Here is a 144,179-nt window from a genome sequence, read left to right on the forward strand (position 1 = left end):
CAAACACCTTTGGAGGACCTTCGAACACTTTTAACGTAATTCCAAAAACATCCAAACACCTTCGGAGGACCTTCGAAGCACTTATTACGTAATTCCAACAACACCCAAACAACTTCGGAGGAACTTCGAAGCACTTTTAAAGTAATTCCAACAACATCCAAACACCTTCGGAGGACCTTCGAAGCACTTTTTACGTAATTCCAACAACATCCAAACACCTTCGGAGGACCTTCGAAGCACTTTTTACGTAATTCCAACAACATCCAAACAACTTCGGAGGAACTTCGAAGCACCTTTAACGTAATTCCACAAACATCCAAACACCTTCGGAGGACCTTCGAAGCACTTTAAACGTAATTCCAACAACATCCAAACACCTTTGGAGGACCTTCGAAGCACTTTTCACGTAATTCCAACAACATCCAAACACATTTGGAGGACCTTCGAAGCACTTTTTACGTAATTCCAAAAACATCCAAACACCTTTGGAGGACCTTCGAAGCACTTTTTACTTAATACCAACAACATCCAAACTCCTTCGGAGGACCTTCGAAGCACTTTTTACGTAATTCAAACAACATCCAAACACCTTTGGAGGACCTTCGGAGCACTTTTTACGTAATTCCAAAAACATCCAAACACCTTTTGAGGACCTTCGAAACACTTTTTACGTAATTCCAACAACATCCAAACACCTTTGGAGGACCTTCGAAGCACTTTAAACGTAATTCCAACAACATCCAAACACCTTTGGAGGACCTTCGAAGCACTTTTTACGTAATTCCAAAAACATCCAAACACCTTCGGAGGACCTTCGAAGCACTTTTAACGTAATTCCAACAACATCCAAACACCTCCGGAGGACCTTCGAAGCACTTTTCTCGTAATTCCAACAACATCCAAACACCTTTGGAGGACCTTCGAAGCACTTTTAAAGAAAATCCAACAACAACCATACACCTTCGGAGGACCTTCGAAGCACTTTTCACGTAATTCCAACAACATCCAAACACATTTGGAGGACCTTCGAAGCACTTTTTACGTAATTCCAAAAACATCCAAACACCTTTGGAGGACCTTCGAAGCACTTTTTACTTAACACTCTGACGGCCGGCTACATCTATAGATGTAATGAATACATTTCTGTTTTCTTCCGATCACATCACTTTGGTTAGCTGTCAATTCTGTCAGCCGACATCCATCACATCATAATGGAGTTGGTAAACAAACGTCAGATGGAATGTAAACAAATTTCACCGGGTGTGTTGTTGATTCCAAATTTACTTTGAGTTCCATTGATTTATTGCAGATTTATTGTTTTTTTCATCAATTTTATATACAAATGTGAGTACAAATAGTAGCTTAAGTTCGCAAGTTTCGTGAAATAATAAAGTGCTTCTTTCAGCATGGCCGATGAGGAGGAAATTGTGGATTATTTATCCGACACTCCGATGGAAGAGCACGTCGATAGTGATGTAAATAGTATTAGTGATAGTGATAGTTTAAGTGATATAGATAGTTTTGCAAATAGGGATTTAGATGTAAATAATAACGTTGAATGGACTGATACAGATTTGCCCAGAAATAATAGCGATTTTGTAGGATCTTTCGGTCCTAAAGTATTCCCCAATGATCCACAAAGCATCGAGGAGATCGTAGAACTATTTATTGGGAACGATCTCTTTGAATTCATTAGTCTAGAATCAAATAAATACCACAATCAAATTTGCCATAAAAGGAAGAATCATAAGAAAAGTGCTGCGTTTGTGGATATAACAGCAGTGGAACTTAGAAAATGGTTCGGTCTAGTGATCCTCATGGGAATTGTGAAAAAACCCACCATTGAGGAATATTGGTCGACTAATCCCGTCATCGATACCCCTATTTTTCGGAAAACAATGACTCGTCATAGATTCAAACAAATACTATCTTTTTTACACTTTTCCGACAATAACAAACAGCCCGAAAATGCCGATCGGCTGTTTAATGTTCAGCCACTAGTTGAATATTTTTCAAAAAAATTTGAAGAAAATGTTAGCCTCGGTCAAAATATCTCTATTGACGAAGGTATGATTCCATGGCGTGGACGGTTAAAATTTAAAGTATACAATCCATCAAAAATCATTAAATATGGGGTACTCGTTCGGATGCTGTGTGATTCCATTACTGGGTATATTTCATCGTTTAAAATATATTCCGGCGTTGGACAGACCATAGAAAAAACTGTCATGGGACTGTTAGAACCGTCTTTTGGAAAATGGCATCATTTGTACATGGATAACTATTATAATAGTGTGGACCTTACTGAAAAACTGATGAAAAAAAAAGTTCGTGTTTGTGGAACGTTACGGCAGTATAGAGGGTTACCAGAGAAACTAAAGAGCGCTAAACTAAAATTGTTCGAAGCTAGGCATCAACGAAAAGGTGAAGTACTCACGCAAATCTGGAGAGCAAAAAAGGCAAAGGTGATACGAATGATTTCCATCATCCACAACGCTGAATTGATAGACACACAACGGATTTGTTACAAAACCAAATGTGCAATAAAAAAACCGTCAAGTGTGATAGACTACAACAAATTTATGAAAGGAGTAGATCGAGCAGATCAGTATCTTAGCTATTATCCAATTTACAGAAGAACTATCAAATGGTCTAAGAAAGTAGGTTTATATCTATTCAATTGCGCGTTATTTAATGCCTTTAGGATGTGGCAATATTTAAATAAGGAGCAAAAAGATCTCAGATTCCACGATTTTTTATTAAAAATAGGAGAATTATGGATAAGAACCCCAACTGCTGCTCCTGACCATAGATCTGAGAAAACTTCTAACGCTTCCAATTCAAACCCTTCTAAACGATTTTATGACCAGCAAGAAGAACATTATTTAGTTCCAATTTCCGAAACAAACAAAAGAGCACGTCGAAATTGTTGCGTTTGTTATAAAAATGAAAAGAGGAAGACTACTAGATTTATATGTAAAATTTGTGAAGTAGCGTTGCATCCAGAATGTTTTCCCTCCTATCATTTTGAATAGAACAGAATAAAAAATAATGAATTATACAAAAAAATACATTTTTTACTACATTTCGTCGATTAATTTACTGCTGTTATACATAAAAATTATCCGTCAGTCATTAAAATTGCATAAAGTTACATTGGTTGCGAGCGACTGTACGAATGGAGAAAGAAGAAGAAGAGAAGAAGGCAACAAAACAAGCCGGCCGAACGCGAAGATTTTTGGGTAAACACGCCTGTCATCAAGCGTTTTGACACCGCGAAAAGTGCGGCCGTCAGAGTGTTAATACCAACAACATCCAAACACCTTCGGAGGACCTTCGAAGCACTTTTAACGTAATTCCAACAACATCCAAACACCTTTGGAGGACCTTCGAAGCACTTTTTACGTAATTCCAACAACATCCAAACACCTTTGGAGGACCTTCGAACACTTTTAACGTAATTCCAACAACATTTAAACACCTTCGGAGGACCTTCGAAGCACTTTTTACGTAATTCCAACAACATCCAAATACCTTTAAAGGACCTTCGAAGCACTTTTTACTTAATTTTAAAAACATCCAAACACCTTTGGACGACCATCGAAGCACTTATTACGTAATTCCAACAACATCCAAACACCTTCGGAGGACCTTCGAAGCACTTTTTACGTAATTCCAACAACATCCAAACAACTTCGGAGGAACTTCGAAGCACTTTTAACGTAATTCCAACAACATCCAAACACCTTCGGAGGACCTTCGAAGCACTTTTAACAAAATTCCAACAACATCAAAACACCTTCGGAGGACCTTCGAAGCACTTTTTACGTAATTCCAACAACATCCAAACTCCTTTGGAGGACCTTCGAAGCACTTTTTACGTAATTCCAACAACATCCAAACACCTTCGGAGGACCTTCGAAGCACTTTTCTCGTAATTCCAACAACATCCAAACACCTTTGGAGGACCTTCGAAGCACTTTTAAAGAAATTCCAACAACAACCATACACCTTCGGAGGACCTTCGAAGCACTTTTCACGTAATTCCAACAACAACCAAACACATTTGGAGGACCTTCGAAGCACTTTTTACGTAATTCCAAAAACATCCAAACACCTTCTAAGGACCTTCGAAGCACTGTTTACGTAATTCCAACAGCATCCAAACACCTTCGGAGGACCTTCGAAGCACTGTTTACGTACTTCCAACAACATTCAAACACCTTTGGAGGGCCTTCGAAGCACTTTTAACGTAATTCCAACAACATCCAAACACCTTTAAGGACCTACGAAGCATTTTTTACGTAATTCCAACAGCATTAAAACTCCTTTGGAGGACCTTCGAAGCACTTTTTACGTAATTCCAACAACATCCAAACACCTTTGGAGGACCTTCGAAGCACTTTTAACGTAATTCCAACAGCATCCAAACACCTTTGGAGGACCTTCGAAGCACTTTTAACGTAATTTCAACAGCATCCAAACACCTTTGGAGGACCTTCGAAGTACTTTTTACGTAATTCCAAAATCATTAAAACACCTTTGGAGGACCTTCGAAGCACTTTTTACGTAATTCCAACAACATCCAAACACCTTTGGAGGACCTTCGAAGCACTTTTTACGTAATTCCAACAGCATCCAAACACCTTCTAAGGACCTTCGAAGCACTGTTTACGTAATTCCAACAGCATCCAAACACCTTTGGAGGACCTTCGAAGCACTTTTTACGTAATTCCAACAACATCCAAACACCTTCGGATTAACTTCGAAGCACTGTTTACGTACTTCCAACAACATCCAAACACCTTTGGAGGACCTTCGAAGCACTTTTTACGTAATTCCAACAACATCAAAACACCTTTGGAGGACCTTCGAAGCACTTTTTACGTAATTCCAACAACATCCAAACACCTTTGGAGGACCTTCGAAGCACTTTTAACGTAATTTCAACAGCATCCAAACACCTTTGGAGGACCTTCGAAGTACTTTTTACGTAATTCCAAAATCATTAAAACACCTTTGGAGGACCTTCGAAGCACTTTTAACATAATTCCAACAACATCCAAACACCTTCGGAGGACCTTCGAAGCACTTTTTACGTAATTCCAACAACATCCAAACTCCTTTGGAGGATTTTCGAAGCACTTTTTACGTAATTCCAACAACATCCAAACACCTTTGGACGACCTTCGAAGCACTTTTAACGTAATTCCAACAACATCCAAACACCTTTGGAGGACCTTCGAAGCACTTTTTACGTAATTCCAACAACATCAAAACACCTTTGGAGGACCTTCGAAGCACTTTTAACGTAATTTCAACAACATCAAAACACCTTTGGAGGACCTTCGAAGTACTTTTTACGTAATTCCAAAATCATTAAAACACCTTTGGAGGACCTTCGAAGCACTTTTAACATAATTCCAACAACATCAAAACACCTTCGGAGGACCTTCGAAGCACTTTTTACGTAATTCCAACAACATCCAAACTCCTTTGGAGGATTTTCGAAGCACTTTTTACGTAATTCCAACAACATCCAAACACCTTTGGACGACCTTCGAAGCACTTTTAACGTAATTCCAACAACATCCAAACACCTTTGGAGGACCTTCGAAGCACTTTTTACGTAATTCCAACAACATCAAAACACCTTTGGAGGACCTTCGAAGCACTTTTAACGTAATTCCAACAACATCCAAACACCTTTGGAGGACCTTCGAAGTACTTTTTACGTAATTCAAAAATCATTAAAACACCTTTGGAGGACCTTCGAAGCACTGTTTACGTACTTCCAACAACATCCAAACACCTTCGGAGGACCTTCGAAGCACTTTTTACGTAATTCCAACAACATCCAAACTCCTTTGGAGGACCTTCGAAGCACTTTTTACGTAATTCCAACAACATCCAAACACCTTTAGAGGACCTTCGAAGCACTTTTAACGTAATTCCAACAACATCCAAACACCTTTGGAGGACCTTCGAAGCACTTTTTACGTAATTCCAACAACATCAAAACACCTTTGGAGGACCTTCGAAGCACTTTTAACGTAATTCCAACAACATCCAAACACCTTTAGAGGACCTTCGAAGCACTTTTAACGTAATTTCAACAGCATCCAAACACCTTTGGAGGACCTTCGAAGTACTTTTTACGTAATTCAAAAATCATTAAAACACCTTTGGAGGACCTTCGAAGCACTTTTAACATAATTCCAACAACATCAAAACACCTTCGGAGGACCTTCGAAGCACTTTTTACGTAATTCCAACAACATCCAAACTACTTTTGAGGACCTTCGAAGCACTTTTTACGTAATTCCAACAACATCCAAACACCTTTGGACGACCTTCGAAGTACTTTTAACGTAATTCCAACAACACCCAAACACCTTTGGAGGACCTTCGAAGCACTTTTTACGTAATTCCAACAACATCCAAACACCTTTGGAGGACCTTCGAAGCACTTTTAACGTAATTTCAACAGCATCCAAACACCTTTGGAGGACCTTCGAAGTACTTTTTACGTAATTCCAAAATCATTAAAACACCTTTGGAGGACCTTCGAAGCACTTTTAACATAATTCCAACAACATCAAAACACCTTCGGAGGACCTTCGAAGCACTTTTTACGTAATTCCAACAACATCCAAACTCCTTTGGAGGACCTTCGAAGCACTTTTTACGTAATTCCAACAACATCCAAACACCTTTGGACGACCTTCGAAGCACTTTTAACGTAATTCCAACAACATCCAAACACCTTTGGAGGACCTTCGAAGCACTTTTTACGTAATTCCAACAACATCAAAACACCTTCGGAGGACCGTCGAAGCACTTTTAACGTAATTCCAACAACATCCAAACACCTTCGGAGGACCTTCGAAGCACTTTTCACGTAATTCCAACAACATCCAAGCATCTTCGGAGGACCTTTGAAGCACTTTTTACGTAATTCCAACAACATCCAAACACCTTTGGAGGACCTTCGAAGCACTTTTTGCGTAATTCCAAAAACATCCAAACGCCTTTGGAGGACCTTCGAAGCACTTTTTGCGTAAATCTAAAACATCCAAACACCTTTGGAGGACCTTCGAAGCACTTTTAACGTAATTCCAACAACATCCAAACACCTTCGGAGGACCTTCGAAGCACTTTTTACGTAATTCCAACAACATCCAAACACCTTCGGAGGACCTTCGAAGCACTTTTTACGTAATTCCAACAACATCCAAACACCTTCGGAGGACCTTCGAAGCACTTTTTACGTAATTCCAACATCATCCAAACACCTTTTGAGGACCTTCGAAGCACTTTTAACGTAATTCCAACAACATCCAAACACCTTCGGAGGACCTTCGAAGCACTTTTTACGTAATTCCAACAACATCCAAACACCTTCGGAGGACCGTCGAAGCACTTTAAACGTAATTCCAACAGCATCCAAACACCTTCGTAGGACCTTCGAAGCACTTTTAACGAAATTCCAACAACATCCAAACACCTTCGGAGGACCTTCGAAGCACTTTTCACGTAATTCCAACAACATCAAAACACCTTCGGAGGACCGTCGAAGCACTTTTTACGTAATTCCAACAACATCCAAACACCTTCGGAGGACCTTCGAAGCACTTTTTACGTAATTCCAACAACATCCAAACACCTTCGGAGGACCTTCGAAGCACTTTTTACGTAATTCCAACAACATCAAAACACCTTCGGAGGACCGTCGAAGCACTTTTAACGTAATTCCAACAACATCCAAACACCTTCGGAGGACCTTCGAAGCACTTTTCACGTAATTCCAACAATATCCAAGCATCTTCGGAGGACCTTTGAAGCACTTTTTACGTAATTCCAACAACATCCAAACACCTTTGGAGGACCTTCGAAGCACTTTTTGCGTAATTCCAAAAACATCCAAACGCCTTTGGAGGACCTTCGAAGCACTTTTTGCGTAAATCCAAAACATCCAAACACCTTTGGAGGACCTTCGAAGCACTTTTAACGTAATTCCAACAACATCCAAACACCTTCGGAGGACCTTCGAAGCACTTTTTACGTAATTCCAACAACATCCAAATACCTTTGGAGGAACTTCGAAGCACTTTTTACGTAATTCCAACATCATCCAAACACCTTTTGAGGACCTTCGAAGCACTTTTAACGTAATTCCAACATCATCCAAACACCTTCGGAGGACCTTCGAAGCACTTTTTACGTAATTCCAACAGCATCCCAACACCTTCGGAGGACCTTCGAAGCACTTTTAACGTAATTCCAACAACAAACAAACACCTTCGGAGGACCTTCGAAGCACTTTTAACGTAATTCCAACAACATCCAAACACCTTCGGAGGACCTTCGAAGCACTTTTTACGTAATTCCAACAACATCAAAACACCTTCGGAGGACCGTCGAAGCACTTTTAACGTAATTCCAACAGCATCCAAACACCTTCGGAGGACCGTCGAAGCACTTTTTACGTAATTCCAACAACATCCAAACACCTTCGGAGGACCTTCGAAGCACTTTTAACGTAATTCCAACAACATCCAAACACCTTTGGAGGACCTTCGAAGCACTTTTAACGTAATTCCAACAACATCCAAACACCTTCGGAGGACCTTCGAAGCACTTTTTACGTAATTCCAACAACATCCAAACACCTTCGGAGGACCTTCGAAGCACTTTTTACGTAATTCCAACAACATCCAAATTCCTTTGGAGGAACTTCGAAGCACTTTTTACGTAATTCCAACATCATCCAAACACCTTTTGAGGACCTTCGAAGCACTTTTAACGTAATTCCAACAACATCCAAACACCTTCGGAGGACCTTCGAAGCACTTTTTACGTAATTCCAACAACATCCAAACACCTTCGGAGGACCGTCGAAGCACTTTTAACGTAATTCCAACAGCATCCAAACACCTTCGTAGGACCTTCGAAGCACTTTTAACGTAATTCCAACAACATCCAAACACCTTCGGAGGACCTTCGAAGCACTTTTTACGTAATTCCAACAACATCCAAACACCTTCGGAGGACCGTCGAAGCACTTTTTACGTAATTCCAACAACATCCAAACACCTTCGGAGGACCTTCGAAGCACTTTTTACGTAATTCCAACAACATCCAAACACCTTCGGAGGACCTTCGAAGCACTTTTTACGTAATTCCAACAACATCAAAACACCTTCGGAGGACCGTCGAAGCACTTTTAACGTAATTCCAACAACATCCAAACACCTTCGGAGGACCTTCGAAGCACTTTTCACGTAATTCCAACAATATCCAAGCATCTTCGGAGGACCTTTGAAGCACTTTTTACGTAATTCCAACAACATCCAAACACCTTTGGAGGACCTTCGAAGCACTTTTTGCGTAATTCCAAAAACATCCAAACGCCTTTGGAGGACCTTCGAAGCACTTTTTGCGTAAATCCAAAACATCCAAACACCTTTGGAGGACCTTCGAAGCACTTTTAACGTAATTCCAACAACATCCAAACACCTTCGGAGGACCTTCGAAGCACTTTTTACGTAATTCCAACAACATCCAAATACCTTTGGAGGAACTTCGAAGCACTTTTTACGTAATTCCAACATCATCCAAACACCTTTTGAGGACCTTCGAAGCACTTTTAACGTAATTCCAACAACATCCAAACACCTTCGGAGGACCTTCGAAGCACTTTTTACGTAATTCCAACAGCATCCCAACACCTTCGGAGGACCTTCGAAGCACTTTTAACGTAATTCCAACAACAAACAAACACCTTCGGAGGACCTTCGAAGCACTTTTAACGTAATTCCAACAACATCCAAACACCTTCGGAGGACCTTCGAAGCACTTTTTACGTAATTCCAACAACATCCAAACACCTTCGGAGGACCTTCGAAGCACTTTTTACGTAATTCCAACAACATCAAAACACCTTCGGAGGACCGTCGAAGCACTTTTTACGTAATTCCAAAAACATCCAAACACCTTCGGAGGACCTTCGAAGCACTTTTAACGTAATTCCAACAACATCCAAACACCTTCGGAGGACCTTCGAAGCACTTTTAACGTAATTCCAACAACATCCAAACACCTTCGGAGGACCTTCGAAGCACTTTTTACGTAATTCCAACAACATCAAAACACCTTCGGAGGACCGTCGAAGCACTTTTAACGTAATTCCAACAACATCCAAACACCTTCGGAGGACCTTCGAAGCACTTTTAAAGTAATTCCAACAACATCCAAACACCTTCGGAGGACATTTTGTGTGAGTGACTGTTGACAGTGCAGTGCGTGTTTTTGAAGTGCTCTACGTTTTCGGATATTTTTGCTCAGTCGAGGGCAGATTGAACATTTGTTTTCGCTGTGCAAATGTGTCCGAAGTGTCTGTTTAGTGTTTAGTAGAGTTTGTTTTTGTTCATGGTGCATCGTTCGGTGATAGCGGTTGGTTTTGTTCTTGGCGGCGTCGCTTATCAGTGGCGTTAGCTGGAGCGGTATCCATATCGCCTGTTATCGCAACGGTGTGCTTGTAGTGGTCTAACCGGCCAAACGAGTAATTTGTGTTGCGTGTGGGTGAAACGGCAGCGTGTGGAGCGGGCGGTACGTATACGGTGTTTGTTTATTTGCGTGCGTTTTTGCTCGGATTTTGTTTTACGGCCATGGAGTGTAAAAAATGCTCCGTGGTCGTTTCAACTAGCGATGACCCGATCGTCTGCAATGATTGCGGCGGTCATTTTCACCACCTGTGCACCGATCTGACTAAGTCGGTTGCAAAGGCGGTTAAAAAGTCGAAAAATGTTTTGTTTATGTGCGATACTTGTATCGCTTGCACTAAGAAACCGGGCATGCAGGATGTAGTGGTGGGAGAAAGCCGACCGTCAAGCGGAGAGCAATCCCAAGCCCTACAAGCAGCAGATTTAAAATTGTGTGCACTGATTGAGAGTGCTGTGAAGAAGGGACTGGAAGATATGAAAAAAGAAGTGTGTGAGGCGGTAGAGCGCCAAGTTTGATCAACTTTGCGCGATGCCACCACCACTACATTGAGAGCCCCTCCTGTACCGAAGGTTATCATTGAGAAGCCTTCGCCGGTGAGTGCTAAGGAGAAGGGGAGTGAGAGCTTTGCTACAGTAGTGGCCAAAAAAAGTAGGGCAGATAATAGTTTGAAGAATAAGGTTCAAACTATTATTAGTAATTTTGACGTGGGAAGAGCTAATACCAAGCCCACAGCAACCAAAAGTGTTGTGAAGGAGGCTGGCTCTGGGCCCAAAATAGGTAAAAAAGACGTGGCTAAAGTGGCAGAGCAAAAACTCTCCAAGTCTTTAGTAATTGTACCGAAGGTGGATCAATCTTGCGACAAGACAAGAGTTGATCTACGCGCCCGTTTGGATCCGAGGAAGCAGCAGGTTTCGGACTTCCGTAATGGTAGAAAAGGTCAGGTTTTTGTACAGTGTCCTGCATCCGCGTTAGATGAAGTTAGCAAGGAGGTGCAGTCCAAACTCGGGGATGCTTATTCCGTTCGTTTACCGTTGTCCAGAGTAAGGATAATGGGGATGACGGAGAAGCATTCTGGTGAGGAGGTGATTGCACTTCTGAAGGAACAGAATGCAGGTATCCCGTTCGCGACACTGGAGCTTGTTGGAATGTACGAAAGTAGGTTCTACAAGTACCAGAAGTACAATGTCGTGATTGATGTGGACAAGGAATCGGCACAATGTCTAGAGGACCTTAAAAAGGTCAAAATAGGTTTTGACAGTTGTGCGATAAGCACTTCAGTTCATGTATTGCGATGTTTCCGGTGCGGGCAGTTTGGGCACAAGAGCACCGAGTGCAATAAGGAGGAAGATTGCTCTAGGTGCAGTGGTGCACACAGGACGTCGGAATGTAAGTCGGCGGATTTAAAATGTGTGAACTGCGTGTTGGCGGGTTCAAGGGGGAGCACGGAACATGCTGCTTTTAGTAGCGAGTGCCCCATATACAAAAAACAGGCATCAAAGATTGCTAAGCATTCCCAATAGCAAGGATTGCTGGGGATAGGACAGCGATATGACATCATGTATTGCAATGTCGCTGGCCTATCGTCAAGCTATGTTCTGTTACGCGACTCTGTAGAAAGGATGCAACCCGCGTTGGTCCTTCTATCTGAGACGCATATAACGGAGTGCGAAGCATTTGATCAGTTTAGTATACCGGGGTACAGGGCCGTGTCCTGTTTGTCCCACTCACGACACACAGGGGGGGTTGCAGTTTATGCTGGGAACTCGGTTGCCTTGAAGGTGATTCTAAACGAGTCGCTGGAAGGCAACTGGTTTTTGGGGTTTACTGTGACTCGAGGCATGGCGGCTGCAAACTATGGCGTTCAGTATCACTCACCTAGTTCAAGTGACTCACGATTTGTCGAAATTCTGGAGGACTGGTTAGACAGATTTCTAGATTTTGGCAAGCGTAATGTCTTGGTTGGGGACTTCAACATTGATTGGTTCAATGATGTGAGGTCCGAAAAATTGAAGAAACTTATGGACTCGGTGTGCCTGAAGCAGAAGGTTAGTGCAGCTACCCGTATTACGAAGAATAGCAGGACATTGATTGACCATGTGTACTGCAACACAGACTCAATAAGCGTGGTAACAGATGCTTGTGCAAAAATATCTGATCATGAAACTTTGCTTTTAAACTTGAATGATGAACGTTTCAGGACAGTTCAAAAACAAGTTAAATGCTGGAATAGGTACTCTATAGAGGGTCTTTGTCAGGCGGTCACATTGGGACTACAGAGGGAAACTACAAACTTCCAGGAAGCTGCAGATCTATTGAAGGATACACTAGAGAGTGCTATGAATAGTTTAGTTTATGAGAGGACCGTGGAGACTAGATACTCTGGCAGATAGTATACGTTGGCTCTGGAACGTCTAAAGCGGAAAAGAGACAAAGTGTATAAAACATTTGTTCGGACTAATCTGGCTTCACATTGGTGTGAGTACACTAAGCTACGAAACGAGTACAGTAGGTCTTTAAAAACTACTCGTGAGGAATACTTCAGTAGGGAAATTAGCAAGCATCAGGGTAATAGTAGGGAACTTTGGAAACTTCTAAAAAGCATGTTGAAACCCGACGAGAATACCGCTTCATGCGTGAAATTCGATAACTGTTTCGAGTCCGATGAGGAGGTGGTTGCAGCAAGGTTCAACAACTTTTTTGTGAATAGCGTCACACTTGTTAACAGCAACATTCCGACGGTAAACGAACCAGTCGAGCTGAGACAAGTTGATGCTCCCAGGCTTAGATTTTCTTTTCAACTAATAGACATGAGCAAGCTTAGGCATACATGTTTTGATCTGACCAATACGGCAGGAATAGGAAATGTAAATGCAAAAACTTTGCAGGATTGCTTTCATGTAGCTGGGGAGACGCTCCTGGATTTGATTAACCAATCGATGGAGAGGGGTGTTTTTCCGGAGACATGGAAGGAATCATTGGTTGTACCTATTCCAAAACTGACTGGAGCTATCAGGGCGGAAGAGTTCCGCCCCATCAACATGCTTCACACTGTCGAAAAGGTCCTGGAGGTTGTTATCAAAGACCAATTGGTGCAATACCTGGACCAGACCGGACTGCTGGCCCGGGAGCAGTCGGGATATCGGGAAGGACATTCCTGTGATACTGCACTGAACCTGGTGCTTGCGAAGTGGAAGGGGTTGATGGACAGTGGACAGCCGGTGCTTGCAGTTTTCTTGGATCTAAAGCGGGCATTTGAAACAATATCGAGACCCTTGTTGCTCACAACACTTCGACGATTCGGTATTGAGGGGAAGGAACTCAGTTGGTTCAGCGATTATCTGACAGGTAGAACCCAGAGGACAATTTTCAAAAAATCTGTTTCAGATCCCATTGAAAACACCCTTGGGGTTCCACAAGGAAGTGTTCTTGGACCAATTTTGTTTATCATGTACATAAATGACATGAAGCAGGTCTTACATTCCTGCGAGATAAATCTTTATGCTGATGACACAGTAATATTTATATCGCGAAAGGACGTGAAACAGGCAGAGTCCCTTTTGAATGAAGACTTGGTGGCTCTGGATGGCTGGTTGAAATACAAGAAACTCGCATTAAACGTTTGTAAAACACACTACATGGTAATGTCGAGGAGGGAGTGGATCGGCCAGCTTTCTATTGCCATCAACACGGAACCAATTCCCCGAGTCTCCCAGGTTAAATATCTGGGTGTCACTCTGGACGACGGGCTAACATTTAGTGCACACTTTGATCGGGTCATCGCTAAGGTGGCAAAGAAGTGTGGGATGATGAGTAGACTGGGGAACAACCTTAATTTTTTTGGGAAAGTTCACCTCTAAAAATCAATTATCTCACTGCATTTGAATTTTTGTCCATCAATATTGTTCCTCGGCAATCGGACACAGCTTAAAAGACTGCAAAAAGTGCAAAATAGGGTAATGAGGTAAGTGTTGTGTTGTAGTCGGTACACGCCGTCTGCTGTTATGCTGGATGTCCTGCAATGGACGTCGGTAGAGCAGCGGATAGTGTATCAGACTATGATACTAATATTCAAACTCCTGAGGGGCTTGTTACCGGGGTACCTTTGAGAAAGAGAAGTTAGGGGTTTTGACGTTTACCGGTCCAACACTCGTAGGGCTCATGATTCCAGGACGTCGAACTTTTCGACAGTACTTGCCAGGAATTCAATATTTTGTAAATGGATACAATGGTACAATTGCCGAGGCTGCAAACGTTCGCGAGTTCAAGCGCTTGTGTGCCGTGTTTGTTAAGCAGGTTGTAAAGTAGAACCCAATAGCATGTGAAATGTCTCGTAGTTTTACTGTCTAAATTTAATGTTTGTAAGCATTGCACTTGTCATCACGATCACACAGATGATGATGATGAGATTTTTGTTTTGCAAATTTAAATGTACATCAAAAAAATTGAGCCAGATATCTTTGAGACACGCGCGCGTAAAAGTGGAAATTTAAAATGGATCATTCTTTGGGGACTGTATCAGTCGCTCTTGTGCAATCACGTGGCAGGCGCCTCAGATTCATTCATTGATGATTTTTTCGACGTGACCAATTCATTCACGGATAAGGTTTGCTTAATTTGCCAAACCAGGAAAGTGGTAACTCCCCTCCATATGTTGGATAAGGGAGGTACCGGCTACACGAATAGGAGAGAACATTTTTTGGCCGTGCACTCCGGAGAGCGGTTCTACGATTCCTATCTTTTGGAAATTGTGCTAACCGCTGTACGCAAGGAAATGGGAGCAGACTAGGCTTTTTCGTGAAGGGTCACTTTGACCCACCACTTCATGATTTGCCTTGGATATTGCTTACTTATCTTATGATAACTCCTCCATTCTTAAAACTTAATTATAGTTAGGGGTGGGAATCATCATCATCATCAATAGAAACAACTTTGTTGGAGAAACTATCTTTCTATAACTTTTAATTTATGTGAAACCGCAACGAAAAGTAAAAGAATTAAGCATTGCGCAGAGAGCCAGGTGCACCAGTGTGTGTCTGCCGTGCATGCAATCGTGATTGCACATGCTATTCCAAATGCTTTATTTGGCTATTGGAGAAAAATTAAATGAACCAAATAAAATGTGTATTGAGCTACCTTGGAATACAGTTCGTCGATCGTTCGTGGTACAATTATGTGTATCATTTAAGAACGAATTATTTGTTTAGTAGTCCAGTTTAAAACATCAAAATTAAGTTGCAATCGAATGCCAAGTTTAAGTTCGTACTTTTATCGCAATACGGTCCCGTTGTGTTTGTTCCTGCAAGAAGTGTCAAACTTTTATGTTCGCACGCTTGTACGGTTCACGGTGTCTTGCTCGCGTACACCCGTTCCGGCTGCCTAAAACAAAACAGAGCAAAAGCGAAGGCAGCGCACATTCACGGTTTTCGCACCATACCCGCGTTGTTTGTTTGTACCCGATGTTTGAAGCTCGGGTTGCGCGCCTCTGCGGTTGATTCTCGTATGCACCGTTCGCATGACGCACTTCCCATCACGGTTTTGCGGGCGCGATGCCGTTTTTTGTTTTTGCTCTCGCTTGTTGGATACCGCCGGACGGGACTGACGTAACATATCCCCTATCCGGTTGTACGGGTGCGATGCGCTATCTAGCATCCTACCCGCGATTAACGATTTTATATTATTCGACTTGGGTTTTAGATTTTTTTTCGCATGTTGTCGAAAATTTCTGGTTTTTCAGGTAATTCGCAACATTCTATCTACCTCAAAAATTGAAATTTTCCATTAGAAATCCGATGTTACTGTTGCAGGTAGTTTTCGTGTCTTTTAAATTCTTTATGATAATGGTACAGGCTGATGAATGCGGGGCCTACTTACTGGTTGGCGTAGGTTCAGATCACAAAAGAGCCCAGACCCACCCCTGAACGAGCGGTTTGACTACCCACGTAAAACATGGACACAAATCTTGTAAGCACTCTACGGGCAGGCGTGGCCAAGATGTCGTTACGCCCAGAAGAAACAGAAGGTTGCCTGCACTCAGCAATTTGTTTTTACTGTACCCGGCATCTTTGATCGCTCATATAAATATTACGCACTTCCTTTTGCAAACAAGCAGTGTTCGTTTATCTGTTCATGAACGATGTTTCCTGAGGAAAGTGAAAAACTGGAGAAACGAGGAGCAAAATTTGGTGGTGGACAACCAATAATTGACGTGCTTCCAGGTTTAGTGCGCCATCGAAACCACGTGCTTACAAAAGTAGAGCGCATGCAACACTTCTTGAATGAGACCAACGTATCTCAATATTCAAGAATCAAGGTACTATCAAGCATGTTGAACTCACACTACAATGAATACATTCAGCTACACGGCAAGAAAGTGACACACGTTGACGGCGATTTTGAATCAAAACAGCAGGAGAATGTGTTTGAAGTGTTTGAAAAAAAATTTATAGCTGCAGCAGTCCTCGCCGAGCATCTTTTACAAAGCGCAAATGAGAAAATCAATACAGTTCAATATCAGTCATCATCTCTGAGATCATTTTTGCAACTGCACAAGCAACCGGATCCGCAAGAAGTTCAACCGGGCATGAGTTTTGTAAAACTGGACCTAGCAAGTGAGAAAGGTCTTTCAGATTGCGCATCAATAGCAAGAAATGAAGGTTTGATCTCAGATGGGTCAGACGCAAATAAGAAGCCAGAAACGAATGAATTGATCGCGCCTAATAGAAAACAAAATTTGCCAGAAGCCACTGCAACAAGGAACAAAAAACTAGAGCAACTTAACGAAAAGCTTTTACAGTTTTCTACTACACCCTTTGAAAGCCAGAATAGCTCTGTATCAGAAAAACAAGAGACACTGTCAAAAGAAAATGAAACAAAAGCCATAGAATTGCAAAACGTAGAGCCATCAACAATAATGCATGAAAACGATCCATGCCAGGACGGGTTAAAAGTTGTTGTATTAGAGACAAATGTCCATTCTGCAGATCAGATAATTCAACGAGCGGATGTTCAGAATAATAAATTGCTATATTTGAAAAATGAACTTAAAACAGTACAAGATATAAGTGATTTGGCAAAAAGTCAAGCACTGATTGCAAAAACTAAGTATAAGAAAGACCAAGAGCAGCTCTCAAATTGTCAAGAAGAAATCGGCAGTGTACAAATTGCCATGCTACGTACACGAATGACCATAAATTATTTAGTTTACAATTGGGGACAATTTCATGTACGAGAAATGCTTAAAACTCATAGTCGACATTCTCCCTTAGAAGAAAAGTTCATCGATGCCGTTATAAACCCGGAAAAAGAAGCAAACACATTGGTCAAGTATCACTTCTGTTCTCTGATTTCTTTTGGATCGATGTCCTTAAAATTAGCTCAAGAATCGACTTATGCACATCTCATAAGTATTTGCTGCTTGGGAATTGACATCCCTTGGGAGCTAGAATGTTTTTTCTTGAACAAAATATCAGGTATCATGAAAGACGAAAATCTTGTTCGATATAAATCCCTCCCCAAAGGTCACAGCACCGTTGAGAGGATCATAAAGTATCTTTTTCCTGATTTCATTGCTTTCCATGAAGACTGCGCAAAACTGAGGGAGCTATCGGTTAAGATAAAACGGCATAAAGCCACAAAGCTGCAAATGAGGGAGTATTCCATATTTGAAGTAAAACAATCAATCGCCATCGAAGCAGTAATGCTTAAGGCCAAAATGGTATTTTCATACATTTTTATAAATTGGTATCAAGAAAATGTTCTTGAAGTGCTTGTGCCAACCTATAAGCGAGGGTTTTGTACGTACAGAGAATTTAATTATATCGATGTTTGGATTTCGCTAACAAATGCGAAAAACCAACGACAAGAGCTTTTGAACATACATTACAATGCCCTATTGAAGATTAAAGACGACTGGAACGCCGATTACAAATCAAATATCTGTAATCTTAAAAGTATTTTCTGTCTAGGAGCGAACATTTCACCGCGAATGGAGAACAATTTGATTGAATTCCTTAAAAGAGTTTTTACCAGTTCACCTTTTCACTTACCAAGGTTTGTAGAAGCAAAGGTCAATTACTCGATGCAAGGTTTCGTTGACGTCATGTATTCTTCCGAGTTTATACCGTTTAAATACTCAAATCTCCTTGAGCTCAAGGAATTGGCTGATGCAACAGGCTATTAAAAGAAGAAGGCGGTGTCTCATTGAAAGCGGACGTTTTATAATGTATGATTTTTGATATTTCTCTTAACCTATATCGTACAATTTTACCTACTTTGAGGGTAAATTGATCTCCATTATCTTTTGCAATGAGCTTTTTGATGCATAATTGTGCTGATTTTTATAACCACAACGCTGTTTTCGCAAAACATACCACCAGACTACGAGATGATCTAATAAAAGTCGAGCGATGATACAAACATTAGATCTGTGTTGATTTATGAATTAAATAACTCGCAATCCAACCCAATTATTTGCTCGTCTGGTGCACCGGAGGGTAGTTATATTGGACCGTTGTTGTTCATTCTGTTGGTTAATGACGAGGTGTTTTCGCTGCCTAATCAGTCGTTTCATATGACTGCTGATGACATCAAGGTTTGCTTAGTCATAAAATCTCATCTTGGCTTCAATATGCTTCAAATGAGTCGAGACAGGTTCAGCACATGGTGGTTTGATAATTGATTGTGTTTGTGTGTAGAGAAATGTTGTGTAATTTGCTTAACAAGAAGACAAAACCCGATTCTAGGGGATTACAGGCTGAGCTCGCGCGTTTTAACACGTTACTTAGAAGATAAGAATCTTGGTACGACAATTTTTTGTTTGTTCCGAAATCACATCTCGTTTATTATTGAAAAAGCATTTCGCCAGCTAGGCTTAATGCATCGACTAGCCACTGACTTCAGAGATCCTTTTAGTTTAAAACAATTATTAGTCGCGCTTTTTCGTTCCATCCTAGCGTTCAATGTTCTAGCTTGGGGGCAGCACATTATGACTTGGTCTGCTAGGATGGAAAACACTTAGTGGAAATACACTAAGTTGGCATTAAGATGTTTATGATGCGCATCGAGCAACCCCCAGTATACGATACTGGAAAACTCATCCTAGGTCTACAATCTTTAGGGAAAAGGAGGGAAGTTACATACCCTGTATTTATCTCCAAAATTATGTAATGAGTAATTGACACGCCATTCTTACTAGCTAGCATTATTTTCTTATACTCCGAACCAAGCACTTCGTCCCCGCCACATCCTCTTGAGACTAGATCTAGCGAGAATGGTCAGGAACGCCAACGACCCACTTACCACCATGTGCTCAGCTTTTAATACCACCTCACAGTTTAGTAAGCTCCATGTATCGTCAGCCGTCTTTAAATCGATGTGTCTGTTTGCAAATGTTTATAACTACTGCTTTTTTTACGTGTTCTGTTATATTTAAGAATAGCATTAAGCATTGCTGAGGCTCCTGCGTGTTCCCTGCATTAAGTAAATAAACAAATTAATAAATAAATAATTTTTTTTAAATATTTTCTTATTTGCATTTATATGATATGATTGCTCCGGCAGTCCATACATACAACACGCATATATACTATATATGAAAAAAAAAATGTTTTGGATACTGTTCTCCGAACTTATGTATATCCACAGGACAACTTATGTTTAGTTTTTTTATGTGAAACTTTTAAGGGATTCATCCTTTCAGCTGAAACCCATATTTTATGTAAAACTCGTGAAAACTTATCACGCAGTTTCGCTTCGCTTCATGTTTCAAATCGCATTGCTAAGGGGAAATAAAAGCAGAAGAATACGAATTTTAAAATGTTACGTTCAATCTTTATCTGACACAGAGTTTTGACAAACATCCTGTAATATGACAAAATGCAAAAGTCAAACCTACTGAAATGGAAACCATTATTAAAATTTCAACAAAATTTCATTAAGTTATTCAGGCTCTTGAATGAACGCAAAGTTCATTCAAAAGTGGTGGTCGGATGATGATGATGATGAGTCGAACCTCTAACTTCAACACAGGTTTGAGAATGGCGGAGTTTGCATAAAATATTTGTAAGCAACATACAAGGCAAATAACGAAGTGGTGGAATCAAAGTGACTATTGAGAACATTATCAACAGTGAGAAAACTTTATTTTAACAACACTGGCATGAGTTTGCTGAAATTTCCGTGCCCCTTTATTATCTATGAACAGCTAAATTAAAGTGGTCACGCCGTTTACATGCCCACCCTGTTTTAGATTGTAGCGTAACGAACATTACGCTCAGTTAAAGCGCCACCGCGGAGCACTCGACCCACACCCCTAAACGGGCGACATAATTAGGCCCCATAGTTATTTTAGAACACGGCACTGCCTTGGCATTATTAAGAATAAAATTAATCCTTTTCGAATCTGGACATCAAGCAAGTAAGACCATATATCCCAGCGACCACCCAAAATCCAAAATCGATCCGAAATCTATCCGAAAAGCTGTAGGCCCCCAAAAGTGCTGTGTTTATTTCCTTCTCGACCGACATCGAAAATGCTCCGTATTTTTCAACCATTGTATGAAAGTGAAACAAATCATTATTGCAAGAAAGAATGACATCATATTGCTTATATGTAACGCTAGAAGTAACGTTTTCTGCGAATAATTGGAATAAATCTATCATGGTGGTCAAATCGAAGATCGGACGAAAGACAAAAAAGTTATAATCCCTTGAAAGAGCAGAGGTTGGGAAAGGTGCTGTGTTTTTTTCCATCTCGACCGACACCAAAAGTGCTCCATATTCCACTTGCAATACACGGAAGTGAAACAAATCATCATGGCAAGTAACGAAGAAACCCTTTTGTTTATATGTAACGCTTGAAGTAACGCTTTATGTGAGATGCTGGAATAAATCCATCATGGTGGTCAAATCGAAGATCGGACGAAAGACAAAAAAGACCAAAGCCCTTGAAAGAGCCGTGGTTGGGAAAGGTGCCATGTTTTTTTCCATCTCGACCGACTCCAAAAGTGCTCCATATCCCACTTGCAATACATCGAAGTGAAACAAATCATCATGGCAAGTATCAAAGAAACCGTTTTGCTTATATATAACGCTAGAAGTAACGTTTTCTGTGAGATTTTAGAATTAATCTATCATGGTGGTCAAATCGAAGATCGGACGAAAGACAAAAAAGACAAAAGCCCTTGAAAGAATAGAGGTTGGGAAAGGTGCTATGTTTTTTTCCACCTCGACCGACACCTAAAGTGCTTCATATCCCACTTGCAATACATGGAAGTGAAACAAATCATCATGGGAAGTAACGAAGAAACCGTTTTGCTTAGATGTAACGCTAGAAGTAACGCTTTATGTGAGATGCTGGAATAAATCCATCATGGTGGTCAAATCGAAGATCGGACGAAAGACAAAAAAGACAAAAGCCCTTGAAAGAGCAGGGGTTGAGAAAGGTGCTGTGTTTTTATTCATCTCAACCGACACCAAAAGTGCTCCATATCCCACTTGCAATACATGGAAGTGAAACAAATCATCAAGGCAAGTAACGAAGACACCGTTTTGCTTATATGTAACACTAGAAGTAACGTTTTCTGTGAGCTTTTGGAATTAATCTATCAAGGTGGTCAAATCGAAGATCGGACGAAAGACAAAAAAGACAAAATCCCTTGAAAGAGCTGAGGTTGGGAAAGGTGCTATGTTTTTTTCCATCTCGACCGACACCAAAAGTGCTCCATATCCCACTTGCAATACATGGAAGTGAAACAAATCATCATGGCAAGTAACGAAGAAACCGTTTTGCTTATATTTAACCTTAGAAGTAACGTTTTCTGTGAGATTTGGCAATAAATCTATCATGGTTGTCAAATCGAAGATCGGAAGAAAGACAAAAAAGACAAAAGCCCTTGAAAGAGCAGGGGTTGAGAAAGGTGCTGTGTTTTTTTTCATCTCAACCGACACCAAAAGTGCTCCATATCCCACTTGCAATACACGGAAGTGAAACAAATCATCATGGCAAGTAACGAAGAAACTGTTTTGCTAATATGTAACGCTAGAAGTAACGTTTTCTGTGAGATGCTGGAATAAATCTATCCTGGTGGTCAAATCGAAGATCGGACGAAAGACAAAAAAGACAAAAGCCCTTGAAAGAATAGAGGTTGGGAAAGGTGCTATGTTTTTTTCCACCTCGACCGACACCTAAAGTGCTTCATATCCCACTTGCAATACATGGAAGTGAAACAAATCATCATGGCAAGTAACGAAGAAACCGTTTTGCTTATATGTAACGCTAGAAGTAACGTTTTCTGTGAGATTTGGCAATAAATCTATCATGGTGGTCAAATCGAAGATCGGACGGAAGACAAAAAAGACAAAAGCCCTTGAAAGAGCAGGGGTTTAGAAAGGTGCTATGTATTTTTCCATCTCGACCGACACCAAAAGTGCTCCATATCCCACTTGCAATACACGGAAGTGAAACAAATCATCATGGCAAGTAACGAAGAAACTGTTTTGCTAATATGTAACGCTAGAAGTAACGTTTTCTGTGAGATTTTGGAATAAATCTATCGTGGTGGTCAAATCAAAGATCGGACGAAAGACAAAAAAGACAAAAGCCCTTGAAAGAGCAGGGGTTGAGAAAGGTGCTGTGTTTTTTTCCATCTCGACCGACACCGAAAGTGCTCCATATCCCACTTGGAATACATGGAAGTGAAACAAATCATCAAGGCAAGTAACGAAGACACCGTTTTGCTTATATGTAACACTAGAAGTAACGTTTTCTGTGAGCTTTTGGAATTAATCTATCAAGGTGGTCAAATCGAAGATCGGACGAAAGACAAAAAAGACAAAATCCCTTGAAAGAGCTGAGGTTGGGAAAGGTGCTATGTTTTTTTCCATCTCGACCGACACCAAAAGTGCTCCATATCCCACTTGCAATACATGGAAGTGAAACAAATCATCATGGCAAGTAACGAAGAAACCGTTTTGCTTATATTTAACCTTAGAAGTAACGTTTTCTGTGAGATTTGGCAATAAATCTATCATGGTTGTCAAATCGAAGATCGGAAGAAAGACAAAAAAGACAAAAGCCCTTGAAAGAGCAGGGGTTGAGAAAGGTGCTGTGTTTTTTTTCATCTCAACCGACACCAAAAGTGCTCCATATCCCACTTGCAATACACGGAAGTGAAACAAATCATCATGGCAAGTAACGAAGAAACTGTTTTGCTAATATGTAACGCTAGAAGTAACGTTTTCTGTGAGATTTGGCAATAAATCTATCATGGTGGTCAAATCGAAGATCGGACGAAAGACAAAAAAGACAAAATCCCTTGAAAGAGCAGAGGTTGAGAAAGGTGCTATGTTTTTTTTCATCTCAACCGACACCAAAAGTGCTCCATATCCCACTTGCAATACATGGAAGTGAAACAAATCATCATGGCAAGTAACGAAGAAACCGTTTTGCTTATATGAAACGCTAGAAGTAACGTTTTCTGTGAGATTTTGGAATAAATCTATCATGGTGGTCAAATCAAAGATCGGACGAAAGACAAAAAAGACAAAAGCCCTTGAAAGAGCAGGGGTTGAGAAAGGTGCTATGTTTTTTTCCATCTCGACCGACACCAAAAGTGCTCCATATCCCACATGCAATACATGGAAGTGAAACAAATCATCATGGCAAGTAACGAAAAACCGTTTTGCTTATATGTAACGATAGAAGTAACGTTTTCTGTGAGATTTTAGAATAAATCTATCATGGTGGTCAAATCAAAGATCGGACGAAAGACAAAAAAGACAAAAGCCCTTGAAAGAGCAGGGGTTGAGAAAGGTGCTGTGTTTTTTTTCATCTCAACCGACACCAAAAGTGCTCCATATCCCACATGCAATACATGGAAGTGAAACAAATCATCATGGCAAGTAACGAAGAAACCGTTTTGCTTATATGTAACGCTAGAAGTAACGTTTTCTGTGAGATTTGGCAATAAATCTATCATGGTGGTCAAATCGAAGATCGGACGAAAGACAAAAAAGACAAAAGCCCTTGAAAGAGCAGAGGTTGGGAAAAATGCTATGTTTTTGTCCATCTCGACCGACACCAAAAGTGCTCCATATCCCACTTGCAATACATGGAAGTGAAACAAATCATCATGGCAAGTAACGAAGAAACTGTTTTGCTAATATGTAACGCTAGAAGTAACGTTTTCTGTGAGATTTTAGAATAAATCTATCATGGTGGTCAAATCGAAGATCGGACGAAAGACAAAAAAGACAAAAGCCCTTGAAAGAGCAGGGGTTGAGAAAGGTGCTGTGTTTTTATTCATCTCAACCGACACCAAAAGTGCTCCATATCCCACTTGCAATACATGGAAGTGAAACAAATCATCATGGCAAGTAACGAAGAAACCGTTTTGCTTATATGTAACGCTAGAAGTAACGTTTTCTGTGAGATTTGGCAATAAATCTATCATGGTGGTCAAATCGAAGATCGGACGAAAGACAAAAAAGACAAAATCCCTTGAAAGAGCTGAGGTTGGGAAAGGTGCTATGTTTTTTTCCATCTCGACCGACACCAAAAGTGCTCCATATCCCACATGCAATACATGGAAGTGAAACAAATCATCATGGCAAGTAACGAAGAAACCGTTTTGCTTATATGTAACGCTAGAAGTAACGTTTTCTGTGAGATTTGGCAATAAATCTATCATGGTGGTCAAATCGAAGATCGGAAGAAAGACAAAAAAGACTAAAGCCCTTGAAAGAGCAGGGGTTGAGAAAGGTGCTATGTTTTTTTCCATCTCGACCGACACCAAAAGTGCTCCATATCCCACATGCAATACATGGAAGTGAAACAAATCATCATGGCAAGTAACGAAGAAACTGTTTTGCTAATATGTAACGCTAGAAGTAACGTTTTCTGTGAGATTTTAGAATAAATCTATCATGGTGGTCAAATCGAAGATCGGACGAAAGACAAAAAAGACAAAAGCCCTTGAAAGAGCAGGGGTTGAGAAAGGTGCTATGTTTTTTTCCATCTCGACCGACACCAAAAGTGCTCCATATCCCACTTGCAATACACGGAAGTGAAACAAATCATCATGGCAAGTAACGAAAAACCGTTTTGCTTATATGTAACGCTAGAAGTAACGTTTTCTGTGAGATTTTGGAATAAATCTATCATGGTGGTCAAATCAAAGATCGGACGAAAGACAAAAAAGACAAAAGCCCTTGAAAGAGCAGAGGTTGAGAAAGGTGCTATGTTTTTTTCCATCTCGACCGACACCAAAAGTGCTCCATATCCCACTTGCAATACTTGGAAGTGAAACAAATCATCATGGCAAGTAACGAAGAAACCGTTTTGCTTATATGTAACGCTAGAAGTAACGTTTTCTGTGAGATTTGGCAATAAATCTATCATGGTGGTCAAATCGAAGATCGGAAGAAAGACAAAAAAGACAAAAGCCCTTGAAAGAGCAGGGGTTGAGAAAGGTGCTATGTTTTTTTCCATCTCGACCGACACCAAAAGTGCTCCATATCCCACTTGCAATACATGGAAGTGAAACAAATCATCATGGCAAGTAACGAAGAAACCGTTTTGCTTATATTTAACCTTAGAAGTAACGTTTTCTGTGAGATTTGGCAATAAATCTATCATGGTTGTCAAATCGAAGATCGGAAGAAAGACAAAAAAGACAAAAGCCCTTGAAAGAGCAGGGGTTGAGAAAGGTGCTATGTTTTTTTCCATCTCGACCGACACCAAAAGTGCTCCATATCCCACTTGCAATACACGGAAGTGAAACAAATCATCATGGCAAGTAACGAAGAAACCGTTTTGCTTATATTTAACCTTAGAAGTAACGTTTTCTGTGAGATTTGGCAATAAATCTATCATGGTTGTCAAATCGAAGATCGGACGAAAGACAAAAAAGACAAAAGCCCTTGAAAGAGCAGGGGTTGAGAAAGGTGCTATGTTTTTTTCCATCTCGACCGACACCAAAAGTGCTCCATATCCCACTTGCAATACACGGAAGTGAAACAAATCATCATGGCAAGTAACGAAAAACCGTTTTGCTTATATGTAACGCTAGAAGTAACGTTTTCTGTGAGATTTTGGAATAAATCTATCATGGTGGTCAAATCAAAGATCGGACGAAAGACAAAAAAGACAAAAGCCCTTGAAAGAGCAGAGGTTGAGAAAGGTGCTATGTTTTTTTCCATCTCAACCGACACCAAAAGTGCTCCATATCCCACTTGCAATACATGAAAGTGAAACAAATCATCATGGCAAGTAACGAAGAAACCGTTTTGCTTATATGTAACGCTAGAAGTAACGTTTTCTGTGAGATTTGGCAATAAATCTATCATGGTGGTCAAATCGAAGATCGGAAGAAAGACAAAAAAGACTAAAGCCCTTGATAGAGCAGGGGTTGAGAAAGGTGCTATGTTTTTTTCCATCTCGACCGACACCAAAAGTGCTCCATATCCCACTTGCAATACATGGAAGTGAAACAAATCATCATGGCAAGTAACGAAGAAACCGTTTTGCTTATATGAAACGCTAGAAGTAACGTTTTCTGTGAGATTTGGCAATAAATCTATCATGGTGGTCAAATCGAAGATCGGAAGAAAGACAAAAAAGACAAAAGCCCTTGAAAGAGCAGAGGTTGAGAAAGGTGCTATGTTTTTTTCCATCTCAACCGACACCAAAAGTGCTCCATATCCCACTTGCAATACATGGAAGTGAAACAAATCATCATGGCAAGTAACGAAGAAACCGTTTTGCTTATATGTAACGCTAGAAGTAACGTTTTCTGTGAGATTTTAGAATAAATCTATCATGGTGGTCAAATCGAAGATAGGACGAAAGACAAAAAAGACAAAAGCCCTTGAAAGAGCAGGGGTTGAGAAAGGTGCTGTGTTTTTATTCATCTCAACCTACACCAAAAGTGCTCCATATCCCACTTGCAATACATGGAAGTGAAACAAATCATCATGGCAAGTAACGAAGAAACTGTTTTGCTAATATGTATCGCTAGAAGTAACGTTTTCTGTGAGATTTTAGAATAAATCTATCATGGTGGTCAAATCGAAGATCGGAAGCAAGACAAAAAAGACAAAAGCCCTTGAAAGACCAGGGGTTGGGAAAGGTGCTATGTTTTTTTCCATCTCGACCGACACCAAAAGTGCTCCATATCCCACTTGCAATACATGGAAGTGAAACAAATCATCATGGCAAGTAACGAAGAAACTGTTTTGCTAATATGTAACGCTAGAAGTAACGTTTTCTGTGAGATTTTAGAATAAATCTATCATGGTGGTCAAATCGAAGATCGGACGAAAGACAAAAAAGACAAAAGCCCTTGAAAGAGCAGGGGTTGAGAAAGGTGCTGTGTTTTTATTCATCTCAACCTACACCAAAAGTGCTCCATATCCCACTTGCAATACATGGAAGTGAAACAAATCATCATGGCAAGTAACGAAGAAACTGTTTTGCTAATATGTATCGCTAGAAGTAACGTTTTCTGTGAGATTTTAGAATAAATCTATCATGGTGGTCAAATCGAAGATCGGAAGCAAGACAAAAAAGACAAAAGCCCTTGAAAGACCAGGGGTTGGGAAAGGTGCTATGTTTTTTTCCATCTCGACCGACACCAAAAGTGCTCCATATCCCACTTGCAATACATGGAAGTGAAACAAATCATCATGGCAAGTAACGAAGAAACTGTTTTGCTAATATGTAACGCTAGAAGTAACGTTTTCTGTGAGATTTTAGAATAAATCTATCATGGTGGTCAAATCGAAGATCGGACGAAAGACAAAAAAGACAAAAGCCCTTGAAAGAGCAGGGGTTGAGAAAGGTGCTGTGTTTTTATTCATCTCAACCTACACCAAAAGTGCTCCATATCCCACTTGCAATACATGGAAGTGAAACAAATCATCATGGCAAGTAACGAAGAAACCGTTTTGCTTATATGTAACGCTAGAAGTAACGTTTTCTGTGAGATTTTAGAATAAATCTATCATGGTGGTCAAATCGAAGATCGGACGAAAGACAAAAAAGACAAAAGCCCTTGAAAGAGCAGGGGTTGAGAAAGGTGCTGTGTTTTTATTCATCTCAACCTACACCAAAAGTGCTCCATATCCCACTTGCAATACATGGAAGTGAAACAAATCATCATGGCAAGTAACGAAGAAACTGTTTTGCTAATATGTATCGCTAGAAGTAACGTTTTCTGTGAGATTTTAGAATAAATCTATCATGGTGGTCAAATCGAAGATCGGAAGCAAGACAAAAAAGACAAAAGCCCTTGAAAGACCAGGGGTTGGGAAAGGTGCTATGTTTTTTTCCATCTCGACCGACACCAAAAGTGCTCCATATCCCACTTGCAATACATGGAAGTGAAACAAATCATCATGGCAAGTAACGAAGAAACTGTTTTGCTAATATGTAACGCTAGAAGTAACGTTTTCTGTGAGATTTTAGAATAAATCTATCATGGTGGTCAAATCGAAGATCGGACGAAAGACAAAAAAGACAAAAGCCCTTGAAAGAGCAGGGGTTGAGAAAGGTGCTGTGTTTTTATTCATCTCAACCTACACCAAAAGTGCTCCATATCCCACTTGCAATACATGGAAGTGAAACAAATCATCATGGCAAGTAACGAAGAAACCGTTTTGCTTATATGTAACGCTAGAAGTAACGTTTTCTGTGAGATTTGGCAATAAATCTATCATGGTGGTCAAATCGAAGATCGGACGAAAGACAAAAAAGACAAAAGCCCTTGAAAGAGCAGAGGTTGGGAAAGGTGCTATGTTTTTTTCCATCTCGACCGACACCAAAAGTGCTCCATATCCCACATGCAATACATGGAAGTGAAACAAATCATCATGGCAAGTAACGAAGAAACTGTTTTGCTAATGTGTGTGTGAGTGACTGTTGGCGGTGCAGTGCGTGTTTTGTGTAGCTCTACGTTTTTCGGGTATTTTGCTTAGTCGGGGACAGATACAGTGTTTGTTTTCGCTGAGCAAATGTATCCGAAGTGTCTGTGTAGTGTTTGTTAGAGCTTGTTTTGATCGTGGTGCATTGTTCGTTGATTGCGGTTGGGTTTTGTTTTCGGCGGCGTCGCTTATCAGTGGCGTTGGCGGGAGCGGTATCCATATCGCTTGTCACGGCGGTGTACTAGTAGTGGTCTAAGGCCAAACGATCAATTTGTGTTTTGTGTGGGTGCGACGGCAGCTTGTGGCGCGGTAGGTATAGTGTTTTTATTTGCGAGCGTTTTTGCTCGGATTTGTTTTGAACGGCCATGGAGTGCAAGAAATGCTCCGTGGTCGTTTCGGATAGCGATGACCCGGTCGTCTGCAAAGGAGATTGCGGCGGTCGATTTCATTACCTCTGCGCTGACCTTACTAAGTCGGTCGCCAAGGTACTAAAAAAGAATAAGAATGTTTGGTTTATGTGCGATGATTGTATCGCTAGAACTGAGAAGCCGGGCATGAAAGATGTAGTGGTGAAAGAGAGCCAACCGTCAGGTGAAGGGCTATCCCTAACACTACAGGCAGTAGAAAATAAAATGTGTGCGCTGATTGAGAAAGCGATGCAAAAGGGACTAGATGACATGAAAAAAGAAGTGTGTGTGGAGGTAGAGCGCCAAGTTAAGTTAACTTTGCGCGATGCCGATACCACCACTTTGAGAGCCCTCAATGTGCCGAAGGTTATTGTAGAGAAGCCTTCACCGGTGAGTGCCAGAGAAAAGGGGAGTGAGAGCTTTGCTACAGTAGTGGCCAAAATAAGTGGGGCGACTAATATTTTGAACAATAACGGTCAAAATATTATTAGCAATTTGGACATGGGAAGAGCTGTTACCAAGCCCACAGCAACCAAAAGTGTTGTGAAGGGGGCTGGCTCTGGGCCCAAAATTGGGAAAAAGGACGTGGCTAAAGTGGCAGAGCAAAAACTCTCCAAGTCTTTGGTAATTGTACCGAAGGTGGATCAATCTTGCGACAAGACAAGAGTCGATCTACGCGCCCGGTTGGATCCGAGGAGGCAGCAGGTGTCGGACTTCCGCAATGGTAGGAAAGGTCAGGTTTTTGTGCAGTGTCCTGCAATCGCGTTAGATGAGGTAAGAAAGGAAGTGCAGTCCAAACTCGGGGATGCTTATTCCGTTCGTTTGCCGTTGTCCAGAGTAAGGATAATGGGGATGACGGAGAAGCACTCTGACAAGGACGTGATTGCACTTCTGAAAGAACAGAATGCAGGGATCCCGTTCACGACACTGGAGCTTGTTGGAATGTACGAAAGTAGGTTCTACAAGTACCAGAAGTACAATGTCGTGATCGATGTGGACAGGGAATCGGCACAATGTCTAGAGGACCTCAAAAAGGTCAAAATAGGTTTTGACAGTTGTGCGATAAGCACTTCTGTTCATGTATTGCGATGTTTCCGGTGCGGGCAGTTTGGGCACAAGAGCACCGAGTGCAATAAGGAGGAAGCCTGCTCTAGGTGCAGTGGTGCACACAGGACGTCGGCATGTTAGTCGGCGGCCTTAAAATGTGTGAACTGCGTGTTGGCAGGTTCAAGGGGGAGCACGGAACATGCTGCTTTTAGTAGCGAGTGCCCCATATACAAAAACAGGTATCGAAGATTGCTAAGCAATCCCAATAGCAGAGATTGCTGGGGATAGGACAGCGATATGAAATCATGTATTGCAATGTCGCTGGCCTATCGTCAAGCTATGTTCTGTTACGCGACTCGGTAGAAAGGATGCAACCCGCGTTGGTCCTTCTATCTGAGACGCATATAACGGAGTGCGAAGCATTTGATCAGTTTAGTATACCGGGGTACAGGGCCGTGTCCTGTTTGTCCCACTCACGACACACAGGGGGGGTTGCAGTTTATGCTGGGAACTCGGTTGCCTTGAAGGTGATTCTAAACGAGTCGCTGGAAGGCAACTGGTTTTTGGGGTTTACTGTGACTCGAGGCATGGCGGCTGCAAACTATGGCGTTCTGTATCACTCACCTAGTTCAAGTGACTCACGTTTTGTCGAAATTCTGGAGGACTGGTTAGACAGATTTCTAGATTTTGGCAAGCGTAATGTCTTGGTTGGTGACTTCAACATTGATTGGTTCAATGATGCGAGGTCCGAAAAATTGAAGAAGCTTATGGACTCGGTGTGCCTGAAGCAGAGGGTTAGTGCAGCTACCCGTATCACGAATAATAGCAGGACATTGATTGACCATGTGTACTGCAACACAGACTCAATTAGCGTGGTAACAGATGCTTGTGCAAAAATATCTGATCATGAAACTTTGCTTTTAAACTTGAATGATGAACGTTTCAGGACAGTTCAAAAACAAGTTAAATGCTGGAATAGGTACTCTAAAGAGGGTCTTTGTCAGGCGGTCACATTGGGACTACAGAGGGAAACTACAAATTTCCAGGAAGCTGCAGATCTATTGAAGGATACACTAGAGAGTGCTATGAATAGTTTAGTTTATGAAAGGACCGTGGAGACTAGATACTCTGGCAGATGGTATACGTTGGCTCTGGAACGTCTAAAGCGGAAAAGAGACAAAGTGTATAAAACATTTGTTCGGACTAATCTGGCTTCACATTGGTGTGAGTACACTAAGCTACGAAACGAGTACAGTAGGTCTTTAAAAACTACTCGTGAGGAATACTTCAGTAGGGAAATTAGCAAGCATCAGGGTAATAGTAGGGAACTTTGGAAACTTCTTAAAAGCATGTTGAAACCCGACGAGAACACCGCTTCATGCGTGAAATTCGATAACTGTTTCGAGTCCGATGAGGCGGTGGTCGCAGAAAGGTTCAACAACTTTTTTGTGAATAGTGTCACACTTGTTAACAGTAACATTCCGACGGTAGACGAACCAGTCGAGCTGAGACAAGTTGATACTCCCAGGCATAGATTTTCTTTTCAACGAATAGACATGAGCAAGCTTAGGCAGATATGTTTTGACCTGACCAAAACGGCAGGAATAGGAAATGTAAATGCAAAAACATTGCAGGATTGCTTTCATGTGGCTGGGGAGACGCTCCTGGACTTGATAAACCAATCGATGGAGAGGGGTGTTTTTCCGGATACATGGAAGGAGTCATTGGTGGTACCTATTCCAAAGTTGACTGGAGCTATCAAGGCGGAGGAGTTCCGCCCCATCAACATGCTTCACACTGTCGAGAAGGTCCTGGAAGTTGTGATCAAAGACCAATTGGTTCAATACCTGGATCAGAACGGCCTGCTCGCCCGGGAGCAGTCGGGGTATCGGGAAGGACATTCCTGTGAAACCGCACTGAACCTGGTGCTTGCAAAGTGGAAGGGGTTGATGGATAGCGGACAACCGGTACTTGCGGTTTTCTTGGATCTCAAACGGGCATTTGAAACAATATCGAGACCCTTGTTGCTCACAACACTTCGATGATTCGGTATTGAGGGGAGGGAACTCAGTTGGTTCAGCGATTATCTGACAGGTAGAACCCAGAGGACAATTTTCAAAAAATCTGTTTCAGATCCTATTGAAAACACCCTTGGGGTTCCACAAGGAAGTGTTCTTGGACCAATTTTGTTTATCATGTACATAAATGACATGAAGCAGGTCTTACGTTCCTGCGAGATACATCTTTTTGCTGATGACACAGTAATATTTATATCGCGAAAGGACGTCAAACAGGCAGAGTCCCTTTTGAATGCAGACTTGGTGGCTCTGGATGGCTGGTTGAAATACAAGAAACTCGCATTGAATGTTAGTAAAACACACTACATGGTAATGTCGAGGAGGGAGTGGATCGGCCAGTGTCACTTGATCGTCGTTTGTTGTGTGGGTTATCAAAAATTTGCATTATTGATAACGCACAGCGAAAACGATCAGGTAACGGTTCGATGACAAGTAACGTAACGTTCCAATCCCGGTAACGTTCTAATCCCGTTAGATGGCGTGAGCATGGATGGAAAGGAAGAGACGAAGATCGGTCGCTCTCACTCCACTGCCTGGGCTACCACAGGTCGTTGATTTCGGTGCAGACCAGCTGATCGGGTAAACGACCTGTGGTGCAACCAAAAACGTTGGTGGCTGTGAGAGCGATCGCACTTTCTTATCGCAACCGTCAAGGAGAGTAGAAGTGCATTGTTAATTTTTTAACCGATCAATAAAATTCGTCGCGTTCAAGAAATTGATGTGAAAGTTCTTCTTGGCGGGGGAAAGAAAGCGTCTTGCCGCACCAGGTGCAGCAATAGCCAGCTTTCCATCGCCATCAACACGGAACCAATTGACCGAGTCTCCCAGGTCAAATATCTGGGAGTAATTCTTGACGATGGGCTTACATTCAGTGCACATATTGATGGGGTCATCGCTAAGGTGGCAAAGAAGTGTGGGGTGATAAGTAGACTGGGGAACAACCTAAATTTTTTTGGGAAAGTTCACCTCTACAAATCAATTATCTCACCGCATTTTGATTTTTGTCCATCAATATTGTTCCTCGGCAATCGGACACAGCTCAAAAGATTGCAAAAAGTGCAAAATAGGGTAATGAGGTTAGTGTTGTGTTGTAGTCGGTACACGCCGTCTGCTGTTATGCTGGATGTTCTGCAATGGATGTCGGTAGAGCAGCGAATCGTGTACCAGACTATGATACTAATATTCAAACTCCTGAGGGGCTTGTTACCGGGGTACCTTGGAGAGAGAGTAGTTAGGGGTTCTGACGTTCACCGGTACAACACTCGTAGGGCTCATGATCCCAGGACGTCGAACTTTTCTACAGTATTTGCCAGGAATTCACTATTTTTTAAAGGTATACAATGGTACAACAGCATGCCAAGAGAGATTGCCGAGGCTGCAAACGTTCGCGAGTTCAAGCGCTTGTGTGCCGTGTACGTAAAGCAGGTTGTAAAGTAGAACCCTGTAGAATGTGTAATGTCTCGTAGATGTGTATTGTCAAAATTTAATGTTTGTAAGCATTGCACTTGTCATCACGATCTCACAGATGATGATGATGAGATTTTTGTTTTGCAAATTTAAATGTAAATAAAAAAAAAATGGAACAACATATCTTTGAGACACGCGCGCGTAAAAGTGGAAATTTGAAGTTGATCTTTCTGTAGGAACTGTATCGGTCGCTCTTGTGCAATCACGTGGCAGGCGCCTCGAATTCATCCATTGATGATTTTTTCGACGTGACCTATTGTTACACGGATAAGGTTTGCTTAATTTGCCAATCCTGGAAAGTGGTAACTCCCCTCCATATGTTGGATAAGGGAGATACCGGCTACACGAATAGGAGAGAGCATTTTTTGGCCGTGCACTCCGGAGAGCGGTTCCACGACTCCTGTCTTATGGAAGTTGTGCTAACCGCTGTACGCAAGGTAAAGAGAGCTGACCGGTCTTTTTCGTGAAGGGTCACTTTGATCCCACCACTTCGTGATTTGCTTTAAAGGTTAAACAAATATCTTATGATAACTCCGCCATTATCAAACCTGTGTTGGGGTAAGAGGTGGGACTCATCATCATCATCGGATCGAAATGCGTTGTAAGAACGGAAAGTGCAACTTACCACATAGAATTTATAAATATTCTACACCAAGACGCTATCTCCTATGCAAAGGCCTCTTTTCCACGCTCCAATGCGCCAGAAACGACGAAACTTGGAATGTCATCAAACTTTCATCAAGCCATTTGACAAACTTCCCTTGGTCGGATCAAAATGCGTTGTAAGAACGGAAAGTGCAACTTACCACATAGAATTTATAAATATTCTACACCAAGACGCTATCTCCTATGCAAATGCCTCTTTTCCACGCTCCAATGCGCCAGAAACGACGAAATTTGGTTTGACATCAAACTTTCATCAAGCCATTTGACAAACTTCCCTTCATCGGATCGAAATGCGTTGTAAGAACGGAAAGTGCAACTTACCACATAGAATTTATGAATATTCTACACCACGACGCTATCTCCTATGCAAATGCCTCTTTTTCACGCTCCAATGCGCCAGAAACGACGAAACTTGGAGTGACCTCAAACTTTCATCAAGCCATTTGACAAACTTCCCTTGGTCGGATCAAAATGCGTTGTAAGAACGAAAAGTGCAACTTACCACATAGAATTTATAAACTTTTACACCAAGACGCTATCTCCTATGCAAATGCCTCTTTTCCACGCTCCAATGCGCCAGAAACGACGAAATTTGGTTTGACATCATACTTTCATCAAGCCATTTGACATACTTCCCTTCGTCGGATCAAAATGCGATGTAAGAATGGAAAGTGCAACTTACCACATAGAATTTATAAATATTCAACACCAAGACGCTATCTCCTTTGCAAATGCCTCTTTTCCACGCTTCAATGCGCCAGAAACGACGAAATTTGGTTTGACATCAAACTTTCATCAAGCCATTTGACAAACTTCCCTTCATCGGATCGAAATGCGTTGTAAGAACGGAAAGTGCAACTTACCACATAGAATTTATGAATATTCTACACCAAGACGCTATCTCCTATGCAAATTCCTCTTTTCCACGCTCCAATGTGCCAGAAACGACGAAATTTGGTTTGACATCAAACTTTCATCAAGCCATTTGACAAACTTCCCTTCATCGGATCGAAATGCGTTGTAAGAACGGAAAGTGCAACTTACCACATAGAATTTATAAATATTCCACACCAAGACGCTTTCTCCTATGCAAATGCCTCTTTTCCACGCTCCAATGTGCCAGAAACGACGTAATTTGGTATGACATCAAACTTTCATCATGCCATTTGACAAACTTCCCTTCATCGGATCAAAATGCGTTGTAAGAACGAAAAGTGCATTTTACCACAAAGAATTTATGAATATTCTACACCACGACGCTATCTCCTATGCAAATGCCTCTTTTCCACGCTCCAATGCGCCAGAAACGACGTAATTTGGTATGACATCAAACTTTCATCATGCCATTTGACAAACTTCCCTTCATCGGATCAAAATGCGTTATAGGAACGAAATGTGCATTTTACCACATAGAATTTATAAATATTCTACACCAAGACGCTTTCTCCTATGCAAATGCCTCTTTTCCACGCTCCAATGTGCCAGAAACGACGTAATTTGGTATGACATCAAACTTTCATCATGCCATTTGACAAACTTCCCTTCATCGGATCAAAATGCGTTATAGGAACGAAAAGTGCATTTTACCACATAGAATTTATAAATATTCTACACCAAGACGCTTTCTCCTATGCAAATGCCTCTTTTCCACGCTCCAATGTGCCAGAAACGACGTAATTTGGTATGACATCAAACTTTCATCATGCCATTTGACAAACTTCCCTTCATCGGATCAAAATGCGTTGAAAGAACGGAAAGTGCAACTTATCACATAGAAATTATAAATATTCTACACCAAGACGCTATCTCCTATGCAAATGCCTCTTTTCCACGCTCCAATGCGCCAGAAACGACGTAATTTGGTATGACATCAAACTTTCATCATGCCATTTGACAAACTTCCCTTCATCGGATCAAAATGCGTTATAGGAACGAAAAGTGCATTTTACCACATAGAATTTATAAATATTCTACACCAAGACGCTTCCTCCTATGCAAATGCCTCTTTTCCACGCTCCAATGCGCCAGAAACGACGAAATTTGGTTTGACATTAAACTTTCATCATGCCATTTGACAAACTTCCCTTCATCGGATCAAAATGCGTTGTAAGAACGAAAAGTGCATTTTACCACAAAGAATTTATGAATATTCTACACCACGACGCTATCTCCTATGCAAATGCCTTTTTTCCACGCTCCAATGTGCCAGAAACGACGTAATTTGGTATGACATCAAACTTTCATCATGCCATTTGACAAACTTCCCTTCATCGGATCAAAATGCGTTGTAAGAACGAAAAGTGCATTTTACCACATAGAATTTATAAATATTCTACACCAAGACGCTTTCTCCTATGCAAATGCCTCTTTTCCACGCTCCAATGCGCCAGAAACGACGAAATTTGGTTTGACATTAAACTTTCATCATGCCATTTGACAAACTTCCCTTCATCGGATCAAAATGCGTTGTAAGAACGAAAAGTGCATTTTACCACAAAGAATTTATGAATATTCTACACCAAGACGCTATCTCCTATGCAAACGCCTCTTTTCCACTCTCCAATGCGCCAGAAACGACGTAATTTGGTATGACATCAAACTTTCATCATGCCATTTGACAAACTTCCCTTCATCGGATCAAAATGCGTTGTAAGAACGAAAAGTGCATTTTACCACATAGAATTTATAAATATTCTACACCACGACGCTTTCTCCTATGCAAATGCCTCTTTTGTACGCTCCAATGCGCCAGAAACGACGTAATTTGGTATGACATCAAACTTTCATCATGCCATTTGACAAACTTCCCTTCATCGGATCAAAATGCGTTATAGGAACGAAAAGTGCATTTTACCACATAGAATTTATAAATATTCTACACCAAGACGCTTTCTCCTATGCAAATTCCTCTTTTGTACGCTCCAATGCGCCAGAAACGACGTAATTTGGTATGACATCAAACTTTCATCATGCCATTTGACAAACTTCCCTTCATCGGATCAAAATGCGTTATAGGAACGAAAAGTGCATTTTACCACATAGAATTTATAAATATTCTACACCAAGACGCTTTCTCCTATGCAAATTCCTCTTTTGTACGCTCCAATGCGCCAGAAACGACGTAATTTGGTATGACATCAAACTTTCATCATGCCATTTGACAAACTTCCCTTCATCGGATCAAAATGCGTTATAGGAACGGAAAGTGCAACTTACCACAAAGAATTTATGAATATTCTACACCACGACGCTATCTCCTATGCAAATGCCTCTTTTCCACTCTCCAATGCGCCAGAAACGACGTAATTTGGTATGACATCAAACTTTCATCATGCCATTTGACAAACTTCCCTTCATCGGATCAAAATGCGTTATAGGAACGAAAAGTGCATTTTACCACATAGAATTTATAAATATTCTACACCAAGACGCTTTCTCCTATGCAAATTCCTCTTTTGTACGCTCCAATGCGCCAGAAACGACGTAATTTGGTATGACATCAAACTTTCATCATGCCATTTGACAAACTTCCCTTCATCGGATCAAAATGCGTTATAGGAACGGAAAGTGCAACTTACCACAAAGAATTTATGAATATTCTACACCACGACGCTATCTCCTATGCAAATGCCTCTTTTCCACTCTCCAATGCGCCAGAAACGACGTAATTTGGTATGACATCAAACTTTCATCATGCCATTTGACAAACTTCCCTTCATCGGATCAAAATGCGTTGTAAGAACGAAAAGTGCATTTTACCACAAAGAATTTATGAAGATTCTACACCACGACGCTATCTCCTATGCAAATGCCTCTTTTCCACGCTTCAATGCGCCAGAAACGACGAAATTTGGTTTGACATAAAACTTTCATCAAGCCATTTGACAAACTTCCCTTCATCGGATCAAAATGCGTTGTAAGAATGAAAAGTGCAACTTACTACATAGAATTTATAAATATTCTATACCAAGACGCTATCTCCTATGCAAATGCCTCTTTCCACGCTCCAATGTGCCAGAAACGACGAAATTTGGTTTGACATCAAACTTTCATCAAGCCATTTGACAAACTTCCCTTCATCGGATCAAAATGCGTTATAGGAACGGAAAGTGCAACTTACCACAAAGAATTTATGAATATTCTACACCAAGACGCTTTCTCCTATGCAAATGCCTCTTTTCCACGCTCCAATGTGCCAGAAACGACGAAATTTGGTTTGACATCAAACTTTCATCAAGCCATTTGACAAACTTCCCTTGGTCGGATCGAAATGCGTTGTAAGAATGGAAAGTGCAACTTACCATATAGAATTTATAAATTTTCTACACCAAGACGCTATCTCCTATGCAAATGCCTCTTTTCCACGCTTCAATGCGCCAAAAACGACGAAATTCGGTTTGACATCAAACTTTCATCAAGCCATTTGACAAACTTCCCTTCATCGGATCGAAATGCGTTGTAAGAACGGAAAGTGCAACTTACCACATAGAATTTATGAATATTCCACACCAAGACGCTATCTCCTATGCAAATGCCTCTTTTCCACGCTTCAATGCGCCAGAAACGACGAAATTTGGTTTGACATCAAACTTTCATCAAGCCATTTGACAAACTTCCCTTCATCGGATCAAAATGCGTTGTAAGAACGGAAAGTGCAACTTACCACATAGAATTTATGAATATTCTACGCCAAGACGCTATCTCCAATGCAAATGCCTCTTTTCCACACTCCAATGCGCCAGAAACGACGTAATTTGGTATGACATCAAACTTTCATCATGCCATTTGACAAACTTCCCTTCATCGGATCAAAATGCGTTGTAAGAACGAAAAGTGCATTTTACCACAAAGAATTTATGAAGATTCTACACCACGACGCTATCTCCTATGCAAATGCCTCTTTTCCACGCTCCAATGCGCCAGAAACGACGAAATTTGGTTTGACATCAAACTTTCATCAAGCCATTTGACAAACTTCCCTTCATCGGATCGAAATGCGATGTAAAAACGGAAAGTGCAACTTACCACATAAAATTTTTAAATATCCTACACCAAGACGCTATCTCCTATGCAAATGCCTCTTTTCCACGCTCCAATGCGCCAGAAACGACGAAATTTGGTTCGACATCAAACATTCATCCAGCCATTTGACAAACTTCCCTTCATCGGATCGAAATGCGTTGTAAGAACGGAAAGTGCAACTTACCACATAGAATTTATAAATATTCTACACCAAGACGCTATCTCCTATGCAAATGCCTCTTTTCCACGCTCCAATGCGCCAAAAACGACGAAACTTGGGCTGTCATCAAACTTTCATCAAGCCATTTGACAAACTTCCCTTCATCGGATCAAAATGCGTTGTTAGAACGGAAAGTGCAACTTACCACATAGAATTTATGAATATTCTACACCAAGACGCTATCTCCTATGCAAATGCCTCTTTTCCACTCTCCAATGCGGCAAAAACGACGAAATTTGGTTTGACATCAAACTTTGATCAAGCCATTTGACAAACTTCCCTTCATCGGATCAAAATGCGTTGTAAGAACGGAAAGTGCAACTTTCAACAAAGAATTTATGAATATTCTACACCAAGACGCTATCTCCTATGCAAATGCCTCTTTTCCACGCTCCAATGCGCCAGAAACGACGAAATTTGGTTTGACATCAAACTTTCATCAAGCCATTTGACAAACTTCCCTTCATCGGATCAAAATGCGTTGTAAGAATGGAAAGTGCAACTTACCACATAGAATTTATAAATATTCTACACCAAGACGCTATCTCCTATGCAAATGCCTCTTTTCCACTCTCCAATGCGCCAAAAACGACGAAACTTGGTCTGTCATCAAACTTTCATCAAGCCATTTGACAAACTTCCCTTGGTCGGATCGAAATGCGTTGTAAGAACGAAAAGTGCAACTTACCACATAGAATTTATAAGTATTCTACACCAAGACGCTATCTCCTATGCAAATGCCTCTTTTCCACTCTCCAATGCGCCAAAAACGACGAAACTTGGTCTGTCATCAAACTTTCATCAAGCCATTTGACAAACTTCCCTTCATCGGATCGAAATGCGTTGTAAGAACGGAAAGTGCAACTTACCACATAGAATTTATAAATATTCTACACCAAGACGCTATCTCCTATGCAAATGCCTCTTTTCCACTCTCCAATGCGCCAAAAACGACGAAACTTGGTCTGTCATCAAACTTTCATCAAGCCATTTGACAAACTTCCCTTCATCGGATCGAAATGCGTTGTAAGAATGGAAAGTGCAACTTACCACATAGAATTTATGAATATTCAACACCAAGACGCTATCTCCTATGCAAATGCCTCTTTTCCACTCTCCAATGCGCCAAAAACGACGAAACTTGGTCTGTCATCAAACTTTCATCAAGCCATTTGACAAACTTCCCTTCATCGGATCAAAATGCGTTGTAAGAACGGAAAGTGCAACTTACCACATAGAATTTATAAATATTCTACACCAAGACGCTATCTCCTATGCAAATGCCTCTTTTCCACTCTCCAATGCGCCAAAAACGACGAAACTTGGGCTGTCATCAAACTTTCATCAAGCCATTTGACAAACTTCCCTTCATCGGATCGAAATGCGTTGTAAGAACGAAAAGTGCAACTTACCACATAGAATTTATAAATATTCTACACCAAGACGCTATCTCCTATGCAAATGCCTCTTTTCCACTCTCCAATGCGCCAAAAACGACGAAATTTGGTTTGACATCAAACTTTCATCAAGCCATTTGACAAACTTCCCTTGGTCGGATCAAAATGCGTTGTTAGAACGAAAAGTGCAACTTACCGCATAGAATTTATGAATATTCTACACCAAGACGCTATCTCCTATGCAAATGCCTCTTTTCCACGCTCCAATGCGCCAGAAACGACGAAATTTGGTTTGACATCAAACTTTGATCAAGCCATTTGACAAACTTCCCTTCATCGGATCAAAATGCGTTGTAAGAACGGAAAGTGCAACTTACCACATAGAATTTATGAATATTCAACACCAAGACGCTATCTCCTATGCAAATGCCTCTTTTCCACTCTCCAATGCGCCAAAAACGACGAAACTTGGTCTGTCATCAAACTTTCATCAAGCCATTTGACAAACTTCCCTTCATCGGATCGAAATGCGTTGTAAGAACGAAAAGTGCAACTTACCACATAGAATTTATAAATATTCTTCACCAAGACGCTATCTCCTATGCAAATGCCTCTTTTCCACTCTCCAATGCGCCAAAAACGACGAAATTTGGTTTGACATCAAACTTTCATCAAGCCATTTGACAAACTTCCCTTGGTCGGATCAAAATGCGTTGTTAGAACGAAAAGTGCAACTTACCGCATAGAATTTATGAATATTCCACACCAAGACGCTATCTCCTTTGCAAATGCCTCTTTTCCACGCTTTAATGCGCCAGAAACGACGAAATTTGGTTTGACATCAAACTTTCATCAAGCCATATGACAAACTTCCCTTGGTCGGATCGAAATGCCTTGTAAGAACGGAGAGTGCAACTAATTACATAGAATTTATAAATATTCTACACCAAGACGCTATCTCCTATGCAAATGCCTCTTTTCCACTCTCCAATGCGCCAAAAACGACGAAATTTGGTTTGACATCAAACTTTGATCAAGCCATTTGACAAACTTCCCTTCATCGGATCAAAATGCGTTGTAAGAACGGAAAGTGCAACTTTCAACAAAGAATTTATGAATATTCTACACCAAGACGCTATCTCCTATGCAAATGCCTCTTTTCCACGCTCCAATGCGCCAGAAACGACGAAATTTGGTTTGACATCAAACTTTCATCAAGCCATTTGACAAACTTCCCTTCATCGGATCAAAATGCGTTGTAAGAATGGAAAGTGCAACTTACCACATAGAATTTATAAATATTCTACACCAAGACGCTATCTCCTATGCAAATGCCTCTTTTCCACTCTCCAATGCGCCAAAAACGACGAAACTTGGTCTGTCATCAAACTTTCATCAAGCCATTTGACAAACTTCCCTTGGTCGGATCGAAATGCGTTGTAAGAACGAAAAGTGCAACTTACCACATAGAATTTATAAGTATTCTACACCAAGACGCTATCTCCTATGCAAATGCCTCTTTTCCACTCTCCAATGCGCCAAAAACGACGAAACTTGGTCTGTCATCAAACTTTCATCAAGCCATTTGACAAACTTCCCTTCATCGGATCAAAATGCGTTGTAAGAACGGAAAGTGCAACTTACCACATAGAATTTATAAATATTCTACACCAAGACGCTATCTCCTATGCAAATGCCTCTTTTCCACTCTCCAATGCGCCAAAAACGACGAAACTTGGTCTGTCATCAAACTTTCATCAAGCCATTTGACAAACTTCCCTTCATCGGATCGAAATGCGTTGTAAGAATGGAAAGTGCAACTTACCACATAGAATTTATGAATATTCAACACCAAGACGCTATCTCCTATGCAAATGCCTCTTTTCCACTCTCCAATGCGCCAAAAACGACGAAACTTGGTCTGTCATCAAACTTTCATCAAGCCATTTGACAAACTTCCCTTCATCGGATCAAAATGCGTTGTAAGAACGGAAAGTGCAACTTACCACATAGAATTTATAAATATTCTACACCAAGACGCTATCTCCTATGCAAATGCCTCTTTTCCACTCTCCAATGCGCCAAAAACGACGAAACTTGGGCTGTCATCAAACTTTCATCAAGCCATTTGACAAACTTCCCTTCATCGGATCGAAATGCGTTGTAAGAACGAAAAGTGCAACTTACCACATAGAATTTATAAATATTCTACACCAAGACGCTATCTCCTATGCAAATGCCTCTTTTCCACTCTCCAATGCGCCAAAAACGACGAAATTTGGTTCGACATCAAACATTCATCCAGCCATTTGACAAACTTCCCTTCATCGGATCAAAATGCGTTGTTAGAACGGAAAGTGCAACTTACCACATAGAATTTATGAATATTCTACACCAAGACGCTATCTCCTATGCAAATGCCTCTTTTCCACGCTCCAATGCGCCAGAAACGACGAAATTTGGTTTGACATCAAACTTTGATCAAGCCATTTGACAAACTTCCCTTCATCGGATCAAAATGCGTTGTAAGAACGGAAAGTGCAACTTACCACATAGAATTTATGAATATTCAACACCAAGACGCTATCTCCTATGCAAATGCCTCTTTTCCACTCTCCAATGCGCCAAAAACGACGAAACTTGGTCTGTCATCAAACTTTCATCAAGCCATTTGACAAACTTCCCTTCATCGGATCGAAATGCGTTGTAAGAACGAAAAGTGCAACTTACCACATAGAATTTATAAATATTCTACACCAAGACGCTATCTCCTATGCAAATGCCTCTTTTCCACTCTCCAATGCGCCAAAAACGACGAAATTTGGTTTGACATCAAACTTTCATCAAGCCATTTGACAAACTTCCCTTGGTCGGATCAAAATGCGTTGTTAGAACGAAAAGTGCAACTTACCGCATAGAATTTATGAATATTCCACACCAAGACGCTATCTCCTTTGCAAATGCCTCTTTTCCACGCTTTAATGCGCCAGAAACGACGAAATTTGGTTTGACATCAAACTTTCATCAAGCCATATGACAAACTTCCCTTGGTCGGATCGAAATGCCTTGTAAGAACGGAGAGTGCAACTAATTACATAGAATTTATAAATATTCTACACCAAGACGCTATCTCCTATGCAAATGCCTCTTTTCCACTCTCCAATGCGCCAGAAACGACGAAATTTGGTATGACATCAAACTTTCATCAAGCCGTTTGACAAACTTCCCTTGGTCGGATCGAAATGCGTTGTAAGAAAGGAAAGTGCAACTAACCACATAGAATTTATAAATATTCTACACCAAGACGCTATCTCCTATGCAAATGCCTCTTTTCCACGCTTCAATGCGCCAGAAACGACGAAATTTGGTTTGACATCAAACTTTCATCAAGCCGTTTGACAAACTTCCCTTCATCGGATCAAAATGCGTTGTAAGAACGGAAAGTGCAACTTACTACATAGAATTTACAAATATTCTACACCAAGACGCTATCTCCTATGCAAATGCCTCTTTTCCACGCTCCAATGCGCCAGAAACGACGAAATTTGGTTTGACATCATACTTTCATTAAGCCATTTGACAAACTTCCGTTCATCGGATCGAAATGCGTTGTAAAAACGGAAAGTGCAACTTACCACATAAAATTTATAAATATTCTACACCAAGACGCTATCTCCTTTGCAAATGCCTCTTTTCCACGCTTCAATGCGCCAGAAACGACGAAATTTGGTTTGACATCAAACTTTCATCAAGCCGTTTGACAAACTTCCCTTCATCGGATCAAAATGCGTTGTAAGAACGGAAAGTGCAACTTACTACATAGAATTTACAAATATTCTACACCAAGACGCTATCTCCTATGCAAATGCCTCTTTTCCACGCTCCAATGCGCCAGAAACGACGAAATTCGGTTTGACATCATACTTTCATCAAGCCATTTGACAAACTTCCCTTCATCGGATCAAAATGCGTTGTAAGAACGGAAAGTGCAACTTACCACATCAAATTTATAAATATTCTACACCAAGACGCTATCTCCTATGCAAATGCCTCTTTTCCACACTCCAATGCGCCAGAAACGACGAAATTTGGTTTGACATCAAACATTCATCAAGCCATTTGACAAACTTCCCTTCATCGGATCAAAATGCGTTGAAAGAACGGAAAGTGCAACTTACTACATAGAATTTATGAATATTCTACACCAAGACGCTATCTCCTTTGCAAATGCCTCTTTTCCACGCTCCAATGCGCCAGAAACGACGAAATTTGGTATGGCATCAAACTTTCATCAAGCCATTTGACAAACTTCCCTTCATCGGATCAAAATGCGTTGTAAGAACGGAAAGTGCAACTTACCACATAGAATTTATAAATATTCTACACCAAGACGCTATCTCCTATGCAAATGCCTCTTTTCCACGCTTCAATGCGCCAGAAACGACGAAATTCGGTTTGACATCATACTTTCATCAAGCCATTTGACAAACTTCCGTTCATCGGATCGAAATGCGTTGTAAGAACGGAAAGTGCAACTTACCACATCAAATTTATAAATATTCTACACCAAGACGCTATCTCCTTTGCAAATGCCTCTTTTCCACACTCCAATGCGCCAGAAACGACGAAATTTGGTTTGACATCAAACTTTCATCAAGCCATTTGACAAACTTCCCTTCATCGGATCAAAATGCGTTGTAAGAACGGAAAGTGCAACTTACCACATAGAATTTATGAATATTCTACACCAAGACGCTATCTCCTTTGCAAATGCCTCTTTTCCACGCTCCAATGCGCCAGAAACGACGAAATTTGGTTTGACATCAAACTTTCATCAAGCCATTTGACAAAGTTCCGTTCATCGGATCAAAATGCGTTGTAAGAACGGAAAGTGCAACTTACCACATAGAATTTATAAATATTCTACACCAAGACGCTATCTCCTATGCAAATGCCTCTTTTCCACGCTCCAATGCGCCAGAAACGACGAAATTCGGTTTGACATCATACTTTCATCAAGCCATTTGACAAACTTCCCTTCATCGGATCAAAATGCGTTGTAAGAACGGAAAGTGCAACTTACCACATCAAATTTATAAATATTCTACACCAAGACGCTATCTCCTTTGCAAATGCCTCTTTTCCACACTCCAATGCGCCAGAAACGACGAAATTTGGTTTGACATCAAACTTTCATCAAGCCATTTGACAAACTTCCCTTCATCGGATCAAAATGCGTTGTAAGAACGGAAAGTGCAACTTACCACATCAAATTTATAAATATTCTACACCAAGACGCTATCTCCTTTGCAAATGCCTCTTTTCCACACTCCAATGCGCCAGAAACGACGAAATTTGGTTTGACATCAAACTTTCATCAAGCCATTTGACAAACTTCCCTTCATCGGATCAAAATGCGTTGTAAGAACGGAAAGTGCAACTTACCACATCAAATTTATAAATATTCAACACCAAGACGCTATCTCCTTTGCAAATGCCTCTTTTCCACGCTCCAATGCGCCAGAAACGACGAAATTTGGTTTGACATCATACTTTCATCAAGCCATTTGACAAACTTCCCTTCATCGGATCGAAATGCGTTGTAACAACGGAAAGTGCAACTTACCACATAGAATTTATAAATATTCTACACCAAGACGCTATCTCCTATGCAAATGCCTCTTTTCCACGCTCCAATGCGCCAAAAACTACGAAATTTGGTTTGACATCAAACTTTCATCAAGCCATTTGACAAACTTCCCTTCATCGGATCGAAATGCGTTGTAAGAATGGAAAGTGCAACTTACCACATAGAATTTATAAAATTTCTACACCAAGACGCTATCTCCTATGCAAATGCCTCTTTTCCACGCTCCAATGCGCCAGAAACGACGAAATTTGGTTTGACATCAAACTTTCATCAAGCCATTTGACAAACTTCCCTTCATCGGATCGAAATGCGTTGTAAGAACGGAAAGTGCAACTTACCACATAGAATTTATGAATATTCTACACCAAGACGCTATCTCCTATGCAAATGCCTCTTTTCCACGCTTCAATGCGCCAGAAACGACGAAATTTGGTTTGACATCAAACTTTCATCAAGCCATTTGACAAACTTCCCTTCATCGGATCAAAATGCGTTGAAAGAACGGAAAGTGCAACTTACTTCATAGAATTTATGAATATTCTACACCAAGACGCTATCTCCTTTGCAAATGCCTCTTTTCCACGCTCCAATGCGCCAGAAACGACGAAATTTGGTTTGACATCAAACTTTCATCAAGCCATTTGACAAAGTTCCGTTCATCGGATCGAAATGCGTTGTAAGAACGTAAAGTGCAACTTACCACATCAAATTTATAAATATTCTACACCAAGACGCTATCTCCTTTGCAAATGCCTCTTTTCCACACTCCAATGCGCCAGAAACGACGAAATTTGGTTTGACATCAAACTTTCATCAAGCCATTTGACAAACTTCCCTTCATCGGATCAAAATGCGTTGTATGAACGGAAAGTGCAACTTACCACATAGAATTTATAAATATTCTACACCAAGACGCTATCTCTTATGCAAATGCCTCTTTTCCACGCTCCAATGCGCCAGAAACGACGAAATTTGGTTTGACATCAAACTTTCATCAAGCCATTTGACAAACTTCCCTTCATCGGATCAAAATGCGTTGTAAGAACGGAAAGTGCAACTTACCACATAGAATTTATAAATATTCTACACCAAGACGCTATCTCTTATGCAAATGCCTCTTTTCCACGCTCCAATGCGCCAAAAACTACGAAATTTGAATTGACATCAAACTTTCATCAAGCCATTTGACAAACTTCCCTTCATCGGATCAAAATGCGTTTTAAGAACGGAAAGTGCAACTTACCACATAGAATTTATAAATATTCTACACCAAGACGCTATCTCTTATGCAAATGCCTCTTTTCCACGCTCCAATGCGCCAAAAACTACGAAATTTGAATTGACATCAAACTTTCATCAAGCCATTTGACAAACTTCCCTTCATCGGATCAAAATGCGTTGTAAGAATGGAAAGTGCAACTTACCACATAGAATTTATAAGTATTCTACACCAAGACGCTATCTCCTATGCAAATGCCTCTTTTCCACGCTTCAATGCGCCAGAAACGACGAAATTCGGTTTGACATCAAACTTTCATCAAGCCATTTGACAAACTTCCCTTCATCGGATCGAAATGCGTTGTAAGAACGGAAAGTGCAACTTACCACATAGAATTTATAAATATTCTACACCAAGACGCTATCTCCTATGCAAATGCCTCTTTTCCACGCTTCAGTGCGCCAGAAACGACGAAATTTGGTTTGACATCAAACTTTCATCAAGCCATTTGACAAACTTCCCTTCATCGGATCGAAATGCGTTGCAAGAACGGAAAGTGCAACTTACCACATAAAATTTATAAATATTCTACACCAAGACGCTATCTCCTATGCAAATGCCTCTTTTCCACGCTTCAATGCGCCAGAAACGACGAAATTTGGTTTGACATCAAACTTTCATCTAGTCATTTGACAAACTTCCCTTCATCGGATCGAAATGCGTTGTAAGAACGGAAAGTGCAACTCACCACATACAATTTATAAATATTCTACACCAAGACGCTATCTCCTATGCAAATGCCTCTTTTCCACGCTTCAGTGCGCCAGAAACGACGAAATTTGGTTTGACATCAAACTTTCATCAAGCCATTTGACAAACTTCCCTTCATCGGATCAAAATGCGTTGTAAGAACGGAAAGTGCAACTTACCACATAGAATTTATAAATATTCTACACCAAGACGCTATCTCTTATGCAAATGCCTCTTTTCCACGCTCCAATGCGCCAAAAACTACGAAATTTGAATTGACATCAAACTTTCATCAAGCCATTTGACAAACTTCCCTTCATCGGATCAAAATGCGTTTTAAGAACGGAAAGTGCAACTTACCACATAGAATTTATAAATATTCTACACCAAGACGCTATCTCTTATGCAAATGCCTCTTTTCCACGCTCCAATGCGCCAAAAACTACGAAATTTGAATTGACATCAAACTTTCATCAAGCCATTTGACAAACTTCCCTTCATCGGATCAAAATGCGTTGTAAGAATGGAAAGTGCAACTTACCACATAGAATTTATAAGTATTCTACACCAAGACGCTATCTCCTATGCAAATGCCTCTTTTCCACGCTTCAATGCGCCAGAAACGACGAAATTCGGTTTGACATCAAACTTTCATCAAGCCATTTGACAAACTTCCCTTCATCGGATCGAAATGCGTTGTAAGAACGGAAAGTGCAACTTACCACATAGAATTTATAAATATTCTACACCAAGACGCTATCTCCTATGCAAATGCCTCTTTTCCACGCTTCAGTGCGCCAGAAACGACGAAATTTGGTTTGACATCAAACTTTCATCAAGCCATTTGACAAACTTCCCTTCATCGGATCGAAATGCGTTGCAAGAACGGAAAGTGCAACTTACCACATAAAATTTATAAATATTCTACACCAAGACGCTATCTCCTATGCAAATGCCTCTTTTCCACGCTTCAATGCGCCAGAAACGACGAAATTTGGTTTGACATCAAACTTTCATCTAGTCATTTGACAAACTTCCCTTCATCGGATCGAAATGCGTTGTAAGAACGGAAAGTGCAACTCACCACATACAATTTATAAATATTCTACACCAAGACGCTATCTCTTATGCAAATGCCTCTTTTCCACGCTCCAATGCGCCAGAAACGACGAAATTTGGTTTGACATCAAACTTTCATCAAGCCATTTGACAAACTTCCCTTCATCGGATCAAAATGCGTTGTAAGAACGGAAAGTGCAACTTACCACATAGAATTTATAAATATTCTACACCAAGACGCTATCTCTTATGCAAATGCCTCTTTTCCACGCTCCAATGCGCCAAAAACTACGAAATTTGAATTGACATCAAACTTTCATCAAGCCATTTGACAAACTTCCCTTCATCGGATCAAAATGCGTTTTAAGAACGGAAAGTGCAACTTACCACATAGAATTTATAAATATTCTACACCAAGACGCTATCTCTTATGCAAATGCCTCTTTTCCACGCTCCAATGCGCCAAAAACTACGAAATTTGAATTGACATCAAACTTTCATCAAGCCATTTGACAAACTTCCCTTCATCGGATCAAAATGCGTTGTAAGAATGGAAAGTGCAACTTACCACATAGAATTTATAAGTATTCTACACCAAGACGCTATCTCCTATGCAAATGCCTCTTTTCCACGCTTCAATGCGCCAGAAACGACGAAATTCGGTTTGACATCAAACTTTCATCAAGCCATTTGACAAACTTCCCTTCATCGGATCGAAATGCGTTGTAAGAACGGAAAGTGCAACTTACCACATAGAATTTATAAATATTCTACACCAAGACGCTATCTCCTATGCAAATGCCTCTTTTCCACGCTTCAGTGCGCCAGAAACGACGAAATTTGGTTTGACATCAAACTTTCATCAAGCCATTTGACAAACTTCCCTTCATCGGATCGAAATGCGTTGCAAGAACGGAAAGTGCAACTTACCACATAAAATTTATAAATATTCTACACCAAGACGCTATCTCCTATGCAAATGCCTCTTTTCCACGCTTCAATGCGCCAGAAACGACGAAATTTGGTTTGACATCAAACTTTCATCTAGTCATTTGACAAACTTCCCTTCATCGGATCGAAATGCGTTGTAAGAACGGAAAGTGCAACTCACCACATACAATTTATAAATATTCTACACCAAGACGCTATCTCCTATGCAAATGCCTCTTTTCCACGCTTCAGTGCGCCAAAAACGACGAAATTCGGTTTGACATCAAACTTTCATCAAGCCATTTGACAAACTTCCCTTCATCGGATCGAAATGCGTTGTAAGAATGGAAAGTGCAACTTATCACATAGAATTTATAAATATTCTACCCCAAGACGCTATCTCATATGCAAATGCCTCTTTTTCACGCTCCAATGCGCCAGAAACGACGAAATTTGGTTTGACATCAAACTTTCATCAAGCCATTTGACAAACTTCCGTTCATCGGATCGAAATGCGTTGTAAGAACGGAAAGTGCAACTTATCACATAGAATTTATAAATATTCTACACCAAGACGCTATCTCATATGCAAATGCCTCTTTTTCACGCTCCAATGCGCCAGAAACGACGAAATTTGGTATGACATCAAACTTCCATCAAGCCATTTGACAAACTTCCCTTGGTCGGATCAAAATGCGTTGTAAGAACGGAAAGTGCAATTTACCACATAGATTTTATGAATATTCAATTTCAAGACGCTATCTCATATGCAAATGCCTCTTTTTCACGCTCCAATGCGCCAGAAACGACGAAATTTGGTTTGACATCAAACTTTCATCAAGCCATTTGACAAACTTCCCTACTTCGGATTGAAATGCGTTGTAAGAACGGAAAGTGCAACTCACCACATAGAATTGATAAATATTCTACACCAAGACGCTATCTCCTATGCAAATGCCTCTTTTCCACGCTCCAATGCGCCAGAAACGACGAAATTTGGTTTGACATCAAACTTTCATCAAGCCATTTGACAAACTTCCCTTCATCGGATCAAAATGCGTTGTAAGAACGGAAAGTGCAACTTACCACATAGAATTTATAAATATTCTACACCAAGACGCTATCTCCTATGCAAATGCCTCTTTTCCACGCTCCAATGCGACAGAAACGACGAAATTTGGTTTGACATCAAACTTTCATCAAGCCATTTGACAAACTTCCCTTCATCGGATCAAAATGCGTTGTAAGAATGGAAAGTGCAACTTACCACATAGAATTTATAAATATTCTACACCAAGACGCTATCTCCTATGCAAATGCCTCTTTTCCACACTCCAATGCGCCAGAAACGACGAAATTTGGTATGACATCAAACTTCCATCAAGCCATTTGACAAACTTCCCTTCGTCGGATCAAAATGCTTTGTAAGAACGGAAAGTGCAACTTATCACATAGAATTTATAAATATTCTACACCAAGACGCTATCTCATATGCAAATGCCTCTTTTTCACGCTCCAATGCGCCAGAAACGACGAAATTTGGTTTGACATCAAACTTTCATCAAGCCATTTGACAAACTTCCCTACTTCGGATTGAAATGCGTTGTAAGAACGGAAAGTGCAACTTACCACATAGAATTTATAAGTATTCTACACCAAGACGCTATCTCCTATGCAAATGCCTCTTTTCCACTCTCCAATGCGCCAAAAACGACGAAACTTGGTCTGTCATCAAACTTTCATCAAGCCATTTGACAAACTTCCCTTCATCGGATCAAAATGCGTTGTAAGAACGGAAAGTGCAACATACCACATAGAATTTATAAATATTCTACACCAAGACGCTATCTCCTATGCAAATGCCTCTTTTCCTCGCTCCAATGCGCCAGAAACGACGAAACTTGGTTTGACATCAAACTTTCATCAAGCCATTTGACAAACTTCCCTTCATCGGATCAAAATGCGTTATAGGAACGGAAAGTGCAACTTACCACATAGAATTTATAAATATTCTACACCAAGACGCTATCTCCTATGCAAATGCCTCTTTTCCACGCTCCAATGCGACAGAAACGACGAAATTTGGTTTGACATCAAACTTTCATCAAGCCATTTGACAAACTTCCCTTCATCGGATCAAAATGCGTTGTAAGAATGGAAAGTGCAACTTACCACATAGAATTTATAAATATTCTACACCAAGACGCTATCTCCTATGCAAATGCCTCTTTTCCACGCACCAATGCGCCAAAAAAGACGAAATTCGGTTTGACATCATACTTTCATCAAGCCATATGACAAACTTCCCTTTATCGGATCGAAATGCGTTGTAAGAACGGAAAGTGCAACTAACCACATAGAATTTATAAATATTCTACACCAAGACGCTATCTCCTATGCAAATGCCTCTTTTCCACGTTCCATTGAGCCAGAAACGACGAAATTTGAATTGACATCAAACTTTCATCAAGCCATTTGACAAACTTCCCTTCATCGGATCGAAATGCGTTGTAAGAATGGAAAGTGCAACTTACCACATAGAATTTATAAATATTCTACACCAAGACGCTATCTCCTATGCAAATGCCTCTTTTCCACGCTCCAATGCGCCAGAAACGACGAAATTTGGTTTGACATCATACTTTCATCAAGCCATTTGACAAACTTCCCTTCATCGGATCGAAATGCGTTGTAAGAACGGAAAGTGCAACTTACCACATAGAATTTATAAATATCCTACACCAAGACGCTATCTCCTATGCAAATGCCTCTTTTCCACGTTCCATTGAGCCAGAAACGACGAAATTTGGTTTGACATCAAACTTTCATCAAGCCATTTGACAAACTTCCCTTCATCGGATCAAAATGCGTTGTAAGAACGGAAAGTGCAACTTATCACATAGAATTTATAAATATTCTACACCAAGACGCTATCTCATATGCAAATGCCTCTTTTTCACGCTCCAATGCGCCAGAAACGACGAAATTTGGTTTGACATCAAACTTTCATCAAGCCATTTGACAAACTTCCCTACTTCGGATTGAAATGCGTTGTAAGAACGGAAAGTGCAACTTACCACATAGAATTTATAAGTATTCTACACCAAGACGCTATCTCCTTTGCAAATGCCTCTTTTCCACACTCCAATGCGCCAGAAACGACGAAATTCGGTATGACATCAAACTTTCATCAAGCCATTTGACAAACTTCCCTTCATCGGATCAAAATGCGTTGTAAGAACGGAAAGTGCAACTTACCACATAGAATTTATAAATATTCTACACCAAGACGCTATCTCCTATGCAAATGCCTCTTTTCCTCGCTCCAATGCGCCAGAAACGACGAAACTTGGTTTGACATCAAACTTTCATCAAGCCATTTGACAAACTTCCCTTCATCGGATCAAAATGCGTTATAGGAACGGAAAGTGCAACTTACCACATAGAATTTATAAATATTCTACACCAAGACGCTATCTCCTATACAAATGCCTCTTTACCACGCTCCAATGCGCCAGAAACGACGAAATTTGGTTTGACATCAAACTTCCATCAAGCCATTTGACAAACTTCCCTTCGTCGGATCAAAATGCGTTGTAAGAACGGAAAGTGCAACTTATCACATAGAATTTATAAATATTCTACACCAAGACGCTATCTCATATGCAAATGCCTCTTTTTCACGCTCCAATGCGCCAGAAACGACGAAATTTGGTTTGACATCAAACTTTCATCAAGCCATTTGACAAACTTCCCTACTTCGGATTGAAATGCGTTGTAAGAACGGAAAGTGCAACTTACCACATAGAATTTATAAGTATTCTACACCAAGACGCTATCTCCTTTGCAAATGCCTCTTTTCCACACTCCAATGCGCCAGAAACGACGAAATTCGGTATGACATCAAACTTTCATCAAGCCATTTGACAAACTTCCCTTCATCGGATCAAAATGCGTTGTAAGAACGGAAAGTGCAACTTACCACATAGAATTTATAAATATTCTACACCAAGACGCTATCTCCTATGCAAATGCCTCTTTTCCTCACTCCAATGCGCCAGAAACGACGAAACTTGGTTTGACATCAAACTTTCATCAAGCCATTTGACAAACTTCCCTTTATCGGATCGAAATGCGTTGTAAGAACGGAGAGTGCAACTTACCACATAGAATTTATAAATATTCTACACCAAGACGCTATCTCCTATGCAAATGCCTCTTTTCCACGCTCCAATGCGCCAAAAAAGACGAAATTCGGTTTGACATCATACTTTCATCAAGCCATATGACAAACTTCCCTTTATCGGATCGAAATGCGTTGTAAGAACGGAAAGTGCAACTAACCACATAGAATTTATAAATATTCTACACCAAGACGCTATCTCCTATGCAAATGCCTCTTTTCCACGTTCCATTGAGCCAGAAACGACGAAATTTGAATTGACATCAAACTTTCATCAAGCCATTTGACAAACTTCCCTTCATCGGATCGAAATGCGTTGTAAGAATGGAAAGTGCAACTTACCACATAGAATTTATAAATATTCTACACCAAGACGCTATCTCCTATGCAAATGCCTCTTTTCCACGCTCCAATGCGCCAGAAACGACGAAATTTGGTTTGACATCATACTTTCATCAAGCCATTTGACAAACTTCCCTTCATCGGATCGAAATGCGTTGTAAGAACGGAAAGTGCAACTTACCACATAGAATTTATAAATATCCTACACCAAGACGCTATCTCCTATGCAAATGCCTCTTTTCCACGTTCCATTGAGCCAGAAACGACGAAATTTGGTTTGACATCAAACTTTCATCAAGCCATTTGACAAACTTCCCTTCATCGGATCAAAATGCGTTTTAAGAACGGAAAGTGCAACTTACCACATAGAATTTATAAATATTCTACACCAAGACGCTATCTCTTATGCAAATGCCTCTTTTCCACGCTCCAATGCGCCAAAAACTACGAAATTTGAATTGACATCAAACTTTCATCAAGCCATTTGACAAACTTCCCTTCATCGGATCAAAATGCGTTTTAAGAACGGAAAGTGCAACTTACCCCATAGAATTTATAAATATTCTACACCAAGACGCTATCTCCTATGCAAATGCCTCTTTTCCTCGCTCCAATGCGCCAGAAACGACGAAATTTGGTTCTACATCAAACTTTCATCAAGCCATTTGACAAACTTCCCTTGGTCGGATCGAAATGCGTTGTAAGAACGGAAAGTGCAACTTATCACATAGAATTTATGAATATTCTACACCAAGACGCTATCTCCTATGCAAATGCCTCTTTTCCAGGCTCCAATGCGACAGAAACGACGAAATTTGGCCTGTCATCAAACTTTCATCAAGCCATTTGACAAACTTCCCTTCATCGGATCGAAATGCGTTGTAAGAACGGAGAGTGCAACTTACCACATAGAATTTATAAATATTCTACACCAAGACGCTATCTCCTATGCAAATGCCTCTTTTCCACGCACCAATGCGCCAAAAAAGACGAAATTCGGTTTGACATCAAACTTTCATCAAGCCATATGACAAACTTCCCTTTATCGGATCGAAATGCGTTGTAAGAACGGAAAGTGCAACTAACCACATAGAATTTATAAATATTCTACACCAAGACGCTATCTCCTATGCAAATGCCTCTTTTCCACGTTCCATTGAGCCAGAAACGACGAAATTTGAATTGACATCAAACTTTCATCAAGCCATTTGACAAACTTCCCTTCATCGGATCGAAATGCGTTGTAAGAATGGAAAGTGCAACTTACCACATAGAATTTATAAATATTCTACACCAAGACGCTATCTCCTATGCAAATGCCTCTTTTCCACGCTCCAATGCGCCAGAAACGACGAAATTTGGTTTGACATCATACTTTCATCAAGCCATTTGACAAACTTCCCTTCATCGGATCGAAATGCGTTGTAAGAACGGAAAGTGCAACTTACCACATAGAATTTATAAATATCCTACACCAAGACGCTATCTCCTATGCAAATGCCTCTTTTCCACGTTCCATTGAGCCAGAAACGACGAAATTTGGTTTGACATCAAACTTTCATCAAGCCATTTGACAAACTTCCCTTCATCGGATCAAAATGCGTTTTAAGAACGGAAAGTGCAACTTACCACATAGAATTTATAAATATTCTACACCAAGACGCTATCTCCTATGCAAATGCCTCTTTTCCACGCTCCAATGCGCCAGAAACGACGAAATTTGGTTTGACATCAAACTTTCATCAAGCCATTTGACAAACTTCCCTTCATCGGATCGAAATGCGTTGTAAGAACGGAAAGTGCAACTTACCACATAGAATTTATAAATATTCTACACCAAGACGCTATCTCTTATGCAAATGCCTCTTTTCCACGCTCCAATGCGCCAAAAACTACGAAATTTGAATTGACATCAAACTTTCATCAAGCCATTTGACAAACTTCCCTTCATCGGATCAAAATGCGTTTTAAGAACGGAAAGTGCAACTTACCCCATAGAATTTATAAATATTCTACACCAAGACGCTATCTCCTATGCAAATGCCTCTTTTCCACGCTCCAATGCGCAAGAAACGACGAAATTTGGTATGGCATCAAACTTTCATCAAGCCATTTGACAAACTTCCCTTCATCGGATAGAAATGCGTTGTAAGAACGGAAAGTGCAACTTACCACATAGAATTTATAAATATTCTACATCAAGACGCTATCTCCTATGCAAATGCCTCTTTTCCACGTTCCAATGCGCCAGAAACGACGAAATTTGGTTTGACATCAAACTTTCATCAAGCCATTTGACAAACTTCCCTTCATCGGATCGAAATGCGTTGTAAGAACGGAAAGTGCAACTTACCACATAGAATTTATAAATATCCTACACCAAGACGCTATCTCCTATGCAAATGCCTCTTTTCCACTCTCCAATGCGCCAGAAACGACGTCATTTGGATTGACATCAAACTTTCATCAAGCCATTTGACAAACTTCCCTTCATCGGATAGAAATGCGTTGTAAGAACGGAAAGTGCAACTTACCACATAGAATTTATAAATATCCTACACCAAGACGCTATCTCCTATGCAAATGCCTCTTTTCCACGCTCCAATGCGCCAAAAACTACGAAATTTGAATTGACATCAAACTTTCATCAAGCCATTTGACAAACTTCCCTTCATCGGATCGAAATGCGTTGTAAGAACGGAAAGTGCAACTTACCACATAGAATTTATAAATATCCTACACCAAGACGCTATCTCTTATGCAAATGCCTCTTTTCCACGCTCCAATGCTCCAGAAACGACGAAATTTGGTTTGACATCAAACTTTCATCAAGCCATTTGACAAACTTCCCTTCATCGGATCGAAATGCGTTGTAAGAATGGAAAGTGCAACTTACCACATAGAATTTATAAAATTTCTACACCAAGACGCTATCTCCTATGCAAATGCCTCTTTTCCACGCTCCAATGCGCCAGAAACGACGAAATTTGGTTTGACATCATACTTTCATCAAGCCATTTGACAAACTTCCCTTCATCGGATCGAAATGCGTTGTAACAACGGAAAGTGCAACTTACCACATAGAATTTATAAATATTCTACACCAAGACGCTATCTCCTATGCAAATGCCTCTTTTCCACGCTCCAATGCGCCAAAAACTACGAAATTTGGTTTGACATCAAACTTTCATCAAGCCATTTGACAAACTTCCCTTCATCGGATCGAAATGCGTTGTAAGAATGGAAAGTGCAACTTACCACATAGAATTTATAAAATTTCTACACCAAGACGCTATCTCCTATGCAAATGCCTCTTTTCCACGCTCCAATGCGCCAGAAACGACGAAATTTGGTTTGACATCATACTTTCATCAAGCCATTTGACAAACTTCCCTTCATCGGATCGAAATGCGTTGTAAGAACGGAAAGTGCAACTTACCACATAGAATTTATAAATATTCTACACCAAGACGCTATCTCCTATGCAAATGCCTCTTTTCCACGTTCCATTGAGCCAGAAACGACGAAATTTGAATTGACATCAAACTTTCATCAAGCCATTTGACAAACTTCCCTTCATCGGATCGAAATGCGTTGTAAGAATGGAAAGTGCAACTTACCACATAGAATTTATAAAATTTCTACACCAAGACGCTATCTCCTATGCAAATGCCTCTTTTCCACGCACCAATGCGCCAAAAAAGACGAAATTCGGTTTGACATCAAACTTTCATCAAGCCATATGACAAACTTCCCTTTATCGGATCGAAATGCGTTGTAAGAACGGAAAGTGCAACTAACCACATAGAATTTATAAATATTCTACACCAAGACGCTATCTCCTATGCAAATGCCTCTTTTCCACGTTCCATTGAGCCAGAAACGACGAAATTTGAATTGACATCAAACTTTCATCAAGCCATTTGACAAACTTCCCTTCATCGGATCGAAATGCGTTGTAAGAATGGAAAGTGCAACTTACCACATAGAATTTATAAAATTTCTACACCAAGACGCTATCTCCTATGCAAATGCCTCTTTTCCACGTTCCATTGAGCCAGAAACGACGAAATTTGAATTGACATCAAACTTTCATCAAGCCATTTGACAAACTTCCCTTCATCGGATCGAAATGCGTTGTAAGAATGGAAAGTGCAACTTACCACATAGAATTTATAAAATTTCTACACCAAGACGCTATCTCCTATGCAAATGCCTCTTTTCCACGCTCCAATGCGCCAGAAACGACGAAATTTGGTTTGACATCATACTTTCATCAAGCCATTTGACAAACTTCCCTTCATCGGATCGAAATGCGTTGTAAGAACGGAAAGTGCAACTTACCACATAGAATTTATAAATATTCTACACCAAGACGCTATCTCTTATGCAAATGCCTCTTTTCCACGCTCCAATGCGCCAGAAACGACGAAATTTGGTTTGACATCATACTTTCATCAAGCCATTTGACAAACTTCCCTTCATCGGATCGAAATGCGTTGTAAGAACGGAAAGTGCAACTTACCACATAGAATTTATAAATATTCTACACCAAGACGCTATCTCTTATGCAAATGCCTCTTTTCCACGCTCCAATGCGCCAGAAACGACGAAATTTGGTTTGACATCATACTTTCATCAAGCCATTTGACAAACTTCCCTTCATCGGATCGAAATGCGTTGTAAGAACGGAAAGTGCAACTTACCACATAGAATTTATAAATATTCTACACCAAGACGCTATCTCCTATGCAAATGCCTCTTTTCCACGTTCCATTGAGCCAGAAACGACGAAATTTGAATTGACATCAAACTTTCATCAAGCCATTTGACAAACTTCCCTTCATCGGATCGAAATGCGTTGTAAGAATGGAAAGTGCAACTTACCACATAGAATTTATAAAATTTCTACACCAAGACGCTATCTCCTATGCAAATGCCTCTTTTCCACGCACCAATGCGCCAAAAAAGACGAAATTCGGTTTGACATCAAACTTTCATCAAGCCATATGACAAACTTCCCTTTATCGGATCGAAATGCGTTGTAAGAACGGAAAGTGCAACTAACCACATAGAATTTATAAATATTCTACACCAAGACGCTATCTCCTATGCAAATGCCTCTTTTCCACGTTCCATTGAGCCAGAAACGACGAAATTTGAATTGACATCAAACTTTCATCAAGCCATTTGACAAACTTCCCTTCATCGGATCGAAATGCGTTGTAAGAATGGAAAGTGCAACTTACCACATAGAATTTATAAATATTCTACACCAAGACGCTATCTCCTATGCAAATGCCTCTTTTCCACGCTCCAATGCGCCAGAAACGACGAAATTTGGTTTGACATCATACTTTCATCAAGCCATTTGACAAACTTCCCTTCATCGGATCGAAATGCGTTGTAAGAACGGAAAGTGCAACTTACCACATAGAATTTATAAATATCCTACACCAAGACGCTATCTCCTATGCAAATGCCTCTTTTCCACGTTCCATTGAGCCAGAAACGACGAAATTTGGTTTGACATCAAACTTTCATCAAGCCATTTGACAAACTTCCCTTCATCGGATCAAAATGCGTTTTAAGAACGGAAAGTGCAACTTACCACATAGAATTTATAAATATTCTACACCAAGACGCTATCTCCTATGCAAATGCCTCTTTTCCACGCTCCAATGCGCCAGAAACGACGAAATTTGGTTTGACATCAAACTTTCATCAAGCCATTTGACAAACTTCCCTTCATCGGATCGAAATGCGTTGTAAGAACGGAAAGTGCAACTTACCACATAGAATTTATAAATATTCTACACCAAGACGCTATCTCTTATGCAAATGCCTCTTTTCCACGCTCCAATGCGCCAAAAACTACGAAATTTGAATTGACATCAAACTTTCATCAAGCCATTTGACAAACTTCCCTTCATCGGATCAAAATGCGTTTTAAGAACGGAAAGTGCAACTTACCCCATAGAATTTATAAATATTCTACACCAAGACGCTATCTCCTATGCAAATGCCTCTTTTCCACGCTCCAATGCGCAAGAAACGACGAAATTTGGTATGGCATCAAACTTTCATCAAGCCATTTGACAAACTTCCCTTCATCGGATAGAAATGCGTTGTAAGAACGGAAAGTGCAACTTACCACATAGAATTTATAAATATTCTACATCAAGACGCTATCTCCTATGCAAATGCCTCTTTTCCACGTTCCAATGCGCCAGAAACGACGAAATTTGAATTGACATCAAACTTTCATCAAGCCATTTGACAAACTTCCCTTCATCGGATCGAAATGCGTTGTAAGAACGGAAAGTGCAACTTACCACATAGAATTTATAAATATCCTACACCAAGACGCTATCTCTTATGCAAATGCCTCTTTTCCACGCTCCAATGCTCCAGAAACGACGAAATTTGAATTGACATCAAACTTTCATCAAGCCATTTGACAAACTTCCCTTCATCGGATCAAAATGCGTTTTAAGAACGGAAAGTGCAACTTACCACATAGAATTTATAAATATTCTACACCAAGACGCTATCTCTTATGCAAATGCCTCTTTTCCACGCTCCAATGCTCCAGAAACGACGAAATTTGGTTTGACATCAAACTTTCATCAAGCCATTTGACAAACTTCCCTTCATCGGATCGAAATGCGTTGTAAGAATGGAAAGTGCAACTTACCACATAGAATTTATAAAATTTCTACACCAAGACGCTATCTCCTATGCAAATGCCTCTTTTCCACTCTCCAATGCGCCAGAAACGACGAAATTTGGTTTGACATCATACTTTCATCAAGCCATTTGACAAACTTCCCTTCATCGGATCGAAATGCGTTGTAACAACGGAAAGTGCAACTTACCACATAGAATTTATAAATATTCTACACCAAGACGCTATCTCCTATGCAAATGCCTCTTTTCCACGCTCCAATGCGCCAAAAACTACGAAATTTGGTTTGACATCAAACTTTCATCAAGCCATTTGACAAACTTCCCTTCATCGGATCGAAATGCGTTGTAAGAATGGAAAGTGCAACTTACCACATAGAATTTATAAAATTTCTACACCAAGACGCTATCTCCTATGCAAATGCCTCTTTTCCACGCTCCAATGCGCCAGAAACGACGAAATTTGGTTTGACATCATACTTTCATCAAGCCATTTGACAAACTTCCCTTCATCGGATCGAAATGCGTTGTAAGAACGGAAAGTGCAACTTACCACATAGAATTTATAAATATTCTACACCAAGACGCTATCTCCTATGCAAATGCCTCTTTTCCACGCTCCAATGCGCCAAAAACTACGAAATTTGAATTGACATCAAACTTTCATCAAGCCATTTGACAAACTTCCCTTCATCGGATAGAAATGCGTTGTAAGAACGGAAAGTGCAACTTACCACATAGAATTTATAAATATTCTACATCAAGACGCTATCTCCTATGCAAATGCCTCTTTTCCACGCTCCAATGCGCCAGAAACGACGAAATTTGGTTTGACATCAAACTTTCATCAAGCCATTTGACAAACTTCCCTTCATCGGATCGAAATGCGTTGTAAGAATGGAAAGTGCAACTTACCACATAGAATTTATGAATATTCTACACCAAGACGCTATCTCCTATGCAAATGCCTCTTTTCCACGCTTCAGTGCGCCAGAAACGACGAACTTGGTTTGACATCAAACTTTCATCAAGCCATTTGACAAACTTCCCTTGGTCGGATCGAAATGCGTTGTAAGAACGGAAAGTGCATTTTACCACATAGAATTTATAAATATTCTACACCAAGACGCTATCTCCTATGCAAATGCCTCTTTTCCATGCTCCAATGCGCCAGAAACGACGAAATTTGGTTTGACATCAAACTTTCATCAAGCCATTTGACAAACTTCCCTTCATCGGATAGAAATGCGTTGTAAGAACGGAAAGTGCAACTTACCACATAGAATTTATAAATATTCTACATCAAGACGCTATCTCCTATGCAAATGCCTCTTTTTCACGCTCCAATGCGTCAGAAACGACGAAATTTGGTTTGACATCAAACTTTCATCAAGCCATTTGACAAACTTCCCTTCATCGGATCGAAATGCGTTGTGAGAACAGAAAGTGCAACTTATCACATAGAATTTATAAATATTCTACACCAAGACGCTATCTCCTATGCAAATGCCTCTTTTCCACGCTTCAGTGCGCCAGAAACGACGAACTTGGTTTGACATCAAACTTTCATCAAGCCATTTGACAAACTTCCCTTGGTCGGATCGAAATGCGTTGTAAGAACGGAAAGTGCAACTTACCACATAGAATTTATAAATATTCTACACCAAGACGCTATCTCCTATGCAAATGCCTCTTTTCCATGCTCCAATGCGCCAGAAACGACGAAATTTGGTTTGACATCAAACTTTCATCAAGCCATTTGACAAACTTCCCTTCATCGGATCGAAATGCGTTGTAAGAACGGAAAGTGCAACTTACCACATAGAATTTATAAATATTCTACATCAAGACGCTATCTCCTATGCAAATGCCTCTTTTCCACGCTCCAATGCTCCAGAAACGACGAAATTTGGTTTGACATCAAACTTTCATCAAGCCATTTGACAAACTTCCCTTCATCGGATCGAAATGCGTTGTAAGAATGGAAAGTGCAACTTACCACATAGAATTTATAAAATTTCTACACCAAGACGCTATCTCCTATGCAAATGCCTCTTTTCCACTCTCCAATGCGCCAGAAACGACGAAATTTGGTTTGACATCAAACTTTCATCAAGCCATTTGACAAACTTCCCTTCATCGGATCGAAATGCGTTGTAAGAATGGAAAGTGCAACTTACCACATAGAATTTATGAATATTCTACACCAAGACGCTATCTCCTATGCAAATGCCTCTTTTTCACGCTCCAATGCGTCAGAAACGGCGAAATTTGGTTTGACATCAAACTTTCATCAAGCCATTTGACAAACTTCCCTTCATCGGATCGAAATGCGTTGTAAGAACGGAAAGTGCATTTTACCACATAGAAAATATGAATATTCTACACCAAGACGCTATCTCCTATGCAAATGCCTCTTCTCCACCAATGCGCCAGAAACGACGAAATTTGGTTTGACATCAAACTTTCATCAAGCCATTTGACAAACTTCCCTTCATCGGATCGAAATGCGTTGTAAGAATGGAAAGTGCAACTTACCACATAGAATTTATAAATATTCTACACCATGACGCTATCTCCTATGCAAATGCCTCTTTTCCACGCTCCAATGCTCCAGAAACGACGAAATTTGGTTTGACATCAAACTTTCATCAAGCCATTTGACAAACTTCCCTTCATCGGATCGAAATGCGTTGTAAGAACGGAAAGTGCAACTTACCACATAGAATTTATAAATATTCTACATCAAGACGCTATCTCCTATGCAAATGCCTCTTTTCCACGCTCCAATGCGCCAGAAACGACGAAATTCGGTATGACATCAAACTTTCATCAAGCCATTTGACAAACTTCCCTTCATCGGATCAAAATGCGTTGTAAGAACGGAAAGTGCAACTTACCACGTAGAATTTATGAATATTCTACACCAAGACGCTATCTCCTATGCAAATGCCTCTTTTTCACGCTCCAATGCGCCAGAAACGACGAAATTTGGATTGACATCAAACTTTCATCAAGCCATTTGACAAACTTCCCTTCATCGGATCGAAATGCGTTGTAAGAATGGAAAAAGCAACTTACCACATAGATTTTATGAATATTCTACACCAAGACGCTATCTCCTATGCAAATGCCTCTTTTCCATGCTCCAATGCGCCAGAAACGACGAAATTCGGTATGACATCAAACTTTCATCAAGCCATTTGACAAACTTCCCTTCATCGGATCGAAATGCGTTGTAAGAACGGAAAGTGCAACTTACCACATAGAATTTATGAATATTCTACACCAAGACGCTATCTCCTATGCAAATGCCTTTTTTCCACGCTTTAATGCGCCAGAAACGACGAAATTCGGTATGACATCAAACTTTCATCAAGCCATTTGACAAACTTCCCTTCATCGGATCAAAATGCGTTGTAAGAACGGAAAGTGCAACTTACCACATAGAATTTATGAATATTCTACACCAAGACGCTATCTCCTATGCAAATGCCTCTTTTCCACGCTCCAATGTGCCAGAAACGACGAAATATGGATTGACATCAAACTTTCATCAAGCCATTTGACAAACTTCCCTTGGTCGGATCAAAATGCGTTGTAAGAATGGAAAAAGCAACTTACCACATAGATTTTATGAATATTCTACACCAAGACGCTATCTCCTATGCAAATGCCTCTTTTCCATGCTCCAATGCGCCAGAAACGACGAAATTTGGTTTGACATCAAACTTTCATCAAGCCATTTGACAAACTTCCCTTCATCGGATCGAAATGCGTTGTAAGAACGGAAAGTGCAACTTACCACATAGAATTTATGAATATTCTACACCAAGACGCTATCTCCTATGCAAATGCCTCTTTTTCACGCTCCAATGCGTCAGAAACGGCGAAATTTGGTTTGACATCAAACTTTCATCAAGCCATTTGACAAACTTCCCTTCATCGGATCGAAATGCGTTGTAAGAACGGAAAGTGCATTTTACCACATAGAAAATATGAATATTCTACACCAAGACGCTATCTCCTATGCAAATGCCTCTTCTCCACCAATGCGCCAGAAACGACGAAATTTGGTTTGACATCAAACTTTCATCAAGCCATTTGACAAACTTCCCTTCATCGGATCGAAATGCGTTGTAAGAATGGAAAGTGCAACTTACCACATAGAATTTATAAATATTCTACACCATGACGCTATCTCCTATGCAAATGCCTCTTTTCCACGCTCCAATGCTCCAGAAACGACGAAATTTGGTTTGACATCAAACTTTCATCAAGCCATTTGACAAACTTCCCTTCATCGGATCGAAATGCGTTGTAAGAACGGAAAGTGCAACTTACCACATAGAATTTATAAATATTCTACATCAAGACGCTATCTCCTATGCAAATGCCTCTTTTCCACGCTCCAATGCGCCAGAAACGACGAAATTCGGTATGACATCAAACTTTCATCAAGCCATTTGACAAACTTCCCTTCATCGGATCAAAATGCGTTGTAAGAACGGAAAGTGCAACTTACCACGTAGAATTTATGAATATTCTACACCAAGACGCTATCTCCTATGCAAATGCCTCTTTTTCACGCTCCAATGCGCCAGAAACGACGAAATTTGGATTGACATCAAACTTTCATCAAGCCATTTGACAAACTTCCCTTCATCGGATCGAAATGCGTTGTAAGAATGGAAAAAGCAACTTACCACATAGATTTTATGAATATTCTACACCAAGACGCTATCTCCTATGCAAATGCCTCTTTTCCATGCTCCAATGCGCCAGAAACGACGAAATTCGGTATGACATCAAACTTTCATCAAGCCATTTGACAAACTTCCCTTCATCGGATCGAAATGCGTTGTAAGAACGGAAAGTGCAACTTACCACATAGAATTTATGAATATTCTACACCAAGACGCTATCTCCTATGCAAATGCCTTTTTTCCACGCTTTAATGCGCCAGAAACGACGAAATTCGGTATGACATCAAACTTTCATCAAGCCATTTGACAAACTTCCCTTCATCGGATCCAAATGCGTTGTAAGAATGGAAAGTGCAACTTACCACGTAGAATTTATGAATATTCTACACCAAGACGCTATCTCCTATGCAAATGCCTCTTTTCCACGCTCCAATGTGCCAGAAACGACGAAATATGGATTGACATCAAACTTTCATCAAGCCATTTGACAAACTTCCCTTCATCGGATCGAAATGCTTTGTAAGAACGGAAAGTGCAACTTACCACATAGAATTTATGAATATTCTACACCAAGACGCTATCTCCTATGCAAATGCCTTTTTTCCACGCTTTAATGCGCCAGAAACGACGAAATTCGGTATGACATCAAACTTTCATCAAGCCATTTGACAAACTTCCCTTCATCGGATCGAAATGCGTTGTAACAACGGAAAGTGCAACTTACCATATAGAATTTATAAATATTCTACACCAAGACGCTATCTCCTATGCAAATGCCTCTTTTCCACGCTCCAATGTGCCAGAAACGACGAAATATGGATTGACATCAAACTTTCATCAAGCCATTTGACAAACTTCCCTTGGTCGGATCAAAATGCGTTGTAAGAATGGAAAAAGCAACTTACCACATAGATTTTATGAATATTCTACACCAAGACGCTATCTCCTATGCAAATGCCTCTTTTCCATGCTCCAATGCGCCAGAAACGACGAAATTTGGTTTGACATCAAACTTTCATCAAGCCATTTGACAAACTTCCCTTCATCGGATCGAAATGCGTTGTAAGAACGGAAAGTGCAACTTACCACATAGAATTTATAAATATTCTACATCAAGACGCTATCTCCTATGCAAATGCCTCTTTTCCACGCTCCAATGCGCCAGAAACGACGAAATTCGGTATGACATCAAACTTTCATCAAGCCATTTGACAAACTTCCCTTCATCGGATCAAAATGCGTTGTAAGAACGGAAAGTGCAACTTACCACGTAGAATTTATGAATATTCTACACCAAGACGCTATCTCCTATGCAAATGCCTCTTTTTCACGCTCCAATGCGCCAGAAACGACGAAATTTGGTATGACATCAAACTTTCATCAAGCCATTTGACAAACTTCCCTTGGTCGGATCAAAATGCGTTGTAAGAACGGAAAGTGCAACTTACCACATAGAATTTATAAATATTCTTCACCAAGACGCTATCTCCTATGCAAATGCCTCTTCTCCACGCTCCAATGCGCCAGAAACGACGAAATTTGGATTGACATCAAACTTTCATCAAGCCATTTGACAAACTTCCCTTGGTCGGATCAAAAAGCGTTGTAAGAATGGAAAGTGCAACTTACCACATAGAATTTATAAATATTCTAAACCAAGACGCTATCTCCTATGCAAATGCCTCTTCTCCACGCTCCAATGCGCCAGAAACGACGAAATTTGGATTGACATCAAACTTTCATCAAGCCATTTGACAAACTTCCCTTGGTCGGATCAAAATGCGTTGTAAGAACGGAAGGTGCAACTTGCCACGTAGAATTTATAAATATTCTACACCAAGACGCTATCTCCTGTGCAAATGCCTCTTTTCCACGCTTCAATGCGCCAGAAACGACGAAATTTGGTTTGACATCAAAATTTCATCAAGCCATTTGCCAAACTTCCCTTGGTCGGATCAAAATGCGTTGTAAGAACGGAAAGTGCAACTTACCACATAGAATTTATAAATATTCTAAACCAAGACGCTATCTCCTATGCAAATGCCTCTTTTCCATGCTCCAATGCGCCAGAAACGATGAAATTTGGTATGACATCAAACTTTCATCCAGCCATTTGACAAACTTCCCTTCATCGGATCGAAATGCGTTGTAAGAATGGAAAAAGCAACTTACCACATAGATTTTATGAATATTCTACACCAAGACGCTATCTTCTATGCAAATGCCTCTTTTCCACGCTCCAATGCGACAGAAACGACGAAATTTGGATTGACATCAAACTTTCATCAAGCCATTTGACAAACTTCCCTTCATCGGATCGAAATGCGTTGTAAGAATGGAAAAAGCAACTTACCACATAGATTTTATGAATATTCTACACCAAGACGCTATCTCCTATGCAAATGCCTCTTTTCCATGCTCCAATGCGCCAGAAACGACGAAATTTGGTTTGACATCAAACTTTCATCAAGCCATTTGACAAACTTCCCTTCATCGGATCGAAATGCGTTGTAAGAACGGAAAGTGCAACTTACCACATAGAATTTATAAATATTCTACATCAAGACGCTATCTCCTATGCAAATGCCTCTTTTCCACGCTCCAATGTGCCAGAAACGACGAAATTTGGATTGACATCAAACTTTCATCAAGCCATTTGACAAACTTCCCTTCATCGGATCAAAATGCGTTGTAAGAACGGAAAGTGCAACTTACCACGTAGAATTTATAAATATTCTACACCAAGACGCTATCTCCTATGCAAATGCCTCTTTTCCACGCTCCAATGCGCCAGAAACGACGAAATTTGGTTTGACATCAAACTTTCATCAAGCCATTTGACAAACTTCCCTTCATCGGATCGAAATGCGTTGTAAGAACGGAAAGTGCAACTTACCACATAGAATTTATAAATATTCTTCACCAAGACGCTATCTCCTATGCAAATGCCTCTTCTCCACGCTCCAATGCGCCAGAAACGACGAAATTTGGATTGACATCAAACTTTCATCAAGCCATTTGACAAACTTCCCTTGGTCGGATCAAAATGCGTTGTAAGAATGGAATGTGCAACTTACCACATAGAATTTATAAATATTCTAAACCAAGACGCTATCTCCTATGCAAATGCCTCTTCTCCACGCTCCAATGCGCCAGAAACGACGAAATTTGGATTGACATCAAACTTTCATCAAGCCATTTGACAAACTTCCCTTCATCGGATCAAAATGCGTTGTAAGAACGGAAGGTGCAACTTGCCACGTAGAATTTATAAATATTCTACACCAAGACGCTATCTCCTGTGCAAATGCCTCTTTTCCACGCTTCAATGCGCCAGAAACGACGAAATTTGGTTTGACATCAAAATTTCATCAAGCCATTTGCCAAACTTCCCTTGGTCGGATCAAAATGCGTTGTAAGAACGGAAAGTGCAACTTACCACATAGAATTTATAAATATTCTACACCAAGACGCTATCTCCTATGCAAATGCCTCTTTTCCACGCTCCAATGCGCAAGAAACGAAGAAATTTAGTTTGACATCAAACTTTCATCAAGCCATTTGACAAATTTCCCTTCATCGGATCGAAATGCGTTGTAAGAACGGAAAGTGCAACTTACCACATAGAATTTATAAATATTCTACACCAAGACGCTATCTCCTATGCAAATGCCTCTTTTCCACGCTCCAATGCGCCAGAAACGACGAAATTTGGTTTGACATCAAACTTTCATCAAGCCATTTGACAAACTTCCCTTGGTCGGATCGAAATGCGTTGTAAGAACGGAAAGTGCAACTTACCACCTAGAATTTATAAACTTTTACACCAAGACGCTATCTCCTATGCAAATGCCTCTTTTCCACGCTCCAATGCGCCGGAAACGACGAAATTTGGAATGTCATCAAACTTTCATCAAGCCATTTGACAAACTTCCCTTGGTCGGATCGAAATGCGTTGTAAGAACGGAAAGTGCAACTTACCACCTAGAATTTATAAACTTTTACACCAAGACGCTATCTCCTATGCAAATGCCTCTTTTCCACGCTCCAATGCGCCAGAAACGGCGAAATTCGGTTTGACATCAAACTTTCATCAAGCCATTTGACAAACTTCCCTTCATCGGATCGAAATGCGTTGTAAGAATGGAAAGTGCAACTTACCACATAGAATTTATAAATATTCTACACCAAGACGCTATCTCCTATGCAAATGCCTCTTTTCCACGCTTCAATGCGCCAGAAACGACGAAATATGGTGTGACATCAAACTTTCATCAAGCCATTTGACAAACTTCCCTTGGTCGGATCGAAATGCGTTGTAAGAACGGAAAGTGCAACTTACCACCTAGAATTTATAAACTTTTACACCAAGACGCTATCTCCTATGCAAATGCCTCTTTTCCACGCTCCAATGCGCCAGAAACGGCGAAATTCGGTTTGACATCAAACTTTCATCAAGCCATTTGACAAACTTCCCTTCATCGGATCGAAATGCGTTGTAAGAATAGAAAGTGCAACTTACCACATAGAATTTATAAATATTCTACACCAAGACGCTATCTCCTATGCAAATGCCTCTTTTCCACGCTCCAATGCGCCAGAAACGACGAAATTTGGAATGTCATCAAACTTTCATCAAGCCATTTGACAAACTTCCCTTGGTCGGATCGAAATGCGTTGTAAGAACGGAAAGTGCAACTTACCACCTAGAATTTATAAACTTTTACACCAAGACGCTATCTCCTATGCAAATGCCTCTTTTCCACGCTCCAATGCGCCAGAAACGGCGAAATTCGGTTTGACATCAAACTTTCATCAAGCCATTTGACAAACTTCCCTTCATCGGATCGAAATGCTTTGTAAGAACGGAAAGTGCAACTTTCCACATAGAATTTATAAATATTCTACACCAAGACGCTATCTCCTATGCAAATGCCTCTTTTCCACGCTCCAATGCGCCAGAAACGACGAAATTTGGTTTGACATCAAACTTTCATCAAGCCATTTGACAAACTTCCCTTGTTCGGATCGAAATGCGTTGTAAGAACGGAAAGTGCAACTTACCACAAAGAATTTATAAATATCTTACACCAAGACGCTATCTCCTATGCAAATGCCTCTTTTCCACGCTTCAGTGCGCCAGAAACGACGAAATTCGGTATGACATCAAACTTTCATCAAGCCATTTGACAAACTTCCCTTGGTCGGATCGAAATGCGTTGTAAGAACGGAAAGTGCAACTTACCACATAGAATTTATAAATATTCTACACCAAGACGCTATCTCCTATGCAAATGCCTCTTTTCCACGCTCCAATGCGCAAGAAACGAAGAAATTTAGTTTGACATCAAACTTTCATCAAGCCATTTGACAAATTTCCCTTCATCGGATCGAAATGCGTTGTAAGAACGGAAAGTGCAACTTACCACATAGAATTTATAAATATTTTACAATAAGACGCTATCTCCTATGCAAATGCCTCTTTTCCACGCTCCAATGCGCCAGAAACGGCGAAATTCGGTTTGACATCAAACTTTCATCAAGCCATTTGACAAACTTCCCTTCATCGGATCGAAATGCGTTGTAAGAATAGAAAGTGCAACTTACCACATAGAATTTATGAATATTCTACACCAAGACGCTATCTCCTATGCAAATGCCTCTTCTCCACGCTCCAATGCGCCAGAAACGACGAAATTTGGAATGTCATCAAACTTTCATCAAGCCATTTGACAAACTTCCCTTGGTCGGATCGAAATGCGTTGTAAGAACGGAAAGTGCAACTTACCACCTAGAATTTATAAACTTTTACACCAAGACGCTATCTCCTATGCAAATGCCTCTTTTCCACGCTCCAATGCGCCAGAAACGACGAAATTTGGTTTGACATCAAACTTTCATCAAGCCATTTGACAAACTTCCCTTCATCGGATCGAAATGCGTTGCAAGAACGGAAAGAGCAACTTACCACATAGAATTTATAAATATTCTACACCAAGACGCTATCTCCTATGCAAATGCCTCTTTTCCACGCTCCAATGCGCCAGAAACGACGAAATTTGGTTTGACATCAAACTTTCATCAAGCCATTTGACAAACTTCCCTTGTTCGGATCGAAATGCGTTGTAAGAACGGAAAGTGCAACTTACCACAAAGAATTTATAAATATCTTACACCAAGACGCTATCTCCTATGCAAATGCCTATTTTCCACGCTCCAATGCGCCAGAAACGACGAAATTGGGTTTGACATCAAACTTTCATCAAGCCATTTGACAAACTTCCCTTCATCGGATCGAAATGCGTTGCAAGAACGGAAAGAGCAACTTACCACATAGAATTTATGAATATTCTACACCAAGACGCTATCTCCTATGCAAATGCCTCTTCTCCACGCTCCAATGCGCCAGAAACGACGAAATTTGGAATGTCATCAAACTTTCATCAAGCCATTTGACAAACTTCCCTTGGTCGGATCGAAATGCGTTGTAAGAACGGAAAGTGCAACTTACCACATAGAATTTATAAGTATTCTACACCAAGACGCTATCTCCTATGCAAATGCCTCTTTTCCACGCTCCAATGCGCCAGAAACGACGAAATTTGGTTTGACATCAAACTTTCATCAAGCCATTTGACAAACTTCCCTTCATCGGATCGAAATGCGTTGCAAGAACGGAAAGAGCAACTTACCACATAGAATTTATAAATATTCTACACCAAGACGCTATCTCCTATGCAAATGCCTCTTTTCCACGCTCCAATGCGCCAGAAACGACGAAATTTGGTTTGACATCAAACTTTCATCAAGCCATTTGACAAACTTCCCTTCATCGGATCGAAATGCGTTGCAAGAACGGAAAGAGCAACTTACCACATAGAATTTATAAATATTCTACACCAAGACGCTATCTCCTATGCAAATGCCTCTTTTCCACGCTCCAATGCGCCAGAAACGACGAAATTTGGTTTGACATCAAACTTTCATCAAGCCATTTGACAAACTTCCCTTGGTCGGATCGAAATGCGTTGTAAGAACGGGAAGTGCAACTTACCACCTAGAATTTATAAACTTTTACACCAAGACGCTATCTCCTATGCAAATGCCTCTTTTCCACGCTCCAATGCGCCAGAAACGGCGAAATTCGGTTTGACATCAAACTTTCATCAAGCCATTTGACAAACTTCCCTTCATCGGATCGAAATGCGTTGTAAGAATAGAAAGTGCAACTTACCACATAGAATTTATAAATATTCTACACCAAGACGCTATCTCCTATGCAAATGCCTCTTTTCCACGCTCCAATGCGCCAGAAACGACGAAATTTGGTTTGACATCAAACTTTCATCAAGCCATTTGACAAACTTCCCTTCATCGGATCGAAATGCGTTGCAAGAACGGAAAGAGCAACTTACCACATAGAATTTATAAATATTCTACACCAAGACGCTATCTCCTATGCAAATGCCTCTTTTCCACGCTCCAATGCGCCAGAAACGACGAAATTTGGTTTGACATCAAACTTTCATCAAGCCATTTGACAAACTTCCCTTCATCGGATCGAAATGCGTTGCAAGAACGGAAAGAGCAACTTACCACATAGAATTTATAAATATTCTACACCAAGACGCTATCTCCTATGCAAATGCCTCTTTTCCACGCTCCAATGCGCCAGAAACGACGAAATTTGGTTTGACATCAAACTTTCATCAAGCCATTTGACAAACTTCCCTTGGTCGGATCGAAATGCGTTGTAAGAACGGGAAGTGCAACTTACCACCTAGAATTTATAAACTTTTACACCAAGACGCTATCTCCTATGCAAATGCCTCTTTTCCACGCTCCAATGCGCCAGAAACGGCGAAATTCGGTTTGACATCAAACTTTCATCAAGCCATTTGACAAACTTCCCTTCATCGGATCGAAATGCGTTGTAAGAATAGAAAGTGCAACTTACCACATAGAATTTATAAATATTCTACACCAAGACGCTATCTCCTATGCAAATGCCTCTTTTCCACGCTCCAATGCGCCAGAAACGGCGAAATTCGGTTTGACATCAAACTTTCATCAAGCCATTTGACAAACTTCCCTTCATCGGATCGAAATGCGTTGTAAGAATAGAAAGTGCAACTTACCACATAGAATTTATGAATATTCTGCACCAAGACGCTATCTCCTATGCAAATGCCTCTTTTCCATGCTCCAATGCGCCAGAAACGACGAAATTCGGTTTGACATCAAACTTTCATCAAGCCATTTGACAAACTTCCCTTCATCGGATCGAAATGCGTTGTAAGAATAGAAAGTGCAACTTACCACATAGAATTTATAAATATTCTACACCAAGACGCTATCTCCTATGCAAATGCCTCTTTTCCACGCTCCAATGCGCCAGAAACGGCGAAATTCGGTTTGACATCAAACTTTCATCAAGCCATTTGACAAACTTCCCTTCATCGGATCGAAATGCGTTGTAAGAATAGAAAGTGCAACTTACCACATAGAATTTATAAATATTCTACACCAAGACGCTATCTCCTATGCAAATGCCTCTTTTCCATGCTCCAATGCGCCAGAAACGACGAAATTTGGTTTGACATCAAACTTTCATCAAGCCATTTGACAAACTTCCCTTCATCGGATCGAAATGCGTTGTAAGAATAGAAAGTGCAACTTACCACATAGAATTTATAAATATTCTACACCAAGACGCTATCTCCTATGCAAATGCCTCTTTTCCACGCTCCAATGCGCCAGAAACGGCGAAATTCGGTTTGACATCAAACTTTCATCAAGCCATTTGACAAACTTCCCTTCATCGGATCGAAATGCGTTGTAAGAATAGAAAGTGCAACTTACCACATAGAATTTATAAATATTATACACCAAGACGCTATCTCCTATGCAAATGCCTCTTTTCCACGCTCCAATGCGCCAGAAACGACGAAATTCGGTTTGACATCAAACTTTCATCAAGCCATTTGACAAACTTCCCTTCATCGGATCGAAATGCGTTGTAAGAATAGAAAGTGCAACTTACCACATAGAATTTATAAATATTCTACACCAAGACGCTATCTCCTATGCAAATGCCTCTTTTCCACGCTCCAATGCGCCAGAAACGGCGAAATTCGGTTTGACATCAAACTTTCATCAAGCCATTTGACAAACTTCCCTTCATCGGATCGAAATGCGTTGTAAGAATAGAAAGTGCAACTTACCACATAGAATTTATGAATATTCTGCACCAAGACGCTATCTCCTATGCAAATGCCTCTTCTCCACGCTCCAATGCGCCAGAAACGACGAAATTTGGTTTGACATCAAACTTTCATCAAGCCATTTGACAAACTTCCCTTGGTCGGATCGAAATGCGTTGTAAGAACGGAAAGTGCAACTTACCACATAGAATTTATAAATATTTTACAATAAGACGCTATCTCCTATGCAAATGCCTCTTTTCCACGCTCCAATGCGCCAGAAACGGCGAAATTCGGTTTGACATCAAACTTTCATCAAGCCATTTGACAAACTTCCCTTCATCGGATCGAAATGCGTTGTAAGAATAGAAAGTGCAACTTACCACATAGAATTTATGAATATTCTACACCAAGACGCTATCTCCTATGCAAATGCCTCTTCTCCACGCTCCAATGCGCCGGAAACGACGAAATTTGGAATGTCATCAAACTTTCATCAAGCCATTTGACAAACTTCCCTTCATCGGATCGAAATGCGTTGTAAGAACGGAAAGTGCAACTTACCACATAGAATTTATAAATATTCTACACCAAGACGCTATCTCCTATGCAAATGCCTCTTTTCCACGCTCCAATGCGCCAGAAACGACGAAATTTGGTTTGACATCAAACTTTCATCAAGCCATTTGACAAACTTCCCTTCATCGGATCGAAATGCGTTGCAAGAACGGAAAGAGCAACTTACCACATAGAATTTATAAATATTCTACACCAAGACGCTATCTCCTATGCAAATGCCTCTTTTCCACGCTCCAATGCGCCAGAAACGACGAAATTTGGTTTGACATCAAACTTTCATCAAGCCATTTGACAAATTTCCCTTCATCGGATCGAAATGCGTTGTAAGAACGGAAAGTGCAACTTACCACATAGAATTTATAAATATTTTACAATAAGACGCTATCTCCTATGCAAATGCCTCTTTTCCACGCTCCAATGCGCCGGAAACGACGAAATTTGGAATGTCATCAAACTTTCATCAAGCCATTTGACAAACTTCCCTTGGTCGGATCGAAATGCGTTGTAAGAACGGAAAGTGCAACTTACCACATAGAATTTATAAATATTTTACAATAAGACGCTATCTCCTATGCAAATGCCTCTTTTCCACGCTCCAATGCGCCAGAAACGGCGAAATTCGGTTTGACATCAAACTTTCATCAAGCCATTTGACAAACTTCCCTTCATCGGATCGAAATGCGTTGTAAGAATAGAAAGTGCAACTTACCACATAGAATTTATAAATATTCTACACCAAGACGCTATCTCCTATGCAAATGCCTCTTTTCCATGCTCCAATGCGCCAGAAACGACGAAATTCGGTTTGACATCAAACTTTCATCAAGCCATTTGACAAACTTCCCTTGGTCGGATCGAAATGCGTTGTAAGAACGGAAAGTGCAACTTACCACCTAGAATTTATAAACTTTTACACCAAGACGCTATCTCCTATGCAAATGCCTCTTTTCCACGCTCCAATGCGCCAGAAACGGCGAAATTCGGTTTGACATCAAACTTTCATCAAGCCATTTGACAAACTTCCCTTCATCGGATCGAAATGCGTTGTAAGAATAGAAAGTGCAACTTACCACATAGAATTTATGAATATTCTGCACCAAGACGCTATCTCCTATGCAAATGCCTCTTCTCCACGCTCCAATGCGCCAGAAACGACGAAATTTGGTTTGACATCAAACTTTCATCAAGCCATTTGACAAACTTCCCTTGGTCGGATCGAAATGCGTTGTAAGAACGGAAAGTGCAACTTACCACATAGAATTTATAAATATTCTACACCAAGACGCTATCTCCTATGCAAATGCCTCTTTTCCACGCTCCAATGCGCCAGAAACGGCGAAATTCGGTTTGACATCAAACTTTCATCAAGCCATTTGACAAACTTCCCTTCATCGGATCGAAATGCGTTGTAAGAATAGAAAGTGCAACTTACCACATAGAATTTATGAATATTCTACACCAAGACGCTATCTCCTATGCAAATGCCTCTTTTCCATGCTCCAATGCGCCAGAAACGACGAAATTTGGTTTGACATCAAACTTTCATCAAGCCATTTGACAAACTTCCCTTCATCGGATCGAAATGCGTTGTAAGAATAGAAAGTGCAACTTACCACATAGAATTTATAAATATTCTACACCAAGACGCTATCTCCTATGCAAATGCCTCTTTTCCACGCTCCAATGCGCCAGAAACGGCGAAATTTGGTTTGACATCAAACTTTCATCAAGCCATTTGACAAACTTCCCTTCATCGGATCGAAATGCGTTGCAAGAACGGAAAGAGCAACTTACCACATAGAATTTATAAATATTCTACACCAAGACGCTATCTCCTATGCAAATGCCTCTTTTCCACGCTCCAATGCGCCAGAAACGACGAAATTTGGTTTGACATCAAACTTTCATCAAGCCATTTGACAAATTTCCCTTCATCGGATCGAAATGCGTTGTAAGAACGGAAAGTGCAACTTACCACATAGAATTTATAAATATTTTACAATAAGACGCTATCTCCTATGCAAATGCCTCTTTTCCATGCTCCAATGCGCCAGAAACGACGAAATTTGGTTTGACATCAAACTTTCATCAAGCCATTTGACAAACTTCCCTTCATCGCATCGAAATGCGTTGTAAGAATAGAAAGTGCAACTTACCACATAGAATTTATAAATATTCTACACCAAGACGCTATCTCCTATGCAAATGCCTCTTTTCCACGCTCCAATGCGCCAGAAACGGCGAAATTCGGTTTGACATCAAACTTTCATCAAGCCATTTGACAAACTTCCCTTCATCGGATCGAAATGCGTTGTAAGAATAGAAAGTGCAACTTACCACATAGAATTTATAAATATTCTACACCAAGACGCTATCTCCTATGCAAATGCCTCTTTTCCATGCTCCAATGCGCCAGAAACGACGAAATTCGGTTTGACATCAAACTTTCATCAAGCCATTTGACAAACTTCCCTTCATCGGATCGAAATGCGTTGTAAGAATAGAAAGTGCAACTTACCACATAGAATTTATAAATATTCTACACCAAGACGCTATCTCCTATGCAAATGCCTCTTTTCCACGCTCCAATGCGCCAGAAACGGCGAAATTCGGTTTGACATCAAACTTTCATCAAGCCATTTGACAAACTTCCCTTCATCGGATCGAAATGCGTTGTAAGAATAGAAAGTGCAACTTACCACATAGAATTTATGAATATTCTGCACCAAGACGCTATCTCCTATGCAAATGCCTCTTCTCCACGCTCCAATGCGCCAGAAACGACGAAATTTGGTTTGACATCAAACTTTCATCAAGCCATTTGACAAACTTCCCTTGGTCGGATCGAAATGCGTTGTAAGAACGGAAAGTGCAACTTACCACATAGAATTTATAAATATTTTACAATAAGACGCTATCTCCTATGCAAATGCCTCTTTTCCACGCTCCAATGCGCCAGAAACGGCGAAATTCGGTTTGACATCAAACTTTCATCAAGCCATTTGACAAACTTCCCTTCATCGGATCGAAATGCGTTGTAAGAATAGAAAGTGCAACTTACCACATAGAATTTATGAATATTCTACACCAAGACGCTATCTCCTATGCAAATGCCTCTTCTCCACGCTCCAATGCGCCGGAAACGACGAAATTTGGAATGTCATCAAACTTTCATCAAGCCATTTGACAAACTTCCCTTCATCGGATCGAAATGCGTTTTAAGAACGGAAAGTGCAACTTACCACAAAGAATTTATGAATATTCTACACCAAGACGCTATCTCCTATGCAAATGCCTCTTCTCCACGCTCCAATGCGCCAGAAACGACGAAATTTGGTTTGACATCAAACTTTCATCAAGCCATTTGACAAACTTCCCTTGGTCGGATCGAAATGCGTTGTAAGAACGGAAAGTGCAACTTACCACATAGAATTTATAAATATTCTACACCAAGACGCTATCTCCTATGCAAATGCCTCTTTTCCACGCTCCAATGCGCCAGAAACGACGAAATTTGGTTTGACATCAAACTTTCATCAAGCCATTTGACAAACTTCCCTTGGTCGGATCGAAATGCGTTGTAAGAACGGAAAGTGCAACTTACCACCTAGAATTTATAAACTTTTACACCAAGACGCTATCTCCTATGCAAATGCCTCTTTTCCACGCTCCAATGCGCCAGAAACGGCGAAATTCGGTTTGACATCAAACTTTCATCAAGCCATTTGACAAACTTCCCTTCATCGGATCGAAATGCGTTGTAAGAATAGAAAGTGCAACTTACCACATAGAATTTATGAATATTCTACACCAAGACGCTATCTCCTATGCAAATGCCTCTTTTCCACGCTCCAATGCGCCAGAAACGACGAAATTTGGTTTGACATCAAACTTTCATCAAGCCATTTGACAAACTTCCCTTCATCGGATCGAAATGCGTTGCAAGAACGGAAAGAGCAACTTACCACATAGAATTTATAAATATTCTACACCAAGACGCTATCTCCTATGCAAATGCCTCTTTTCCACGCTCCAATGCGCCAGAAACGACGAAATTTGGTTTGACATCAAACTTTCATCAAGCCATTTGACAAATTTCCCTTCATCGGATCGAAATGCGTTGTAAGAACGGAAAGTGCAACTTACCACATAGAATTTATAAATATTTTACAATAAGACGCTATCTCCTATGCAAATGCCTCTTTTCCACGCTCCAATGCGCCGGAAACGACGAAATTTGGAATGTCATCAAACTTTCATCAAGCCATTTGACAAACTTCCCTTCATCGGATCAAAATGCGTTGTAAGAACGGAAAGTGCAACTTACCACATAGAATTTATAAATATTCTACACCATGACGCTATCTCCTATGCAAATGCCTCTTTTCCACGCTCCAATGCGCCAGAAACGGCGAAATTCGGTTTGACATCAAACTTTCATCAAGCCATTTGACAAACTTCCCTTCATCGGATCGAAATGCGTTGTAAGAATAGAAAGTGCAACTTACCACATAGAATTTATGAATATTCTACACCAAGACGCTATCTCCTATGCAAATGCCTCTTCTCCACGCTCCAATGCGCCAGAAACGACGAAATTTGGAATGTCATCAAACTTTCATCAAGCCATTTGACAAACTTCCCTTGGTCGGATCGAAATGCGTTGTAAGAACGGAAAGTGCAACTTACCACCTAGAATTTATAAACTTTTACACCAAGACGCTATCTCCTATGCAAATGCCTCTTTTCCACGCTCCAATGCGCCAGAAACGGCGAAATTCGGTTTGACATCAAACTTTCATCAAGCCATTTGACAAACTTCCCTTCATCGGATCGAAATGCGTTGTAAGAATAGAAAGTGCAACTTACCACATAGAATTTATAAATATTCTACACCAAGACGCTATCTCCTATGCAAATGCCTCTTTTCCATGCTCCAATGCGCCAGAAACGACGAAATTCGGTTTGACATCAAACTTTCATCAAGCCATTTGACAAACTTCCCTTCATCGGATCGAAATGCGTTGTAAGAATAGAAAGTGCAACTTACCACATAGAATTTATAAATATTCTACACCAAGACGCTATCTCCTATGCAAATGCCTCTTTTCCACGCTCCAATGCGCCAGAAACGGCGAAATTCGGTTTGACATCAAACTTTCATCAAGCCATTTGACAAACTTCCCTTCATCGGATCGAAATGCGTTGTAAGAATAGAAAGTGCAACTTACCACATAGAATTTATGAATATTCTGCACCAAGACGCTATCTCCTATGCAAATGCCTCTTCTCCACGCTCCAATGCGCCAGAAACGACGAAATTTGGTTTGACATCAAACTTTCATCAAGCCATTTGACAAACTTCCCTTGGTCGGATCGAAATGCGTTGTAAGAACGGAAAGTGCAACTTACCACATAGAATTTATAAATATTTTACAATAAGACGCTATCTCCTATGCAAATGCCTCTTTTCCACGCTCCAATGCGCCAGAAACGGCGAAATTCGGTTTGACATCAAACTTTCATCAAGCCATTTGACAAACTTCCCTTCATCGGATCGAAATGCGTTGTAAGAATAGAAAGTGCAACTTACCACATAGAATTTATGAATATTCTACACCAAGACGCTATCTCCTATGCAAATGCCTCTTCTCCACGCTCCAATGCGCCGGAAACGACGAAATTTGGAATGTCATCAAACTTTCATCAAGCCATTTGACAAACTTCCCTTCATCGGATCGAAATGCGTTGTAAGAACGGAAAGTGCAACTTACCACATAGAATTTATAAATATTCTACACCAAGACGCTATCTCCTATGCAAATGCCTCTTTTCCACGCTCCAATGCGCCAGAAACGACGAAATTTGGTTTGACATCAAACTTTCATCAAGCCATTTGACAAACTTCCCTTCATCGGATCGAAATGCGTTGCAAGAACGGAAAGAGCAACTTACCACATAGAATTTATAAATATTCTACACCAAGACGCTATCTCCTATGCAAATGCCTCTTTTCCACGCTCCAATGCGCCAGAAACGACGAAATTTGGTTTGACATCAAACTTTCATCAAGCCATTTGACAAATTTCCCTTCATCGGATCGAAATGCGTTGTAAGAACGGAAAGTGCAACTTACCACATAGAATTTATAAATATTTTACAATAAGACGCTATCTCCTATGCAAATGCCTCTTTTCCACGCTCCAATGCGCCGGAAACGACGAAATTTGGAATGTCATCAAACTTTCATCAAGCCATTTGACAAACTTCCCTTGGTCGGATCGAAATGCGTTGTAAGAACGGAAAGTGCAACTTACCACATAGAATTTATAAATATTTTACAATAAGACGCTATCTCCTATGCAAATGCCTCTTTTCCACGCTCCAATGCGCCAGAAACGGCGAAATTCGGTTTGACATCAAACTTTCATCAAGCCATTTGACAAACTTCCCTTCATCGGATCGAAATGCGTTGTAAGAATAGAAAGTGCAACTTACCACATAGAATTTATAAATATTCTACACCAAGACGCTATCTCCTATGCAAATGCCTCTTTTCCATGCTCCAATGCGCCAGAAACGACGAAATTCGGTTTGACATCAAACTTTCATCAAGCCATTTGACAAACTTCCCTTCATCGGATCGAAATGCGTTGTAAGAATAGAAAGTGCAACTTACCACATAGAATTTATAAATATTCTACACCAAGACGCTATCTCCTATGCAAATGCCTCTTTTCCACGCTCCAATGCGCCAGAAACGGCGAAATTCGGTTTGACATCAAACTTTCATCAAGCCATTTGACAAACTTCCCTTCATCGGATCGAAATGCGTTGTAAGAATAGAAAGTGCAACTTACCACATAGAATTTATGAATATTCTGCACCAAGACGCTATCTCCTATGCAAATGCCTCTTCTCCACGCTCCAATGCGCCAGAAACGACGAAATTTGGTTTGACATCAAACTTTCATCAAGCCATTTGACAAACTTCCCTTGGTCGGATCGAAATGCGTTGTAAGAACGGAAAGTGCAACTTACCACATAGAATTTATAAATATTCTACACCAAGACGCTATCTCCTATGCAAATGCCTCTTTTCCACGCTCCAATGCGCCAGAAACGGCGAAATTCGGTTTGACATCAAACTTTCATCAAGCCATTTGACAAACTTCCCTTCATCGGATCGAAATGCGTTGTAAGAATAGAAAGTGCAACTTACCACATAGAATTTATGAATATTCTACACCAAGACGCTATCTCCTATGCAAATGCCTCTTTTCCATGCTCCAATGCGCCAGAAACGACGAAATTTGGTTTGACATCAAACTTTCATCAAGCCATTTGACAAACTTCCCTTCATCGGATCGAAATGCGTTGTAAGAATAGAAAGTGCAACTTACCACATAGAATTTATAAATATTCTACACCAAGACGCTATCTCCTATGCAAATGCCTCTTTTCCACGCTCCAATGCGCCAGAAACGGCGAAATTTGGTTTGACATCAAACTTTCATCAAGCCATTTGACAAACTTCCCTTCATCGGATCGAAATGCGTTGCAAGAACGGAAAGAGCAACTTACCACATAGAATTTATAAATATTCTACACCAAGACGCTATCTCCTATGCAAATGCCTCTTTTCCACGCTCCAATGCGCCAGAAACGACGAAATTTGGTTTGACATCAAACTTTCATCAAGCCATTTGACAAATTTCCCTTCATCGGATCGAAATGCGTTGTAAGAACGGAAAGTGCAACTTACCACATAGAATTTATAAATATTTTACAATAAGACGCTATCTCCTATGCAAATGCCTCTTTTCCATGCTCCAATGCGCCAGAAACGACGAAATTTGGTTTGACATCAAACTTTCATCAAGCCATTTGACAAACTTCCCTTCATCGGATCGAAATGCGTTGTAAGAATAGAAAGTGCAACTTACCACATAGAATTTATAAATATTCTACACCAAGACGCTATCTCCTATGCAAATGCCTCTTTTCCACGCTCCAATGCGCCAGAAACGGCGAAATTCGGTTTGACATCAAACTTTCATCAAGCCATTTGACAAACTTCCCTTCATCGGATCGAAATGCGTTGTAAGAATAGAAAGTGCAACTTACCACATAGAATTTATAAATATTCTACACCAAGACGCTATCTCCTATGCAAATGCCTCTTTTCCATGCTCCAATGCGCCAGAAACGACGAAATTCGGTTTGACATCAAACTTTCATCAAGCCATTTGACAAACTTCCCTTCATCGGATCGAAATGCGTTGTAAGAATAGAAAGTGCAACTTACCACATAGAATTTATAAATATTCTACACCAAGACGCTATCTCCTATGCAAATGCCTCTTTTCCACGCTCCAATGCGCCAGAAACGGCGAAATTCGGTTTGACATCAAACTTTCATCAAGCCATTTGACAAACTTCCCTTCATCGGATCGAAATGCGTTGTAAGAATAGAAAGTGCAACTTACCACATAGAATTTATGAATATTCTGCACCAAGACGCTATCTCCTATGCAAATGCCTCTTCTCCACGCTCCAATGCGCCAGAAACGACGAAATTTGGTTTGACATCAAACTTTCATCAAGCCATTTGACAAACTTCCCTTGGTCGGATCGAAATGCGTTGTAAGAACGGAAAGTGCAACTTACCACATAGAATTTATAAATATTCTACACCAAGACGCTATCTCCTATGCAAATGCCTCTTTTCCACGCTCCAATGCGCCAGAAACGACGAAATTTGGTTTGACATCAAACTTTCATCAAGCCATTTGACAAACTTCCCTTGGTCGGATCGAAATGCGTTGTAAGAACGGAAAGTGCAACTTACCACCTAGAATTTATAAACTTTTACACCAAGACGCTATCTCCTATGCAAATGCCTCTTTTCCACGCTCCAATGCGCCAGAAACGGCGAAATTCGGTTTGACATCAAACTTTCATCAAGCCATTTGACAAACTTCCCTTCATCGGATCGAAATGCGTTGTAAGAATAGAAAGTGCAACTTACCACATAGAATTTATGAATATTCTACACCAAGACGCTATCTCCTATGCAAATGCCTCTTTTCCACGCTCCAATGCGCCAGAAACGACGAAATTTGGTTTGACATCAAACTTTCATCAAGCCATTTGACAAACTTCCCTTCATCGGATCGAAATGCGTTGCAAGAACGGAAAGAGCAACTTACCACATAGAATTTATAAATATTCTACACCAAGACGCTATCTCCTATGCAAATGCCTCTTTTCCACGCTCCAATGCGCCAGAAACGACGAAATTTGGTTTGACATCAAACTTTCATCAAGCCATTTGACAAATTTCCCTTCATCGGATCGAAATGCGTTGTAAGAACGGAAAGTGCAACTTACCACATAGAATTTATAAATATTTTACAATAAGACGCTATCTCCTATGCAAATGCCTCTTTTCCACGCTCCAATGCGCCGGAAACGACGAAATTTGGAATGTCATCAAACTTTCATCAAGCCATTTGACAAACTTCCCTTGGTCGGATCGAAATGCGTTGTAAGAACGGAAAGTGCAACTTACCACATAGAATTTATAAATATTTTACAATAAGACGCTATCTCCTATGCAAATGCCTCTTTTCCACGCTCCAATGCGCCAGAAACGGCGAAATTCGGTTTGACATCAAACTTTCATCAAGCCATTTGACAAACTTCCCTTCATCGGATCGAAATGCGTTGTAAGAATAGAAAGTGCAACTTACCACATAGAATTTATGAATATTCTACACCAAGACGCTATCTCCTATGCAAATGCCTCTTCTCCACGCTCCAATGCGCCAGAAACGACGAAATTTGGAATGTCATCAAACTTTCATCAAGCCATTTGACAAACTTCCCTTGGTCGGATCGAAATGCGTTGTAAGAACGGAAAGTGCAACTTACCACCTAGAATTTATAAACTTTTACACCAAGACGCTATCTCCTATGCAAATGCCTCTTTTCCACGCTCCAATGCGCCAGAAACGGCGAAATTCGGTTTGACATCAAACTTTCATCAAGCCATTTGACAAACTTCCCTTCATCGGATCGAAATGCGTTGTAAGAATAGAAAGTGCAACTTACCACATAGAATTTATGAATATTCTACACCAAGACGCTATCTCCTATGCAAATGCCTCTTTTCCACGCTCCAATGCGCCAGAAACGACGAAATTTGGTTTGACATCAAACTTTCATCAAGCCATTTGACAAACTTCCCTTCATCGGATCGAAATGCGTTGCAAGAACGGAAAGAGCAACTTACCACATAGAATTTATAAATATTCTACACCAAGACGCTATCTCCTATGCAAATGCCTCTTTTCCACGCTCCAATGCGCCAGAAACGACGAAATTTGGTTTGACATCAAACTTTCATCAAGCCATTTGACAAATTTCCCTTCATCGGATCGAAATGCGTTGTAAGAACGGAAAGTGCAACTTACCACATAGAATTTATAAATATTCTACACCAAGACGCTATCTCCTATGCAAATGCCTCTTTTCCACGCTCCAATGCGCCAGAAACGACGAAATTTGGTTTGACATCAAACTTTCATCAAGCCATTTGACAAACTTCCCTTGGTCGGATCGAAATGCGTTGTAAGAACGGAAAGTGCAACTTACCACATAGAATTTATAAATATTTTACAATAAGACGCTATCTCCTATGCAAATGCCTCTTTTCCACGCTCCAATGCGCCGGAAACGACGAAATTTGGAATGTCATCAAACTTTCATCAAGCCATTTGACAAACTTCCCTTGGTCGGATCGAAATGCGTTGTAAGAACGGAAAGTGCAACTTACCACATAGAATTTATAAATATTTTACAATAAGACGCTATCTCCTATGCAAATGCCTCTTTTCCACGCTCCAATGCGCCAGAAACGGCGAAATTCGGTTTGACATCAAACTTTCATCAAGCCATTTGACAAACTTCCCTTCATCGGATCGAAATGCGTTGTAAGAATAGAAAGTGCAACTTACCACATAGAATTTATGAATATTCTACACCAAGACGCTATCTCCTATGCAAATGCCTCTTCTCCACGCTCCAATGCGCCAGAAACGACGAAATTTGGAATGTCATCAAACTTTCATCAAGCCATTTGACAAACTTCCCTTGGTCGGATCGAAATGCGTTGTAAGAACGGAAAGTGCAACTTACCACCTAGAATTTATAAACTTTTACACCAAGACGCTATCTCCTATGCAAATGCCTCTTTTCCACGCTCCAATGCGCCAGAAACGGCGAAATTCGGTTTGACATCAAACTTTCATCAAGCCATTTGACAAACTTCCCTTCATCGGATCGAAATGCGTTGTAAGAATAGAAAGTGCAACTTACCACATAGAATTTATAAATATTCTACACCAAGACGCTATCTCCTATGCAAATGCCTCTTTTCCACGCTCCAATGCGCCAGAAACGACGAAATTTGGTTTGACATCAAACTTTCATCAAGCCATTTGACAAACTTCCCTTCATCGGATCGAAATGCGTTGCAAGAACGGAAAGAGCAACTTACCACATAGAATTTATAAATATTCTACACCAAGACGCTATCTCCTATGCAAATGCCTCTTTTCCACGCTCCAATGCGCCAGAAACGACGAAATTTGGTTTGACATCAAACTTTCATCTAGTCATTTGACAAACTTCCCTTCATCGGATCGAAATGCGTTGTAAGAACGGAAAGTGCAACTTACCACATAGAATTTATAAATATTCTACACCAAGACGCTATCTCCTATGCAAATGCCTCTTTTCCACGCTCCAATGCGCCAGAAACGACGAAATTTGGTTTGACATCAAACTTTCATCAAGCCATTTGACAAATTTCCCTTCATCGGATCGAAATGCGTTGTAAGAACGGAAAGTGCAACTTACCACATAGAATTTATGAATATTCTACACCAAGACGCTATCTCCTATGCAAATGCCTCTTTTCCACGCTCCAATGCGCCAGAAACGACGAAATTTGGTTTGACATCAAACTTTCATCAAGCCAATTGACAAACTTCCCTTCATCGGATCGAAATGCGTTGTAAGAACGGAAAGTGCAACTTACCACATAGAATTTATGAATATTCTACATCAAGACGCTATCTCCTATGCAAATGCCTCTTTTCCACGCTCCAATGCGCCAGAAACGACGAAATTTGGAATGTCATCAAACTTTCATCAAGCCATTTGACAAACTTCCCTTCATCGGATCGAAATGCGTTGTAAGAACGGAAAGTGCAACTTACTACATAGAATTTATAAATATTATACATCAAGACGCTATCTCCTATGCAAATGCCTCTTTTCCACGCTCCAATGCGCCAGAAACGACGAAATTTGGTTTGACATCAAACTTTCATCAAGCCATTTGACAAACTTCCCTTCATCGGATCGAAATGCGTTGCAAGAACGGAAAGAGCAACTTACCACATAGAATTTATAAATATTCTACACCAAGACGCTATCTCCTATGCAAATGCCTCTTTTCCACGCTCCAATGCGCCAGAAACGACGAAATTTGGAATGTCATCAAACTTTCATCAAGCCATTTGACAAACTTCCCTTCATCGGATCAAAATGCGTTGTAAGAACGGAAAGTGCAGCTTACCACATAGAATTTATAAATATTTTACACCAAGACGCTATTTCCTATGCAAATGCCTCTTTTCCACGCTCCAATGCGCCGGAAACGACGAAATTTGGAATGTCATCAAACTTTCATCAAGCCATTTGACAAACTTCCCTTGGTCGGATCGAAATGCGTTGTAAGAACGGAAAGTGCAACTTACCACCTAGAATTTATAAACTTTTACACCAAGACGCTATCTCCTATGCAAATGCCTCTTTTCCACGCTCCAATGCGCCAGAAACGGCGAAATTCGGTTTGACATCAAACTTTCATCAAGCCATTTGACAAACTTCCCTTCATCGGATCGAAATGCGTTGTAAGAACGGAAAGTGCAACTTACCACATAGAATTTATAAATATGCTTCACCAAGACGCTATCTCCCATGCAAATGCCTCTTTTCCACGCTTCAATGCGCCAGAAACGACGAAATTTGGTTTGACATCAAACTTTCATCAAGCCATTTGACAAACTTCCCTTGGTCGGATCAAAATGCGTTGTAAGAACGGAAAGTGCAACTTACCACATAGAATTTATAAATATTATACACCAAGACGCTATCTCCTATGCAAATGCCTCTTTTCCACGCTCCAATGCGCCAGAAACGACGAAATTTGGAATGTCATCAAACTTTCATCAAGCCATTTGACAAACTTCCCTTCATCGGATCGAAATGCGTTGTAAGAACGGAAAGTGCAACTTACTACATAGAATTTATAAATATTATACATCAAGACGCTATCTCCTATGCAAATGCCTCTTTTCTACGCTCCAATGCGCCAGAAACGACGAAATTTGGTTTGGCATCAAACTTTCATCAAGCCATTTGACAAACTTCCCTTCATCGGATCGAAATGCGTTGTAAGAATAGAAAGTGCAACTTACCACATAGAATTTATGAATATTCTACACCAAGACGCTATCTCCTATGCAAATGCCTCTTCTCCACGCTCCAATGCGCCAGAAACGACGAAATTTGGTTTGACATCAAACTTTCATCAAGCCATTTGACAAACTTCCCTTCATCGGATCGAAATGCGTTGCAAGAACGGAAAGAGCAACTTACCACATAGAATTTATAAATATTCTACACCAAGACGCTATCTCCTATGCAAATGCCTCTTTTCCACGCTCCAATGCGCCAGAAACGACGAAATTTGGTTTGACATCAAACTTTCATCTAGTCATTTGACAAACTTCCCTTCATCGGATCGAAATGCGTTGTAAGAACGGAAAGTGCAACTTACCACATAGAATTTATAAATATTCTACACCAAGACGCTATCTCCTATGCAAATGCCTCTTTTCCACGCTCCAATGCGCCAGAAACGACGAAATTTGGTTTGACATCAAACTTTCATCAAGCCATTTGACAAATTTCCCTTCATCGGATCGAAATGCGTTGTAAGAATAGAAAGTGCAACTTACCACATAGAATTTATGAATATTCTACACCAAGACGCTATCTCCTATGCAAATGCCTCTTTTCCACGCTCCAATGCGCCAGAAACGACGAAATTTGGTTTGACATCAAACTTTCATCAAGCCAATTGACAAACTTCCCTTCATCGGATCGAAATGCGTTGTAAGAACGGAAAGTGCAACTTACCACATAGAATTTATGAATATTCTACATCAAGACGCTATCTCCTATGCAAATGCCTCTTTTCCACGCTCCAATGCGCCAGAAACGACGAAATTTGGAATGTCATCAAACTTTCATCAAGCCATTTGACAAACTTCCCTTCATCGGATCGAAATGCGTTGTAAGAACGGAAAGTGCAACTTACTACATAGAATTTATAAATATTATACATCAAGACGCTATCTCCTATGCAAATGCCTCTTTTCCACGCTCCAATGCGCCAGAAACGACGAAATTTGGTTTGACATCAAACTTTCATCAAGCCATTTGACAAACTTCCCTTCATCGGATCGAAATGCGTTGCAAGAACGGAAAGAGCAACTTACCACATAGAATTTATAAATATTCTACACCAAGACGCTATCTCCTATGCAAATGCCTCTTTTCCACGCTCCAATGCGCCAGAAACGACGAAATTTGGAATGTCATCAAACTTTCATCAAGCCATTTGACAAACTTCCCTTCATCGGATCAAAATGCGTTGTAAGAACGGAAAGTGCAGCTTACCACATAGAATTTATAAATATTTTACACCAAGACGCTATTTCCTATGCAAATGCCTCTTTTCCACGCTCCAATGCGCCAGAAACGACGAAATTTGGTTTGACATCAAACTTTCATCAAGCCAATTGACAAATTTCCCTTCATCGGATCGAAATGCGTTGTAAGAACGGAAAGTGCAACTTACCACATAGAATTTATGAATATTCTACACCAAGACGCTATCTCCTATGCAAATGCCTCTTTTCCACGCTCCAATGCGCCAGAAACGACGAAATTTGGTTTGACATCAAACTTTCATCAAGCCAATTGACAAACTTCCCTTCATCGGATCGAAATGCGTTGTAAGAACGGAAAGTGCAACTTACCACATAGAATTTATGAATATTCTACATCAAGACGCTATCTCCTATGCAAATGCCTCTTTTCCACGCTCCAATGCGCCGGAAACGACGAAATTTGGAATGTCATCAAACTTTCATCAAGCCATTTGACAAACTTCCCTTGGTCGGATCGAAATGCGTTGTAAGAATGGAAAGTGCAACTTACCACATAGAATTTATAAATATTCTACACCAAGACGCTATCTCCTATGCAAATGCCTCTTTTCCACGCTTCAATGCGCCAGAAACGACGAAATATGGTGTGACATCAAACTTTCATCAAGCCATTTGACAAACTTCCCTTCATCGGATCGAAATGCGTTGTAAGAATAGAAAGTGCAACTTACCACATAGAATTTATGAATATTCTACACCAAGACGCTATCTCCTATGCAAATGCCTCTTCTCCACGCTCCAATGCGCCAGAAACGACGAAATTTGGTTTGGCATCAAACTTTCATCAAGCCATTTGACAAACTTCCCTTCATCGGATCGAAATGCGTTGTAAGAACGGAAAGTGCAACTTACCACATAGAATTTATGAATATTCTACATCAAGACGCTATCTCCTATGCAAATGCCTCTTTTCCACGCTCCAATGCGCCAGAAACGACGAAATTTGGAATGTCATCAAACTTTCATCAAGCCATTTGACAAACTTCCCTTCATCGGATCGAAATGCGTTGTAAGAACGGAAAGTGCAACTTACTACATAGAATTTATAAATATTATACATCAAGACGCTATCTCCTATGCAAATGCCTCTTTTCTACGCTCCAATGCGCCAGAAACGACGAAATTTGGTTTGGCATCAAACTTTCATCAAGCCATTTGACAAACTTCCCTTCATCGGATCGAAATGCGTTGTAAGAACGAAAAGTGCAACTTACCACATAGAATTTATGAATATTCTACACCAAGACGCTATCTCCTATGCAAATGCCTCTTTTCCACGCTCCAATGCGCCAGAAACGACGAAATTTGGTTTGACATCAAACTTTCATCTAGTCATTTGACAAACTTCCCTTCATCGGATCGAAATGCGTTGTAAGAACGGAAAGTGCAACTTACCACATAGAATTTATAAATATTCTACACCAAGACGCTATCTCCTATGCAAATGCCTCTTTTCCACGCTCCAATGCGCCAGAAACGACGAAATTTGGTTTGACATCAAACTTTCATCAAGCCATTTGACAAATTTCCCTTCATCGGATCGAAATGCGTTGTAAGAACGGAAAGTGCAACTTACCACATAGAATTTATGAATATTCTACACCAAGACGCTATCTCCTATGCAAATGCCTCTTTTCCACGCTCCAATGCGCCAGAAACGACGAAATTTGGTTTGACATCAAACTTTCATCAAGCCAATTGACAAACTTCCCTTCATCGGATCGAAATGCGTTGTAAGAACGGAAAGTGCAACTTACCACATAGAATTTATGAATATTCTACATCAAGACGCTATCTCCTATGCAAATGCCTCTTTTCCACGCTCCAATGCGCCAGAAACGACGAAATTTGGAATGTCATCAAACTTTCATCAAGCCATTTGACAAACTTCCCTTCATCGGATCGAAATGCGTTGTAAGAACGGAAAGTGCAACTTACTACATAGAATTTATAAATATTATACATCAAGACGCTATCTCCTATGCAAATGCCTCTTTTCCACGCTCCAATGCGCCAGAAACGACGAAATTTGGTTTGACATCAAACTTTCATCAAGCCATTTGACAAACTTCCCTTCATCGGATCGAAATGCGTTGCAAGAACGGAAAGAGCAACTTACCACATAGAATTTATAAATATTCTACACCAAGACGCTATCTCCTATGCAAATGCCTCTTTTCCACGCTCCAATGCGCCAGAAACGACGAAATTTGGAATGTCATCAAACTTTCATCAAGCCATTTGACAAACTTCCCTTCATCGGATCAAAATGCGTTGTAAGAACGGAAAGTGCAGCTTACCACATAGAATTTATAAATATTTTACACCAAGACGCTATTTCCTATGCAAATGCCTCTTTTCCACGCTCCAATGCGCCAGAAACGACGAAATTTGGTTTGACATCAAACTTTCATCAAGCCAATTGACAAATTTCCCTTCATCGGATCGAAATGCGTTGTAAGAACGGAAAGTGCAACTTACCACATAGAATTTATGAATATTCTACACCAAGACGCTATCTCCTATGCAAATGCCTCTTTTCCACGCTCCAATGCGCCAGAAACGACGAAATTTGGTTTGACATCAAACTTTCATCAAGCCAATTGACAAACTTCCCTTCATCGGATCGAAATGCGTTGTAAGAACGGAAAGTGCAACTTACCACATAGAATTTATGAATATTCTACATCAAGACGCTATCTCCTATGCAAATGCCTCTTTTCCACGCTCCAATGCGCCGGAAACGACGAAATTTGGAATGTCATCAAACTTTCATCAAGCCATTTGACAAACTTCCCTTGGTCGGATCGAAATGCGTTGTAAGAATGGAAAGTGCAACTTACCACATAGAATTTATAAATATTCTACACCAAGACGCTATCTCCTATGCAAATGCCTCTTTTCCACGCTTCAATGCGCCAGAAACGACGAAATATGGTGTGACATCAAACTTTCATCAAGCCATTTGACAAACTTCCCTTCATCGGATCGAAATGCGTTGTAAGAATAGAAAGTGCAACTTACCACATAGAATTTATGAATATTCTACACCAAGACGCTATCTCCTATGCAAATGCCTCTTCTCCACGCTCCAATGCGCCAGAAACGACGAAATTTGGTTTGGCATCAAACTTTCATCAAGCCATTTGACAAACTTCCCTTCATCGGATCGAAATGCGTTGTAAGAACGGAAAGTGCAACTTACCACATAGAATTTATGAATATTCTACATCAAGACGCTATCTCCTATGCAAATGCCTCTTTTCCACGCTCCAATGCGCCAGAAACGACGAAATTTGGAATGTCATCAAACTTTCATCAAGCCATTTGACAAACTTCCCTTCATCGGATCGAAATGCGTTGTAAGAACGGAAAGTGCAACTTACTACATAGAATTTATAAATATTATACATCAAGACGCTATCTCCTATGCAAATGCCTCTTTTCTACGCTCCAATGCGCCAGAAACGACGAAATTTGGTTTGGCATCAAACTTTCATCAAGCCATTTGACAAACTTCCCTTCATCGGATCGAAATGCGTTGTAAGAATAGAAAGTGCAACTTACCACATAGAATTTATGAATATTCTACACCAAGACGCTATCTCCTATGCAAATGCCTCTTCTCCACGCTCCAATGCGCCAGAAACGACGAAATTTGGTTTGGCATCAAACTTTCATCAAGCCATTTGACAAACTTCCCTTCATCGGATCGAAATGCGTTGTAAGAACGAAAAGTGCAACTTACCACATAGAATTTATGAATATTCTACACCAAGACGCTATCTCCTATGCAAATGCCTCTTTTCTACGCTCCAATGCGCCAGAAACGACGAAATTTGGTTTGGCATCAAACTTTCATCAAGCCATTTGACAAACTTCCCCTCATCGGATCGAAATGCGTTGTAGGAATGGAAAGTGCAACTTACCACATAGAATTTATAAATATTCTACACCAAGACGCTATCTCCTATGCAAATGCCTCTTCTCCACGCTCCAATGCGCCAGAAACGACGAAATTTGGTTTGGCATCAAACTTTCATCAAGCCATTTGACAAACTTCCCTTAGTCGGATCGAAATGCATTGTAAGAACGGAAAGTGCAACTTACCACATAAAATTTATAAACTTTTACACCAAGACGCTATCTCCTATGCAAATGCCTCTTTTCCACGCTCCAATGCGCCAGAAACGACGAAATTTGGAGTGACATCAAACTTTCATCAAGCCATTTGACAAACTTCCCTTGGTCGGATCGAAATGCGTTGTAAGAACGGAAAGTGCAGTTTACCACATAAAATTTATAAATATTCTACACCAAGACGCTATCTCCTATGCAAATGCACCTTTCCAACGCTCCAATGCGCCAGAAACGACGAAATTTGGTAGGTTATCAAACTTTCAGCAAGCCATTTGACAAACTTCCCTTGGTCGGATCGAAATGCATTCTAAGAACGAAAAGTGAATCTTTTGACAACAAATTTATAAATATACTCTTACAAGACGCTATCTCCTATGCAAATGCCTCTTTTCCACGCTCCAATGCGCCAGAAACGACGAAATTTGGTCTGTCATCAAACTTTCATCAAGCCATTTGACAAACTTCCCTTCATCGGATCAAAATGCGTTGTAAGAACGGAAAGTGCAACTTTTGACAAAGAATTTATAAATATTCTACACCAAGACGCTACCCAGCGGGCATTGTTGCACAACATTCTCTAAAAATCACTCAAAAAATGAATTTTCCTCAATGCACCCCCGCTGGAGTCATGACGTCATCACTCCACTTCGTTTGCCTATTGCACGTACAGTTCTCATACGCCTTCCTTCTCATACACCTTCCTTCTCGTATGCCTTGATGAAAACCAACAATAAAAAAAATCGCAAGAACGTTTCGGTGGGTCATGAACTGTGAGTCATGAAGTTCTTCCTTCTCATATGCCTTGATCAAACTCAACGATAAAAAAAACCGCAAGAACAGTGGGTCATGAAGTTCTTGGTTTGTTTTCTTTTCAACCGAGCATTATTTTTTTTATGAAATCCGCGTGGATGGCTTGTTTTGATGTGTCAACTTTGTTTTGATAAGGATTTATCGCTGTTCTTGAGCAGTGTCGAATCTTGAGCAGTGTCGATTAGTTTTATTAAATTGTTTGCAGTTAATCGTTGTGATTCAAAGTGATGGATCGTGAAATAGAAATGGAGTGGGAGCCATTCAAGCAAAGTTGATCAAGTGTTATACCGTGGGCAGATCTAGTCGTTGGTAAGTGAAAGTGAATATACAAAATGTATTATCGAAACATTGGTAATGTTTCGGGTACTAGCATATATGGTGTACTCTTGCTGCTGGTTACGTATAAATATACGATCGGGATCTGGATGCAGTTTAAAAAATTAGTAATATTGTTTAAGATATAACTCCTGAAGAGGAAGCGATGGAATTAGGTAGAGCTTCGTCAAGCAAAAGAAAGAACGGTGATGAAGTTTCTAGTGGTCCTAGCCGTCGACCTCGAATGGACGACACTGAAATAGAATGGGCTGAATGGCAACGAATAAGGGCGTCTGAAACAAAATGGCCTGATCTAGGAGATGGTTAGTAAAAGAAAAAAATATAAAAATGTATTATAGTGTTTTAAAGCCTCCGGGCAGCTGGGATGGGTTATGTAATACACTGGAGGAAACAAGAATAGCACCACCCTGTTTTTTGCCAATATTTTTTACATTTCCATAAAATTGGAGCTTTTTCGAGTTTGGTACGTTATTACAATCAGTTTCACAACTTTCCAGTAGATTAAGGACGCTTTGATGTGGGGAGTTACCATTTAAACCGAAAAAAGCTTAAAAATGGGGAGGAAATAAAAATAGCACCACTTTGGTTTTCTGTTCAGCAATTGAAGATATTTAAAAAAACTAATAATCTTAAATGAGTTTTTAAGATATTAATTGTTAGTATGGAACCTAAACTATAGAAATTAAATATTATTAGTCGTGTGTTATTTGATTTTCCTAGCCATTTAGAAGACATGGGTCAGGAACAGCAACGCTTCGTTAAAACCGAGCTAAACATCAAAACTGACCATTGTAGCAGAGGCCTGTTCCCTGAAAATCGGTCTAAAAACCTTCCGATTACATATCATAGCAGTAGGGTTGATGAAACATTCCGGTAACGACGGCCACAAGGACCAACGCGGGAGTAAAACCCAGCTGACGGAGATGGATATGCGAATAATTTATAAATAAGGAGCAAACCAGGGACGAATAGTGATTCTAAATCATGCAGAATTCAACTTAAGATGCCAATAAGTCGTTTGTAGCAAATTACGTTGAACGGGGAAAACTACAAGTAGCCACAAAGATTCCGCAAGTCCAACATGACAGAGCGACATGCATTGAATCGGTTCAAATTCGCTTTAAGGTATACTTGTTGCAGCGACGCATGAAAAAAAGTTCTTTTCAGGCTAAATAAAGTTCATTCTTGGTTTCCTACATTTTTGACAATACTTTTAGCTAGATCTTCAACAAAAATCTGCTGTTAAAATGAGCCGGAACGTTGGTGGTGTTAAACCATTGATATGGGGAGTTCTCTCACTGCAACGAAAGCTTACCTTGCCATGCATCTGACTGAGAATGAAGTTTGATATACTAGAAACAAGATTAATTGCACAAAATTAAACATGGATGAGCTTAGACTTCGTTTTCCAATAAAAATATAACGGATTCCATGAGTTGATGTTAACTACAGGCTGAATTCCTGATATAAGAATGGAGCTATCAAGGTGGCCAGCAGGCTCTTTGTATCCTAATCGCGTAAAAAACCTTTGGCCTATTCATGGTCATCGTGGTTGACTTCAAATGTCAAACAATGAAGCAACAATTACGTGCTCATTCGTATTCGTGAATGCTGGGAGCGCCATGAGCATAACTCTCTGAAAAAATGTATTTTGAACCTCCAAATCCCCGCATATTGAAGGGATTAGATACAATTAAGCTTATATTTACTAATTAAAAGATTAAACTTTATTTTAATTGAGGTTTTGTTAGAATATCTTCAATTGCTGAACAGACAACCAAAGTGGTGCTATTTTTATTTCCTCCCCATTTTTAGGCTTTTTTCGGTTTAAATGGTAATTCTCCGCATTAAAGCGACCGTAATCTACTGCAAAGTTGTGAAACTGATTGTAATAACGTACCAAACACGAAAAAGCTCCAATTTTATGGAAATATAAAAAATATTGGCAAAAAACAGGGTGGTGCTATTCTTGTTTCCTCTAGTGTATTTCATTCTATACTTCAACTGTTTTAGGTATAACCCGAGATGAAGATGCTTTTTTACAAGCGGCATCTACAAGCGGCATTGTGGAAGCCAACCGCCAGATATGTTTTGAAAACAGGGTGGAGGTTATTGGTGGTGGAAGCTTAATTTTCCCCCCGGAGGAACCTGAAACAATTTCGAGCCATGAGGACACATCTATTGACGGATCTGATGATGATGATGATGACATCAGAGTGGATTGCACTAGGTTGGCTAGATATGTAGATAGCTATAGCCGACATGAGGCGTTGAGACGGTGGGCAATCTTGGAACTCGTATCACGTTCGTTTGTAGGAAAACTTCTGGCGATCTTGAGGAAGGATTATAAATTGAAACTTCCTAAAGATGCACGGACACTTACCAAATCATCCTCTCCAGTCGTGGTAAAAGTAAATTCGATCTTGGGAGGACGATTTTGGTATCAGGGGGTAGAGACGGTCCTAAAAAATTATTTTAAAGATGTCACACCCAAAGATGACCTACTTTCCATACAAGTGTCGATCGATGGGCTTCCCCTCTTTAAAACTTCAAACCCACAACTGTGGCCAATACTTATAAAGGTGGAAGAATTGGTAGATGCTCCGGTAATGCTAGTCGGTGTTTTGGGGGACAAGCAAAGCCGGAGAACATCGAACAATATCTTCGGCCGCTAGTGTTGGAGGTGAACGATCTCCAGCAAAGAGGCTTGCAGTTCGGTGACAAGCAGGTGCATTTAAAACTTCGCGCCATTGTTGCCGATTCTCCGGCGCGGGCGTATCTTAAAGCTGTCACCAGTTATACTGGTAAGCATGGATGTTTAAAGTGTTCCTCTCTTGGGAAATACATCAAACCGGAGAATAAAGTCATTTTTGACTGCGTGAACTCTGCACCGCGCACGGACGCGGGCTTTCGAGCTAAAGTAGACAAGGACCATCATAAGAGATGGCGGACGCCACTAGAAGGTATAAATAATTTCCATTTAATAGAAGACGTCGTTGTTGGCGATCGGCTAAATTTAATTGATTTGGGGGTGACCAGAAAAATTCTTCGAGGGATGCTGGATGGCAAATTTGCAACACTTGGTCGATGGTCAGACCCACAGAAGGAAGCTGTGTCTAATTTTATGGAAAATACACGGCTTCCTTCTGAGGTGCATCGACCAATGAGGCACCTCAATGAAGTTCGCAATTGGAAAGGGTACCGAATATCGGTCCTTCATGCATTACATTAGTGTTGTGGTCTTGTAAGATTGCATGAACGAACAGGCTTACAATCATTTCTTGCTCTTCTTCTGCGGTGTGACCTGTTTTGCATTCACGGCACATCAGCGACATTGGCCGCTTGCGAAAAAGCTCCTAGAAAAATTTGTAAAGGAGTTCAGCACGATATATGGTCGTTACCGCTTGACAAGTAATGACCATTATCTCCAGAACGTGTATGGAGAAGTTTTAAAATTCGGACAACTTGAAAATTTTCCGGCTTATTGTTTTGAAAACCACTTGCAGTTTATCAAACGCTGTATTAAATCGAGCACGAAGTGTGTGGAGCAAGTGGCAGCCAGGGTGCAAGCCAGAGATTCTGTCCAGACGGCTGCCAGTTATAGTGCTCCAAACTATCCAACGTTGATGGTAAATCGGGTTGGATTACAAGTAACAGCCGATTTTACCTTGCTGCCCGAATTTAGAGATCAATGGTTTTGACCCCCCAGGGCAGCGTCAGCAAATTTTTGGAGGCAAAGAAAAGTTCATTGTCTTCCTTCATCTTGATTGGGATCCAGATTGACCATAAGACGGAGCTTTTCAAAGGAAAGTGGGCAGAAGACAATTCGCAAATAAAACTGTCGTCTGCCGATTTGTTAATCTATAAAGTAACGGAAAATGCTCCGTCAAGAAGGGTGGAAGTACCGTGCGAATCCATAAAATGTAAATTATCAGCGATATATTTACCAAAACGATCTCTGTCAAGACCACCAATAGAGCCTCCGGATACTATTGCTCTAGATACCATAGCCCTTTTCCCGTTGCTTCACACACTCCGTTGAGAAGATCGTTTTATGGATTGCATGGTTGCTTCCACGTCAACAAGAGATCATCGTGCTCGATAATGTTCGTGGAATGACCTTTTTAACCGCGTTTATGGCTATTGATAGAGCATTGCTGAAGTTGATATTTTGAAACCTTTATCACTATTCTGCCTCGCGGAGCACCATGCTTAAACAGATAGATCGCCTGCGCCCTACTCAAGCCTCTTTTCTAGCGAGTATGTGTTCTCATGGTCTACATTACGAAATGTTTCAGGTTCCTTGGTGTATTTATATATTTAACATCCATTTTTAACTTTTTTTCAAAGGCCCTAAACTTTAGTATGTTTAGGTCTTACTGAAATGACTATGAGGCTGGTGATGATAATTTAAAATGAATTTCCCATTCATTAAAAAAAATGAAGTGTGTGCATAAGTTTGAGGATCCTTAAGCGTCTGTTTGGGCTTCTCAATCTTCTGCATAGGTGAGCGGTGGGCCATTACCATCATCATCATCATAGCAAATAAAATTAAACGTAAAAAACTCAACATCAGAAATAATTTATGTATTTTTTTTTAGTTCATGTTCATGTTCTTTAATTTATATATTATAAATAACTAAAAAACTTAAAATTCAACCCTATCAACCAAAAGAAACTAAGCAAACTTAGACCTAACCAGAAAAAAAACAACACCGTATCAACAAAAACTAAAAAACCAACTAAACTAACTTATGTACTAAAGCTAAAACTAACTTTGGTACTAAGCGGAGAACGGTTCTTTTTTGTGTGTGTTAGAAACACTTTTGATTCTAACGCCAGCTGCCAATTCCGCTGAGAACAGACAGCCCGATAGCATCAAGAGATAAGAAAGGGAACTTCATCGATCAGCTGACGGGTCGGCTGATCGGTAGAATCGATGACCCTTGGCGTCGGCCATCGGCGCTAAAAAAGGATAAATAGGGCATGTTTGGGCGCAATCAGGGATTGTGCAAATGGGAACCGTAACAAAGACTAATTTTTTGGTTTTTTCCGCTTCAACTGTAGCGCATCGTTTAAGTTGTCATCTAAAGTATGCCGGAATGGTTCAAAATCCGTTTCTAGCATCTTGGGTTGTCATCCCAAGTGTGCCGGAACGGTTCAAAATCCGATTCTCGCATCTTGGGTTGTCATCCCAAGTATGCCGGAATGGTTCAAAATACGTTTCTACCATCTTCAGTTGTAATCCCAAGTATGCCGGAATGGTTAAAAATCCGTTTCTAGCATCTTGGGATGTCATCCCAAGTATGCCGGAACGGTTCAAAATCCGTTTCTATCATCTTGGGTTGTCATACCAAGTATGCCGGAATGGTTCAAAATCCGTTTCTAGCATCTTGGGTTGTCATCCCAAGTATGCCGGACTGGTTCAAAATCCGTTTCTAGCATCTTGGGTTGTCATCCCAAGTATGCCGGACTGGTTCAAAATCCGTTTCTATCATCTTGGGTTGTCATCCCAAGTATGCCGGAGTGATACAAAATCCGTTTCTAGCATCTTGGGTTGTCATCCCAAGTATGCCGGAATGGTTCAAAACCCGTTTCTCGCATCTTGGGTTGTCATCCCAAGTATGCCGGAATGGTTCAAAATACGTTTCTAGCATCTTAAGTTGTAATCCCAAGTATGCCGTAACGGTTCAAAATCCGTTTCTCGCATCTTGGGTTGTCATCTAAAGTATGCCGGAATGGTTCAAAACCCGTTTCTCGCATCTTGGGTTGTCATCCCAAGTATGCCGGAATGGTTCAAAATACGTTTCTAGCATCTTAAGTTGTAATCCCAAGTATGCCGGAACGGTTCAAAATACGTTTCTACCATCTTCAGTTGTAATTCCAAGTATGCCGGAATGGTTCAAAATACGTTTCTAGCATCTTGGGATGTCATCCCAAGTATGCCGGAATGGTTCAAAATCCGTTTCTATCATCTTGGGTTGTCATACCAAGTATGCCGAAATGGTTCAAAATCCGTTTCTAGCATCTTGGGTTGTCACCCCAAGTATGCCGGACTGGTTCAAAATCCGTTTCTAGCATCTTGGGTTGTCATCCCAAGTATGCCGGACTGGTTCAAAATCCGTTTCTAGCATCTTGGGTTGTCATCCCAAGTATGCCGGAGTGATACAAAATCCGTTTCTAGCATCTTGGGTTGTCATCCCAAGTATGCCGGAGTGATACAAAATCCGTTTCTCGCATCTTGGGTTGTCATCCCAAGTATGCCGGAATGGTTTAAAATACGTTTCTAGCATCTTAAGTTGTAATCTCAAGTATGCCGGAATGGTTAAAAATCCGTTTCTCGCATCTTGGGATGTCATCCCAAGTATGCCGGAGTGATACAAAATCCGTTTCTAGCATCTTGGGATGTCATCCCAAGTATGCCGGAATGGTTCAAAATCCGTTTCTATCATCTTGGGTTGTCATACCAAGTATGCCGGACTGGTTCAAAATCCGTTTCTAGCATCTTGGGTTGTCATCCCAAGTATGCCGGAGTGATACAAAATCCGTTTCTAGCATCTTGGGTTGTCATCCTAAGTATGCCGGAGTGATACAAAATCCGTTTCTCGCATCTTGGGTTGTCATCCCAAGTATGCCGGAACGGTTCAAAATCCGTTTCTCGCATCTTGGGTTGTCATCTAAAGTATGCCGGAATGGTTCAAAATCCGTTTCTAGCATCTTGGGATGTCATCCCAAGTATGCCGGAACGGTTCAAAATCCATTTCTCGCATCTTGGGTTGTCATCGCAAGTATGCCGGAACGGTTCAAAATCCGTTTCTCGCATCTTGGGTTGTCATCTAAAGTATGCCGGAATGGTTCAAAATCCGTTTCTCGCATCTTGGGTTGTCGTCCCAAGTATGCCGGAATGGTTCAAAATACGTTTCTACCATCTTCAGTTGTAATCCCAAGTATGCCGGAATGGTTCAAAATACGTTTCTAGCATCTTAAGTTGTAATCCCAAGTATGCCGGAATGGTTAAAAATCCGTTTCAAGCATCTTGGGATGTCATCCCAAGTATGCCGGAATGGTTCAAAATCCGTTTCTATCATCTTGGGTTGTCATACCAAGTATGCCGGAATGGTTAAAAATCCGTTTCTAGCATCTTGGGTTGTCATCCCAAGTATGCCGGAATGGTTCAAAATCCATTTCTAGCATCTTGGGTTGTCATCTCAAGTATGCCGGAATGTTTCAAAATCCGTTTCTAGCATCTTGGGTTGTCATCCCAAGTATGCCGGAATGGGTCTAAACCCGTTTCTCGCATCTTGGGTTGTCATCCCAAGTATGCCGGAATGGTTCAAAATACGTTTCTACCATCTTCAGTTGTAATCCCAAGTATGCCGGAATGGTTCAAAATACGTTTCTAGCATCTTAAGTTGTAATCCCAAGTATGCCGGAATGGTTAAAAATCCATTTCTCGCATCTTGGGATGTCATCCCAAGTATGCTGGAGCCGTTCAAAATCCGTTTCTCGCATCTTGGGTTGTCATCTAAAGTATGCCGGAATGGTTCAAAATCCGTTTCTATCATCTCGGGTTGTCATACCAAGTATGCCGGAATGGTTCAAAATACGTTTCTACCATCTTCAGTTGTAATCCCAAGTATGCCGGAATGGTTCAAAATCCGTTTCTCGCATCTTGGGTTGTCATCCCAAGTATGCCGGAATGGTTCAAAATCCGTTTCTCGCATCTCCAGTTGTAATCCCAAGTATGCCGGAATGGTTCAAAATCCGTTTCTCGCAGCTTGAGTTGTCATCTAAAGTATGCCGGAATGGTTCAAAATCCGTTTCTAGCATCTTGGGATGTCATCGGGGATGAACGGTTCAAAATCCGTTTCTCGCATCTTGGGTTATCATCCCAAGTATGCCGGAATGGTTCAAAATACGTTTCTACCATCTTCAGTTGTAATCCCAAGTATGCCGGAGTGGTTCAAAATACGTTTCTAGCATTTTAAATTGTAATCCCAAGTATGCCGGAATGGTTCAAAATCCGTTTCTATCATCTTGGGTTGTCATACCAAGTATGCCGGAATGGTTCAAAATCCGTTTCTAGCATCTTGGGTTGTCATCCCAAGTATGCCGGAATGGTTCAAAATCCGTTTCTAGCATCTTGGGTTGTCATCCCAAGTATGCCGGAATGGTTCAAAATCCATTTCTAGCATCTTGGGTTGTCATCTCAAGTATGCCGGAATGTTTCAAAATCCGTTTCTAGCATCTTGGGTTGTCATCCCAAGTATGCCGGAATGGGTCAAAATACGTTTCTACCATCTTAAGTTGTAATCCCAAGTATGCCGGAATGGTTCAAAATACGTTTCTAGCATCTTAAGTTGTAATCCCAAGTATGCCGGAATGGTTCAAAATCCGTTTCTAGCATCTTGGGATGTCATCCCAAGTATGCCGGAACGGTTCAAAATCCGTTTCTAGCATCTTGGGTTGTCATCCCAAGTATGCCGGAATGGTTCAAAATCCGTTTCTAGCATCTTGGGTTGTCATCCCAAGTATGCCGGAATGGTTCAAAATCCGTTTCTAGCATCTTGGGCTGTCATCCCAAGTATGCCGGAATGGTTCAAAATCCGTTTCTAGCATCTTGGGTTGTCATCCCAAGTATGCCGGAATGGTTCAAAATACGTTTCTACCATCTTCAGTTGTAATCCCAAGTTTGCCGGAATGGTTCAAAATACGTTTCTAGCATCTTAAGTTGTAATCCCAAGTATGCCGGAATGGTTCAAAATCCGTTTCTAGCATCTTGGGATGTCATCCCAAGTATGCCGGAACGGTTCAAAATCCGTTTCTCGCATCTTGGGTTGTCATCTAAAGTATGCCGGAATGGTTCAAAATCCGTTTCTAGCATCTTGGGTTGTCATCTAAAGTATGCCGGAATGGTTCAAAATACGTTTCTAGCATCTTGGGTTGTCATCCCAAGTATGCCGGAACGGTTCAAAATCCGTTTCTCGCATCTTGGGTTGTCATCCCAAGTATGCCGGAATGGTTCAAAATACGTTTCTACCATCTTCAGTTGTAATCCCAAGTATGCCGGAATGGTTAAAAATCCGTTTCTAGCATCTTGGGATGTCATCCCAAGTATGCCGGAACGGTTCAAAATCCGTTTCTATCATCTTGGGTTTTCATCCCAAGTACGCCGGAGTGGTTCAAAATCCGTTTCTAGCATCTTGGGTTGTCATCCCAAGTATGCCGGACTGGTTCAAAATCCGTTTCTAGCATCTTGGGTTGTCATCCCAAGTATGCCGGACTGGTTCAAAATCCGTTTCTAGCATCTTGGGTTGTCATCCCAAGTATGCCGGAATGGTTCAAAATCCGTTTCTAGCATCTTGGGTTGTCATCTCAAGTATGCCGGAGTGATACAAAATCCGTTTCTAGCATCTTGGGTTGTCATCCCAAGTATGCCGGACTGGTTCAAAATACGTTTCTACCATCTTCAGTTGTAATCCCAAGTTTGCCGGAATGGTTCAAAATACGTTTCTAGCATTTTAAATTGTAATCCCAAGTATGCCGGAATGGTTCAAAATCCGTTTCTATCATCTTGGGTTGTCATACCAAGTATGCCGGAATGGTTCAAAATCCGTTTCTAGCATCTTGGGTTGTCATCCCAAGTATGCCGGAATGGTTCAAAATCCGTTTCTAGCATCTTGGGTTGTCATCCCAAGTATGCCGGAATGGTTCAAAATCCATTTCTAGCATCTTGAGTTGTCATCTCAAGTATGCCGGAATGTTTCAAAATCCGTTTCTAGCATCTTGGGTTTTCATCCCAAGTATGCCGGAATGGGTCAAAATACGTTTCTACCATCTTCAGTTGTAATCCCAAGTATGCCGGAATGGTTCAAAATACGTTTCTAGCATCTTGGGTTGTCATCTAAAGTATGCCGGAATGGTTCAAAAACCGTTTCTAGCATCTTGGGTTGTCATCCCAAGTATGCCGGAACGGTTCAAAATCCGTTTCTCGCATCTTGGGTTGTCATCCCAAGTATGCCGGAATGGTTCAAAATACGTTTCTACCATCTTCAGTTGTAATCCCAAGTATGCCGGAATGGTTCAAAATACGTTTCTAGCATTTTAAATTGTAATCCCAAGTATGCCGGAATGGTTCAAAATCCGTTTCTATCATCTTGGGTTGTCATACCAAGTATGCCGGAATGGTTCAAAATCCGTTTCTCGCATCGTTTAAGTTGTCATCTAAAGTATGCCGGAATGGTTCAAAATCCGTTTCTAGCATCTTGGGTTGTCATCCCAAGTGTGCCGGAACGGTTCAAAATCCGATTCTCGCATCTTGGGTTGTCATCCCAAGTATGCCGGAATGGTTCAAAATACGTTTCTACCATCTTCAGTTGTAATCCCAAGTATGCCGGAATGGTTAAAAATCCGTTTCTAGCATCTTGGGATGTCATCCCAAGTATGCCGGAACGGTTCAAAATCCGTTTCTATCATCTTGGGTTGTCATACCAAGTATGCCGGAATGGTTCAAAATCCGTTTCTAGCATCTTGGGTTGTCATCCCAAGTATGCCGGACTGGTTCAAAATCCGTTTCTAGCATCTTGGGTTGTCATCCCAAGTATGCCGGACTGGTTCAAAATCCGTTTCTATCATCTTGGGTTGTCATCCCAAGTATGCCGGAGTGATACAAAATCCGTTTCTAGCATCTTGGGTTGTCATCTCAAGTATGCCGGAATGGTTCAAAACCCGTTTCTCGCATCTTGGGTTGTCATCCCAAGTATGCCGGAATGGTTCAAAATACGTTTCTAGCATCTTAAGTTGTAATCCCAAGTATGCCGGAACGGTTCAAAATCCGTTTCTCGCATCTTGGGTTGTCATCTAAAGTATGCCGGAATGGTTCAAAACCCGTTTCTCGCATCTTGGGTTGTCATCCCAAGTATGCCGGAATGGTTCAAAATACGTTTCTAGCATCTTAAGTTGTAATCCCAAGTATGCCGGAACGGTTCAAAATACGTTTCTACCATCTTGGGTTGTCATACCAAGTATGCCGGAATGGTTCAAAATCCGTTTCTAGCATCTTGGGTTGTCATCCCAAGTATGCCGGAATGGTTCAAAATCCGTTTCTAGCATCTTGGGTTGTCATCCCAAGTATGCCGGACTGGTTCAAAATCCGTTTCTAGCATCTTGGGTTGTCATCCCAAGTATGCCGGACTGGTTCAAAATCCGTTTCTATCATCTTGGGTTGTCATCCCAAGTATGCCGGAGTGATACAAAATCCGTTTCTAGCATCTTGGGTTGTCATCCCAAGTATGCCGGAATGGTTCAAAACCCGTTTCTCGCATCTTGGGTTGTCATCCCAAGTATGCCGGAATGGTTCAAAATACGTTTCTAGCATCTTAAGTTGTAATCCCAAGTATGCCGGAACGGTTCAAAATCCGTTTCTCGCATCTTGGGTTGTCATCTAAAGTATGCCGGAATGGTTCAAAACCCGTTTCTCGCATCTTGGGTTGTCATCCCAAGTATGCCGGAATGGTTCAAAATACGTTTCTAGCATCTTAAGTTGTAATCCCAAGTATGCCGGAATGGTTCAAAATACGTTTCTACCATCTTCAGTTGTAATTCCAAGTATGCCGGAATGGTTCAAAATCCGTTTCTCGCATCTTGGGTTGTCATCCCAAGTATTCCGGAACGGTTCAAAATCCGTTTCTCGCATCTTGGGTTGTCATCTAAAGTATGCCGGAATGGTTCAAAATCCGTTTCTAGCATCTTGGGATGTCATCCCAAGTATGCCGGAACAGTTCAAAATCCATTTCTCGCATCTTGGGTTGTCATCGCAAGTATGCCGGAACGGTTCAAAATCCGTTTCTCGCATCTTGGGTTGTCATCTAAAGTATGCCGGAATGGTTCAAAATCCGTTTCTCGCATCTTGGGTTGTCGTCCCAAGTATGCCGGAATGGTTCAAAATACGTTTCTACCATCTTCAGTTGTAATCCCAAGTATGCCGGAATGGTTCAAAATACGTTTCTAGCATCTTAAGTTGTAATCCCAAGTATGCCGGAATGGTTAAAAATCCGTTTCTAGCATCTTGGGATGTCATCCCAAGTATGCCGGAATGGTTCAAAATCCGTTTCTATCATCTTGGGTTGTCATACCAAGTATGCCGGAATGGTTAAAAATCCGTTTCTAGCATCTTGGGTTGTCATCCCAAGTATGCCGGAATGGGTCAAAATACGTTTCTACCATCTTCAGTTGTAATCCCAAGTATGCCGGAATGGTTCAAAATACGTTTCTAGCATTTTAAATTGTAATCCCAAGTATGCCGGAATGGTTCAAAATCCGTTTCTATCATCTTGGGTTGTCATACCAAGTATGCCGGAATGGTTCAAAATCCGTTTCTCGCATCTTGGGTTGTCATCCCAAGTATGCCGGAATGGTTCAAAATACGTTTCTACCATCTTCAGTTGTAATCCCAAGTATGCCGGAATGGTTCAAAATACGTTTCTAGCATTTTAAATTGTAATCCCAAGTATGCCGGAATGGTTCAAAATCCGTTTCTATCATCTTGGGTTGTCATACCAAGTATGCCGGAATGGTTCAAAATCCGTTTCTAGCATCTTGGGTTTTCATCCCAAGTATGCCGGAATGGGTCAAATTCGTTTCTACCATCTTCAGTTGTAATCCCAAGTATGCCGGAATGGTTCAAAATACGTTTCTAGCATCTTGGGTTGTCATCTAAAGTATGCCGGAATGGTTCAAAAACCGTTTCTAGCATCTTGGGTTGTCATCCCAAGTATGCCGGAACGGTTCAAAATCCGTTTCTCGCATCTTGGGTTGTCATCCCAAGTATGCCGGAATGGTTCAAAATACGTTTCTACCATCTTCAGTTGTAATCCCAAGTATGCCGGAATGGTTCAAAATACGTTTCTAGCATTTTAAATTGTAATCCCAAGTATGCCGGAATGGTTCAAAATCCGTTTCTATCATCTTGGGTTGTCATACCAAGTATGCCGGAATGGTTCAAAATCCGTTTCTAGCATCTTGGGTTGTCATCCCAAGTATGCCGGAATGGTTCAAAATCCGTTTCTAGCATCTTGGGTTGTCATCCCAAGTATGCCGGAATGGTTCAAAATCCATTTCTAGCATCTTGGGTTGTCATCTCAAGTATGCCGGAATGTTTCAAAATCCGTTTCTAGCATCTTGGGTTTTCATCCCAAGTATGCCGGAATGGGTCAAAATACGTTTCTACCATCTTCAGTTGTAATCCCAAGTATGCCGGAATGGTTCAAAATACGTTTCTAGCATTTTAAATTGTAATCCCAAGTATGCCGGAATGGTTCAAAATCCGTTTCTATCATCTTGGGTTGTCATACCAAGTATGCCGGAATGGTTAAAAATCCGTTTCTAGCATCTTGGGTTGTCATCCCAAGTATGCCGGAATGGTTCAAAATCCATTTCTAGCATCTTGGGTTGTCATCTCAAGTATGCCGGAATGTTTCAAAATCCGTTTCTAGCATCTTGGGTTGTCATCTCAAGTATGCCGGAATGTTTCAAAATCCGTTTCTAGCATCTTGGGTTTTCATCCCAAGTATGCCGGAATGGGTCAAATTCGTTTCTACCATCTTCAGTTGTAATCCCAAGTATGCCGGAATGGTTCAAAATACGTTTCTAGCATCTTGGGTTGTCATCTAAAGTATGCCGGAATGGTTCAAAAACCGTTTCTAGCATCTTGGGTTGTCATCCCAAGTATGCCGGAACGGTTCAAAATCCGTTTCTCGCATCTTGGGTTGTCATCCCAAGTATGCCGGAATGGTTCAAAATACGTTTCTACCATCTTCAGTTGTAATCCCAAGTATGCCGGAATGGTTCAAAATACGTTTCTAGCATTTTAAATTGTAATCCCAAGTATGCCGGAATGGTTCAAAATCCGTTTCTATCATCTTGGGTTGTCATACCAAGTATGCCGGAATGGTTCAAAATCCGTTTCTCGCATCGTTTAAGTTGTCATCTAAAGTATGCCGGAATGGTTCAAAATCCGTTTCTAGCATCTTGGGTTGTCATCCCAAGTGTGCCGGAACGGTTCAAAATCCGATTCTCGCATCTTGGGTTGTCATCCCAAGTATGCCGGAATGGTTCAAAATACGTTTCTACCATCTTCAGTTGTAATCCCAAGTATGCCGGAATGGTTAAAAATCCGTTTCTAGCATCTTGGGATGTCATCCCAAGTATGCCGGAACGGTTCAAAATCCGTTTCTATCATCTTGGGTTGTCATACCAAGTATGCCGGAATGGTTCAAAATCCGTTTCTAGCATCTTGGGTTGTCATCCCAAGTATGCCGGACTGGTTCAAAATCCGTTTCTAGCATCTTGGGTTGTCATCCCAAGTATGCCGGACTGGTTCAAAATCCGTTTCTATCATCTTGGGTTGTCATCCCAAGTATGCCGGAGTGATTCAAAATCCGTTTCTAGCATCTTGGGTTGTCATCTCAAGTATGCCGGAATGGTTCAAAACCCGTTTCTCGCATCTTGGGTTGTCATCCCAAGTATGCCGGAATGGTTCAAAATACGTTTCTAGCATCTTAAGTTGTAATCCCAAGTATGCCGGAACGGTTCAAAATCCGTTTCTCGCATCTTGGGTTGTCATCTAAAGTATGCCGGAATGGTTCAAAACCCGTTTCTCGCATCTTGGGTTGTCATCCCAAGTATGCCGGAATGGTTCAAAATACGTTTCTAGCATCTTAAGTTGTAATCCCAAGTATGCCGGAATGGTTCAAAATACGTTTCTACCATCTTCAGTTGTAATTCCAAGTATGCCGGAATGGTTCAAAATCCGTTTCTCGCATCTTGGGTTGTCATCCCAAGTATTCCGGAACGGTTCAAAATCCGTTTCTCGCATCTTGGGTTGTCATCTAAAGTATGCCGGAATGGTTCAAAATCCGTTTCTAGCATCTTGGGTTGTCATCCCAAGTATGCCGGACTGGTTCAAAATCCGTTTCTAGCATCTTGGGTTGTCATCCCAAGTATGCCGGAATGGTTCAAAACCCGTTTCTCGCATCTTGGGTTGTCATCCCAAGTATGCCGGAATGGTTCAAAATACGTTTCTAGCATCTTAAGTTGTAATCCCAAGTATGCCGGAACGGTTCAAAATCCGTTTCTCGCATCTTGGGTTGTCATCTAAAGTATGCCGGAATGGTTCAAAACCCGTTTCTCGCATCTTGGGTTGTCATCCCAAGTATGCCGGAATGGTTCAAAATACGTTTCTAGCATCTTAAGTTGTAATCCCAAGTATGCCGGAACGGTTCAAAATACGTTTCTACCATCTTCAGTTGTAATTCCAAGTATGCCGGAATGGTTCAAAATCCGTTTCTATCATCTTGGGTTGTCATACCAAGTATGCCGGAATGGTTCAAAATCCGTTTCTAGCATCTTGGGTTGTCATCCCAAGTATGCCGGACTGGTTCAAAATCCGTTTCTAGCATCTTGGGTTGTCATCCCAAGTATGCCGGAATGGTTCAAAACCCGTTTCTCGCATCTTGGGTTGTCATCCCAAGTATGCCGGAATGGTTCAAAATACGTTTCTAGCATCTTAAGTTGTAATCCCAAGTATGCCGGAACGGTTCAAAATCCGTTTCTCGCATCTTGGGTTGTCATCTAAAGTATGCCGGAATGGTTCAAAATCCGTTTCTCGCATCTTGGGTTGTCGTCCCAAGTATGCCGGAATGGTTCAAAATACGTTTCTACCATCTTCAGTTGTAATCCCAAGTATGCCGGAATGGTTCAAAATCCGTTTCTCGCATCTTGGGTTGTCATCCCAAGTATTCCGGAACGGTTCAAAATCCGTTTCTCGCATCTTGGGTTGTCATCTAAAGTATGCCGGAATGGTTCAAAATCCGTTTCTAGCATCTTGGGATGTCATCCCAAGTATGCCGGAACGGTTCAAAATCCATTTCTCGCATCTTGGGTTGTCATCGCAAGTATGCCGGAACGCTTCAAAATCCGTTTCTCGCATCTTGGGTTGTCATCCCAAGTATGCCGGAACGGTTCAAAATCCGTTTCTATCATCTTGGGTTGTCATACCAAGTATGCCGGAATGGTTCAAAATCCGTTTCTAGCATCTTGGGTTGTCATCCCAAGTATGCCGGACTGGTTCAAAATCCGTTTCTATCATCTTGGGTTGTCATCCCAAGTATGCCGGAGTGATACAAAATCCGTTTCTAGCATCTTGGGTTGTCATCTCAAGTATGCCGGAATGGTTCAAAACCCGTTTCTCGCATCTTGGGTTGTCATCCCAAGTATGCCGGAATGGTTCAAAATACGTTTCTAGCATCTTAAGTTGTAATCCCAAGTATGCCGGAACGGTTCAAAATCCGTTTCTCGCATCTTGGGTTGTCATCTAAAGTATGCCGGAATGGTTCAAAACCCGTTTCTCGCATCTTGGGTTGTCATCCCAAGTATGCCGGAATGGTTCAAAATACGTTTCTAGCATCTTAAGTTGTAATCCCAAGTATGCCGGAACGGTTCAAAATACGTTTCTACCATCTTCAGTTGTAATTCCAAGTATGCCGGAATGGTTCAAAATCCGTTTCTATCATCTTGGGTTGTCATACCAAGTATGCCGGAATGGTTCAAAATCCGTTTCTAGCATCTTGGGTTGTCATCCCAAGTATGCCGGACTGGTTCAAAATCCGTTTCTAGCATCTTGGGTTGTCATCCCAAGTATGCCGGAATGGTTCAAAACCCGTTTCTCGCATCTTGGGTTGTCATCCCAAGTATGCCGGAATGGTTCAAAATACGTTTCTAGCATCTTAAGTTGTAATCCCAAGTATGCCGGAACGGTTCAAAATCCGTTTCTCGCATCTTGGGTTGTCATCTAAAGTATGCCGGAATGGTTCAAAATCCGTTTCTCGCATCTTGGGTTGTCGTCCCAAGTATGCCGGAATGGTTCAAAATACGTTTCTACCATCTTCAGTTGTAATCCCAAGTATGCCGGAATGGTTCAAAATACGTTTCTAGCATCTTAAGTTGTAATCCCAAGTATGCCGGAATGGTTAAAAATCCGTTTCTATCATCTTGGGTTGTCATACCAAGTATGCCGGAATGGTTCAAAATCCGTTTCTCGCATCGTTTAAGTTGTCATCTAAAGTATGCCGGAATGGTTCAAAATCCGTTTCTAGCATCTTGGGTTGTCATCCCAAGTGTGCCGGAACGGTTCAAAATCCGATTCTCGCATCTTGGGTTGTCATCCCAAGTATGCCGGAATGGTTCAAAATCCGTTTCTATCATCTTGGGTTGTCATACCAAGTATGCCGGAATGGTTAAAAATCCGTTTCTAGCATCTTGGGTTGTCATCCCAAGTATGCCGGAATGGTTCAAAATCCATTTCTAGCATCTTGGGTTGTCATCTCAAGTATGCCGGAATGTTTCAAAATCCGTTTCTAGCATCTTGGGTTGTCATCTCAAGTATGCCGGAATGTTTCAAAATCCGTTTCTAGCATCTTGGGTTTTCATCCCAAGTATGCCGGAATGGGTCAAATTCGTTTCTACCATCTTCAGTTTTAATCCCAAGTATGCCGGAATGGTTCAAAATACGTTTCTAGCATCTTGGGTTGTCATCTAAAGTATGCCGGAATGGTTCAAAAACCGTTTCTAGCATCTTGGGTTGTCATCCCAAGTATGCCGGAACGGTTCAAAATCCGTTTCTCGCATCTTGGGTTGTCATCCCAAGTATGCCGGAATGGTTCAAAATACGTTTCTACCATCTTCAGTTGTAATCCCAAGTATGCCGGAATGGTTCAAAATACGTTTCTAGCATTTTAATTTGTAATCCCAAGTATGCCGGAATGGTTCAAAATCCGTTTCTATCATCTTGGGTTGTCATACCAAGTATGCCGGAATGGTTCAAAATCCGTTTCTCGCATCGTTTAAGTTGTCATCTAAAGTATGCCGGAATGGTTCAAAATCCGTTTCTAGCATCTTGGGTTGTCATCCCAAGTGTGCCGGAACGGTTCAAAATCCGATTCTCGCATCTTGGGTTGTCATCCCAAGTATGCCGGAATGGTTCAAAATACGTTTCTACCATCTTCAGTTGTAATCCCAAGTATGCCGGAATGGTTAAAAATCCGTTTCTAGCATCTTGGGATGTCATCCCAAGTATGCCGGAACGGTTAAAAATCCGTTTCTATCATCTTGGGTTGTCAAACCAAGTATGCCGGAATGGTTCAAAATCCGTTTCTAGCATCTTGGGTTGTCATCCCAAGTATGCCGGACTGGTTCAAAATCCGTTTCTAGCATCTTGGGTTGTCATCCCAAGTATGCCGGACTGGTTCAAAATCCGTTTCTATCATCTTGGGTTGTCATCCCAAGTATGCCGGAACGGTTCAAAATCCGTTTCTCGCATCTTGGGTTGTCATCTAAAGTATGCCGGAATGGTTCAAAACCCGTTTCTCGCATCTTGGGTTGTCATCCCAAGTATGCCGGAATGGTTCAAAATACGTTTCTAGCATCTTAAGTTGTAATCCCAAGTATGCCGGAATGGTTCAAAATACGTTTCTAGCATCTTAAGTTGTAATCCCAAGTATGCCGGAATGGTTAAAAATCCGTTTCTCGCATCTTGGGATGTCATCCCAAGTATGCCGGAGTGATACAAAATCCGTTTCTAGCATCTTGGGATGTCATCCCAAGTATGCCGGAATGGTTCAAAATCCGTTTCTATCATCTTGGGTTGTCATACCAAGTATGCCGGAATGGTTCAAAATCCGTTTCTAGCATCTTGGGTTGTCATCCCAAGTATGCCGGACTGGTTCAAAATCCGTTTCTAGCATCTTGGGTTGTCATCCCAAGTATGCCGGAGTGATACAAAATCCGTTTCTAGCATCTTGGGTTGTCATCCCAAGTATGCCGGAGTGATACAAAATCCGTTTCTCGCATCTTGGGTTGTCATCCCAAGTATTCCGGAACGGTTCAAAATCCGTTTCTCGCATCTTGGGTTGTCATCTAAAGTATGCCGGAATGGTTCAAAATCCGTTTCTAGCATCTTGGGATGTCATCCCAAGTATGCCGGAACGGTTCAAAATCCATTTCTCGCATCTTGGGTTGTCATCGCAAGTATGCCGGAACGGTTCAAAATCCGTTTCTCGCATCTTGGGTTGTCATCTAAAGTATGCCGGAATGGTTCAAAATCCGTTTCTAGCATCTTGGGATGTCATCCCAAGTATGCCGGAATGGTTCAAAACCCGTTTCTCGCATCTTGGGTTGTCGTCCCAAGTATGCCGGAATGGTTCAAAATACGTTTCTACCATCTTCAGTTGTAATCCTAAGTATGCCGGAATGGTTAAAAATCCGTTTCTAGCATCTTGGGTTGTCATCCCAAGTATGCCGGAATGGTTCAAAATCCATTTCTAGCATCTTGGGTTGTCATCTCAAGTATGCCGGAATGTTTCAAAATCCGTTTCTAGCATCTTGGGTTGTCATCCCAAGTATGCCGGAATGGGTCAAAACCCGTTTCTCGCATCTTGGGTTGTCATCCCAAGTATGCCGGAATGGTTCAAAATACGTTTCTACCATCTTCAGTTGTAATCCCAAGTATGCCGGAATGGTTCAAAATACGTTTCTAGCATCTTAAGTTGTAATCCCAAGTATGCCGGAATGGTTAAAAATCCGTTTCTCGCACTTTGGGATGTCATCCCAAGTATGCCGGAACGGTTCAAAATACGTTTCTACCATCTTCAGTTGTAATCCCAAGTATGCCGGAATGGTTCAAAATACGTTTCTAGCATCTTGGGATGTCATCCCAAGTATGCCGGAATGGTTCAAAATCCGTTTCTATCATCTTGGGTTGTCATACCAAGTATGCCGGAATGGTTAAAAATCCGTTTCTAGCATCTTGGGTTGTCATCCCAAGTATGCCGGAATGGTTCAAAATCCATTTCTAGCATCTTGGGTTGTCATCTCAAGTATGCCGGAATGTTTCAAAATCCGTTTCTAGCATCTTGGGTTGTCATCTCAAGTATGCCGGAATGTTTCAAAATCCGTTTCTAGCATCTTGGGTTTTCATCCCAAGTATGCCGGAATGGGTCAAATTCGTTTCTACCATCTTCAGTTGTAATCCCAAGTATGCCGGAATGGTTCAAAATACGTTTCTAGCATCTTGGGTTGTCATCTAAAGTATGCCGGAATGGTTCAAAAACCGTTTCTAGCATCTTGGGTTGTCATCCCAAGTATGCCGGAACGGTTCAAAATCCGTTTCTCGCATCTTGGGTTGTCATCCCAAGTATGCCGGAACGGTTCAAAATACGTTTCTACCATCTTCAGTTGTAATCCCAAGTATGCCGGAATGGTTCAAAATACGTTTCTAGCATTTTAAATTGTAATCCCAAGTATGCCGGAATGGTTCAAAATCCGTTTCTATCATCTTGGGTTGTCATACCAAGTATGCCGGAATGGTTCAAAATCCGTTTCTCGCATCGTTTAAGTTGTCATCTAAAGTATGCCGGAATGGTTCAAAATCCGTTTCTAGCATCTTGGGTTGTCATCCCAAGTGTGCCGGAACGGTTCAAAATCCGATTCTCGCATCTTGGGTTGTCATCCCAAGTATGCCGGAATGGTTCAAAATACGTTTCTACCATCTTCAGTTGTAATCCCAAGTATGCCGGAATGGTTAAAAATCCGTTTCTAGCATCTTGGGATGTCATCCCAAGTATGCCGGAACGGTTAAAAATCCGTTTCTATCATCTTGGGTTGTCAAACCAAGTATGCCGGAGTGATACAAAATCCGTTTCTAGCATCTTGGGTTGTCATCCCAAGTATGCCGGAAGGGTTCAAAACCCGTTTCTCGCATCTTGGGTTGTCATCCCAAGTATGCCGGAATGGTTCAAAATACGTTTCTAGCATCTTAAGTTGTAATCCCAAGTATGCCGGAACGGTTCAAAATCCGTTTCTCGCATCTTGGGTTGTCATCTAAAGTATGCCGGAATGGTTCAAAACCCGTTTCTCGCATCTTGGGTTGTCATCCCAAGTATGCCGGAATGGTTCAAAATACGTTTCTAGCATCTTAAGTTGTAATCCCAAGTATGCCGGAATGGTTCAAAATACGTTTCTAGCATCTTAAGTTGTAATCCCAAGTATGCCGGAATGGTTAAAAATCCGTTTCTCGCATCTTGGGATGTCATCCCAAGTATGCCGGAGTGATACAAAATCCGTTTCTAGCATCTTGGGATGTCATCCCAAGTATGCCGGAATGGTTCAAAATCCGTTTCTATCATCTTGGGTTGTCATACCAAGTATGCCGGAATGGTTCAAAATCCGTTTCTAGCATCTTGGGTTGTCATCCCAAGTATGCCGGACTGGTTCAAAATCCGTTTCTAGCATCTTGGGTTGTCATCCCAAGTATGCCGGAGTGATACAAAATCCGTTTCTCGCATCTTGGGTTGTCATCCCAAGTATGCCGGAGTGATACAAAATCCGTTTCTCGCATCTTGGGTTGTCATCCCAAGTATTCCGGAACGGTTCAAAATCCGTTTCTCGCATCTTGGGTTGTCATCTAAAGTATGCCGGAATGGTTCAAAATCCGTTTCTAGCATCTTGGGATGTCATCCCAAGTATGCCGGAACGGTTCAAAATCCATTTCTCGCATCTTGGGTTGTCATCGCAAGTATGCCGGAACGGTTCAAAATCCGTTTCTCGCATCTTGGGTTGTCATCTAAAGTATGCCGGAATGGTTCAAAATCCGTTTCTAGCATCTTGGGATGTCATCCCAAGTATGCCGGAATGGTTCAAAACCCGTTTCTCGCATCTTGGGTTGTCGTCCCAAGTATGCCGGAATGGTTCAAAATACGTTTCTACCATCTTCAGTTGTAATCCTAAGTATGCCGGAATGGTTAAAAATCCGTTTCTAGCATCTTGGGTTGTCATCCCAAGTATGCCGGAATGGTTCAAAATCCATTTCTAGCATCTTGGGTTGTCATCTCAAGTATGCCGGAATGTTTCAAAATCCGTTTCTAGCATCTTGGGTTGTCATCCCAAGTATGCCGGAATGGGTCAAAACCCGTTTCTCGCATCTTGGGTTGTCATCCCAAGTATGCCGGAATGGTTCAAAATACGTTTCTACCATCTTCAGTTGTAATCCCAAGTATGCCGGAATGGTTCAAAATACGTTTCTAGCATCTTAAGTTGTAATCCCAAGTATGCCGGAATGGTTAAAAATCCGTTTCTCGCACTTTGGGATGTCATCCCAAGTATGCCGGAGCCGTTCAAAATCCGTTTCTCGCATCTTGGGTTGTCATCTAAAGTATGCCGGAATGGTTCAAAATACGTTTCTACCATCTTCAGTTGTAATCCCAAGTATGCCGGAATGGTTCAAAATCCGTTTCTCGCATCTTGGGTTGTCATCCCAAGTATGCCGGAATGGTTCAAAATCCGTTTCTCGCATCTTCAGTTGTAATCCCAAGTATGCCGGAATGGTTCAAAATCCGTTTCTCGCATCTTGAGTTGTCATCTAAAGTATGCCGGAATGGTTCAAAATCCGTTTCTAGCATCTAGGGATGTCATCGGGGATGAACGGTTCAAAATCCGTTTCTCGCATCTTGGGTTATCATCCCAAGTATGCCGGAATGGTTCAAAATACGTTTCTACCATCTTCAGTTGTAATCCCAAGTATGCCGGAGTGGTTCAAAATACGTTTCTAGCATCTGAAGTTGTAATCCCAAGTATGCCGGAATGGTTCAAAATCCGTTTCTATCATCTTGGGTTGTCATACCAAGTATGCCGGAATGGTTAAAAATCCGTTTCTAGCATCTTGGGTTGTCATCCCAAGTATGCCGGAATGGTTCAAAATCCATTTCTAGCATCTTGGGATGTCATCCCAAGTATGCCGGAACGGTTCAAAATCCGTTTCTCGCATCTTGGGTTGTCATCTAAAGTATGCCGGAATGGTTCAAAATCCGTTTCTAGCATCTTGGGTTGTCATCCCAAGTATGCCGGAATGGTTCAAAATCCGTTTCTCGCATCTTGGGTTGTCATCCCAAGTATGCCGGAATGGTTCAAAATACGTTTCTACCATCTTCAGTTGTAATCCCAAGTATGCCGGAATGGTTCAAAATACGTTTCTAGCATTTTAAATTGTAATCCCAAGTATGCCGGAATGGTTCAAAATTCGTTTCTATCATCTTGGGTTGTCATACCAAGTATGCCGGAATGGTTCAAAATCCGTTTCTAGCATCTTGGGTTGTCATCCCAAGTATGCCGGAATGGTTCAAAATCCGTTTCTAGCATCTTGGGTTGTCATCCCAAGTATGCCGGAATGGTACAAAATCCATTTCTAGCATCTTGGGTTGTCATCTCAAGTATGCCGGAATGTTTCAAAATCCGTTTCTAGCATCTTGGGTTGTCATCCCAAGTATGCCGGAATGGGTCAAAATACGTTTCTACCATCTTCAGTTGTAATCCCAAGTATGCCGGAATGGTTCAAAATACGTTTCTAGCATCTTAAGTTGTAATCCCAAGTATGCCGGAATGGTTCAAAATCCGTTTCTAGCATCTTGGGATGTCATCCCAAGTATGCCGGAACGGTTCAAAATACGTTTCTAGCATGTTAAGTTGTAATCCCAAGTATGCCGGAATGGTTCAAAATCCGTTTCTAGCATCTTGGGTTGTCATCTAAAGTATGCCGGAATGGTTCAAAATCCGTTTCTCGCATCTTTGGTTGTCATCTAAAGTATGCCGGAATGGTTCAAAATCCGTTTCTAGCATCTTGGGTTGTCATCCCAAGTATGCCGGAATGGTTCAAAATACGTTTCTAGCATCTTGGGTTGTCATCTAAAGTATGCCGGAATGGTTCAAAATCCGTTTCTAGCATCTTGGGTTGTCATCCCAAGTATGCCGGAACGGTTCAAAATCCGTTTCTCGCATCTTGGGTTGTCATCCCAAGTATGCCGGAATGGTTCAAAATACGTTTCTACCATCTTCAGTTGTAATCCCAAGTATGCCGGAATGGTTCAAAATACGTTTCTAGCATTTTAAATTGTAATCCCAAGTATGCCGGAATGGTTCAAAATCCGTTTCTATCATCTTGGGTTGTCATACCAAGTATGCCGGAATGGTTCAAAATCCGTTTCTCGCAACTTTGGTTGTCATCTAAAGTATGCCGGAATGGTTCAAAATCCGTTTCTAGCATCTTGGGTTGTCATCCCAAGTATGCCGGAATGGTTCAAAATCCGTTTCTATCATCTTGGGTTGTCATACCAAGTATGCCGGAATGGTTCAAAATCCGTTTCTCGCATCTTTGGTTGTCATCTAAAGTATGCCGGAATGGTTCAAAATCCGTTTCTAGCATCTTGGGTTGTCATCCCAAGTATTCTGGAATGGTTCAAAATCCGTTTCTCGCATCTTTGGTTGTCATCTAAAGTATGCCGGAATGGTTCAAAATCCATTTCTAGCATCTTGGGTTGTCATCTAAAGTATGCCGGAATGGTTCAAAATCCGTTTCTAGCATCTTGGGTTGTCATCTAAAGTATGCCGGAATGGTTCAAAATCCGTTTCTAGCATCTTGGGTTGTCATCCCAAGTATGCCGGAACGGTTCAAAATCCGTTTCTCGCATCTTGGGTTGTCATCTAAAGTATGCCGGAATGGTTCAAAATCCGTTTCTACCATCTTCAGTTGTAATCCCAAGTATGCCGGAATGGTTCAAAATACGTTTCTAGCATTTTAAATTGTAATCCCAAGTATGCCGGAATGGTTCAAAATCCGTTTCTATCATCTTGGGTTGTCATACCAAGTATGCCGGAATGGTTCAAAATCCGTTTCTCGCAACTTTGGTTGTCATCCCAAGTATGCCGGAATGGTTCAAAATCCGTTTCTAGCATCTTGGGTTGTCATCCCAAGTATGCCGGAATGGTACAAAATCCATTTCTAGCATCTTTGGTTGTCATCTAAAGTATGCCGGAATGGTTCAAAATCCGTTTCTAGCATCTTGGGTTGTCATCCCAAGTATTCTGGAATGGTTCAAAATCCGTTTCTCGCATCTTTGGTTGTCATCTAAAGTATGCCGGAATGGTTCAAAATCCATTTCTAGCATCTTGGGTTGTCATCTAAAGTATGCCGGAATGGTTCAAAATCCGTTTCTAGCATCTTGGGTTGTCATCTAAAGTATGCCGGAATGGTTCAAAATCCGTTTCTAGCATCTTGGGTTGTCATCCCAAGTATGCCGGAACGGTTCAAAATCCGTTTCTCGCATCTTGGGTTGTCATCCCAAGTATGCCGGAATGGTTCAAAATACGTTTCTACCATCTTCAGTTGTAATCCCAAGTATGCCGGAATGGTTCAAAATACGTTTCTAGCATTTTAAATTGTAATCCCAAGTATGCCGGAATGGTTCAAAATTCGTTTCTATCATCTTGGGTTGTCATACCAAGTATGCCGGAATGGTTCAAAATCCGTTTCTAGCATCTTTGGTTGTCATCCCAAGTATGCCGGAATGGTTCAAAATCCGTTTCTAGCATCTTGGGTTGTCATCCCAAGTATGCCGGAATGGTACAAAATCCATTTCTAGCATCTTGGGTTGTCATCTCAAGTATGCCGGAATGTTTCAAAATCCGTTTCTAGCATCTTGGGTTGTCATCCCAAGTATGCCGGAATGGGTCAAAATACGTTTCTACCATCTTCAGTTGTAATCCCAAGTATGCCGGAATGGTTCAAAATACGTTTCTAGCATCTTAAGTTGTAATCCCAAGTATGCCGGAATGGTTCAAAATCCGTTTCTAGCATCTTGGGATGTCATCCCAAGTATGCCGGAACGGTTCAAAATACGTTTCTAGCATGTTAAGTTGTAATCCCAAGTATGCCGGAATGGTTCAAAATCCGTTTCTAGCATCTTGGGTTGTCATCTAAAGTATGCCGGAATGGTTCAAAATCCGTTTCTCGCATCTTTGGTTGTCATCTAAAGTATGCCGGAATGGTTCAAAATCCGTTTCTAGCATCTTGGGTTGTCATCCCAAGTATGCCGGAATGGTTCAAAATCCGTTTCTAGCATCTTGGGTTGTCATCTAAAGTATGCCGGAATGGTTCAAAATCCGTTTCTAGCATCTTGGGTTGTCATCCCAAGTATGCCGGAACGGTTCAAAATCCGTTTCTCGCATCTTGGGTTGTCATCCCAAGTATGCCGGAATGGTTCAAAATACGTTTCTACCATCTTCAGTTGTAATCCCAAGTATGCCGGAATGGTTCAAAATACGTTTCTAGCATTTTAAATTGTAATCCCAAGTATGCCGGAATGGTTCAAAATCCGTTTCTATCATCTTGGGTTGTCATCCCAAGTATGCCGGAATGGTTCAAAATCCGTTTCTAGCATCTTGGGTTGTCATCCCAAGTATGCCGGAATGGTTCAAAATCCGTTTCTAGCATCTTGGGTTGTCATCCCAAGTATGCCGGAATGGTTCAAAATCCGTTTCTATCATCTTGGGTTGTCATACCAAGTATGCCGGAATGGTTCAAAATCCGTTTCTCGCATCTTTGGTTGTCATCTAAAGTATGCCGGAATGGTTCAAAATCCGTTTCTAGCATCTTGGGTTGTCATCCCAAGTATTCCGGAATGGTTCAAAATCCGTTTCTCGCATCTTTGGTTGTCATCTAAAGTATGCCGGAATGGTTCAAAATCCATTTCTAGCATCTTGGGTTGTCATCTAAAGTATGCCGGAATGGTTCAAAATCCGTTTCTAGCATCTTGGGTTGTCATCTAAAGTATGCCGGAATGGTTCAAAATCCGTTTCTAGCATCTTGGGTTGTCATCCCAAGTATGCCGGAACGGTTCAAAATCCGTTTCTCGCATCTTGGGTTGTCATCCCAAGTATGCCGGAATGGTTCAAAATACGTTTCTACCATCTTCAGTTGTAATCCCAAGTATGCCGGAATGGTTCAAAATACGTTTCTAGCATTTTAAATTGTAATCCCAAGTATGCCGGAATGGTTCAAAATCCGTTTCTATCATCTTGGGTTGTCATACCAAGTATGCCGGAATGGTTCAAAATCCGTTTCTCGCAACTTTGGTTGTCATCTAAAGTATGCCGGAATGGTTCAAAATCCGTTTCTAGCATCTTGGGTTGTCATCCCAAGTATGCCGGAATGGTTCAAAATCCGTTTCTATCATCTTGGGTTGTCATACCAAGTATGCCGGAATGGTTCAAAATCCGTTTCTCGCATCTTTGGTTGTCATCTAAAGTATGCCGGAATGGTTCAAAATCCGTTTCTAGCATCTTGGGTTGTCATCCCAAGTATTCCGGAATGGTTCAAAATCCGTTTCTCGCATCTTTGGTTGTCATCTAAAGTATGCCGGAATGGTTCAAAATCCATTTCTAGCATCTTGGGTTGTCATCTAAAGTATGCCGGAATGGTTCAAAATCCGTTTCTAGCATCTTGGGTTGTCATCTAAAGTATGCCGGAATGGTTCAAAATCCGTTTCTAGCATCTTGGGTTGTCATCCCAAGTATGCCGGAACGGTTCAAAATCCGTTTCTCGCATCTTGGGTTGTCATCCCAAGTATGCCGGAATGGTTCAAAATACGTTTCTACCATCTTCAGTTGTAATCCCAAGTATGCCGGAATGGTTCAAAATACGTTTCTAGCATCTTAAGTTGTAATCCCAAGTATGCCGGAATGGTTCAAAATCCGTTTCTAGCATCTTGGGATGTCATCCCAAGTATGCCGGAACGGTTCAAAATCCGTTTCTCGCATCTTGGGTTGTCATCTAAAGTATGCCGGAATGGTTCAAAATCCGTTTCTAGCATCTTGGGTTGTCATCCCAAGTATGCCGGAATGGTTCAAAATCCGTTTCTATCATCTTAAGTTGTCATACCAAGTATGCCGGAATGGTTCAAAATCCGTTTCTCGCAACTTTGGTTGTCATCTAAAGTATGCCGGAATGGTTCAAAATCCGTTTCTAGCATCTTGGGTTGTCATCCCAAGTATGCCGGAATGGTTCAAAATCCGTTTCTATCATCTTGGGTTGTCATACCAAGTATGCCGGAATGGTTCAAAATCCGTTTCTCGCATCTTTGGTTGTCATCTAAAGTATGCCGGAATGGTTCAAAATCCGTTTCTAGCATCTTGGGTTGTCATCCCAATTATTCCGGAATGGTTCAAAATCCGTTTCTCGCATCTTTGGTTGTCATCTAAAGTATGCCGGAATGGTTCAAAATCCATTTCTAGCATCTTGGGTTGTCATCTAAAGTATGCCGGAATGGTTCAAAATCCGTTTCTAGCATCTTGGGTTGTCATCTAAAGTATGCCGGAATGGTTCAAAATCCGTTTCTAGCATCTTGGGTTGTCATCCCAAGTATGCCGGAATGGTTCAAAATCCGTTTCTAGCATCTTGGGTTGTCATCCCAAGTATGCCGGAATGGTTCAAAATACGTTTCTACCATCTTCAGTTGTAATCCCAAGTATGCCGGAATGGTTCAAAATACGTTTCTAGCATCTTAAGTTGTAATCCCAAGTATGCCGGAATGGTTCAAAATCCGTTTCTAGCATCTTGGGTTGTCATCCCAAGTATGCCGGAACGGTTCAAAATCCGTTTCTAGCATCTTAAGTTGTAATCCCAAGTATGCCGGAATGGTTCAAAATACGTTTCTAGCATTTTAAATTGTAATCCCAAGTATGCCGGAATGGTTCAAAATCCGTTTCTATCATCTTGGGTTGTCATACCAAGTATGCCGGAATGGTTCAAAATCCGTTTCTAGCATCTTGGGTTGTCATCCCAAGTATGCCGGAATGGTTCAAAATACGTTTCTACCATCTTCAGTTGTAATCCCAAGTATGCCGGAATGGTTCAAAATACGTTTCTAGCATCTTGGGTTGTCATCTAAAGTATGCCGGAATGGTTCAAAATCCGTTTCTCGCATCTTTGATTGTCATCTAAAGTATGCCGGAATGGTTCAAAATCCGTTTCTAGCATCTTGGGTTGTCATTTAAAGTATGCCGGAATGGTTCAAAATACGTTTCTAGCATCTTGGGTTGTCATCCCAAGTATGCCGGAACGGTTCAAAATCCGTTTCTCGCATCTTGGGTTGTCATCCCAAGTATGCCGGAATGGTTCAAAATACGTTTCTACCATCTTCAGTTGTAATCCCAAGTATGCCGGAATGGTTCAAAATACGTTTCTAGCATTTTAAATTGTAATCCCAAGTATGCCGGAATGGTTCAAAATCCGTTTCTATCATCTTGGGTTGTCATACCAAGTATGCCGGAATGGTTCAAAATCCGTTTCTAGCATCTTGGGTTGTCATCCCAAGTATGCCGGAATGGTTCAAAATCCGTTTCTAGCATCTTGGGTTGTCATCCCAAGTATGCCGGAATGGTTCAAAATCCATTTCTAGCATCTTGGGTTGTCATCTTAAGTATGCCGGAATGGTTCAAAATCCGTTTCTAGCATCTTGGGTTGTCATCCCAAGTATGCCGGAATGGTTCAAAATCCGTTTCTAGCATCTTGGGTTGTCATCCCAAGTATGCCGGAATGGTTCAAAATCCGTTTCTAGCATCTTGGGTTGTCATCCCAAGTATGCCGGAATGGTTCAAAATACGTTTCTACCATCTTCAGTTGTAATCCCAAGTATGCCGGAATGGTTCAAAATACGTTTCTAGCATCTTAAGTTGTAATCCCAAGTATGCCGGAATGGTTCAAAATACGTTTCTATCATCTTGGGTTGTCATACCAAGTATGCCGGAATGGTTCAAAATCCGTTTCTAGCATCTTGGGTTGTCATCCCAAGTATGCCGGAATGGTTCAAAATACGTTTCTAGCATTTTAAATTGTAATCCCAAGTATGCCGGAATGGTTCAAAATCCGTTTCTATCATCTTGGGTTGTCATACCAAGTATGCCGGAATGGTTCAAAATCCGTTTCTAGCATCTTGGGTTGTCATCCCAAGTATGCCGGAATGGTTCAAAATACGTTTCTACCATCTTCAGTTGTAATCCCAAGTATGCCGGAATGGTTCAAAATACGTTTCTAGCATCTTGGGTTGTCATCTCAAGTATGCCGGAATGTTTCAAAATCCGTTTCTAGCATCTTGGGTTGTCATCCCAAGTATGCCGGAATGGTTCAAAATACGTTTCTACCATCTTCAGTTGTAATCCCAAGTATGCCGGAATGGTTCAAAATACGTTTCTAGCATCTTAAGTTGTAATCCCAAGTATGCCGGAATGGTTCAAAATCCGTTTCTAGCATCTTGGGATGTCATCCCAAGTATGCCGGAACGGTTCAAAATCCGTTTCTCGCATCTTGGGTTGTCATCTAAAGTATGCCGGAATGGTTCAAAATCCGTTTCTAGCATCTTGGGTTGTCATCTTAAGTATGCCGGAATGGTTCAAAATCCGTTTCTATCATCTTGGGTTGTCATACCAAGTATGCCGGAATGGTTCAAAATCCGTTTCTAGCATCTTGGGTTGTCATCCCAAGTATGCCGGAATGGTTCAAAATACGTTTCTACCATCTTCAGTTGTAATCCCAAGTATGCCGGAATGGTTCAAAATACGTTTCTAGCATCTTGGGTTGTCATCTCAAGTATGCCGGAATGTTTCAAAATCCGTTTCTAGCATCTTGGGTTGTCATCCCAAGTATGCCGGAATGGGTCAAAATACGTTTCTACCATCTTCAGTTGTAATCCCAAGTATGCCGGAATGGTTCAAAATACGTTTCTAGCATCTTAAGTTGTAATCCCAAGTATGCCGGAATGGTTCAAAATCCGTTTCTAGCATCTTGGGATCTCATCCCAAGTATGCCGGAACGGTTCAAAATCCGTTTCTCGCATCTTGGGTTGTCATCTAAAGTATGCCGGAATGGTTCAAAATCCGTTTCTAGCATCTTGGGTTGTCATCTTAAGTATGCCGGAATGGTTCAAAATCCGTTTCTAGCATCTTGGGTTGTCATCCCAAGTATGCCGGAACGGTTCAAAATCCGTTTCTCGCATCTTGGGTTGTCATCCCAAGTATGCCGGAATGGTTCAAAATACGTTTCTACCATCTTCAGTTGTAATCCCAAGTATGCCGGAATGGTTCAAAATACGTTTCTAGCATTTTAAATTGTAATCCCAAGTATGCCGGAATGGTTCAAAATCCGTTTCTATCATCTTGGGTTGTCATACCAAGTATGCCGGAATGGTTCAAAATCCGTTTCTCGCATCTTGGGTTGTCATCTAAAGTATGCCGGAATGGTTCAAAATCCGTTTCTAGCATCTTGGGTTGTCATCCCAAGTATGCCGGAATGGTTCAAAATCCGTTTCTAGCATCTTGGGTTGTCATCCCAAGTATGCCGGAATGGTTCAAAATCCGTTTCTAGCATCTTGGGTTGTCATCCCAAGTATGCCGGAATGGTTCAAAATACGTTTCTACCATCTTCAGTTGTAATCCCAAGTATGCCGGAATGGTTCAAAATACGTTTCTAGCATCTTAAGTTGTAATCCCAAGTATGCCGGAATGGTTCAAAATACGTTTCTATCATCTTGGGTTGTCATACCAAGTATGCCGGAACGGTTCAAAATCCGTTTCTCGCATGTTGGGTTGTCATCTAAAGTATGCCGGAATGGTTCAAAATCCGTTTCTATCATCTTGAGTTGTCATACCAAGTATGCCGGAATGGTTCAAAATCCGTTTCTCGCATCTTGGGTTGTCATCCCAAGTATGCCGGAACGGTTCAAAATCCGTTTCTCGCATCTTGGGTTGTCATCTCAAGTATGCCGGAATGGTTCAAAATACGTTTCTACCATCTTCAGTTGTAATCCCAAGTATGCCGGAGTGGTTCAAAATACGTTTCTAGCATCTTAAGTTGTAATCCCAAGTATGCCGGAATGGTGAAAAATCCGTTTCTAGCATCTAAAGTTGTCATCCCAAGTATACCGGAATGGTTCAAAATCCGTTTCTAGCATCTTCGGTAGTCATCCCAAGTATGCCGGAATGGTTCAAAATCCGTTTCTAGCATCTAAAGTTGTCATCCCAAGTATGCCGGAATGGTTCAAAATCCGTTTCTAGCATCTTGGGTTGTCATCCCAAGTATGCCGGAACGGTTCAAAATCCGTTTCTCGCATCTTGGGTTGTCATCGCACGTATGCCGGAATGGTTCAAAATCCATTTCTAGCATCTTGGGTTGTCATCTAAAGTATGCCGGAATGGTTCAAAATCCGTTTCTATCATCTTGAGTTGTCATCCCAAGTATGCCGGAACGGTTCAAAATCCGTTTCTCGCATCTTGGGTTGTCATCCCAAGTATGCCGGAATGGTTCAAAATACGTTTCTACCATCTTCAGTTGTAATCCCAAGTATGCCGGAGTGGTTCAAAATACGTTTCTAGCATCTTAAGTTGTAATCCCAAGTATGCCGGAATGGTGAAAAATCCGTTTCTAGCATCTAAAGTTGTCATCCCAAGTATACCGGAATGGTTCAAAATCCGTTTCTAGCATCTTCGGTAGTCATCCCAAGTATGCCGGAATGGTTCAAAATCCGTTTCTAGCATCTAAAGTTGTCATCCCAAGTATGCCGGAATGGTTCAAAATCCGTTTCTAGCATCTTGGGTTGTCATCCCAAGTATGCCGGAACGGTTCAAAATCCGTTTCTCGCATCTTGGGTTGTCATCGCACGTATGCCGGAATGGTTCAAAATCCATTTCTAGCATCTATGGTTGCAATCCCACGTATGCCGGAATGGTTCAAAATACGTTTCTACCATCTTCAGTTGTAATCCCAAGTATGCCTGAATGGTTCAAAATACGTTTCTACCATCTTCAGTTGTAATCCCAAGTATGCCGGAATGGTTCAAAATCCATTTCTAGCATCTTGGGTTGCAATCCCACGTATGCCGGAATGGTTCAAAATCCGTTTCTAGCATCTAAAGTTGTCATCCCAAGTATACCGGAATGGTTCAAAATCCGTTTCTAGCATCTTCGGTTGTCATCCCAAGTATGCCGGAACGGTTCAAAATCCGTTTCTCGCATCTTGGGTTGTCATCTAAAGTATGCCGGAATGGTTCAAAATCCGTTTCTAGCATCTTGGGATGTCATCCAAAGTATGCCGGAATGGTTCAAAATACGTTTCTACCATCTTCAGTTGTAATCCCAAGTATGCCGGAATGGTTCAAAATACTTTTCTAGCATCTTAAGTTGTAATCCCAAGTATGCCGGAATGGTTCAAAATCCGTTTTTAGCATCTTGGGATGTCATCCCAAGTATGCCGGAACGGTTCAAAATCCGTTTCTCGCATGTTGGGTTGTCATCTAAAGTATGCCGGAATGGTTCAAAATCCGTTTCTATCATCTTGAGTTGTCATACCAAGTATGCCGGAATGGTTCAAAATCCGTTTCTCGCATCTTGGGTTGTCATCCCAAGTATGCCGGAACGGTTCAAAATCCGTTTCTCGCATCTTGGGTTGTCATCTCAAGTATGCCGGAATGGTTCAAAATACGTTTCTACCATCTTCAGTTGTAATCCCAAGTATGCCGGAGTGGTTCAAAATACGTTTCTAGCATCTTAAGTTGTAATCCCAAGTATGCCGGAATGGTTCAAAATCCGTTTCTAGCATCTAAAGTTGTCATCCCAAGTATGCCGGAATGGTTCAAAATCCGTTTCTAGCATCTTGGGTTGTCATCCCAAGTATGCCGGAACGGTTCAAAATCCGTTTCTCGCATCTTAGGTTGTCATCCCACGTATGCCGGAATGGTTCAAAATCCATTTCTAGCATCTTGGGTTGCAATCCCACGTATGCCGGAATGGTTCAAAATACGTTTCTACCATCTTCAGTTGTAATCCCAAGTATGCCTGAATGGTTCAAAATACGTTTCTACCATCTTCAGTTGTAATCCCAAGTATGCCGGAATGGTTCAAAATCCATTTCTAGCATCTTGGGTTGCAATCCCACGTATGCCGGAATTGTTCAAAATCCGTTTCTAGCATCTAAAGTTGTCATCCCAAGTATACCGGAATGGTTCAAAATCCGTTTCTAGCATCTTCGGTTGTCATCCCAAGTATGCCGGAACGGTTCAAAATCCGTTTCTCGCATCTTGGGTTGTCATCCCAAGTATGCCGGAACGGTTCAAAATCCGTTTCTCGCATCTTGGGTTGTCATCCAAAGTATGCCGGAATGGTTCAAAATCCGTTTCTAGCATCTTGGGTTGTAATCCCAAGTATGCCGGAATGGTTCAAAATCCGTTTCTAGCATCTTGGGTTGTCATCCCAAGTATGCCGGAATGGTTCAAAATACTTTTCTACCATCTTCAGTTGTAATCCCAAGTATGCCAGAATGGTTCAAAATACGTTTCTAGCATCTAAAGTTGTAATCCCAATTATGCCGGAATGGTTAAAAATCCGTTTCTATCATCTTGGGTTGTCATCCCAAGTATGCCGGAACGGTTCAAAATCCGTTTCTAGCATCTTGGGTTGTCATCCCAAGTATGCCGGAATGGTTCAAAACCCGTTTCTCGCATCTTGGGTTGTCATCCCAAGTATGCCGGAATGGTTCAAAATACGTTTCTACCATCTTCAGTTGTAATCCCAAGTATGCCGGACTGGTTCAAAACCCGTTTCTCGCATCTTGGGTTGTCATCCCAAGTATGCCGGACTGGTTCAAAATCCGTTTCTAGCATCTTGGGTTGTCATCCCAAGTATGCCGGACTGGTTCAAAATCCGTTTCTAGCATCTTGGGTTGTCATCCCAAGTATGCCGGAACGGTTCAAAATCCGTTTCTAGCATCTTGGGTTGTCATCCCAAGTATGCCGGAATGGTTCAAAACCCGTTTCTCGCATCTTGGGTTGTCATCCCAAGTATGCCGGAATGGTTCAAAATACGTTTCTACCATCTTCAGTTGTAATCCCAAGTATGCCGGACTGGTTCAAAATCCGTTTCTAGCATCTTGGGTTGTCATCCCAAGTATGCCGGAACGGTTCAAAATCCGTTTCTAGCATCTTGGGTTGTCATCCCAAGTATGCCGGAATGGTTAAAAATCCGTTTCTATCATCTTGGGTTGTCATCCCAAGTATGCCGGACTGGTTCAAAATCCGTTTCTAGCATCTTGGGTTGTCATCCCAAGTATGCCGGAACGGTTCAAAATCCGTTTCTAGCATCTTGGGTTGTCATCCCAAGTATGCCGGAATGGTTCAAAACCCGTTTCTCGCATCTTGGGTTGTCATCCCAAGTATGCCGGAATGGTTCAAAATACGTTTCTACCATCTTCAGTTGTAATCCCAAGTATGCCGGACTGGTTCAAAATCCGTTTCTAGCATCTTGGGTTGTCATCCCAAGTATGCCGGACTGGTTCAAAATCCGTTTCTAGCATCTTGGGTTGTCATCCCAAGTATGCCGGAACGGTTCAAAATCCGTTTCTAGCATCTTGGGTTGTCATCCCAAGTATGCCGGAATGGTTCAAAACCCGTTTCTAGCATCTTGGGTTGTCATCCCAAGTATGCCGGAATGGTTCAAAATACGTTTCTACCATCTTCAGTTGTAATCCCAAGTATGCCGGACTGGTTCAAAATCCGTTTCTAGCATCTTGGGTTGTCATCCCAAGTATGCCGGAATGGTTCAAAACCCGTTTCTCGCATCTTGGGTTGTCATCCCAAGTATGCCGGAACGGTTCAAAATCCATTTCTAGCATCTTGGGTTGTCATCCCACGTATGCCGGAATGGTTCAAAATCCCTTTCTAGCATCTTGGGTTGTCATCCCAAGTATGCCGGAATGGTTCAAAACCCGATTCTCGCATCTTGGGTTGTCATCCCAAGTATGCCGGAATGGTTAAAAATCCGTTTCTAGCATCTTGGGTTATCATCCCAAGTATGCCGGAACGGTTCAAAATCCGTTTCTAGCATCTTGGGTTGTCATCCCAAGTATGCCGGAATGGTTCAAAATACGTTTCTAGCATCTTGGGTTGTCATCCCAAGTATGCCGGAATGGTTAAAAATCCGTTTCTCGCATCTTGGGTTATCATCCCAAGTATGCCGGAATGGTTCAAAATACGTTTCTACCATCTTCAGTTGTAATCCCAAGTATGCCGGAATGGTTAAAAATCCGTTTCTAGCATCTTGGGTTATCATCCCAAGTATGCCGGAACGGTTCAAAATCCGTTTCTAGCATCTTGGGTTGTCATCCCAAGTATGCCGGAATGGCTCAAAATACGTTTCTAGCATCTTGGGTTGTCATCCCAAGTATGCCGGAATGGTTAAAAATCCGTTTCTCGCATCTTGGGTTATCATCCCAAGTATGCCGGAATGGTTCAAAATACGTTTCTACCATCTTCAGTTGTAATCCCAAGTATGCCGGAATGGTTCAAAATACGTTTCTAGCATCTTAAGTTGTAATCCCAAGTATGCCAGAATGGTTCAAAATCCGTTTCTAGCTTCTTGGGATGCCATCCCAAGTATGCCGGAATGGTTCAAAATCCCTTTCTAGCATCTTGGGTTGTCATCCCAAGTATGCCGGAACGGTTTAAAATCCGTTTCTCGCATCTTGGGTTATCATCCCAAGTACGCCGGAGTGGTACAAAATCCGTTTCTAGCATCTTGGGTTGACATCCCAAGTATGCCGGAATGGTTCAAAATCCGTTTCTAGCATCTTGGGTTGACATCCCAAGTACGCCGGACTGGTTCAAAATCCGTTTCTAGCATCTTGGGTTATCATCCCAAGTACGCCGGAGTGGTACAAAATCCGTTTCTCGCATCTTGGGTTGTCATCCCAAGTATGCCGGAATGGTTCAAAATACGTTTCTACCATCTTGGGATGTCATCCCAAGTATGCCGGAATGGTTCATAATCCGTTTCTAGCTTCTTGGGTTGCCATCCCAAGTATGCCGGAATGGTTCAAAATCCCTTTCTAGCATCTTGGGTTGTCATCCCAAGTATGCCGGAATGGTTTAAAATCCGTTTCTAGCATCTTGGGTTATCATCCCAAGTACGCCGGAGTGGTACAAAATCCGTTTCTCGCAACTTTGGTTGTCATCCCAAGTATGCTGGAACGGTTCAAAATCCGTTTCTAGCATCTTGGGTTGTCATCCCAAGTATGCTGGAACGGTTCAAAATCCGTTTCAAGCATCTTGGGTTGTCATCCCAAGTATGCCGAAATGGTTCAAAATCCGTTTCAAGCATCTTGGGTTGACATCCTAAGTATGCCGGAATGGTTCAAAATCCGTTTCTAGCATCTTGGGTTGTCATCCCAAGTATGCCGAAATGGTTCAAAATCCGTATCAAGCATCTTGGGTTGACATCCTAAGTATGCCGGAATGGTTCAAAATCCGTTTCTAGCATCTTGGGTTGTCATCCCAAGTATGCCGGACTGGTTCAAAATCCGTTTCAAGCATCTCGGGTTGTAATCCCAAGTATGCCGAAATGGGTCAATATCCGTTTCTACCATCTTGGGTTGTCATCCCAAGTATGCCGGAACGGTTCAAAATCCGTTTCTAGCATCTTGGGTTGTCATCTCGAGTATGCCGGAATGGTTCAAAATCCGTTTCTAGCATCTTGGGTTGTCATCCCAAGTATGCCGAAATGGTTCAAAATCCGTTTCAAGCATCTTGGGTTGACATCCTAAGTATGCCGGAATGGTTCAAAATCCGTTTGTAACATGTTGGGTTGTCATCCCAAGTATGCTGGAACGGTTCAAAGTCCGTTTCTAGCATCTTGGGTTGTCATCCCAAGTATGCTGGAACGGTTCAAAATCCGTTTCAAGCATCTTGTGTTGACATCCCAAGTATGCCGGAATGGTTCAAAATCCGTTTCTAGCATCTTGGGTTGTCATCCCAAGTATGCCGGAACGGTTCAAAGTCCGTTTCTAGCATCTTGGGTTGTCATCCCAAGTATGCTGGAACGGTTCAAAATCCGTTTCAAGCATCTTGTGTTGACATCCCAAGTATGCCGGAATGGTTCAAAATCCGTTTCTAGCATCTTGGGTTGACATCCCAAGTATGCCGGAATGGTTCAAAATCCGTTTCTAGCATCTTGGGTTGTCATCCCAAGTATGCTGGAACGGTTCAAAGTCCGTTTCTAGCATCTTGGGTTGTCATCCCAAGTATGCTGGAACGGTTCAAAATCCGTTTCAAGCATCTTGTGTTGACATCCCAAGTATGCCGGAATGGTTCAAAATCCGTTTCTAGCATCTTGGGTTGACATCCCAAGTACGCCGGACTGGTTCAAAATCCGTTTCTAGCATCTTGGGTTATCATCCCAAGTACGCCGGAGTGGTACAAAATCCGTTTCTCGCATCTTGGGTTGTCATCCCAAGTATGCCGGAATGGTTCAAAATACGTTTCTACCATCTTGGGATGTCATCCCAAGTATGCCGGAATGGTTCATAATCCGTTTCTAGCTTCTTGGGTTGCCATCCCAAGTATGCCGGAATGGTTCAAAATCCCTTTCTAGCATCTTGGGTTGTCATCCCAAGTATGCCGGAATGGTTTAAAATCCGTTTCTAGCATCTTGGGTTATCATCCCAAGTACGCCGGAGTGGTACAAAATCCGTTTCTCGCATCTTGGGTTGTCATCCCAAGTATGCCGGAATGGTTCAAAATACGTTTCTACCATCTTCAGTTGTAATCCCAAGTATGCCGGAATGGTTCAAAATACGTTTCTAGCATCTTGGGTTGTCATCCCAAGTATGCCGAAATGGTTCAAAATCCGTTTCAAGCATCTTGGGTTGTCATCCCAAGTATGCCGAAATGGTTCAAAATCCGTTTCTAGCATCTTGGGTTGTCATCCCAAGTATGCTGGAACGGTTCAAATTCCGTTTCTAGCATCTTGGGTTGTCATCCCAAGTATGCTGGAACGGTTCAAAATCCGTTTCTAGCATCTTGGGTTGTCATCCCAAGTATGCCGGACTGGTTCAAAATCCGTTTCAAGCATCTCGGGTTGTAATCCCAAGTATGCCGAAATGGGTCAATATCCGTTTCTACCATCTTGGGTTGTCATCCCAAGTATGCCGGAACGGTTCAAAATCCGTTTCTAGCATCTTGGGTTGTCATCTCGAGTATGCCGGAATGGTTCAAAATCCGTTTCTAGCATCTTGGGTTGTCATCCCAAGTATGCCGGAATGGTTCAAAATCCGTTTCAAGCATCTTGGGTTGACATCCTAAGTATGCCGGAATGGTTCAAAATCCGTTTGTAACATGTTGGGTTGTCATCCCAAGTATGCTGGAACGGTTCAAAGTCCGTTTCTAGCATCTTGGGTTGTCATCCCAAGTATGCTGGAACGGTTCAAAATCCGTTTCAAGCATCTTGTGTTGACATCCCAAGTATGCCGGAATGGTTCAAAATCCGTTTCTAGCATCTTGGGTTGTCATCCCAAGTATGCTGGAACGGTTCAAAGTCCGTTTCTAGCATCTTGGGTTGTCATCCCAAGTATGCTGGAACGGTTCAAAATCCGTTTCAAGCATCTTGTGTTGACATCCCAAGTATGCCGGAATGGTTCAAAATCCGTTTCTAGCATCTTGGGTTGTCATCCCAAGTATGCCGGAATGGTTCAAAATCCGTTTCTAGCATCTTGGGTTGACATCCCAAGTATGCCGGAACGGTTCAAAATCCGTTTCTAGCATCTTGGGTTGTCATCCCAAGTATACCGAAATGGTTCAAAATCCGTTTCAAGCATCTTGGGTTGACATCCTAAGTATGCCGGAATGGTTCAAAATCCGTTTGTAACATGTTGGGTTGTCATCCCAAGTATGCTGGAACGGTTCAAAATCCGTTTCAAGCATCTTGTGTTGACATCCCAAGTATGCCGGAATGGTTCAAAATCCGTTTCTAGCATCTTGGGTTGTAATCCCAAGTATGCCGGAATGATTCAAAATCCGTTTCTAGCATCTTGGGTTGTCATCCCAAGTATGCTGGAACGGTTCAAAATCCGTTTCAAGCATCTCGGGTTGTAATCCCAAGTATGCCGGAATGGTTCAAAATCCGTTTCTAGCATCTTGGGTGGTCATCCCAAGTATACCGAAATGGTTCAAAATCCGTTTCAAGCATCTTGGGTTGACATCCTAAGTATGCCGGAATGGTTCAAAATCCGTTTGTAACATGTTGGGTTGTCATCCCAAGTATGCTGGAACGGTTCAAAATCCGTTTCAAGCATCTTGTGTTGACATCCCAAGTATGCCGGAATGGTTCAAAATCCGTTTCTAGCATCTTGGGTTGTCATCCCAAGTATGCTGGAACGGTTCAAAGTCCGTTTCTAGCATCTTGGGTTGTCATCCCAAGTATGCTGGAACGGTTCAAAATCCGTTTCAAGCATCTTGTGTTGACATCCCAAGTATGCCGGAATGGTTCAAAATCCGTTTCTAGCATCTTGGGTTGTCATCCCAAGTATGCTGGAACGGTTCAAAGTCCGTTTCTAGCATCTTGGGTTGTCATCCCAAGTATGCCGGACTGGTTCAAAATCCGTTTCTAGCATCTTGGGTTGTCATCCCAAGTATGCCGAAATGATTCAAAATCCGTTTCTAGCATCTTGGGTTGTCATCCCAAGTATACCGAAATGGTTCAAAATCCGTTTCAAGCATCTTGGGTTGACATCCTAAGTATGCCGGAATGGTTCAAAATCCGTTTCTAGCATCTTGGGTTGTCATCCCAAGTATGCCGAAATGGTTCAAAATCCGTTTCAAGCATCTTGGGTTGACATCCCAAGTATGCCGAAATGGTTCAAAATCCGTTTGTAACATGTTGGGTTGTCATCCCAAGTATGCTGGAACGGTTCAAAATCCGTTTCAAGCATCTCGGGTTAAAATCCCAAGTATGCCGGAATGGTTCAAAATCCGTTTCTCGCATCTTGGGTTGTCATATAAAGTATGCCGGAATGGTTCAAAATCCGTTTCTAGCATCTTGGGTTGTCATCCCAAGTATGCTGGAACGGTTCAAAATCCGTTTCAAGCATCTTGTGTTGACATCCCAAGTATGCCGGAATGGTTCAAAATCCGTTTCTAGCATCTTGGGTTGTCATCCCAAGTATGCTGGAACGGTTCAAAGTCCGTTTCTAGCATCTTGGGTTGTCATCCCAAGTATGCCGGACTGGTTCAAAATCCGTTTCTAGCATCTTGGGTTGTCATCCCAAGTATGCCGGAATGATTCAAAATCCGTTTCTAGCATCTTGGGTTGTCATCCCAAGTATACCGAAATGGTTCAAAATCCGTTTCAAGCATCTTGGGTTGACATCCTAAGTATGCCGGAATGGTTCAAAATCCGTTTCTATCATCTTGGGTTGTCATCCCAAGTATGCCGAAATGGTTCAAAATCCGTTTCAAGCATCTTGGGTTGACATCCCAAGTATGCCGAAATGGTTCAAAATCCGTTTGTAACATGTTGGGTTGTCATCCCAAGTATGCTGGAACGGTTCAAAATCCGTTTCAAGCATCTCGGGTTAAAATCCCAAGTATGCCGGAATGGTTCAAAATCCGTTTCTCGCATCTTGGGTTGTCATATAAAGTATGCCGGAATGGTTCAAAATCCGTTTCTAGCATCTTGGGTTGTCATCCCAAGTATGCAGAAATGGTTCAAAATCCGTTTCAAGCATCTTGGGTTGACATCCCAAGTATGCCGAAATGGTTCAAAATCCGTTTGTAACATGTTGGGTTGTCATCCCAAGTATGCTGGAACGGTTCAAAATCCGTTTCTAGCATCTTGGGTTGTCATCCCAAGTATGTCGGAATGGTTCAAAATCCGTTTCTAGCATCTTGGGTTGACATCCTAAGTATGCCGGAATGATTCAAAATCCGTTTCTAGCATCTTGGGTTGTCATCCCAAGTATGCTGGAACGGTTCAAAATCCGTTTCAAGCATCTCGGGTTAAAATCCCAAGTATGCCGGAATAGTTCAAAATCCGTTTCTCGCATCTTGGGTTGTCATGTAAAGTATGCCGGAATAGTTCAAAATCCGTTTCTAGCATCTTGGGTTGTAATCCCAAGTATGCCGGAATGGTTCAAAATCCGTTTCTAGCATCTTGGGTTGTCATCCCAAGTATGCCGAAATGGGTCAATATCCGTTTCTACCATCTTGGGTTGACATCCTAAGTATGCCGGAACGGTTCAAAATCCGTTTCTAGCATCTTGGGTTGTCATCCCAAGTATGCCGAAATGGGTCAATATCCGTTTCTACCATCTTGGGTTGTCATCCCAAGTATGCCGGAACGGTTCAAAATCCGTTTCTAGCATCTTGGGTTGTCATCTCGAGTATGCCGGAATGGTTCAAAAGCCGTTTCTAGCATCTTGGGTTGTCATCCCAAGTATGCCGGAATGATTCAAAATCCGTTTCTAGCATCATGGGTTGTCATCCCAAGTATGCCGAAATGGTTCAAAATCCGTTTCTAGCATCTTGGGTTGTCATCCCAAGTATGCCGGACTGGTTCAAAATCAGTTTCTAGCATCTTGGGTTGTCATCCCAAGTATGCCGAAATGATTCAAAATCCGTTTCTAGCATCTTGGGTTGTCATCCCAAGTATGCCGAAATGATTCAAAATCCGTTTCTAGCATCTTGGGTTGTCATCCCAAGTATGCTGGAACGGTTCAAAATCCGTTTCAAGCATCTCGGGTTAAAATCCCAAGTATGCCGGAATGGTTCAAAATCCGTTTCTCGCATCTTGGGTTGTCATATCAAGTATGCCGGAATGGTTCAAAATCCGTTTCTAGCATCTCGGGTTGTAATCCCAAGTATGCCGGAATGGTTCAAAATCCGTTTCTCGCATCTTGGGTTGTCATATAAAGTATGCCGGAATAGTTCAAAATCCGTTTCTAGCATCTTGGGTTGTAATCCCAAGTATGCCGGAATGGTTCAAAATCCGTTTCTAGCATCTTGGGTTGTCATCCCAAGTATGCCGGAATGGTTCAAAATCCGTTTCTAGCATCTTGGGTTGTCATCCCAAGTATGCCGAAATGGGTCAATATCCGTTTCTACCATCTTGGGTTGTCATCCCAAGTATGCCGGAACGGTTCAAAATCCGTTTCTAGCATCTTGGGTTGTAATCCCAAGTATGCCGGAATGGTTCAAAATCCGTTTCTAGCATCTTGGGATGACATCCTAAGTATGCCGGAATGATTCAAAATCCGTTTCTAGCATCTTGGGTTGTCATCCCAAGTATGCCGAAATGGGTCAATATCCGTTTCTACCATCTTGGGTTGTCATCCCAAGTATGCCGGAACGGTTCAAAATCCGTTTCTAGCATCTTGGGTTGTCATCCCAAGTATGCCGAAATGGTTCAAAATCCGTTTCAAGCATCTTGGGTTGACATCCTAAGTATGCCGGAATGGTTCAAAATCCGTTTCTAGCATCTTGGGTTGTCATCCCAAGTATGCCGGAATGATTCAAAATCCGTTTCTAGCATCTTGGGTTGTCATCCCAAGTATGCCGAAATGGTTCAAAATCCGTTTCAAGCATCTTGGGTTGACATCCTTAGTATGCCGGAATGATTCAAAATCCGTTTCTAGCATCTTGGGTTGTCATCCCAAGTATGCCGAAATGGGTCAATATCCGTTTCTACCATCTTGGGTTGTCATCCCAAGTATGCCGAAATGGTTCAAAATCCGTTTCAAGCATCTTGGGTTGTCATCCCAAGTATGCCGGAATGGTTCAAAGTCCGTTTCTAGCATCTTGGGTTGTCATCCTAAGTAAGCCGGAATGGTTCAAAATCCGTTTCTAGCATCTTGGGTTGTCATCCCAAGTATGCCGGAATGATTCAAAATCCGTTTCTAGCATCATGGGTTGTCATCCCAAGTATGCCGAAATGGTTCAAAATCCGTTTCAAGCATCTCGGGTTAAAATCCCAAGTATGCTGGAATGGTTCAAAATCCGTTTCTCGCATCTTGGGTTGTCATATCAAGTATGCCGGAATGGTTCAAAATCCGTTTCTAGCATCTCGGGTTGTAATCCCAAGTATGCCGGAATGGTTCAAAATCCGTTTCTCGCATCTTGGGTTGTCATATAAAGTATGCCGGAATGGTTCAAAATCCGTTTCTAGCATCTTGGGTTGACATCCTAAGTATGCCGGAATGATTCAAAATCCGTTTCTAGCATCTTGGGTTGTCATCCCAAGTATGCCGGAATGGTTCAAAATCCGTTTCTAGCATCTTGGGTTGTCATCCCAAGTATGCTGGAACGGTTCAAAATCCGTTTCAAGCATCTCGGGTTGTAATCCCAAGTATGCCGGAATGGTTCAAAATCCGTTTCTCGCATCTTGGGTTGTCATATAAAGTATGCCGGAATGGTTCAAAATCCGTTTCAAGCATCTTGGGTTGTAATCCCAAGTATGCCGGAATGGTTCAAAATCCGTTTCTAGCATCTTGGGTTGTCATCCCAAGTATGCCGAAATGGGTCAATATCCGTTTCTACCATCTTGGGTTGTCATCCCAAGTATGCCGAAATGGTTCAAAATCCGTTTCAAGCATCTTGGGTTGTCATCCCAAGTATGCCGGAATGGTTCAAAGTCCGCTTCTAGCATCTTGGGTTGTCATCCTAAGTATGCCGGAATGGTTCAAAATCCGTTTCTAGCATCTTGGGTTGTCATCCCAAGTATGCCGGAATGATTCAAAATCCGTTTCTAGCATCTTGGGTTGTCATCCCAAGTATGCTGGAACGGTTCAAAATCCGTTTCAAGCATCTCGGGTTGTAATCCCAAGTATGCCGGAATGGTTCAAAATCCGTTTCTCGCATCTTGGGTTGTCATATCAAGTATGCCGGAATGGTTCAAAATCCGTTTCTAGCATCTTGGGTTGTAATCCCAAGTATGCCGGAATGGTTCAAAATCCGTTTCTAGCATCTTGGGTTGTCATCCCAAGTATGCCGGAATGGTTCAAAATCCGTTTCTAGCATCTTGGGTTGACATCCTAAGTATGCCGGAATGATTCAAAATCCGTTTCTAGCATCTTGGGTTGTAATCCCAAGTATGCCGGAATGGTTCAAAATCCGTTTCAAGCATCTCGGGTTGTCATCCCAAGTATGCCGGAATGGTTCAAAATCCGTTTCTAGCATCTTGGGATGACATCCTAAGTATGCCGGAATGATTCAAAATCCGTTTCTAGCATCTTGGGTTGTCATCCCAAGTATGCCGAAATGGGTCAATATCCGTTTCTACCATCTTGGGTTGTCATCCCAAGTATGCCGGAACGGTTCAAAATCCGTTTCTAGCATCTTGGGTTGTCATCTCGAGTATGCCGGAATGGTTCAAAATCCGTTTCTAGCATCATGGGTTGTCAACCCAAGTATGCCGAAATGGTTCAAAATCCGTTTCTAGCATCTTGGGTTGTCATCCCAAGTATGCCGGACTGGTTCAAAATCCGTTTCTAGCATCTTGGGTTGTCATCCCAAGTATGCCGAAATGATTCAAAATCCGTTTCTAGCATCTTGGGTTGTCATCCCAAGTATGCCGAAATGATTCAAAATCCGTTTCTAGCATCTTGGGTTGTCATCCCAAGTATGCTGGAACGGTTCAAAATCCGTTTCAAGCATCTCGGGTTAAAATCCCAAGTATGCCGGAATGGTTCAAAATCCGTTTCTCGCATCTTGGGTTGTCATATAAAGTATGCCGGAATAGTTCAAAATCCGTTTCTAGCATCTTGGGTTGTAATCCCAAGTATGCCGGAATGGTTCAAAATCCGTTTCTAGCATCTTGGGTTGTCATCCCAAGTATGCCGGAATGGTTCAAAATCCGTTTCTAGCATCTTGGGTTGTCATCCCAAGTATGCCGAAATGGGTCAATATCCGTTTCTACCATCTTGGGTTGTCATCCCAAGTATGCCGGAACGGTTCAAAATCCGTTTCTAGCATCTTGGGTTGTCATCTCGAGTATGCCGGAATGGTTCAAAATCCGTTTCTAGCATCTTGGGTTGTCATCCCAAGTATGCCGAAATGGGTCAATATCCGTTTCTACCATCTTGGGTTGTCATCCAAAGTATGCCGAAATGGGTCAATATCCGTTTCTAGCATCTTGGGTTGTCATCCTAAGTATGCCGGAATGGTTCAAAATCCGTTTCTAGCATCTTGGGTTGTCATCCCAAGTATGCCGGAATGGTTCAAAATCCGTTTCTCGCATCTTGGGTTGTCATATAAAGTATGCCGGAATAGTTCAAAATCCGTTTCTAGCATCTTGGGTTGTAATCCCAAGTATGCCGGAATGGTTCAAAATCCGTTTCTAGCATCTTGGGTTGACATCCTAAGTATGCCGGAATGGTTCAAAATCCGTTTCTAGCATCTTGGGTTGTAATCCCAAGTATGCCGGAATGGTTCAAAATCCGTTTCTAGCATCTTGGGATGACATCCTAAGTATGCCGGAATGATTCAAAATCCGTTTCTAGCATCTTGGGTTGTCATCCCAAGTATGCCGAAATGGGTCAATATCCGTTTCTACCATCTTGGGTTGTCATCCCAAGTATGCCGGAACGGTTCAAAATCCGTTTCTAGCATCTTGGGTTGTCATCTCGAGTATGCCGGAATGGTTCAAAATCCGTTTCTAGCATCTTGGGTTGTCATCCCAAGTATGCCGAAATGGTTCAAAATCCGTTTCAAGCATCTTGGGTTGTCATCCCAAGTATGCCGAAATGGTTCAAAATCCGTTTCAAGCATCTCGGGTTAAAATCCCAAGTATGCCGGAATGGTTCAAAATCCGTTTCTACCATCTTGGGTTGTCATCCCAAGTATGCCGGAACGGTTCAAAATCCGTTTCTAGCATCTTGGGTTGTCATCTCGAGTATGCCGGAATGGTTCAAAATCCGTTTCTAGCATCTTGGGTTGTCATCCCAAGTATGCCGGAATGGTTCAAAGTCCGTTTCTAGCATCTTGGGTTGTCATCCTAAGTATGCCGGAATGATTCAAAATCCGTTTCTAGCATCTTGGGTTGTCATCCCAAGTATGCTGGAACGGTTCAAAATCCGTTTCAAGCATCTCGGGTTAAAATCCCAAGTATGCCGGAATGGTTCAAAATCCGTTTCTACCATCTTGGGTTGTCATCCCAAGTATGCCGGAACGGTTCAAAATCCGTTTCTAGCATCTTGGGTTGTCATCTCGAGTATGCCGGAATGGTTCAAAATCCGTTT

The 144,179-nt window shown here is 41.3% G+C and overlaps 1 pseudogene; it reads left to right on the forward strand.

Moving 5' to 3' along the window:
• Window positions 1–11,555: 11,555 nt before the first annotated feature.
• Window positions 11,556–99,999, forward strand: LOC131292464 (uncharacterized; annotated as a pseudogene).
• Window positions 100,000–144,179: the final 44,180 nt, after the last annotated feature.

The sequence above is a fragment of the Anopheles ziemanni genome (genome assembly GCF_943734765.1).
Source record: "Anopheles ziemanni chromosome X unlocalized genomic scaffold, idAnoZiCoDA_A2_x.2 X_unloc_61, whole genome shotgun sequence".
In the NCBI taxonomy this organism is placed as follows: Eukaryota; Metazoa; Arthropoda; class Insecta; order Diptera; family Culicidae; genus Anopheles; species Anopheles ziemanni.